General features: G+C 44.4%; 5 protein-coding genes and 1 non-coding gene across 7 annotated transcripts in view; 3 read left to right on the plus strand and 3 right to left on the minus strand.

Annotated features, from left to right (window-relative positions):
• Window positions 1–1164: 1164 nt before the first annotated feature.
• ugt5d1 (UDP glucuronosyltransferase 5 family, polypeptide D1) lies at window positions 1165–25829 on the plus strand. The gene is made up of 6 exons (XM_035626163.2): window positions 1165–1246; window positions 21812–22244; window positions 23325–23423; window positions 23609–23910; window positions 24001–24714; window positions 25019–25829. The coding sequence occupies exons 3-6, from the start codon at window positions 23420–23422 to the stop codon at window positions 25601–25603; spliced, it is 1605 nt and encodes a 534-aa protein (XP_035482056.1). The 5' UTR covers window positions 1165–1246; window positions 21812–22244; window positions 23325–23419; the 3' UTR covers window positions 25604–25829.
• Window positions 25830–32799: 6970 nt separating this feature from the next.
• Window positions 32800–50365, minus strand: LOC118301072 (periostin). Of its 2 annotated transcripts, XM_035626161.2 has the most exons (23): window positions 50087–50365; window positions 49294–49392; window positions 45125–45189; window positions 44807–44964; window positions 44543–44707; window positions 44270–44416; window positions 43993–44134; window positions 42760–42972; window positions 42511–42645; window positions 42131–42279; window positions 41531–41667; window positions 40047–40177; window positions 39782–39912; window positions 38619–38721; window positions 38439–38506; window positions 38292–38337; window positions 38170–38205; window positions 36125–36493; window positions 35974–36009; window positions 34108–34152; window positions 33805–33891; window positions 33671–33706; window positions 32800–33396 (listed from the first exon to the last, which is right to left on the minus strand). In XM_035626161.2, the coding sequence occupies exons 1-23, from the start codon at window positions 50203–50205 to the stop codon at window positions 33344–33346; spliced, it is 2670 nt and encodes an 889-aa protein (XP_035482054.1). In that variant the 5' UTR covers window positions 50206–50365; the 3' UTR covers window positions 32800–33343. The 2 variants fall into 2 exon arrangements, with proteins under 2 accessions (XP_035482054.1, XP_035482055.1); XM_035626162.2 differs by lacking the exon at window positions 34108–34152 and having other exon boundaries at window positions 50087–50363.
• Window positions 50366–54329: 3964 nt separating this feature from the next.
• On the minus strand, window positions 54330–77848 carry LOC118301419 (short transient receptor potential channel 4). Its single transcript, XM_047330588.1, has 15 exons — window positions 77096–77848; window positions 73701–73942; window positions 72232–72450; window positions 68247–68387; window positions 67747–67923; window positions 66941–67141; window positions 60210–60555; window positions 59130–59269; window positions 58835–59035; window positions 58599–58720; window positions 58139–58334; window positions 57850–58044; window positions 57351–57392; window positions 56875–56964; window positions 54330–55951 (listed from the first exon to the last, which is right to left on the minus strand). The coding sequence occupies exons 2-15, from the start codon at window positions 73857–73859 to the stop codon at window positions 55361–55363; spliced, it is 2820 nt and encodes a 939-aa protein (XP_047186544.1). The 5' UTR covers window positions 73860–73942; window positions 77096–77848; the 3' UTR covers window positions 54330–55360.
• A 7121-nt stretch (window positions 77849–84969) lies between these two features.
• On the minus strand, window positions 84970–85041 carry trnaw-cca. The gene has a single exon. It is a non-coding gene; the product is annotated as a tRNA-Trp (tRNA).
• Window positions 85042–114338: 29297 nt separating this feature from the next.
• Window positions 114339–122297, plus strand: ufm1 (ubiquitin-fold modifier 1). Its single transcript, XM_035626699.2, has 6 exons — window positions 114339–114456; window positions 114561–114617; window positions 115908–115965; window positions 118300–118339; window positions 119864–119896; window positions 121821–122297. Coding segments are annotated over exons 1-6 (264 nt in total). The 5' UTR covers window positions 114339–114454; the 3' UTR covers window positions 121895–122297.
• Window positions 122298–135651: 13354 nt separating this feature from the next.
• Window positions 135652–144179, plus strand: part of frem2a (FRAS1 related extracellular matrix 2a) — a 57278-nt gene continuing 48750 nt past the window's right edge. The window contains exons 1-2 of the mRNA XM_035625197.2: window positions 135652–140886; window positions 143571–143660. Coding sequence (XP_035481090.2) covers window positions 135912–140886; window positions 143571–143660 — 5065 coding nt within the window. The 5' untranslated portion in view covers window positions 135652–135911. The remainder of the gene's footprint in view (window positions 140887–143570; window positions 143661–144179) is intronic.

Here is a 144179-nt window from a genome sequence, read left to right on the forward strand (position 1 = left end):
TGCGATCTGAGTGAAGACAATACATCTCCCATCTAACTTCAAAGGTTCTGTTCCAGTCACTTTTTGTGTGTTTGCGATATTGGTTGTAGTTCCTTCTTTACCTAGTAGGTGGCGTATGGCAATGGGAGAAGTGGCATTCAGCCACAGGTGTGTTGCAGACTGGTGAGACTCACAGGTTTTTTTTGACGGTCGGGTGTAAAATACCGAGTATTGAGCCAATGTTTTGTTTGTTTTATGTACAAGTTGTTCACACAATACAGGTGTATGTAGACTTTATGGTGGATGGACAAATAGTCAGTGGCTTGCAGATTGTGTTTGGTAAATCACAAGTCACCACAGGATCAAAGGATTAAAATTGCATTTTATCTTACACAAATTGGCTTTGATCCCTAGCATCATGTCTGACGCCATGGGATGTCACGCACAAAGAAATGCAGCTAGACCACATGCACGCGCGTACGCAAGAAACAGTACTAAAAAATGTATTACGCCGGAGGGGCTGCTCTCACTCAAACGCACCGCACGTTTACACGCAGAGACGCACATCGAATACACAAAGACGCTGCTCTACGTTACAAGTCACATTTGCGGAGACAAACTAAATGTTCATCAAAGGTTATACTTCAGTAAAGTTGATGCTTACAGTTTTTCGTTGCCACAAGTCCTTCGCACGTCAGAGGTCGGAGACCTCCGGGGGAAGTCCGTGGCATTCAGGCGGCGAGATGCACAGTTGTCAGCCTAGCTCATAGAAAACACGTCCACCCACTCTTCCTGCTCTCATGCCTCCTTCCACTTTGATCGCCAGAGACTCCATAATTAGAAATGGCCGCTGTATGCAGCGTATATTTTGTGTTGGACATGCACTCTGAAGTGAATCTGACACAGCAATTTAACCACACTTAATGATCATATCTTGAAGAGCTAGATGTGCTGCTTTAAAAGAAAATGCAACCAACTGGTAAGAAATAATTTACTCATAACATCAGCCCATAGCAGGTTATATGTGTGTATATTTGGAGACTGAAATCCCATACATGAACAGTAGGGGGAGGAGCAGGATAGCAGATTCATTGGACTGACTGCAACAGTTGGGCAGTCCAGCAGCAAAAATACTATTTTAACTTGCTGATTAAGAGGTGAGAACAGTTTTTTCGGGACGTAGTCTCTAAATATTTCCATAAAGGTGAGTAGTAAATGTCTGGAGAGCAGAGAATGAATCCGGTTTACAGGCTGAGACGACATAAAAGTAAGAATACTCTTAACAGCTGATAACTTGACGTACTTTCCCAACATGTTACAGAAATTGCTGTTGATTTGCTGTTTATTATTTAACTTCAGTTCCACTTCCACTTTGCGTCGAGTAACTTGTCAATGAAAACATTTACAGTGATATTCAGGCCAATGGCTTTCAATGAGAAGTTACATAAATGTATTGTATCCATTATTGGTTTAGGCATGAATGTGCAGATTTGTCTCCTGCTGTCTGTCTTTCAACATCGACATCTCAGCAGTATAAGTGGTTCTTTTAGGAGGACGGAGAGGCTCAGGTAGGATAGGTACACACACACACACACACACACACACACACACACATACACACACACACACACTTCTTCGTATGTTTTAACATCTTCTAAATATGTTAACTAAAGGGGTGACATGGTGGTCCAGTGGTTAGCACTGTCCCCTCATACAGAAGGATGAGGCGTGAATGGTTGTTTGTCCCAATTTTTGGGTCGCTGGTGTGTAATAGACTGGGTGTCAGCTGGGATTGGCTCCAGCTCCCCATGGCCCTCAAAAGGAGAAGCAGTTCAGTTAATACAAATTCTTGTTGTATCTAGTCATCGTGGTATTGGATGCAAGTATTATAAATCGACTGATACAGCCCCCCTTTCAATCAGGTCAGACTATTATCTTCTGGGAAAATGGGTGAAATTACAATCTTGCGATTGTAAAAGAAAGTGAAAGAGAAAATCCTGGATGCGCTCCTCTCTCCAGATCCATGCCAAAATTGAATTGGTTATTTCTCGGCCCAAGTCTCATGCGCATCGCTTCAGTCGTTTTTGCATAATCCAGCTGACACACGGCGAACAAACAAACCCAACAAACCCATCGGACGTGGGCTAAAACACAACCTCCCTGAGAACAGTGTTTGCATGCAGTAACGTAGATCAGTCTTCTACATGAATTTGGATCACGCGATAGTCTGTTGGCTTCAATTTTTGTACAGTAAACTGAGTCAAAGAAGTCTGCCAAAGTTACTGTGGCTATGTTTACTATGAGTGCAATATTAGAAGTGAGGTTAGGGGTCCAACTGGACGAGGATGATAACAATGGTTAATATGAAATATGTGGCAGGCTGTCTGGTATGCAACAAGCTGCTGCATTGTATCTTACATCATTTCTTTTCTCTTCTGATCCCCATGAAAGCCATTCCTTCACTGCATCCTCATCAATAATGGAGAAAGTCTCCATTCGAGACTTGAAGACCTGTCTGATACACCTTGTAACTTTCTTTTCTTAACGGCGTTGAGGATGTCCAGGACAAATGAACAAACAGATGAAAGCATTGATCTGTATCAGAGAGCTCCTCCTAGATCAAGGCCATGTGGCGGAACTTTCTCTTTTCCTCGTACAGATGCCCCTCTCTTGACAAATCAAAAAAGACAGCTACGTCAGTTAGGAACCCTTAACCTAATCCTTGCATTGCAGCCAAGCGATGAAAGGATTTCGAGTCATCTCGCCTATTCCAAATATCTGACCTGCAATCAATCACACAGTTCAGTGCTGATGACTCGCTGTCCTGGACACATACGTGTAAACAGCATGTTGATTGCATTCTAAACGGCTCATGGCTTTCATGAGCGTATCCACAGTCAAGACCTCAGGGGAAGTGGAATCGTCTGTTTTGGTTTGTATTGGCATGTGTAGATAGAGAGTACATGTCTACAAATACTGTAGTATGCAGTGAGGCCTGACTCCTCTTGGTAAGAACCTCTAAACCGAATTACCGCAAAGCTCACACACCAGGTCATTTAATATCCTCTTGCCTTGAAATCATTGCTCTCCCCTTTCCATGAACAACCAAAGGGGACAGTGAGAGAGGGCATTTGTTTGCTGGATTGTGTTCACTCTCACTCTCCTCGTCCTCTTATGTCACATTCCACTTGGGAACCTACTACTTATCCACTTAATAGTGGCACATTCTGTCATTTCGCTCGACTGGCTCAGAGGCGGTCCTCTATAGTACACCTCTACCTGCCAACATTTGCTTCTGATGAGTCACAGCAACTGTTAGTAAAAACTGAAGCACTTAGCTATGACAGTTTCCAAAACTGGACCGACTATTAGCAGCATGTGTTTCACCAACGGTAAACTGAAAAAAGTGTTTTTTAATATTATAGTTTAGTAATAAGCAGCCCCCCCCCCCCCCCCAAAAAAAAAAAACCTGATTACAAATTCCTGACATGTGAAAGACTTTTTAGCCTAAATCTTTTTATCCATTCAAATCCAAAAAAGATCGAGGTGCGATAGATCACCCACCGTTTACAATAAGAACCATGTTGGTTTGTTTAGGGAGTGCTGAGAAACTTCCAGATGTGGTCATTGTGTTGCTGTGCCATGAGCTCTGGTCGTGTTTTTTCCAGACCATGATGAGCTATGAGAGAAACAAACAGGCCCAGTCTGTGGAGAGAGGGAGTTAAACGGTAGATGACATAAACGAGACAGTAGGATGTGCCAATGATATAGAACAGGGCCCGTGTGTGTGTGTGTGTGTGTGTGTGAATGTGTGTGTGGGACTGATAAACAAGTATGTCCAGTGGGAATGGGAGGAACAAAACCTTCACACAGTGTTGACAAGCTCTTTGGTCCGTCTCTTCTCCATGCCTCCCCTCACCTTGATGGACCTGGAAACTGAGCGAGAGGACTTTTCCACCTCAGTCTGTTTATTCTCTCGAGCGAAGAGGTGAGGGCCGCAGCTGTGTGGGAGTTCACAGCGTTAGCCTCGGACCTTTGTGATTTTATGAATTCAAAACTTTCATAAAGCAGATCGTCAGATTAAATAATTCTCTGCTGGACGTCTCATTTCAAGTAAGTAAAGTAAACGAACAGTGTAAGTTCATGCGATGAGGCTAGCTACATTTAGGACCCAGACTGCAGACAAAGGACTCAGAAGGTAGTTTGGAGTTTTGATGAATATCTATGGGATGGAGGCTGCGGGCTGAGGGGTTGAGGTGGGTGCCGAGCAAGAACAAGAACAAGCCGGGACGCAATGCCACACAGCAGGCGGGACAATCGGGCGAAGAGGAAATTGAGCTCAGCCAGGTGCACAGGGAGGAAGCCTCACCCACTGCCACACACACACACACACACACACACACACACACGCACACACACACACGCACACACACACACACACACACGCACACACACACGCACACACACACACACACACACACACACACACACGCACACACACACTCAAACGGAGGAGGGATTCAAGGGAAAAAGGTGAGAGTAAGGATTCCCATCAGGAGCCGTGACACCCACTCACATTAGTCTGAGAAGTTTTTAACTGCACAATTCATTCAAGATCATCTCACGTGCTGATCCCAGAGAAAGACTGAACTGATCAAAAGTATGAATCTAAAGCAGGAGATGTGCAGTATAGTGTTACTTTATGAATGTGGGAAATACTAACTGAGTGAGGACAACCGCTCATCGGTGTACAGTGTCCACTTGGGGGGGGGGGGGGGGGGGGGGGGGGGATTGAAGCTGCACATCGTGACTATGAGCTTGTGACTCCGCTATCAGCCAAAATGGTGTAAATTCTCTTCCAGAGAAGTGTCTGGATAAGAGCAGCTATGTGAGTCAGACCCAATGTCAGAGTTGGACATCGTCCCAAAAACAGCAGGAACAACCAAGGAGTATATGGAAGGGAGGAGCGGGGGGCGGGGCCTGACTAAGAGCTTGTCTAATGCACGTCCACCTACACCTGCAACCTGCACCTATTGGACGATACTACCTGTCAATTAACCGGTATCCACGCCCCAATGCATACAGTGCTCTATCATCTATTTTAACCCAAAATGGGGCCATCATCAAAACATCGTGCTGTTTTGAAGAAGACTTTGCTCAGGAAAATGTTTACTGACGTTATGAATCAGGTGAGAGTTGGAGTCATTTTCTGACAGACTTCTATGGGAACTTATTTTTGCAACCAGTGGAGTCGCCCTCTGCTGGTCATTGGAGAGAATACAGGTTTTCGCACTTCTGCATTAGCTTCACTTTCCAGAACCTGTGACTGCGTACACATTGTGTACAGACACATGGATTTGTGAACGTATGCACAGGCAGGAGCTTCTATAGTCCCTGTCTTTCACTGCAACCATGTATGACTCACTCTTTCTCTCTTTTACTTTATATTAAAACGTAAAACACACACAACTAGAAAGAGAGAGGATGCAGCTGGATGGGCCATCTTTGACTCAGACATGTGTTATATATGCAAAATAAAAGGAAAGAAAATTAAAAACAAAAAAAGAGAGAAACCGGACATTAAAAGGTCCACTCCACTGCTTCTGTTCATTTCAGAGAACTCGCTCCGATGGTCTTTCAGCCATGGAAGACTGACCTTTCAGATCCTATCACTGGAAAAAAGTGCTTTTGTGGGTCTTAAAGGTGTCAGTTATGATGGACTGCAGCTAAAAGCAGGGGCGCGTTCTTTCTGGGAAGGTCGATGAACATCCGGGGAACGTCCGGGGAACGTCAGGGGAACGTCCGGGAACGTCAGGGGAACGTCCGGGGAACGTCAGGGGAACGTCCGGGGGAACATCAGGGGAACGTCCGGGGAACATCAGGGGAACGTCAGGGGAACGTCAGGGGAACGTCCGGGGGAACATCAGGGGAACGTCCGGGGAACATCAGGGGAACGTCCGGGGAACGTCAGGGGAACGTCCGGGGAACGTCAGGGGAACGTCAGGGGAACGTCCGGGAACGTCAGGGGAACGTCCGGGGAACGTCAGGGGAACGTCAGGGGAACGTCAGGGGAACGTCCGGGGAACATCAGGGGAACGTCCGGGGAACGTCAGGGGAACGTCCGGGAACGTCAGGGGAACGTCCGGGGAACGTCAGGGGAACGTCAGGGGAACGTCCGGAGAACATCAGGGGAACGTCCGGGAACGTCAGGGGAACGTCCGGGAACGTCAGGGGAACATCAGGGGAACGTCCGGGAACGTCAGGGGAACGTCAGGGGAACGTCCGGGAATGTCAGGGGAACATCTGGGGAACATCAGGGGAACGTCCGGGAACGTCAGGAGAACGTCCGGGGAACGTCAGGGGAACGTCAGGGGAACGTCAGGGGAACATCAGGGGAACGTCCGGGAACATCAGGGGAACGTCAGGGGAACGTCCGGGAACGTCAGGGGAACGTCCGGGGAACATCATGGGAACGTCAGGGGAACGTCCGGGGAACATCAGGGGAACGTCAGGGGAGCGTCTGGGGAACATCAGGGGAACGTCAGGGGAACGTCAGGGAAACATCAGGGGAACGTCCGGGAACATCAGGGGAACGTCAGGGGAACGTCCGGGGAACATCAGGGGAATGCCCGGGGAACATCTGGGGAACATCAGGGGAACGTCAGGGGAACGTCAGGGGAACGTCCGGGGAACGTCTGGGGAACATCAGGGGAACATCCGGGAACATCAGGGGAACGTCAGGGGAACGTCAGGGGAACGTCAGGGGAACGTCAGGGGAACATCAGGGGAACGTCCGGGAACATCAGGGGAACGTCAGGGGAACGTCCGGGAACGTCAGGGGAACGTCCGGGAACGTCAGGGGAACGTCCGGGGAACATCATGGGAACGTCAGGGGAACGTCCGGGGAACATCAGGGGAACGTCAGGGGAGCGTCTGGGGAACATCAGGGGAACGTCAGGGGAACGTCAGGGGAACGTCAGGGGAACGTCCGGGAACATCAGGGGAACGTCAGGGGAACGTCCGGGGAACATCAGGGGAATGCCCGGGGAACGTCCGGGAACGTCCGGGGAACATCATGGGAACGTCAGGGGAACGTCCGGGGAACATCAGGGGAACGTCAGGGGAGCGTCTGGGGAACATCAGGGGAACGTCAGGGGAACGTCAGGGGAACGTCAGGGGAACGTCAGGGGAACATCAGGGGAACGTCCGGGAACATCAGGGGAACGTCAGGGGAACGTCCGGGGAACATCAGGGGAATGCCCGGGGAACGTCTGGGGAACATCAGGGGAACGTCAGGGGAACGTCAGGGGAACGTCCGGGGAACGTCTGGGGAACATCAGGGGAACATCCGGGAACATCAGGGGAACGTCAGGGGAACGTCCAGGGAACATCAGGGGAACGCCCGGGGAACGTCCGGGGAACATCAGTTATCTGTGAGTCGCTCTGCCGTGTGACTTTCAACACAAAGTGCAGTTGAGGTTTGTTCCCTCCGGCCCCAGTCTCTGCTCTTTCTGATACTTGTTCATGTTTTTACATGATCCACATTTTGAACTTTTATCCGTCACTGTAAACATATTATAAGGTGATGTTTTTTTTTCATTTCATATGAAATTCCACCAAAACTGATTGCATCTCGTTGTGGTTAAACCATAGACTCTACATTAACACACTGTACCATCTCACACACAGTGTTTGGATAAGCTGGAAACTGAGCTAAGATGTGCGCGATAGGACAGACGTGTGTGTCTGTGTGTGTGTGTGTGTGTGTGTGTGTGTGTGTGTGTGTGTGTGTGTGAGTGTGTGAGTGTGGGAGTGTTTGTGCAAGAGAGAGGAGAGTAAGCCAGGAATCATTTCAGACAGGAATGGCCTGATGGGACAACACAGCATGAGGTCTTGGCCAAAGGAAACACACATCGAGCCAACGAGTGAACACATGTCCTCTATTTTCCAATGCAGTGACAAGTTTACTCCATTACCGCTCTGCCCACTTTCCTCGTACAATTGTCTGAGAGCGTTAGCTGGACATGCGGGGCACACGCTTGTACAACAACAGCCTTGAAATAAGCAAAATGGAAACGGCTGTCGTGTAACCAAAATGGCGACTGCGTGATTTCATGAATCCAGATCATCATTTAAAGAAGACTGTGTATCATGGCACAGATTGTTGAGTTGTGTTTTCGCCAATGCTTTACATAATTCAAATAACAACAAATGACGCGAGGTTGGCCAAAATGCATAGACTAAATGGCTCCATAAAGTTAGACAACTGAACCCGCTCACTTCAGGCATTTGTGAGAATTATTTAAGTTCATGTTTGACAACAGTTGACAGAAAAAAGAAAAAAGAAAATTGGATCCCTTAGATTTAGGCGCCTGAATTCACAACAGCAACATCAAGAAATATTCCAAGGAAAACCCTTTTATGAAAATGAAAAATGTGTTGAAAACAAGATAAAATAAAATCTTAAGTAATTCTCGACAAAAAGTATTTTACACTTTTTTTAGTTTCTTGTATCTAACAACTGATTCCCCTCGTTCCGCAAAGAGAAACATCTGTCCCTGTGTTTTAAAGTCACAAATTTCTGTTTGTAGGAATCTGTTATATTTGATCCTCTGTGACCTCGTGCCACGTCCAGAATCTGCCAGTTTTCATTATTTGTGTAAAAACAGAAGAAGCTGTGACTTTAATCCTTGTAATATCCACACCAACTAACGTAAGTTTTGTCTCCATCTTTTCTGGCTCACAAAATCACACAAAAGGGAAAAGGAAAATATAATCCGAGAGACAAAACATCCGCTGAAGTGGTGACGATGTAGCATTCAATTATTTTATTATTCTACCGCGGGCATGTAAATGTTTTCCCCCTAGGTCTTTCTATAACACTCCTCCAGCCCGACTTTCTTTTATATTTAATATAAAAGAAATGCAGTTGAATCAAAATGTATTAGGTCCATCAAACATCCAGGCAGCTGGAGGTTTTCCTCCGTCGGCCTCCCGCAGACGTGCACAGTAGGTCAGACCTCGTTGTGAGATGGATCTACAGCTGCTGGAAGCTCGGCCTTTCCTCCCACCCAAACCTCATAACTCTCTGTTCCTAGCTCTACCAAAGACTTGTTGCTTTTATATCTTCTCCAAAAATCCTGCTGGCCTGATGATTGACTGCTCTGAGATTTGAATGAGATCAGGGATTTAAAGGAGGCTTAGAAATCATTGTCACTGTGGTTTATTATGGGTTATTACAGTATCTGATGACCAAGTATGACAAGTTTCTTTAGAGAGGGAAAAGCGTTTAAATTATCATAAGCGGGCTAAATGTTTTGCAAGTCTTTATTTAAGAGTATATTTTCTTTTTAATCCTAAAGCCAAGTCTTAACCTTGACCACAAATCGATGATGATTTATCTATTTTTGTTTGATCCTTTGGTATTATTTCCTCAGGGGGTCTTGGCTGTGTTGTGCTCTTCCTGTGACTGAGGCACAGAAGCCAAATTTGCCGGGGAGGAATTCAAATGCGTTGGGCATTAGTGTTAAGTTACCCCTTCAACTCCTTTCATCAGTATGATGAAAACTCCCTGAGAGAAAAGTGTTGAAATGACAGGATGCCACCTATGTATGCAAGAATGCATCCTCGTGGCCTGTCCGCACAGGCATATTAAAGTCGCACACATAAGCACACGGTGGGTTATTGATTGGCTGCTACACTGCACAGGAAAGAGTTCTCTGTTATTTGGACGTTGAGGGAGTTCACCGGAGTAAACAGGGAATTAACTCTGATCACTTGTGGGAAAGAAACGCAGAAAGAGGATAATGGAAAGAGCTTAAGCTGAGATCTCCTAGATTGCCAGTGTAAGTGTAATTGCGAGTGTGAGTGAGCTGGTTATGGCTTAAGTGTTGGCCTTTAACATTTGCTATCCTTATAATGTGAGAATAAAGACAATCTTGGCCCTAAATGTGTCCGCTCGGGTAAAATACATTTCTCTCCACGCCAATTCCTATTTAGAGTAGGGAATTATCTAATACCTCCGCCCAAGTGCTAAAATGGTTTAATATTGTCATTAACAATTTGATGAAAGGGAAATACTGCACATTAACTCTCAAGTGAACTGTGAAAAGTTTCCATTTGTACCACACAATTACGCTCCCAAAGATGACCTGCACAGAAAAATGATTTAGAAAGATATGACGAATACTTTTCTTATTTTCAAAGATCATGCTTTCATGTCACAGTGTCGAGGTGAGCTGATCCGAGCCACCTTGAAGCATTGGATAAGCTACAGTATATATAAATATCAGCATTTGAGAGTTTGTCATTTCATTCAAAAAAAAAGGCGGAAAAGGTTGGAAAACGGATCCGTTGCTGACAGAATAAAGGTGAATATGAAGAGCGGAGACACATAGATCCAGTTTATTCTTCATATCTGCCAGTACGGAGCACTGATCCGACACCGGCGCCTGGAACCTCATAATCTTTAAACTGCACTGACATTGGAATCCTTTTAGCATTATTAATCATGGTAGTAACATTGAGCTGGTAACACATGCGCGTAAGTAAGAGTGGAACTTTTATTGTTATGACACCGAGAAATAAACCAAACCCGTCACATCACACTCAGCACCTGATCCAGTTTCTATATCTATACGCGGTCAAGGCTCGATAGACGTGAATGGAATGAGGCGGTGTGAGCAAGATGACAAATGAGTTGCACATGGTTATGGCTCCTGCCTGTTTCGTTTCAACAGGCCTGCGAGTAACGGCATCAGGAGGACTGAGCGGTTCGGTTTCTCCGACATGCTTATGTCGCTCCCTTGTTCTTGCATAACGCCGTGCAATGGGATCCAGCGGGACAAGTGCCACAGAGAGGAGGAGAGGGGCAGCGAAAGCCCGATGCAGCGAGAGGAACGAAAATAAACGACGCTTTCTTTTCTGATTGAAATGGAAAAGCGGGGCTGTTTGGCAGCGTTTACTGCCTTAGCTTAGTATTCTTTTTTAGTTTTTTTGTGGTGCTCCACTAATCCACCCTCGGGAGAAAGTTGTATGTTTGGATTGCTCCCTCCGCAGTGATCCGGGTCCGACACAGAACAATGCTGGATAGAGTCACTATCCTGTTCATGGACGTCTTGGCAGCGAGGGGGTGATTTCTGTCATAATGACTGTAGGTTTCACAAAACCACTTGTGGCCGTAAAAATATGGAATGCTTGATTCTTGCCGAGCCCACGGCATGCACTGATTGATGGGCTCCGAGATTCATCAGTTGCGATATGAGTTATTCTTGCGGGAGCCACAAGAAAGTAACGTTCATTTGGCAAGGGAGCCGTTATCATCGAACCCACGCCGCACCGATGTTCAGTCCGTCATTTTCTCCAGGGCTCCGGCGTTTGAACGGGAATCGCAGCCTCGTGCGACCCCCGCGAGTTGGAAGTCGGGGATTCTGAGGTCGCCGCACTCGCCTCTTCCCAGTTTGAACTGTTTCCCCTCTGATTAATGACGTGAATAAAAAGAACGCGGCAAAGTGCGGAAAGAGACTCCCTGTGCGGCGCTGGGAGTTGCCCCTGGTGGGGTGTAAAATTGAAAAACGACGAGCGGTTTTGATCCATTGATTGCCACGCACATAATAAAGCACAGCTTCAGTTTGAGGAACACACGCTGCCCCACGCATGCATCGTGCACACTCACACAAACGCACACTTGGAAGGGTTAAGTCCCCCAGAGTCTCAGGGACATGAGGAATCCCTCTGATTCCCATCCACGTCTTTCACTCTTCTCTCTCTGTCATCTGAACTCTGTGACCCTGCGTTAGCTCCATCGCTCTCTCGCCGTTGCCAAACAGAAATCCTCTCAGGTTTGTGTTTGAGTGGGGACTGGCTCAGACATGAAATTGAACCTGCAGGTGTCTGAATGTGAATGTGTGTGTGCGTGTGTGTGTTCTCAGGCTCATGACAACGAGCCCTTCGCTCCGTCTCAAAGTCCCACTTGGAGAGCTTTGGTTGGCCGGCGCGGGCACCCGACAGCTTGACTTTGCGCTATTACGCATTCGTTTCTCACGACATGTTTTGTAACGGCAATCTCATTTTGATGAAGGCATTAAAGACACATTCGTGGGCACAGGAGGAGAATAGAAAATCTTCAGCTCCGGGCAATAATCAAACGAGCAAAAACAAAATAAAGATTTCAAGAAAGCAGTACAAAACAGTAAAGTGGTCAATCAATGAAAAACAGAAGAGCCAGTGTGTGTGTGCCTGCGTGCGTGTGTGTGTGTGTGTGTGTGTGCGCGCCCACATCTGTTTACTTTGCGTGTGTAGCGCGGCGCTCACTACATCAAACGGTGAAAGCATGCTTTAGCAATGAGAAAGCTCTGCTTGCACAGTAAATAAACCTTGAGCCCGCTCACACACACTCTACCTCTGCTGCCGCATGACCTCACTGGGCAAAAATGTCACGGCTCCACCTGCAACAAAACCCCCGAGTGACATGGACGGAGTGGGATCCTCTGGCGTGTGCATGTTTGCGTGCAGAAAGCTCACAAATGCTCTGTCATTTCTGCGTTTGGTCAGAGTCGGCGCGATGTCATACGGCATTGTGCTGGTTAGAGGTTATTAGATGTTAAGGCAAAAGGCTGATGTTCTGTGTGTGAGTGTGTGAGTGTGTGTGTGTGTGTGGGGGCCGGGGGGGGGGGGGGGGGGGGGGGGGGGGGGGGGGGGAACAGGTCTGGAAAAATTTATTTCTACTGTTTTTTCCAAAAAACCAAAACTCCATATGAAAGCTATGTTGTTCGACCTCCCGGCAGTGCATGCATCCTGTAAAAAGAGAAACACGTCTATAGTCTGGCAGCCTTCAACCAACAACCCCCCCCCCCCCCCCCCCCCCGTAAAACAAGAAATTGTTTTTTTTACACGTTAGTTTTGGTGCAAATTCAACCAACAAGCTATAAATCGTTTATATGCGAGTTTTAGAGGGGCTGGTTGGTGATTTTTTTCTCTTCTTCTTTCTTTTACCTTCGGAGAGAGCCAGGCTAGCAGTTTCCCCCCATTTACAGTCTTTACGCTAAGCTATGCTAACTGCTAACTGGACCATGAGCCGTGGTTTGCGTGACTCTTGTCAACTCTCTGTGCACTATTAAAAAGTAACATATGAGAATATGTGCCCATCGCAGATCATTAAAAAGTGTGTACATGGTGAGAGACCAGCAGGAGGGAGAAAAAATGTATTTGTGATTCCAGTTAAATTACTCTTTCATCTATATCTGATAACGCCACTCAGTTTTATTTTGGATTAGCTGTATGTGTTCTGAGTCTCTCGAGATCCTTCTGAACCGGTGTCATGGTGCATATTATTTGTCTTCGCCGAGATTAGTGTTTACACAAAGAAACATTAAGTCACGATAAATCACTCAAGCTGTGCAAAACTCAAGAGGAGCGTGACACAGTTTACACAGTTTACACAGTCATTTAAAACCAGTTTGTACCTTTCCCCACAATTTTATGTGGAAATTCTTACCGCCTCTGTGCAGCTCTCTCTGTAACACGTTGCTTTTAAACCGAATACTTAAAAAAGTAATTCTAGAACAAAAAAAACCTGAGAATATATATACACCAGAGCTGGCTACATGCTTTAGTTGTTCTCCACATGGAGACTTATGGTTCCCTGTCTGTAAGTCTGTACCGGGCCAGTCTGTTCTGGCCTTGTGCCCCCTCAACTTACATAACCACCCACATCCGTATACTTACTAATATGCAATATGCAAGAGTGATATGAAAACTAGAAAAAACCACTTCCTGTGGACCTATTGAGAGAATGGGATTTTCAGGTAAGTGCCATGTGCCATGTGTGCCCCACATTGGGTGTCCAGTGGTTGAATACACAAACTTATCATTTGCTTCCTCCTAAGCTGATGAGGACTTTGCAGTTCATATATCAATGTTGATATATATGACAGCATTGATGCAGCATTTTCTGTGTCGTGTCAGCAGACACAGTGTCGTGTCAGCAGAACAGCCTGAACTGTGGGAAAAGAGGAATTATTAGAAAAATTATACATAAAAAAACCAAAAAAAAAACACAGGTCGCCGGCCATTGTTTTGATTCATCCGGCAACACGGAACATCTATAACCTCCACAGGAAAAATAAGCTGGCACTTTCTGCTCGCGCTTCTCCAAACACAGTCCTGGATATATACGAATGTGTCTGTCGTCACAGCGGAGGTGGCGGTGTGCAGTGTCTTGGCCAGTGGCCAGTCGGCACCTCACTGCAGTACAAGACTGACAGTTGCAAGATGCAGTGATGGAAAAATGTGAAGGTGGTTTCTTAAAGGTACGTTATATACGCTGCTGTGTTTGAAAGAGTAAACATAAAGAAAATCCATACCATTACATTAGATCAAACTTTGGTTAGGGTCTGACTGAATGAACTGTAATGTGGTTAAATGTTTGCTTAGTTATTACACCGTTGACCATATAAATGTGGCGCCATGTATTATCAAAAACACTTCACAGTCATGTACAATCAGTTTGTTTCACTTTGTCGGTGATTATTGTCACTCAAAGGCCAGATTTCATGTATATTATGTGAGATGAAGATGAATGTTCCTGTTGCTTTTGGACGACGCTGAGTTGACTCTGCTCGACAACTTTTTGCAGGTTTGTTGCCAGGTTTGGATGTTCAGTGTGTGTGTGTGTCAGACATTTCAAACCAGCCCTCTGGAGAACCTTGAAGCGCTGTCAGTCAAATCCAACACTTTAGTGGCAAACCCGACTTTGATGAGGGGGATTAATTGTGGATTCCTTACCTTTAAACCTCTCAACAAAGCTGTCAAGTGCGGGGGATGCTGGAAAAACTGAGAAAGAGGATGCATCATCAAAAAAAAAAAAAAAAAAAAAACTGAACAAGGGGAGGGTTGTACATCCCGTGTGTGCGCGCGCGTGCACGCTTGCATTTGCACAATGACATCACCGGCGATGCCTGTTCATGTGTCCATGTCCGATTATTCTGTCTCCTGATGGAATAATATTCCAGTAACAACAGATCAGCGGGGATTTCATGCTCTCTTTTCTTTCTCCCAGCCTTTTGGCTGCAAATTCAGACGGATTGACCACACAAACCGGATTCGGCTATTTGATAGATCACCGGGAACCTCGGGAAGTTCATGCACTGATGGAGGCTAGTGCAACGGACCTGTCTACTGTCTGGCTCCCGCTCTGTAGGAAAGAATGTATTAGTGTTTTGACAGACAAATGATAAGTAGTGACTTCTTGCTGCAATGAAACAGCCAGAGGTTAACGCAGCCTCAGAGATACTGTCGGAGCTTCAAGTGTGTGCGTGTGCGTGTGTGTGTGTGTGTGTGTTTAAGATGAAAAATTTCCACTTAGCGACTGCCAATATGTTTTAAACAAAAGGACATGCATTGACAACAAAAGTAGTGTTGCCAGGATAGGAAAAATTCTGCTCCCCTATTAGCAATGTCGATGCAAGTTGCTTCAAGTTGAGTGAGAGTGGTTTGCGCTCACATGTGGATAAGATAAGGCGGCATTTCCTCACTCCTGGTCCGTGTTCAGTGTAAAAGTCACCGGCCCCAAGGCTGCACTTCCCCTCCGGAGACGGAGATTCCGCACACTGCCTCCGTGCGGAACACTGGCCTGGTGTTCGCTCAACCCCGAATTCCGGAATCTCGCTACGCGTAGTGCCACATCGCAGGATATACTGAGTATGTGCGCGGAGAGAGCAGGAGACACAACAAGTACACAACAGTCCAGAAGATTTCGTACAAGACGAGCGAACATGACTCGCATTGCTGTATTCACAACCCTCGGTGTTGATGACACCGGATTCATCAGAGCGTCAAACTCAAACTGGGGTTCGATATCAAAGCGGCGCAATCCCAGACTTCCGCCACAGCAGTGGTTTCTGGTTTGTAAGTGTGTGTATGTGTGTGGTGTCAGAAAACTATTTCACACCATTTACCCTGATATATATGCACATTTCATATGACTTATTAGGTCTGTTGGGGGCGTTTATTCATGCTCTGAGGAATGAGTTGAGTCTCTTTTTGAGAGGGAGGCACAAAAGTTAAATGGCTTTTGACAGAAACGGAAGACGCTGGAGGTGGGAAGAAACAGGTCTGAGTCTGGAGCCTGGGGATGTAATTACAGATCCTGAGTGGGATTATAAGGTGGGCGATCGCAGGGGACAGACAGTGGGGTTTGTGTTAAACTACTCAGCAATTCATATTCCTGCATCTGGAGACAGTCTTTCTTGGAGGGCGTTACTTCAATCACAGGGATTCTTTTACAATCACAATGTGCCTGGGTACTTCATATACAAAACAGGGCGTCGACGCAAACATGTACGAATTCAAATGACGGCTGTTAATGGAGCTTTAAATCTATACGTGCATGTATACATTGTTCTTTTACAATAAAAAATGAAATACAGTACAATCAGTCTTCAGGTCATAAGCGCAGAAAGTGGATATCTGGAATTCCTCTTTGATAACCGCCCATGCCCTCTCACACACTCCAGGTTGAACTCTGGACAGGCCGGTCTGTCAGGTCATGAAAACACAGAGACAGAGATTATGCAACACATGAAAAAAACAAAACCCTGCATATAATAAGTGTTCATTGGAGAAGTGAGGAGAACTTCACAAGGATCCTCAACCTGTCCAAATTGGCGGACGAAAGGTTGAATGCACAGCACTCGGAGGAGGTACAGTATGACAATGCACACAGCACCCCTGTTGTGAGCTTTGCATGATGCACAGTTCATGGGTTGATCGGGTTCGACAGCTGCAGCGCTGCACAGCTTCAAATTTTGGCCTTCAACTATTTTCTCCTTTTGTAAAGGACACAGTTAAGTGATTAAAGTGTTTCAACAAAGTGGAATTTTACCAGAAAAAGCTAAAGTTATTCCCATGTGGGGTGACGCACAAGCGACGTGCCCTTTTCCTCTTCCCGTGTGTGCTCTCTTCGTTAGCCAGCGAGCGCGGCCACAGAGTTCAGCGTTGTCCGTGGCGATTATAGTATAAAATAACAACCTGCTCCGAGAGCTTTCTTTGAATGGGCTCGTGTTCGTCTGATCAACTTTCCAGTTTTTGTTACGTAACATCAACAATGAGCTTCTTGTGAACTCTTGACTCCTACCAAATCCAAATTTCAAGTGAAAACACTGCATTTCTAACAAAGAGGTCAATCCACCACTAGAGATTTACCAAGCTCCACGAGTGTAAGTCAAATGACGCCAGATCAGTTTGTGCGATTATCTTGTCATCAACACTTTGTTGAATCAGTAACGGGGTTCTGTCTGCTAATAAGAACAAACAGAATCTGTGAGATTCAGAGGTTAAGTTCATTTACCAAAAACAAGTTTATGCTGTTTACAGTTGTTGTAATCTTTTGAATCTCCCGCCGTGATTGTCTCACGTTTACCTAATTTCGTCGAGCTTCTAATTGGTTGATTCAGCCCCCATGTGACTCGGAACGAGGAAATGTTGTTGTGTCCCTTCTTTTTTTCCCACAATTAACCCATATTTTACACAGATTAAATACTGTTAATGTGCAACATGAGGTCCATCCATTTTCAGCCACACAGCAGCGGGTTCTTCCTCCTCCGTAGCCATTTCTTCCACTTCTTTCTGGCTGATGCTGTTGCAGGTGGCATGTGTAATCCCTGCAGTGTGTTCTGTGTTGTGCACTGCAGTTGTTTGACAGACAGTTGTTGGTCAACTCAGAGGTCAGGAATTCGCTGGGCACATGACGACCGGAGCCTAACAGAAGGACCAGTGTCCGACCTTCTTTGACAAAAGAACCCCGAAGAAACCAACGTTTGTGAACACATGAACAAACATCAGAGTAAAGAATGCATCAGATATCACGGATCAACCGTCCCCATAATCACCAAACCAATACGTGGTGCATGTGCGTACACGTGTAACACGCACGTGTGCATTTGCGTGTCCTTCTCCAGAGAGCTGTCAGTGCTACACTGACGTTCTCCATGTCCAGAGTGGAAGTCAAATTGGACGTTATGCATGGAAAAGTAATGACTGCATTTGTGTGCACACGTGCAGGGGTCGGTGAGGGTCCGGAGCTGAATCACATCCAGTGATGAAGGTGGTGAAACAGAATGAAATCATGTAGCGTGAGGAGTTTTTTTCGATCTCTCCCAGATGATTGACTTGACACCGCGATGCAGAAAGTAAAGCACGAGTTAAGGTTGTTGAATGCTGCTAAAGTTGTACATCTTTTAAAATACATTTCAGACCCATTAATCAAATGTGCCGTCAAATATGTCATGTAACTTTTCAGATACAAGAAATCATTCAATTCAGCATAACAATGCAACAACGAAAGCAATTTTTTTTCTCCAAATATTCAGGCATACTGTATGAAACAAATAACCTGTTAGTATTTTGAAAATAGGCTCTATTCTTGTAGTACATATTATATCTTGAATATGTAAAGTAGGCATGGTTCTCTAATACAGATTGCATCTGCAAATGTATACACAGATGTCAGCGTATCCGTGTGGTGATCTGGGATGATCCACAGTGATACCATACTAAAAGAGGCTCTTAGTAATTCAAGTAACCCTGCAAGGTGTAATTGAAGTAAGCATCTAAAACAAAACCAGGACAAATCAGAGGCAGTTGCTTGAGATGGAGCCTGTAATCAGGTTTACATTGTCTCAGAGAACGTATCCATCCTTTAATTCAGACTGAAGTGAACTACAAAAATTAAAGGGCTGTTTGCTTATCTGTGTATGTATGGGCACGGGTGAATAACAAACAAGGGGCCTCCCTGTACACAACCAAAGTCCACCAAACTCACATGGACCACTTTTGATTTTTTGTTCTCAAAGGACAAAGACATTTTTCTAAGAAAAGAAAGAAAGAAAAAAAAGCCATTCATCATTGGAACAGTGTACTTGCATGTGCAGGACGTCTCTTCCTCGAGCAGGCTGGCACACGAGGGATGGAAAGTTCCTCAGGGTGTATCTTGCAGTCGTCTTTGTTTTCTATCGTCTTCATCTGTCAGCTGCATGATCCGGCTACAACGCACTGAGATCATCCACATCAGCAGAGCTGCAGTACAACAAGTCAAGTACATTACGTTGACTTGCATTCATTTCTTGGGGACTTACTCTAACCTTTACCATAACTTACTCTAACCCTAACCAAAACGACTACTTGCTTAACACATAACCTAACCGTAACCTAAACCTTATAAAAAAATGTCTTCACCTTAAAATGTGTTGTTTTACATTTTGGGGACTTGAGTTTTGTTCCTACGTTGTGGCTGTGCAAACAGATTCCTCAATATGAAGAACAATTGGATCACACACACATACGCACATGTCACATAATTGGAGGGAGTAATTTGGCAAGTGTTCTCTCTCAATCGCAATGGAAAAAAGTAAACAGAGGAATGAGTAAGATCCTGTTCAACAGACGTGACGTTGACCCAGGTTTCACTCGTATGACCTGAACATTACTTTAAAAGGACTTTAAAAGACCACTGACTAATTTTCCAGTGGAGTTTCCCTGAAAGTTTTTTCAACATTCCATCCTGGGATGATTTTTATCGTTAAAAATGTTGTAGTTTGGTCATTCAGTCCAAGTTCTCCCTTTCCATTTTGAAAGGGACCGAACCAATGTTCAACATCCCAGTCTGCTGCGAGAGGTCTTCAACTTTTCTCTCTTCAGACTCTGTCTCTAACCAGTAGGTATAAGGACGATCCTCCATTCTTAAGTCACTGGCAGTTTTTGCCCTGATCTGAGAGAGCAAGGTAACTGCACACTCGTGGCTCCAGCTCCTGCCCAGTGTTCGACCTTTAGGAGATATAAGGTTCCCCTAAAATGATTTTTCTTTTTTGTTGTTGTTGTTATTTATTCTCGATCCCCTCACAGTACAGTGCTAACTGTTTGGTCAAAATCCCATCTTAAGTTTTGAAGCTGAACATTTTGCTGTTGCCAAGGAGTCCGAGTCACTATCAATAAGGCTTCTGGGAACCTTTGCTACTCTCAGATGGAATTTCTGTGGAAGTTGCTCTGGCTTCTTTCCAAATTCTTAGGAGATGGAAGATTTGGGGTGAAATCCCCCCCTATGTGAGCGGTGATTAAGCCCAATTTGTTTGGAGGATGTTGACACATTAACTTAATATTTGAACAAAAGAAATCGTTTGACACAACTCAAACATAAACAAAATGGTTAGTTGCCAATGCTGACTCAGGAGGGAAAAGAAAACTTCAAACGGACACCAAGACACGGAATAAACAAATTTCTCTCTCCTCCTCCGTCCATCTGCCCTTTTAATCTGAGCACGATGTAGTTTCGAACACTTGCTCCCATTCATCGTGTGCAACGCGACAGAGACCCCTCACTGATGCATGGGTCACACATCCCGGGGTTTCCACATGGCCATTACCCTGTCCAGACCCCTGCTGACAAATGAAAATGGCTTGTGCAGACTGCAACAATAATAACCCTTTTGATATTGTAATGGCAGCTTTTATTTATTCATACTCTGGCTGTTACATAAGATATATGACATGGCATACTTCTGAGTAGGTTCGTACGTCAATGGCTTTTTATTTCACGTGAATAAATTCGACAGCTGATGATGAAAGTCTGTCAAACCTACCGTGAAATAGATTATGATCTGGTGTGCAGGGCGTGTTCGCCTTCCGTTGAAGAGTTGGGAGAGAGAATAAACTATTGAAATGCAGGAATCACCTGTGAAAATAAGGAACTCAAACCATAACAGCTGATGGGGAGCAGCTTCCTGTAATGGTGCATGTAACGCCGAATGCCGTGGGGGGCAAAGTTAAACACCAGTGTACACAAAGTGATTCTTTATAAGTTATTTATTTAAACCATGTAATTTCTATTGGCAATTAGACCCAAACATCCCGTGCAGCAGTGTCCCTGTGCACAATAATGAATCCCTCAGTCAGCTCAAGAAAAGTCATAAATCTTATCATGGGTGTGGAAATTATAGTTACTTCAATCGGTGTCTTAGTCATAACATTTCTATTTCAGCTCTTGCTGTATGGGTGATCTCTGACTGCTGCTCTGAGACAGTGTTTCCTTCTTCAATAAACCACTAGATGATGGAATTTGTCATGGAAGAAATTGTCAAGGGGGGTTTCATCCTCCTGCAGCTGAATTATGTCATACATGGGGAAAGCCTTTATTTTTAGCAGGCTGTGGTGAAATTTCCATGGGAACTTGAAAAAAACTGATGTAATGGGTTGATAGAGCCGGGGGATACGATGTCTCCGTTGGTCCGTGTAGTACTGTATTGAAAAAAAAATAGTATACTGTGTCTGACAAGCCTTAATGTGTGTGAGTGTGTATGTGTGTGTAGCATGTGTGTGTGTGTAGCATGTGTGTGTGTGTGGTTCCCTATGCTGCAGGGCACAAAGTTATATCAGACTATTCCCCCTGTAACACTTTGGCAGTGACTTGCACTCCACACTGAATGTTGAAGTTCATAATCTAAGTACCATTCCGATATCGATACGAGTTGCTGAATCTGATGTAAGTCGCTTAACGGAAATCGGACTGACCAATTGACATAACGATCCAGATTGCATACAAAGTGTGATGTTTTTAAGAATCTTGTGTTGTGTGTTGCTGGCCGGGCATGGCTCCCGGTTTCTCCCGTCAACTCATTCTCGCGATCAATCGAACACCCACTGCAGTATAAAGAAACCACATCTCCACCACTGCTCCTCTGCCAGATCGTTGTTTATCCTGTGGTATTAACACATTGGCCGAATGTGCCTGATCTCTAGACTGTTGTCTAGAGTTGTAACCGTTGTCTTTCCTCTGCTCAAGATCAACTGCATGCTCTCTGTTCCCTGCCACGCTCAACCAGCGCCGCAGCCTCACCACTCTGGACCCTCAGTCAGCTCAAACAATTGGACGCTGTTGGACTCTGGAAATCCCCTGCCTTCCCCTTGCTCAACGGACCCCTTGCGTTGTCAGACCAGCTCCCCATTGAAACTCGGCTGGAGAACCAGTCCGACTCTGAGTTTGGTACCCGCCCAACTGAATTACCACAGACTAAACAGTCACCCGCTGCTCCAGTTGTTCCATTTAGAGAGTGATCAACTGTGATGCTTCGACTGAATGTTCCTTATGTCTGATTGAGCCAATATGTGACTGGAGGAGCGAGTGACTGGTCATGTTGATGCAGCTCCATCCTGCCTCCTGCACGTTCCACCTGGCTGCCACCCCTCGCCTAAACCAACCAGAGTATCCCCAGTAGGTGAGAATGTGTCTGTTATCTCCTGTTGCCTGCTACCATGCATGTGTGAACGTTCAACTGCTGACTGTGCCTGCACCTGAATCTTCCAACATTGTCGCAGTGCATTCATGTTGGCCTTTGTCCTGCATTAAAGGGGCAGTAAGCGATTTTGGAGAAAGATTGTTTTTATGTTGATTCTTTTGGACTGCCCTTGTCGGAGAACGAACGCGCAGGCTCGGGTATGGCGGGAGGCCGACGCGCTAACCACAAGGCCAACACCCCTGAGTCATAGCATCTGTCGCTAGCATGTCTCTTAAAGTGTCCTCGAGTGATTTTTACAAACTGCACACACAGTGTTGTGTGGTGCGGTCTACACCATTTTTAAAAAATTTCAATTTACAGAGCCAGGGCTGAGCCGAATACCAGATTTATTTTCAGCGCACACACTCCGTGAGGAAATATTCGCTTAATATAGTATAGTATAGTATATTTAAAGTATATTGGATTAAAATCACTTACTGCCCCTTTAAGTATATTTCCCTGAAAGTGGTTAAACACCCAAGTGACATTTTCAGTAAAAGGATTTAACTGGTAATGGAATATTTTTATAGTTAAACTTTGATTTTAAGTACTTTCAGTAACTTGGTACTTTAAGGATTATTCCTAAGAGTGATATTCGATGACTTCGTAATTAACTGAGTTTAGGTCTGAGACCTGTAACCTACATTCAACCAGCATCTGGCAACAAGAAGCTGTAGTAAAGAAACCAGCATGGTGAAACACTTTTTAACATGCTAGTATACCGGTCTTTCAACAGGTTTAACATGGTTTGTGTGAAACTCATGTGGGTTCAGATTACACAACCTGGACTAATAACCTCATGTGAGAGGTCACAAGTTAATATGATGTAAGCACTGTTTGCGTGTGACAGAGAAAAAAACATTAATAAAACTCCACACTACCAGTAGTTTGACAACATGATAGAATGAAGTAATAAAGATTTTAATGACACTTGAGATAAATAAGAAATTGTCATTTGGAGAACGTTATTGCAGCATCGTAGTCTCAAATGACATGCTGCGTAACTCATTTACTGTTGAGGACCAATCGGCTCTGGAGTTTGAACTCACGTGGGAAATCCCTTGGATGGGCTGACAGTCTGTAGGCAGGTAGAGCTACAGCTGCTACTCTTCAACATGGGTAAGTGAATTTCATGCTGTTAGTCATGTTATAGTGTATTTTCAGTGTGTGGATTTTTACTTCTATTTCCCGTATATAAACCTGTTCAGCATATACCTCCTTATAAAAATATAATCCTTTCATGATATATGATATTTTGATACTCCATCATTAAAACACCATTGTTCCTCGCTCCTACATTTCAGGAACCATGCCATCGTGTGGTGTATGTGGACTGTTTGTGCTCCTCAGTGTATGTCTGATATCCCTCACACAACCCTGTGAAGGAGGGAACATTCTGGTGTACCCTTTAGATGGCAGCCACTGGATCAACATGAAGATCCTGCTGGAGGAACTTCATGCCAGAGGACACAACATCACGGTGGTCAGGGCGTCCACCAGCTGGTACATCGCAGAAGAATCTCCCCTATACAAATCCATTACACTTGAAATGGAGGAAGAATCATCAGAGAACTTTTTTGATTCATACCTAAAGGAACATATGAGGGTATGTTGTTATGGTTTATGTGTTGGGTCATTGAGTCATTGAAATATCACAATAGTAATATATATATTTTTTTCCAACCATTTTTTTCAGATGCAGAGAGAGGGGGCGTCACTTCTGTCTTTCTTCAAACTCACAAAGGAGTTCCTTAGTATGTTATCTCAGGTCCATGTAATGTGGTCTGAGGCCCTCGCTCAGATGCTTGATGATGAGAACATGGTCAAAAGCTTAATTGATACCCAATATGATCTTGTTCTTACCGACCCAGGTATAGCAACAGGGGTTGTTCTAGCAAAGTTTCTCAAACTGCCCACAGTGCTCAACGTGCGCTGGATCACCAGTGGAGACGGCCAATTTGCACTAGCCCCCTCACCTATCTCTTACATTCCGGTGCCAGGGTCGGGTTTGACGGACAAAATAAATTTCATGCAGAGGGTCAAGAACCTGTTTTTCTATGGCCTCATGTTGTTCCAGCAGAGTGTCATGATAGGGCCAACTTATGATGCCATCTGCCATAAATATATTGAGGGCGGATGTGACATCATCTCGCTTCTTCAAGAGGCGGACATCTGGCTGTTCAGGTCAGATTTTGTGTTTGACTACCCTCGACCCACGATGCCAAATGTCGTCTACATTGGGGGGTTCCAGTGCAAACCGGCTCAACCTCTGCCGGCAGACCTGGAAAGGTTTGTTCAGAGTGCGGGGGAGCACGGCGTGATCATCATGACCCTGGGAACTTTGATTAACGGTTTGCCACAAGAGGTAGCGGAGGAAATTGCCAGCGTCTTTGCCAAGATGCCTCAGAAGGTAACACATACCTGATCCATTTTCAAAGATGTGAAATATTAAAAGCTAGAAATGTGCAATGTTTCCCCAGAGACACATGGGCATTCTATTACAACCCCTGCCTGTTTTGAAATTGACGGAGCAAGTGATGAATGCTAATGAATCGTAATGAGGGAATATGGAAAACAAAATTGATTCATAGAAGCGATTCAAATGTTACCCAATGAATAGATCATCTGCGACCTTGTGTTGCTGTTGCCATATTGTTTGTCTGCTTTGAGTACATGCTGAAACGACACAATGATTCTTTTTGTCTTCTGATCAGGTGATATGGAGGCACAAAGGGATGCGTCCCTCCACTGTGGGCAACAACACTCTGATAGTGGACTGGATGCCGCAGAAGGACCTCCTGGGCCACCCTCAGACCAAAGTCTTCATAGCTCATGGAGGAACCAACGGAGTCCAGGAGGCCATCTACCACGGAGTCCCCGTGCTGGGCATACCCCTGTTCTTTGACCAATTTGACAACCTCCTACGTTTGCAGGACAGAGGAGCTGCAAAGATCATCCAGTTGGCTGATGTAAATGGCCACAGTTTGGAACAAGGTCTTAAGGAAGTGCTCCTGCAGGACAGCTACAGGCAGCACATGCAAAGGCTGTCGCGTTTGCACAGGGATCAGCCAGTAGCACCCATGGATCAGGCCATCTTCTGGGTGGAATATGTGATGCGCCATAAAGGGGCGGCACACCTGCGTACGGAGGCTAATAAGATGCCCTGGTACTCATACCACAGTTTAGATGTACTGCTACTGTTGCTGACTGCTGCAGCTCTACTGGTGCTCTCTGCTTTGACTATTTTCTGGTTACTGTGCTGCAGAAGTAGAAGAAAGACCAAATCAAAACAACACTGACTGAGGTCAACTTTGTTCAGAAATATGCTGCAATAGGCTCCCTAAAGCCCTGTATTAAGACAAAAAAAGCAGTATCTCATTTTTAAGTTTGTTGTTGTTAGAAAACACAAGTATAGTTAAATTTTATCAGCCTTTTTTCTGTCTTATCTATTCAAATCTGTAAATTTACATCCACTGAAATATTAAACCGTAAGGAACCATGACACCAATCGCTGTCTCACTGGTCACTGTCATCCATTTCCAATGTGCCAAAGCCCCAAAAATTATGTTGCGTATGTTTGGGCTAAAACCAATTCAGACGTGACAAAATGAACACATTCCATGAATCGTCTAACATACAGCAATGATCAAAACATTTTTTATTTTTAAAAGGGGAAGTGTATCTGTGATGACTCCTAAAAGAGTGAATATACTGCACGTTTCCCTTAACATTTGTGTTCCTTTCACGGACGTCTTGGAATCACATGTCCAAGTTCTCCTGTCCAAATCCCACCATTGAGCTGAAAAGCAACACTATTCTTGTAAGGCTAGGAGACCAAATTTGATTAGATTCAGTTACATTTAATAAGACAATGCAGTGTTTTCTCTGAGACGCCACGGGTATAAGATTATGTGAGTTAATCACAATATCAGAAACACATGTACTGTCACCCGGACGCCACAGGCAATCAGTTAATGTTGAAAACGTAGTGATCAATTCTGTCCCAGCTTGATATTCCTAATGTTTATATCGATCCATACACATTACACCCTAAAACTAAAGTCAGGCGAGTGAGAAGACAAATCTCAAAAATGACAGAATGGAAAAATAGACCATTACTACCATTCCCCTCTCTTGAAAAGTCCAAAAACAGATGCCTTGAAACAATCAGCAGCTGGAAGGGAACATTTGTCTTCTATAAACCAGGAGCTCATATGGTTTTGATGTATGAGATGAGTGAGGTTGCTCTGGTAAATCTAACTAAAGTCGAATTGCGTTTCACTTGTTATTCACTGATGCTCTGCTTGAGACTCCTTACTGCTTACAGTGATGAGGAAAGCAAAGATGTGAAAATATTCCAGGGTATGAAAGCAGTGAGGCGACACATGGGGCTACATCCATACTACTGCGTATCAAACGCTGTTTTAAAAGTAAACGATCCCGCTCCACGCAGACCTTTCTAGCTCCGTATCAGAAGTAATCTCCGTCCATACTGACACACCTGAAAACGTAAATCACGTGACCATAGTTATAGAAAACACTACAGATGAGAAACACTAATGGTGAAAAGAAGAGATTTCTACTCCTGATGCGTTGACAAGGCGGACTTGGTATTCGCCGCTGTTAGTTGAGTCGTGACCCATCGCGTCATCGCTTCCAAACGTCTCCGTTTTTGCCCGTCCAGACTACAATACACCCCCTGAGTTTTTCAGACTAAAATGGGAAGAGCAGCGTTTCCAAACTTCTCAGTTTTAGGCGCTCGAGAACTCCGGGGATAGTGTGGACGGCAGGAGGTAAACACCGCAGCAGTGATGCATTTTAATATGAAAACGTAGCCACTGGACCGGCATCCTCCATGATGGAGAGCTGCATCTGACTCCACACATCTTGTCAAACTTCACGAAAAGTGAACTGGAATCAGATGGCTGAAAGTCAACACTGAGTTTAGTTTTATGATTATTAGAAATAATTAATGAGTTATTAAGAAATAACTCAATCTCTATTTTCATGGCAAAAGATTTTATAGAATTACATATTCCGTAAATTTGTGATAATCCAATAGACTTGTCTGCTTTGCATCTGCACACTGCTGATGGCCGCGGCCCAGGCCTGATGGCAGCAGGAGCGTTTTCTTTGAATCCATGAAAATACAAAATTCTAACAGATATTTTTCCACCGCTAATGAAGGATGAGACACTCAGGGACCTTTGGAGGCATCTGACTCAAATAGTAGTTTTCATGTGGAAATAAAATAACCACCACTTTAAACGGGTGAAAGATTTGCAATTAAAACTGAATTAAGAAGTAAAGTGGAAGAAAATGTATGCAATCGTTTCCCGAGGGTTAATCGCATTTTAATGCCATGGTGAAACAGTCCAAACCGATAAGTGTAAATAGTTCTGTATTATTCAAACAAATGAGAATCCTGTTTATATTATTCCTCCCAACATGATCAAGTAGACATTAACAGTCCTGTTCGGTCTCTGTGTTAAAACGCAGGAACAATCCAGCTTTCCCTTTGTAAGTCAGATACAGCACATATTCTTTTTAAATTTAAATGCACAAAGACAAAAAAATGATATTACACCCACATGCAGTCAAACAAACACTTTTTCCTTTTAGAAAGTAATATTTGACATTAGGTTATGCCTTAATGGACAGGTTTTTTCCCCCTCCCTTCTTTACACCCCCCCCCCCCCCCTCCTTCTTCTGAACAAAACAATAACAACAACAATGAATCAAAACACAAAAAGGACAGATATTAATTATGCAGTATCATAATGAAACATGACCTGTGTCTTTAAACGGGCCCCGACTACAGTTGGTCGTTTCATTCCAGAAACGTTTACTCCGGGATCGTGGTTGTTACTGATTTTTCGGCCCAGATTATCTGGTCATGTGAAGGGATCAGAGACCCAAAGTTAAAACCTCCCAAACCGCTCACAGAGTCATCGGTGTCGCCCCGATAATATCAAACATGTTCAATATTTACGAGTTGATTATGATCATAACGTTAAAGGTCAAAGACATAAATTGCTCCTTATTAAACCAAAAAAACGAAGGGTTGTCTAAATTATGCATACGTCTTTTTAAGAAACTAATATCATTCGACTTATAGAGATGATTAGTAAACTACCGTACTTGACCTTGCAATAATGTGTCCTGGAGTTTTCTTTTTTTTTTATCATCTAAAGAATCCACTCTTCAAGTGCTTTTTTTAGTCAGCATTTACTAAAACTCTACTTCCATGTAATTCTGAGTTGCACAACTTTTGCCGTGCGGGACGTCTCGACTAGTCCAGACACAGGGGTCAGACACCTTACATCTGCTGCAGGAGCAGCCCACGTACATACATAAGACAGGTGCGGAGCATGTTTCCGTCTAGTCACTGGTATCAGCAAATGTGCCCTTGAGCATGCAGCCTTCCTCCCTTTGTGTCCTCCCTCGATCTGGTTTTGCCTCTGGCTCTTTGTCTGTCCTTCTCCCCCTCTGCCTCCCCCGCAGATTTTTGCACCTCCTGTTTCCTTGGAAAATCCTCCCTGTGATCACGGCTGCAGTTGGATGAAGTCACTGTGCATGTTTTGTGTTAGGGACTAGTCAGGGCTTGGCTGTGAATCCCAGGGAAAGCGGATGCCTTCATGGGATTGAATGCTACGTTTTGAGTATGGGTTCAACTTCGCCGGCAGTTTCTACACAGTGAAGGCAAACAAGACAAATGCCAAAGAATTAAGGAATAAGTCAAATCAATTCAATTGAAAGGAAAGAGTTGATTAGAGGAATGGGGAAGGGAAGCATCTTTCCTGCACCTTTTGAAAATGTGGCTCCTGTGCTCATTCTGAAACTGGAAATAGAAAATTACAGTAGCTAGACTCCCTTCATTTGTTTGGATTATATATTCTTTGAACCAAAACTCTGATTTAAATAAAGTAACATTTGACCTCTGTGCAACGAGCTGAAAATATTACTGCAAATTTAGAGGTCACTTGCACACTTAGCTCCCTGAAAGAAAATAAGATGGAAGAATAAATTATATCAAACAAACACTGGACTATACTGCTAAACATATTGCAATGTTGAGTGTGTGTGTGTGTGTGTGTGTGTGTGTGTTGATTTTGCAAAGCTATACCTCTACTCCTCAAGCAACAAGCCTGCACTTGTAGTTTCAAGGTAACACACACACACACACACACACACACACACACACACACACACACACACACACACAGACACACTGCGGCATGTGCTCTCAAGGGGCATCTGCAAGGCATGACATCATTCTCTCCACAAACACTCAGTTCTCAATAATCACTTTTTCTAAGGAGAACCAAATGGCCACAAGCACAATTGGAATCACAGTTCTTCAGAAGAAATCATTCTCTATTCTTGCCGTTTGCAGGTGTTGCTGTGTCTGAGTCTCAGCGATCAGATGTACGTTCCCAGACAGACCATTGGATTGTGAATATGGTAGCGCCCAAACGGTGGGTGTGACATGTGTCCTCATTGTTCTTCCTCCTTCTGCTTCTGCCTTTAAAGGATAACAGTTCTATTTTTGCTTTCCGCAGCTCATTTGGATCGGTGAAATATTATTGAGAAATAATAATTTGGGCAATGCAAACTTTGTATTCACAAAGGATTCTACCACTCAAACCCAATTCTTTAATTTGAGATGGAAATTTGGGATTACTGGAAAAGTGCAGGATATGGAAGTATAAATAACACTGAATACAAAAATGTACTTTGTGTCTGACAGAACAGCAGTATCTTTATTGCAAGGACCTGTGCATTTTAATTAAAATCAAACACTAAAAGTTTATATATTTACAAAATAACCTCCCTCCCAAAAAAATGCAGCTCTTCAATGTCTTTCTCTCTTTACAAAATTTATTTGATTTAATTGATTTAACTGCTTAGCTGTTATTCAGAAAAAGCAAAATGAAAAAGAGAGGACACATGTAACACCTGCAAACACAATGGTTTAGTGTTGCACATCTATCATCCCACTGAATCCAGAACAACACACATGTAATCCAAACATGACGTCTGAGATCAGAGAATGTGGCACATTTGGCCTGGTACGAAAATGCCTCTGCGTCACAGAACATCGATCATGAAGCTAATCCTAGATGGCACTTTGCTGTCGTCTCTGCAGTCTGCCCTCCAGGTCCATAAATTTCAGATCCGTACGGTCAGCTGGTTTTTATTTTAGTGTTGGAGGACGGACAACAGAGCTGCCTGTCAAAGAGCTTGGAGGGTAATAGATTACTCAGACTTTTGACTGAGTTCAAAACATGGGAGGGGCTTCCATGCAGTTACAGCATTGTGTATTTACTCCACGTATTCCCGCAGGCTGACGGGTATACGATTATTTATCATGACCAACTGGCATTCACAAACCATCTCACAGAGCTGATTTCCATTATTTTCATGCTTGGTTATTGTACCCCTTTCTCATTCCATAATTCTGTAGAGGACTGTGAGGTCATACTTGGCCAACCGTAATTTCTGGAACAACATGCACATGATTTAAATCATCTCCATGATCCTGGATCAGATGTGTCTTTGTGAGATTCATCCACCAGTTTTATTTATGCATTTGGCTGAGAGACAATCGGGCTGTTCCGTCATGCCTACATTTAACGAAGAGCCAATGATTTCAACACTAAATCTCCTGGAGCTTGAAAAGGGACAAGTCACTGGTCATGTGAGGTGGGTATCACTCGGAAAGAGTTCTGTTGTTCCTTCATATGTTACATAAAATAACACTTCTCTACAGTGTTATTTAGAGGTGAAAGTGAAGTGAAATACCAATCTACTGTAGGTGTGACGCTCTCTATGACAGCAACAGCTGAAGCGCTTATCCAGTCTGACACCCGGTCATGCCTCAGGGCTTCGAGTGGGATGACAACCAACTGTTTTTCTGGACTCATACATTGTTTTTGCCATTGTTAACATGAAAACATAATATATATATTGCAATCAAATCAAATTTTTCCACAAACAAAGGGGGTATTTCTTGAGTCGGAGCAGATGCCAGGCAACCAGCGGAGAATCCATGAAGTTTATACGCCTGGTGATGAAATAGTCTGGCACATAACTCACCATAAAAAGTTGTCAAGTTGTCATTTTTACACGTTTTTATATGAATGTACTTGGTGATCTTCAGACAGATTTTTGGTTCCAATTGACAGAACCAGGCAAGCTGGTTCCAGCCTTTGTGCTAAGATAAACTAATAGGCTCCTTCTTTGGAAATCATTTTTTTTTTTGATTTTTTTCGTCTTTATCAGATAGAGACAGTCAGTTGCCAAATGCTCTTTCACCATCTTGTTATCTGCCCTCCGTGACGCCAAGCCAGCAGTGTAACCTTCAACTCCCCTCTCCCGCTGCTGCCCCTGGATCATTTTAATGATGCTGCCCAAGAGCTACGCTCACACACCAAGAATTTATTAATTTCCAGCTCTCTGTTCCATCTCCCTATGCTTCTCAAGAGGAACATATAATAAAGGGAAGGAAAAAACACGAGTCCAATAGATGTAGCACGTGCAATATTACTGGTACACGTGCTACAGTTATAATAACGCATTGTGTAACCGTTATGTAATAACTCAAATCTGGTGTGTTTTTGTGTACAATTTTCATGCACATATTGTGACAATGTGTTTATCGAAAGAAGTTCATTATGATTCATACAAAAACACTGCTCTGCCCTCTGCTTGACACACCCTCATGCTTTCAATATAGGGTTATTTCCTTGAAGGTGTGTATGTTAAATAGGGTGAATCAGTCTTGATTACATAGAAACCACTAGTAATGAGTGTTTAAGAAGGAGGGATAAGCGCTCATCTGCTGTACTCATAACATGGCTTTGGGTGTTATGTTTATCATTCTGCACATTAGTGTATGATCAGAAAAACATGTAATGACCAGGAATGTTAGCTAGTACACCCTTGAGTAAAAACCATGCCAATATCTTGAGAATGATGTAATGTTAGAAGTTAAAAGTGTTATATAAAACGAAAAAAATAATAATCTTTGAAACGTTATTAAATATGGAATCCTCTCTTGGGACTCTTAAAGATGGTTGTGAAACTATAAAATTAAGTCAGAGAAAGTGAAAACAGACCCTTTTGACAGCATCAAAAGAAGCGGTACACAGTATTGTTTTCATTATGTTCTGTATTGAGCTTTGGTTTAGGATCTAATGGAAATAAGTCAAATTTGGAGTTAAGGGTGGTGCTTTACTGGTAGCATTTTCAGCTTTTAAGCAATTGAACAAAAAGATAAATACATTTTAGTAACAAAGATCTTGCAATAGTACTATGTGTTGGTAGAGGACGATGAGGAGCATTTTTGATGCAGTTCTACTATTTCTTTTTAATTTGTCCACTATATCAATGTTAGTATTGTCAAGGTTAATGTACCTATAACCCGAACTGGAAACCTAATGTAATGGAGATTAGCTGAAAGAGATCAATAAAAGAATGATTGAAGACGGTATAAAAATTCTTAGGTTTTTTTAATCGCTCAATGTGATCATTTACAGAGGCACGGTACAGCATCTAATGGCAGCAAAACATTGTTTGACACTTTTTCATTTGTCATAGTCTTTAAAAAAACGCAGCCATTGTACAGAATGCGAGCACCATAAAAAAAAGCATACACAAATTTTCCCAAGCCAAGTTTACAAAGTGCCTTTTAAAAGAGAAGGAAAAAAAAGCAAACATTGAAAAAAAATCTCTATGGTAGAATATATCTCACCTAACACACCATCTACCCCAAATTCATATTTCCCATGCACACATACATTACTTACATGAAGGGTATTCTAATATCATTGCATTGCTATTACACATCATGCCTAGCACATACAGTATGGTCCAGATTGAATGGTAAACTATTATTGTTGGTTTGGACAAAGAAGGATTGATTTGATCTGTCCCTGTTCGTCCATCATTTGTTCGATCCTCCAGCACTCGACCAGGAGCGCTCGAGGTGCATTCAGTCTCTGCGGTGAGCCGAAGGTGTTTCCTCTCTGCTGCGTTCACTGCCTTGGCTTGTGGTGACGCCTGACCAGTCGTGCCCTCCTCATTCCAGCTGAAAACGTGGAGACAGAGTTAATGGATGGAGCCAGAGGTGTGAATGAAAACAAAGACAAAAGAAAACATGTTAGGGGAAGGAAACATATGAGACATGTGAAGAATGGTTGGAAGGACTGAAAAGGTAGATAATGGAAAATCCAACAATGATAATTTGCAGTCCGATAGTTGACTTTTGCCCTGCATATTTTCCATCCGTAACAGTGTGGTTTTTGGCAAAACCTTTACTCAACTTTGGTGTTGAATGTGATGTCAGCGAACTGTGCGCTTACCTGGAGGTCTTCTGCTAGCTTTGCCTGTAATGCCCTCTGTGAAATGATGAGAAGAAAACAGTCATTCACTGTACACTCGAGCGTGCACAAGTATTACACAAAATCTTTGCCCGTCTACAGTACTGCGTGTTTACCTTTGATGAGTTTGGTAATCCTGTCTGATTCCGCATCAATCATACTTGGGTTGCCATGGATGGTGGTGATTTTCGAAAAGTCTGGGCCTGAACGTTTGAAACAACACTTTTAGATCCCAAATTTTGGATACATATAAAATCATGTATGTGGCTGCAGATTAAAAAATGCATTACATTGTCTTTGCCAACCTTAAAGTAACTACTTATATAGCAAATGATGGAACAACGATTTGTAAACATGATTATTTAAAGGAGGAAAGGACACAAAAATTTAAAGCAAGTGTTCATTGGAGAAGACCCTACCCTCAATGATATGAGGCTCGTTCCCCGTGGTGTATCGGGCTCCACCTTCGGACCGGCAGCGGAGAAGGGTGTTGAAAGTCATTTAACGACTTAGCAACTGTACTGACTGACAGACAGACATACTGACAGGTACATACACCCCGTAAAACACCTCCTCCGCTACCGCACAAAAAGTCAAGCACAGATGTGCAGTAGTCAAACAGACAGACTCACACACAGATGTTGTCATAGGCCACTCTGCAGGGACATTACCAAGACCTCCATTCAATTCCAAAACACTTACCCTGTCCGTCACCTAAAATCATCTTTTCCCCAATTAAGGAAATGGCGTTTGTCCCCAATTGGACAAGTTGTCCCCAATTAAGTGGTCTTTAGTCTGACATTTGTCCCCAAATGTGGCCTATGACACACTACTTCTATCATAGTGAGGACACTCATTTGTGTGATGCATTTTCTAGCCCCTTACCCAGACCTTATCATCCCAACTGATGCCTAGCCCCAACCGTTACCCTAAGCTTAACCTAAACCCAATTCTAACCCCAACCCTAAAACCAAGTCTTAAACCTCAAACAGCCCTTTGAAAAAGTGAGCACCAGCCAAAACGTCCTCACTTTCCCAAAATGTCCTCACTCCGTGAGGTCTATACTCATGGTCCTCACAAAGATATTAGTACACACACACAAACACGCAAATTCTTCCTCTTGGCCCACTGACAAAGCTGCAAGACACCAGAGATGCAATAGTGGCGTAAAGCTCACTGCCCCTGCAACCAAACCACATAAGCCAATGGCATTTTGAAGATGAGAACCCCCAAAATGGCACATTGTAATTGCACACTGCTCACAGACACACAACAGATGAACAATACAGGAAATGGTGTGATTCCAGTCTGAAAGGCAATAGCACTGATGGAGAGATGAAATCAGATGGATAAGTGAAGAGATGGACAGACATCCAAATCATGGTGCACCATGGAGCAGTAGACGGACATTCACAAACACTTGGCTTTGTCTCTATGTAGTGGCGCGTGTCTAACCGTGTGATGGACTGTAAAATTCAACGCTCTTCCTCTTTAGCAACATTACTGAGCCTATATAAACACCATAAACCAGAAGGAGCTACTGATGTTTTGAATGGCAGCTGGCCAAAACTGTTCATATTATACTTTACGAAATCTGAGGAACACAGCATTCCCTGTGCAATAAAAAATCTACTGTACATAATCACCACACAAGTTATGATACGATTCTCCCCTAAAAAGTTGAGAAATCAAAAGCACAGAACATCTGGTTGGCACTTTGGCCAGTGGGATGTAAACCATGTGGGGTTTTTGGTTTCTCTTTGAGTCACCACCAACAAGAAAAACAGCCATCCTTAAAGATGTAGAAAAACCTGGAAACCAAAACAACCAAGTAACAATGCTTGTGACTGCTTATTGTAGAGGAAAACCGTAGTGGACATGAAAACATGATACCACTTTTGGCAATTGCTGGACAGGACAGAAAGACTTCTCATCATTCTAATCATACTTGATAAAGAATATACTGTATACCACAAAGTGTGGATACTATCTGAAGCGAGTCTGAAAAATGGCTTCGATTTACAAATACATGTCCACAATGTATGAATCATACTCATATAAACATGTCCATTTCTGGCTAAAATGGTGCACACCATGAAAAAGACGTGTCAGATATTTTAATCAATGACCGCTAAGGAAATGTAACGTGAAATGAAATTCACATAAGATGACAATGCTCAGTCACCAGTCGACAGGAACATTGATGCATTTGTTAATAGAGCTGTTAGAGGATGCATGAAACCTCTAGACGAGCAAGCTCATGGGACGTGTTCAGAGAAACTGACCTGTAATTGTCTTTCCATCAGCATCAAATTCTGCACCTGCATCAAATAAAATATGTTGTGCCATTTAATAATCTATGTCGAAACCTTTGTTAAAATCAAACTTCCAATCTTCAATCATCATTTGCATACGATAGATGAACAATGACCTTACCCTCGATAAGTCTTGTAACCTTGGTGATGGTGGGATCCCCCTGAATGACCCTGGTAAGTTTTGTGATCTCCGGCTCCCCCCCGACAACCACCCTAGTGACTGTCGGTTCTGCTCCGATGACTCTTGTGACCTTGGTGATCACCGGCTCCCCCTCGACAACCACCCTAGTGACTGTCGGTTCTGCTCCGATGACTCTTGTGACCTTGGTGATCACCGGCTCCCCCTCGACAACCACATTAGTGACTGTCGGTTCTACTCCAATGACTCTTGTGACCTTGGTGATCACCGGCTCCCCCTCAACGACCTTGGTCACCTTTGTGACAGGCAGTTCTCCTTCGATGACATTGACCATCTTTGTAACGTCAGGGACTGTAAAGGGGAGAGTGAGAAGAAGTAGAGGTGACATGACCATCCCATAAAACACGATAAGAGAGAAAGGTTATCTTTGATGAACTTCGGGCAATGTCCAGAAAATTTGGTCTGCACAGGGTTTGCCGTTCACATTTACAGAAGGCAGCTGGAGATTGTCCAGATCAGATGCGTTCACAACAGCAGAAACATTTCCAGAACCTTCAGACGAGGGGTGGCACTTGGGTAGAGGGGGCTTTAAGTAAGTACATGTCCAAGAGCAGCTTATGCGAACTATTAGAACAAATTGTGGTTGATGTGTGGTGGATATTAGACTGCACCACCGAAGACAGAGTGGCTGCTTTTACACTCCATGGTCTAGTGAGCTACTCTCGCTTTTGAAGCATTGCATTACTCTCCGACAGACATGTTCATACTTCATACAACATTTAGGAGTTCTGATGTTCAGAGAATCTTGACTATTGGTGTGAAAATAACTATAAACTCCAGACTATAAATTCCCCTCTGGGATATGAAAGCCTTTTTTGATACAGCTTCACCAGAAATGTCAGCCAGGAACATTCTTTGGATTCTTTTATATTTCTGCTTCTGGGCAATGTTTTTATTTTATATTTTGGTGTGACATTATTTATATGGGCCATAAAGAGATGAAGGCTGAAAGATGTGTGTTCATATCGAGGGTTAATCTCTGGCCCGAGGCTCCTTGATATGAGGCCTGGTCTAGTGACAGACTCATGTCACAATTTATGCTTTAAAATGTGGCTGCTTTGCTTTGAGAGCATAGTCTGCTCTACAACAAGAATATACATTATTTGGATGATTAACCATTCCACTTATTATTAACTGGTAAAGTTAATATAGTAATGTTGTTTTCGACATTTATTAGTTTATTTGTAAAAAGTGAGAGTATAGTCCACATGTTGTTTTTTTTAAATGTGGTGTATCATTCATATACAAGTTAGATCCCGAAGATCACATCAATATCTTTTTTCTGAATTTAAGTCCTTTTAAAATTATATATCAATATAAGGAATCGTTAGTCTGCTTGACAAAGATGAACCGACAACAGAGTTTCTGAACTTTTAGAACCTTTTAGTCAAAGATAGTAGAAGAAAACAAAAATCACTATACCTTAATTATTTCCATAAATCTACATCATATCCTTGCAGCCCCGAGATCTTTAATATCCTAGTGGTCTAAACCTTCAGCTCTATAGTCCTTTGAGGGATCAGATTGCATCTCTCCTATGTTATATAATAAATCAAGGCTCCCATCCGTGTCGAAGTGCACTGGACAAAAGCCAAACTGAAACAACAACGTCCGCTGTGGTCTGTGACCCCGCTCTGCTTTGACAGCCTAATTACCTCATCTCTAAAGGAGCTGATTAAATATCCCAAGAGTGGAATTAAGTAAAAATCTGAGTGGATAATCAGAGGAACAAAAGAGAGGGGCCCCAGGAAGACGCCAGAATGGAGCAATGATAGTTATGTAATATGCAGGTAGCTGCAGATTGGATTTCACTTTAGAGCAGATGCTCATTTTTTAACAAAGGACATCTGTTAGTTTTAAAGGCAGTCATGTTCTTTACATAAAAGTTTTATGAAAAACAAATAATTAATTCCTCCAACAAAATTAATTCTAAACTTTCAATTGTGTAGTTATAATAGTGGTCTTACCTGTTTGAATATAATGAGTAGTTGTGATGGTCTTCTCTGTGAGGAAACAAAATCGTTTTTTTTAGTTGCTGCAGACGCAGTCATATTAACAAGCCATACAACGATGAATTAAGGGAACTTACTGATGAAAGTGAGTGGGATCTCAGAATAAGTATATCCGGAAACAAACTAGAGAACGGAAAGCAGAATGAAAGGTATGAGGCAAAAGATAAACAAGGTAGAACATTTGAGCTGTACATATTCACATGCATAATTTCTCTTTTCCTTACCCTTATCTGGATGTACCTAATCAGCTTCTTCAGCAGAACCATCAGGTCCTGACGGCCCACTGGAAGGTCTGTAATTGAAATGCATCGTCAAAAAAACAACAACCCCGCACAACATACTGCATCCAAGAACAGAGTGTACATTTCATTATTTATTTTTTTGCTAATGCATGTTGCTCTCACCCCCGGGATAGAGAACATTCTTCACTACATGGATCACACCATTTGTTGCCATGAGGTCACTGTCTGGAACGTCCACAGAGTTGACGTGGATAGAGTTGTTAACCTGAGAAAAACAGAAAAAGACTGAATGTATAACTTTTTTCTAATGGTATCAATAAGGAGAATTTAATCAATTTCATCAACGTCTGCCTTAAAAATGATTTACCGGGGTATTAATTGTAATATTTTCTACTCCCTGAGACAACTACATTTATACTTTTTCAAAATGGTTTGATTTGAGATCTGGGAAGTCCATTGCTGATTTCCTGCAAACTTAATTGTCCCCACAGTTGTGAGTGAAGGCGGACATGCTGAGGAAGTATGGGATAGGTTTCCCTTCTCCTCTGCTTTCTCTCCTTCACTCTCACCCAGGTCACACACTGAGCCACATTACCTCTCAGTCCACTTTTTTAAAAAAGGCATTCACTTTCCCTTCATTTCATCTTATTGAGGCCTGAGTGTCCCGCTTCCCTATTGATTTATTATCTCAAACAAGCTTTCTTGTCCTCTAGGCCTGATATGAGACCTTGGAGGTTAAAGAAAAAACGACACGAAGACTAAGAGAAAGAAACAGTAGGAGAAAATATGCGCGAGGTGGAAGGCATAGGAAGTGCAGTGGGTGTTGATGGGAATGACAGGAAGACAGATTGTATTACTTTTGGACGTTGTCCAACTGTATCCAGCTTTGAAATAATAGATTTGTGCTGGCTCTTCAATACTGCTGTTCAAATGAGAGCGTGGGGACAAACTCTGCTGAAGTCTGGTGATGGAGGCAAGGTGGAAAATTTGTTTTTATATGAAGTCATTTAAAACTTCAAACAACACTTCAAAATGGAACAATGGTTTGGATAATGTCTCTTTGATTCCTCTTCAAATGTGAATTTACTAAGTGGGGAAGAACTGGGCAGGAGTCTAGCTGCCAGCTAACTACTTTGTGCAGTATTGCCATGTTTGTACATCGTCCTCGAAACACAACATTTATAAATATGTATTTTCTACAATAGGTTTATCCCTGTTTGATTGTGCAATGACTGAGAAAGATGTAGAAAGGTTCAGGAAATTAGCCCCATCTTTGATTCTGAAGGACTCAGGTGCACACTATGATGAAGGCCGACTGTACATACAGACATGACTTGTAGGTTGTTGCCCTGGAAGGTTTTGAGCAGATTGGTAACTCCTCCCTCCAATCCTCCGTTGATAAAGACGCCATTGCTTAAGTGGTACAGCAGAATGGTTCTCAGAACATTCAGATCACCTGTCAATGACGCCACAAGGCAAAGATGATTTACATACTGTGCAGTATCAGTGTACGCATATGTTTGCCTCATCGTTGAAAGCAATCCCTAATTATTCGACGTGGAAACTTCTTAACTGCAGGAGGGAACTTACTTTTGAGCAGAGCAAAGTCCTCTCTGCTGAGGCCGTCGAAGGCATCGTCTGTTGGCGCAAAGATGGTGTAGGAGCCTTCCTGCTTCAGCAGATCGGTCAGACCTGCAGTTTCCATCAGTGACAGGAAGATCCTACATTCAAATCAAGTGAGAAAATAAGGAGAGAGGAAAGTTGTCAATTCATGCAGTGAACATATCTGAAATTAAGCTTAAACAGTGGAAATGCTATACCTTTGTGTTCATGGAAACGCTGATAGTGTTTTATTATTCACAAAGGCAGAGTAGAGATAGAAACGACGTCCCATTTTTTAACATTGCAGTCCATGATGTAATGATTGATTTAATTATCTTTTTTCTTTTCTTTTTCTTTTAAAACTAGCTTTGTCGTCTATTTCATCACATGGAACTCAACACCTTTTCCCATAAATAAAGGAGCAGCTCCAGCTGTAATGGAATGGGCTTTGCAATGTGAAGAGGCTAAATTATATGTCATAATTGGATAGAAAACTGCCCATGTGTTGCTCATTTTAGACAGGGGAATTATGGTTTTGGCAAATGTGATACGACCGAGTTGAGTTTGGGATTTGTGTGAGACACATGCGCTTCCGTGGGGCCCGCATATTCACACACATCTGCTTCCTCGGTTATTCATCATCAGGCTATGTCTGTCACAGAGCCAGAACATGTGAAATGTGTATGGCAAGCTATTGCCACTATAATGTTTGGTAATTCTACGGTAATGTTCTCCTTACTCCATCTCAATTTCTCACTTTTCCAAACTCTTGATGTTGCCTTAGAAAATCACTCAATAAGCTGATTAGGGTAAATCTCTAGTCTTGCATAGCCAGACCTATCGTCATAGTGCTGGAGAATGGTCTGGCTGCATCCATTAGCATTCTGCTATGGAGGAAAAACACTTTGTCATCTTTTTATTTCTTTAAACCTACTGCAGTCAACTTGGGCAGCGCAAAGCCCATGATGCAGAGAAAGTGTCCCTGCAAAAGAGTCGTAGGGGGGATTGCTTTGGTGGAACATGTGCTCGAAGGGAGGGCGATTACTGTCTTTAAGAGGGATAACTCCCCACAGAGAAAACCACACAAACAGTAAAAGACATATGCCGACTGTGTGACTGAACGATTCAAATCGTCCTCAATACTTGTCATTTTCAGCATGTGTGTTTTTAGTTTGGAGGTTGTTTGGAAGCGAAGGGGAATGCTGTGCGAGACACAAGGCACGCTCCTCCCTGCAGGCGACTTATAGCCACAGTGAACATCTGGCCAGTCAGATGTCGAACTAGTTAACATGAGCAACTGGCCAAATGAGAACATGTAAATCTGCAAAACGCCCAAGTGTATTGAGTTGTGCAACAGTGTGTTTACTCAGAAAAGCTTAAAAAACAACAACTTCACATGGATTTGTAATTGCTATATATAAGTACAGCAAAAAAAACAAAAAAAACAACCTAAAATAAGATGCATTTCTTACTTGAACCGTCCGTCAGAAATCAGGAGCTTGTAGATAGTTTCCTCCGCCGGTCTGATGAGGGTATTCATAAGATGGAGGGCCCCATTGCTTCCCTCCTTACTGCCACGCACCATACAAGCGTTTTCTATGCACACAGCCTGACAAAAGAGGATCATTATACGAGTGGAGCTGCAGGTATGCACATTTTGTACAAATCTGGTAAGTATAAGTATTATTTAGCTTACGGGGAGGGGGCTGTCACATTATCCTCTTTGCATAAATCAAACAGGACAATACACTAAACCCAGCTGATTCCAATATCAGAACCACCAGAGCAGAAACATACTTCATTTGCCAAGAGCTGGACAAACTCGCTGGTTTATTGTATTTGATTACCGTGAAAGACAGCAAACTCATGTTAGCACTTCGTAATGAGTTTAACACCTCCAATATGGAAGCCAACACTCTCTGCTGTCTTTCCATCATCTCTTATTTATCTATTTTTCCCCTCTCATCTATCAAATGCGTTTGACTCTGATGCATAAACCACACACACACACACACACACACACACACTCTCACACACACACACACACACACACACACACACACAGTTCTCACAGTGCGGTAAATGAAGACTCTGAGGAGTTTGCCGGCCAGTGTTTCCAGCAGCTGTCCATTGTAGAGCTCACTCAGTGTAACCTTCAGCTTCAAGATGTGGTTTTCCAAAATGTATCTCAGCAGACTCTGTTCCGTTGACATCACCTCATCTGACAAACACAGTCAAGTTACAGATTATAAATTACACCAAATTTCCCCTTAAAAAGGTGTTAAAAGTATAGTGAAAGAGTTGAAATGAGTTGCATATCTTCGGAGGACAGAATGTGACTTTCCCATCACGTTGTGCAAAGCATTTTAATGTCTTTTGCCATGGTTTAAGTTTGCTCATAACCACAGTGCTGCTCTGCTGTCCAAAGAAACTTGTTTGGAGATCAACTCACTGGTGAACGCAGCGTTGAGGGGAGCGAGAAGTGTGTACTCGGTCTGCGGGCGCATGGCAGCGGCTAAGCCCAGTTCGGACACCATGTCGGTGAAAGTACTCTGGGACTCTCCCACCAGCTCCATCACTTCCTTGGCTGATACGAGTCACATGAAAACGACATGTTGGCGATCGCAGAAAAAATTGATATCGCAAAATGATTGGAACAAATGTTAGTATTTGCTGAGTGGCAAGGGAAGGTGTGCTTCACCTGAGTCAGGGATGAGCACCTGGTCGATGAGGTGGATGACGCCATTGCTGGTGACGATGTCCTTCTTCAGCACCATCTTGATGCCATTGACTGTCAGACTGTCACCATCGCAGCCGATCTCGATGTTGCTGCCCTCTGCAGTCTCATACACCGTTCCTGCCATGATTGCTTCTGAACACTGGACACTGTTCAACAGGTGGTAGTTCACCAGTGCTGAAGGGATTGAAAAATGTAAATGAGAATTTAAAGAATGGAACTGATTAAATTATGCAATTTTGTAGACTCTGGTTGTCTGTAGTTATTTTTGTAATCTGGCTTCACTCAGCATTTCTGTCAACCTTAAGATATGGGATTACACCTCCGACCGAGTCCAACTGTCAAACTGAGCAAGCAAAATTGGCCAGCAAAAGCACTGCAAGTACAACATGGAAATCCCTTCCAAACCCACAAAAATTCAAACGCAATCATTGTCACCCTGCAGGCCAAATTATTCTGTGGCCCCAACCTTCCTTTGTAAAAACAAGGCATGAGGTTCCATACCATCTTTACTTTGGCGGATGTTCTAACACGGTTGGTTTGCCAAGTGTCTGAGAATGTATCTGAGGTTATGCCGTGGTCCCAGAGGAAGCAACTCACTGAGGACGCCGTAAACGGATTTCATGCTGGTGGACATTCCTGGCCAGTGACTCAGCAAATAAGAAGATAAGCTGCCACTGTGGAGACAGTTGGTTTCCTACTTCAATTGCACAGTTTGTGGATGAACTTGTGTGTGAGTGTGACTGGGTGTTTTCTTCTTTATTCCTGGGAATATGACAGGTTTGCAAGTTTTGTCTTTTGAATTTCCAAGGAGGTTGCAATTCATCCTAAAGTTTGTGTTGAGAATTTGACTAAAATGGTGTCAACCTCACACTGGTCCCTAAACTCTTTAGGCTATATCGTCTGGGAACCAGGAATGTCGGCACAAAATGTTGTGCCAAACCATCTAGTCAATGTCAAGCTATTTCAGTGGATATTTGAAAACTTTGATCAGCTGGCAGTGCAAGAAAAAACTTTTGGTCAATCAATCCAACATCCAGAGATATTTCAGTCTGGACCACTGTGCTGGACTAACCTTTCGACCAACCAACATTGGTATCACTTAAATAGCCATAGTGGTTACAATATTCCTAACCTCTACTAGGATTGTATGCTTGTAGTTCATGTCATCATTATTCTACCATACGTACAATATACCTGCAATAACAGCCTTATCCCCCAGGATGCGCTCCAGGTAGCCTGGGTTCAATTTGTCGAAGGCCTCGTTGGTGGGAGCGAACAGGGTATAGTGGCCGGACTGGTCCAGCTTGTCCATCATCCCAGACGCCAACGCTGCGGCCTGGGAAAACAATACAGGACAGTGTGTCTCACATAGCTGGAGCAAATCCTTTTCTAGAAAAATCAAGGATACTGTTATTGATGCTGGTTCTTTTCTTGACACTTTACAAGGCAAGACAAGGCCCATTTCACATACATTGAAGGAGGAGAGCTCATCGTTGACATCCAGGACATCCTTGATGGTGTTGCCCACTGCGCTGATGACTCTGTCGATCACATGCACCACACCGTTTGTGGCCACCTGGTTACCGTGGATGATTCTGGCACAGTTCACTGTCACAATCTTCACAGGGAGGACACGTTATGTTAATGCCAAATTAATACATGCGGTTAGAAATAATTCACAGATATCAGTCTGTCATGAATTCGTTAAATCTTGGGCATTTTTTCAAACTTTGAATGAACTGACCCCGTTTGAGTAGTGGTTAATGTAGAGCCCCAGGTCATTGTACATGGACTTGACAGTCATGCCGTCCTTCATGTCTTTGGTCAGGAGACGGCGGTTCACCATGTGGAAGTGAAGAGCGTTGTACAGCTCGATGTTCACATTGCTCTCCAGTGCAGCCCGAACATTCTGGGGAAATCACCCAATAAGTTAAACTGCACAAACTTTTTTCTTTAAGGTTTTATTGTATTTACTTGCCGTCCGACCTTCAACCTCCGTTCTACTCACAGGGTCGAGCTGCTCCCATGCGTCATTGCTCGGTGCAAACATGGTGAAGGAGCCTTTGCCTTCAATTTCCTCTCTCAGCTTGGACATGTCGGCGTACTGTTGTGTGGTTGTAGCCTTTATGAGCCCCAGTGTACCATACACATGGTCGATGGGAGCCACTGGGGGGGGGGGCACAGAGTTGTTCATGCTCACAAACAGGCTAGTCAATAGGACGTGTGAACTTAAAATTTAAATCGATTTGAAAACCAAAAGTGTGATCGTTTCTACAGATAATTATTTTATGAGACAAGAAGGGGACCTGTGGTTTGGGCCACTTACCTGCCGGACATCCTCTCATTCCCTCCAGCTTCATGTACCCAGGACAGCACTCAAATACGACTATGCTGCCAAAACAAAGCACAAACATGTTAGAGCCACGAGCGAGTCATTTCTGTGGTGTTGGAGGTCATACAAACAGAGAGCTATACAGTTCATCATAGTAATGATTCACTGTTCTCTGCAACAACATTAAGGAAAAATAAACCAGAGCAATATGCAATATAAATCTCATGCATGCTGAGGAAACAAAAGAAATTCCTCGGGCCTACTTAAGCAGAGCCGACAGCTGAGAGGAAGAAAAAAAAAAAGATAAACGCCTCTGAAGCAGTAATGGGAGAGAATGATGAGAGCACGGATTGAGAGCAAGGCTGCACAAAGACGGGACCTTACCAAAGTGCAAATCCATAATTGGACAAAGTACAGTTGAAAGCTAGATCAGAAGGAGTGACTGTGTAAGAACATCAAAAAGCAAGCTAGTCAAGAAGAAAAACACCCTCAACATGAAAGTGGTCCACAAGAAAACTGGCAGAGGGAAAAAAGGTGCACTGAACCAGCCAACATCATTTCCAATATCTCATGCAACAGCAACAAAACCACCCGCGGAAGAAAAATGAACAAAGAATTTTTTAAAGAAAAACTACAGGCGCCGTTGTGAGTTGTGTAAGAGCAACAGGATCAGAACCAACCCTGAGACGAGAAGAAGGATATCAATGACACGGACAAGCTGCGCGTCACCAGTGTCAAAGAACTAAGGAATGATCAGAGATCAAGCCTCGAGCTCAACAGCTCCTCTCTTCTTCAAAAATGATTGTTAAATAAAAGATGTAAAGAGGTACTTTTATTGGAAAACTCGACAGCATAGTCCAGAATTGCGATGGGAACTCACAGCTACCGCATGTCCGAGGGAATCCGAGGTTTACAGTACACTGTAAACTTTATATTCACAGGGTAAGTATGTAAACATGAAAGAAACAGACAGGCGTGTCTGTCTGATTGAATCTAAAGCCTAATCTTGATGTACAATAGACTTCTTGTGTCCATCTCGAAGATTTTGGGCGGCGGAAGGAAGGAACAGCTTATGAAAATATGTGAACGTATGAGCTCATAATAGCAGAAACATCCTGGCAGGAAGCTGAGAGGACCTGCTGACGCGAGGCACACCGACGGGGCGGCGCAGTTGACCCTCGTCAGTCAGCCACATGGTTTGGAATGGGATGTGAGAGGACTGACACTGTGAGACGTGAGTCAATATTGCACCAAATTCGGGTTCAATTGTGGAAGAAATTATGTCTTTTCAAGTAGAGGAAAAAAATAACAATAACTACAAGCCGACATTTGTCTGGGACTCGTCCCAAGTCAACACAACGATCCCCCAGAGAACGAGCCATGGAGTCCCCCCCCCCCTTCCCCGAATGCTGGAAACAATCCAATTGGGGGCTTAACCAGAAGCACTTGAAAGGCTCCAGTTGGGGATTTCAGCGGGTTTGCTGAAGAGACGGGGACAGTGTTATATTTTTTTTTTTTCCCTCATGGAAATTCTGTGTGTTTTCTATATGAACCTCTGTGCTGCAGAATAATTCCTATTCAATACCAATAAGTGTTGTCCTTCGTCCCTTGTTATGCAAGAACGAATCCCTCCCTATGAGGCAGCTCAACGGGGCCTCCAGATGGGCAAACACAGAGCCCCTGCACGAACACACATACTGTACACGAATGGGTTGCTCTGGCATCACCTAAAAAAATAAGCAACCCCATAACAGTTTTTTTTCTTCTTTCCCCATAATGAAATCATCTCTCTTCTCCTCAGTGTCGATGCGACCCTGCAGACCGTGCCGACCTGCTTTTCTGTTGCATACGCGACCGTCGACTCGCTGCGAACCGACTGCGGCTTCTCCGCGCCTCATCCACGGTCACGGCGTCATGGCCGTGACCACCAAGTCAATTTGATCCCGAGCGTTTGTCCTCGGCTCCCTTGCGTGTTTTTCTGAATGTCGCCTGTGCGCATGCGAGCGCGTCCAAAACACCAGGAAAAAATTGCTTCCATCTGAACCTCCAGCAGCTCACTTCAACACGTTACTCTGTGGGACTGAGGGGAATTAAGAAAGGAAAGAAGGTTTTGTCCCCTTTTTTTTGGTGTGTGGTTGTTGTTGTTGAATTTTTTCTTTGCTGTGATGTTTCAGTTCAAATTTCTTGAGATCAAATTCTAAGGCACATATAGTAGATTCAATGAACGTCATGTTTAAAGGGCGGGACAGTGAAATGTAGACCCTGGCTTCACGTTCCAATTTTGGGGGATTTCATTTGTTTCTAATCATAAATCATTTCATCAGTAGCACCTTAGCAAACAATTGGACTCGTCTCTTTAAACCCCTCGTCACCTTCCGTGTGCCCTCATGTTATGTTAGCTTAACTTTTTTTTTTTTTAAATAATGGCTGGGTGGTGCCATGTGGAATCATCTCCGTGTGGTCTGCCACTGTACCGTGTTGATCCTGAATCACACTCTCTCTCTCATCCCCTCATTTTCCTGCTAATCCCGGTTGCATTACAGCGGGTTGTATGATAAATGGAAGGTGTGTGTGTGTGTGTGTGTGCGTGTGCGTGTATGTGTGTCTGCACGTGCGCTCTTGAATGTGCGTGTCTGCGGAACATCGAGACTAAGCGAGAGACAGAGCATCTCCCATTGCACTTGTCGTCGCCTGCAAGGCCGAGCCGCCCCAGCCGGGCCTTGCACTCCGTCAGCACATCAGCTGCTGTGTTCCGTGTGTTTCGGCCCCCACGTCCACACATCTGCACAGTACGTCACAAGAAAATATTATCCTGACTTGAATCCGTCAGCAACAGGCATTCATCACGTTCATCCCCTCTCTCGCCGGCATTTCAAAAAATGTTGGAAATTCGTGAATTTTGGCCCTTTTTGAAACTAAAGAATACGAATAAGAATTGTCCTGTTCTATCACTGAGCACAAACTCACTCCACTTAAACAAGTGCTATCAGAATCTTCTTATCGACAGTTTCGATGGTCCCTGCTTTGTCACAATTGCTCAACACTCACACAGTTTTGAAAGAGAAAATAGAAAGTAAAAAAAACTAAAAACTACAACAAAACTGCAGTAATTTTAACAGTGAGTGGATAGAAAAAAAATATGAATATATTTTTTTAAAAGTAATGTACAATAAATTGAAACAAATAAATTGTAGATGCGCATAAAGAGGACGAATTGTATAACTGGATGGCCACAAAAACGAAGGACCTGCTGTGGTTTTGCATAAAAATACAGAAATAAACGTAAAATCATAACTCTGTAAGACACACACACACACACACACACACACACACACACACACACACACACTGGAAACTGGAGCTGCAGCACATCCTCTGTTTCGCCCCATCTGCACACATACACTTACATAAACAAAGCATATAGACAACATTCTTCCTGAGCACCTGATGTGTAAGAGAGGAAGCGGGACATCAATCACTGCTGAGCACAGTTTACTACATCGGCAGGTCTACAGTAGAGCGCACTTGCCCGGAGGCCAAGGCTTAGAGTTATACTGTAATAGAATTCGATATAGAGATATTGGGCTGGAGCTCAAAACAAAAATAATTTGTCTCCTCTTGCCTTTCCGTGTTTAATAAAACAAATGTCTTCTCTTTTTTTGGGGGGGGGGAGGTTCAGAGAAAAATGTGAGACATGCAGCTACATGCTCCGGTTACAGGAGACAAAACACACACACACACACACACACACACACACACACACACACACACACACACACACACACACACACACACACACACACACACACACACACACGGGGGTCATACGGAGCTGACCTCTGCTGTCTGAACCCCTTGCAAAAAAAAAAAAGGTGACTGCGTAAGACGAGAGGGGGTGAATGGTGAAAATCTATCAACATGTAAAGAAACTCCTTGTACGTGATATTTATCTGACTTATTCGAAAAATTCTGAAGTAAAAGCATCAAGTGATGATTAGAATACTTTGATTACTCCCGCCCTCCTGTAAGAATGGACTCTACTGTAAACCCTCGTGTGCAGGATGTGCGAAAGCTGGGAGTGGTTTGCACTTAGGGTTGGGACCAGCCGCCGGCCACACAAATCCAATGAAAACATGTCTTTTCATCCATTCATTGTGACTTACGCCTTCTTGCCACAGATGGAGCCTTTGTACCAGTTCCTACATGTGCTGAAGTACTTCTTCTTGGTCCGCATGATCTGCTGCAGAGCGCACACATTGGGTCTGTGAGAGGAGGGGGCCGGGGCGCGGGGGTGGGGGTGGGGGAGGAGGAGGAGGAAGGGGAGAGAGACAGGTAAGAAGAAAGGACGGTGAGATGAGAAGAGGAGGTGAGGGTTGTTGAGGGAGGGAGGGGTAAGCATGCAGGTAGAGAAAAAATATGCCATTTAGTCATACAAATGATTATGAACAGTATCTTTTTTTAACAATGAATGCTTTCAATTTGTATGAACAATCAATCATTTCAATTTTTTTTCATCCTTATCTTATCATTTTCTTGATATGAATTCACAAACAGGCAGAATTCTCTCTTAAAGTCAAATGTAAAAAGTTCATTTCAGAGTTTCGATTTCACGCTAAAATTTGGCACCTGCATTCATAGGAGAAGAGAAAATGAACGTGAGAGGTGATATAGAATTTTCCTTCGTGGCTTGAATCAATATTTTCATCAATGTGGCTCAAAAAAAACCCCCAACATGAAATCCGACACTGACAGCAATTCAGACATCCGTCAGCTTGTTAGTAATCATGCAATTATCTGCAGACAAATGCGGAAGGAAAAAAACAAAAAATCTGGATTGTTAATATCCAGATATCGAATATTACCAAATATCTGCTGAATTCAAATGTTAAAAAACCCCAAACAATAACTGTTACACTGTTCTTTAAATGTGTCATCTCTCTCCCCCCCCTTCCTTACCCTTCACTCCTGGCCCGTATGCGGCTGTGGGTGACTATCTTGTCGTAAGCTGAAGAATCCACGCCGCCGAGGCAGCAGAGTGCCACCAGCACTGTGGTCACTGCAAGCAGCTGATTCATCCTGGGGAAGTTATCAGTCCTCTGTCTACTGCAAGGGCACAAAAACACACCGTCGTGCCCCCCCCAAAAAAACAAACAAAATAGAAATACACAGGAGAAATGGGAGCGTGCGTGAGAGAGGGAGCTTTTATACCAACAAGTCTCTCTCTCGCTCTGTATAACACACACCCAATACCCACCCACTTTAAAACTCCCTCGCTGTCTTTTCCATACCCTTATGTCCTGCTCTCACCTCACCCCCCCCCACACACACAAATACACACACACACACACACACACACCCTCCAACACACACACACACACACCCTCCAACACACACACACACACAAATACACACACACACACACACACACACACCCCCTTCTCTTTAGTCAGAATCCTCCCTCCAGCCCAAGCCCCCTGCCCCCTGCCCCCTGCCCCCCTCCCTCACGCTGTTTCACACGGCTTTTCTTCACCACCGTCACATCCCAGAGCACCGAGGACACCCTGCGACTCAAACGCCCACGTCGGCTCCCGCAGCCCCATGTCGCCACACGCTCGTCTCCCAGCTGTGGATTGAACCTGTGAAGCTCTGTCAGACCAACGTGTAGAAAAGCAAGAGGTTCTTGACCTGTGCTTCTCTGTTTGGGGGACTGATGGAGTATGTTGGAGAAGGGGAAGCGCAGACAGGCAGTAGGAACAACCTCTGATTTCTGTTTTCTGGGACATTTGGCGGCAAAATGTGCAGAGGACGTTGATTTAAATGTTTTTAATGTGCTCGAAAATAAGGCTGTGAAGCAAACCCGACAGTGCTCGGTGATGGATCTATGCAGATAATAGGTTAACACGTTTCTTGACAGCAGCCTGACTGTATTTTTTTTTTATCATCCATCCCCAGGGAGACCCCTCTCCTCCTCCCTGATTCTGTAATGTGGATTTATCCTTTCCTTCCCCCCCGAACTCCCTTCCGTGCTGCAGCTGCTCTTTCTCCTTCATCCTCCCTGCTGTCAGGTTCATCGTTCATCAGCTCAACTCTTCTCGGGTCCCAACTCTTCTCTCCCCCCCCCCCCCTACAGTTGCCTCCATCTCCCGGGTTGAAGCCAGATCTGATACGGCTTCAAAGGAGAACTAAAATTCTTCCACGTTACAGGCTCCCGCCGGCCGTCGCCATGTACAGTCTTGACTTGTGGACATGAAACGGTCTAGACTTCCAACCTGGAGACATGCCGGTGAGGAATCTCTTATCGGGTCCTTCATTTAAAGCAAAATGCTCCACAAATGTGACCGCAGACAGAGGATGGATTTCCCTCAGTTTTTCATCCTCAAAAACTTCAATCAGAAGGGGAAAGTAAACACGTTTTTGTTCTCTGAATGATCAGTGCATCGCGGATGAGCTCACTCTTTATGAACTTGCGTGACCTCTCTGATTCCAGGTTGGGTCTTCTCCAACAGGGGCCCCTCCCTTTAGGGAAGACTCAGCTTCCTATCCATGACAGTATGAACACACAAATTCAGCCCAGCCTGCAACTTAAAACTCACCAGCGACTTATTTCCTCTTTATTTACTCCCCTCCCTCTGTAATGATTATGATTCATATTAAATAAAGTGCCCCTATTATATTTGTCTCTGATCTGACAGCTTTCCGTCCTCGGAGCCAAAAACGCGCGTCACCTTGTTTCACTCCCACACACACACACACACACACACACACACACACACACACACGACTGCACCACAATCCTCCCCGGCCTGCAGGTGGTGTGTTTTTGAGTCTCAGATATCATGCAGAGATATTGGTGGCGAGAGGAAGTGGAACTGTGAAACTCCATCCTAAAATGACACCTCCCTCTAGTGGTAAGGACTTGTCAGTACAGTCCTGTGCACTGCAGTTGTTTGTCTCCACCAAGCCAGTCACGTTGCAGTTCACATCCCCGTCCATCCAGACTCATGTAAAACATGTAGTGACGACTTTGAAGGGATCTAATAAAAGGTATTAAAAACGTATTTTTGGGGGGATTTGTATTCACGTACAATAGAGCTGATTCTGAGATAACACAATGTTGTTGTAGCCACGGCAGGAGAAAAAAAAAACTGGAATTTTGCTGCAAAGAAGCAACAAATTATAGAACACGGATGCTTCACACACATCTTCAACTCGGCAGCGCAGCGGAACTTTACGGTTTGCACCCAAAGGTTGACGTCACCAATTCAGTATCCGACCAAACCTGGAATACAGTCACAGAGCTATAACGCTGAAGAGGGGCCCGGGTGTGTTTTTTTGCAGAACACTACGACGTCACGGTCTTGTCATCACTTCATTTGGCCTGTAAACTCCAGTAACAACGCCCAAAACGTTGGCCACCAAAAGTTTTAATCAGTTCATCCTGAACGTGGGTTGAGGTTGAGGTAATTTCTTTACATCTGGCGCAAGTTAGTGAATATTTACCAGTCAACATCTGCATAACAGGTCTGCATTCATGTGCTCATTTGTGCTTGTGCGTGCGTGTGTGTGTGTGTGTGCGTGCAGCGAGCCCTTCATGTCATGCACTTTAACATTACAAATCTGTAATGAATTGTGACCCTTGTGTGTGTGGACTCATGTCGTGTTTGGAATAACAGTATGTGATTGTATCGACTGTGCGTGTGTGGGTCCGTTTGTGTCGGTTATTGCATTCGCTGCAGCTGGTGACTGTTGCTGCTGGAGCCTTGGGCACGAGTTTTCTTCTTCCTTTTTTTTTTCACTTTTGTGCCATTGGTTGTAAAATAAAAAATAAAAAAGACCAAAAAGCTCCTGCAGGCCACGGCAAAGGGAAGAGGAAGAGGAAAGCAGACATGCAGCTCAATCGTGTCTCCAGAATGTATTTCAACTAATTAAAAGAGTAAGACGGACTAAAATATGGAATCGTGTGTGAAGTTCTTCACGTACATTTTGAGTCATACAGGTCATGCTTGACAAGACATGGGGGTTAAGAATTCAATAATTCATTTTGATTTTGAATCGGATTACAACCTGTTTCGTTATTAGTTAGATCTCTTACTGTTTTTGAACTAACACTGCACTTTGCATCACAAAAGGCTAATATCACGGAATGTACTTCAGATTTGTGAAATGAGTTTGAACATGAACACATGCCACTTCATATGAATGTGTCTCTGCATCTGTGGCAGCCTGGTTAAGTCCAGTTGGGTTGGAATCTCCATCACAAGCCCGGGGGCGTTTGCAGCAGCAGCTTTTTGATCACGCACATGGAGCAGTTTCATCATCTGTTGAATATTTCATCTCTTTTTTTTTTTCTCCCCCCCTTCCACTTACTTTGTCACTTGTTGGCTGATATAAAATTACAGGCCACTGAGAAGTAAAAGTAGGAGAGTGACAAAAAGATCAATTTTATTTTCAGGGTCAGAATAAGACCATGTGCTGAAGTGGTGGAAAAATTGCTGTCAGACAAATAACACATATGCAATATTTTTCTTATTGTGTTGTTTTGCTCTAACGGCTGTTAGAAGCCATGGGCAGATATTTGTTGATGACTTAATCAATATTATATTAAATATATATTTTTAAAATTGAGAAATAACAAAATAATGTTCAGAACCATTAATGCACTTCCTGTCTGACAAACAGGGTCACAGGATGTTTTGCCTGTGGATAATTTGTAATTTGTGATTTTCGATGTAAAGAGCTATAAGCACTTCAAAATGATTTCTGATTTCCCTCGGCCTCATTCTCATTCGTCTGGAAACTCTGAAACATCAAACGGTTCATCATCACATGTATGTGCTTTTATTGTGGAGACCTCAGCAGTGAGGTGAAATCTGTAAATGAGAGATTTGTCAACTATTTCTTTTTTTCAGACCATGTTTGGTGGCTTGTCAGCTAAATAGAAAAATATGAACCTGTGTGCCACATGAAGCCATTGAAGATTAAATTAACAGATTAAATCCATTGAACAAAAATGAAGTGCACAACTTTTTTTTTTTATCTAAACCCCTTTTGAAAACCTCTCCTTTTCTTTGGCGTCAATCATCGTTAACAAATGAATGAAAGAAAGAACTGACAACTGCGTTGGCCTTTCATGATAACATCTCCGCATCCGTGTCTGTCCGCAATCCACCTCTGAACAGAAAGAAAACCACCAAATAAATACTGTACTTTTTAAGTTTATTTCTGATCCGTTTCAGTCTCTATAACGTCATTCATACAAACTAACTAATTACATCTAAAGGTTTCCGTTTTTAAAAACAGCAAAACTTTTCAAAACAACCAGTTCGTTTTCTGTAGGAGTGATAAAACATGAATAATGTGCTGCTCTTAAATGGCTGATAGGCTGCTTAATATCCTGTGTCTCACATCAATATTGAATACTTGTCATGAGCTGTCGCCGCCCGACACAGCGACGGCCGGCCCCCCTTTCACAATCCCAGGTTTTTGCATAGAAAAACATCGACTTGTTGCTGTTGCATGATCAGAGCTTGACGCGCCCTTGAGATGCTGTATGCCAGTGGTAAAGTGTGCAAAGTGCAGAAAATGGACGGAATAAGGCAGAGAGTCGGGTCCGGAAACAGAACATATCTATCGCTCCGGCGAGATAAGGATGGGAAGAGATAAAACGGCGCGGAGATAAACAGGAAAAGGAGAAGAGGTAGCGAGAAAGGGCAAAGGGCAAAGGGCAAAGGGCCAAGGGCAAAGGGCAAAGGGAGAGGGGCGGGGTTTAAAAAGAGAGGAAAGATGAAACTTTCGGTGCCAGGAAATAATTACTTTCTAATCACCAGTCGGGAAGAGATAAGATGAAGTGACTTCATCCTGGAATCTAAATCCTTGCAACGCACCCGCTAGAGCTTTCGTTTCCCTTTTTCGCTGCCAAATGCGACAGCCTTTTAAAAACTCGTACACCAAAGGCCTCCCTGAGTCTCCGCCGATCACAGCCCATCATTAGTGTGGTAATTCCTGGAAAAAGTTGGACTCTCTTTGGAAACAGGCAACTTTCACGCACGCGCCCGAGGCAGCATTGTTCACCTACAGCTCCCGTTGATTGTCAGGTCTCTGTCTTCAGTCGCGCATCACGCGGCCCGTGGCAATGCTCACGCGAACGCTCTTTCTCCACATGCCGCTGTGAAACAGCGCCCAGCTACTGGGTCAACGCAGGACAAACTGCCTGTGTCCTTCCCCTTGGCTTCACTTCTTCTTCTCTTCCTCCGGTCTGCAGTTGGCACCGGAGATCCCGCTGTGCACGCCCTCCGCCCCAGCGGCTGCAGCGCCTTCCTGCCCCCTTTCTCCCTCCGGGATCTCCGCCTCGTCCTCCGCGCCCGAGCCCCCTGACTCCCCCGCTTCCTCCGATAGAGAGTACATCCGTCTGGCCACGTCTCCTGCGCCGGATGGGGCTTCCCCGCCCCCCCGGTGGCGTTTCTGGAACAGGCCGAAGTCAGCGATGTCCTTGGGGAAGTTTCTCCTCTGGCTCGACTTCTCGCTCGCATCGAGGGCCAGGGGCAGGAGTCCGTTGGGCAGACCGTTGGAGGCCTCGGGCGGCCTGGGCGAAGCTGCGGAGCTGCCCAGCTTGAGGATGGAGGCGGCGATCTTGAACCTGTTGAGTTTGCTCTTCACCTGGCCGCTCTGCGGGCCGGGGGAAACCTTGAGCGAGGAATGAGGGTAGGCAAGACCGGACTCCGCCGAGCTGCCGCCCGCCTTCGCCCCCTGCAGGGCGGGCTTCCCCGTCTTCATCATGCCCATCACCTCGTAACGGAAACTGGAGATATCTTGTTTCAGCTCCTGGGAGAGCAAAGCAAAGAGTGAGATCCCCCACGGTGAATTAACTAATGCTTTTCATCCACCCATTAGTCCCCGTCAGTCTCAGCTGTCGGTGTCTGCGGAGCACTCCACAGAGTATTGATTCACTTTACCTCAGTCAATACTAAGTGGATAAAGTGTAATCTATAAAAAGATGATATACAGTAATGATAGCGCTCTTCTTCTCACGAGAACGTTTTTAACAGTTTTCAAGCAATTGCTCTTCTTCAAAGATTTGAATCACAGCCTACAAATAACGCACAATGTGCCTTAACAAGCCCAGAGTCTCTCCTGCTAAATGACGATTTAGTTTTCTTTTCTTTTGTGCGTGTGGAGAATGTAATTTTAAAGACTAAATATAATGGAAAAAAGCTGTAATAAATACCAGGGAAGCACTTGGCTGTCTAGCCGCTAAATGCTCCATTATTCACCATTGTTTAAAAAAATTATATCTGTCTTCAATAAACTGAGTTTTTAGAGAATTTTTCTTGGGGGGGGGGGGGCTGCAAATGGAAAAACCTAAACGATGTGCTGGACGATGCTGTAAAGCACCGCTCTGACCGCGGACTGAGGATTCGTCACTCCAGCCGCTTCATCTTCCTGAACTTTTCTGAAATGTCTGCCAACGTTGCTTCGGACATTTTCCGTCCCCTTTTTCGTAATTTACGGGAAAAAACGTCAGAGTGAGCGCATGTGAGGATACAGCAGGGAAATATCCAGAAGACTGATGGCGAGCCAGTGGACGCACACCTCAATGGAAATTCTCCTGCTGTTGTGAACGCGTCTGACCCGGACAGTCTCAAATTCCGGAATCAAGACCCAATTTTGCAGCCATTCTCCGGACTTAATGTCTGGAAACAGCCGAGTGAACCCTTTCTTATTTCCCTTTTGGAGCCTGGGCCTACCTTGAAGTTCTCTTCAGTCAGGCCCTCCTCTGTCTTAGCGTCTCGGATCATGGCGGCCACATAACGTTTCACCAAATTCCTCAGCACCTCCTACAGTACAACAGTTGGGGGGGGGGGGGGAAAGCCTTTGAGCACAATAACATATTCTACTGAGTAAAGTAGAAAGTGTCATTTCAGTACAGTGCAATTTCGGAAGGCTTTTTAAGCTACAGCTCCCGTAAGAAGTGCAACAATAACCCCCTGCAGATGTGGACGAATAGCAAAATCCTCTACAAAGAATGTGATGAACATCCCACTGGGTGTAATCGTCCAGTCTATTGTGAGAGACATTGCATAAGCATTCTATTGACGGAGTGAAAATGAGAGTGGAGAAAGGCGGAGGGGCGAAATGTGTGATCTGTGTCGCACGCACGCGCACACACACACACACACACACACACACACACACACACACACACACACACACACACATTTACCTGATACTGATGGTTTACCCTCAGATTCTCTGCTGCTCGCCTCTGCACAGACATCAGATGCCAGAGATATTGACAATTGAGAATCAGAGTCGGAGATGAAAAAGAAAAAAAACAACGTAATTTCATCGCGCAACACATGGCCCCTGAAAGCTGCAACAGGATTCTGATCTAAAATTCTATCATTTAAAAAAGACAAATGGATTCCGCTCTTCAGGGCTGCAACAAGAGATTATTTTCATTAATCTGTAATTTTCTCTGTTAACTGATGAATGCTTTTGTCTATAAAATGCCAACAATAAACTGTGAAAAAGTGGCAGCATGAAGATGTCAAGACGACATTTTGCTTATTAATCTATAAAAATGAAAAGACAGCAAATCCTGACTTTTTGATAAGCAGAGAAAATTCTCAATAACGACTGAAATGATTAATCGCTTGTCAAAATAGTTGCCAAACTAGATCGAAATGTTAAAATAGTAAAATGTTTTACTTCCCACTTACCCCGAGCGTTCCGATGGTTTCGGTGCGCTTGGAATTCGTCCTCTTGCACACTTGCCGCTTAATCCAACACATGAGGTACCAGAAAGATTTGGGGCTGGGGACGATGTTGAACGGCGGCGGCAGAGTGGCCCCTTCCTCAAAGTAGCTCATCCACAGCTTGGTCCGGGCAAACTTCCACTCGATGTCCGCGTGGTCCTGCAAAACCGAGATTAGGGCAGGATTTTTTCAGGAAAAAAAGCACGTTTTGAATTTCATCATGTGTATGTGGAGTGCTTGCTGCTGCGCTCACAGCGATGTGCTGATAGGAGTTGTTCATCATGGCGATGAGCATGTTGAGCAGCACCACCAGCGAAATGATGTTGTAGGTGCCGAACATGGTGGCGCCGACAAACTCCGTGAACTGGTGGTCCGCGTCCACGTTGGTCACGTAGAGGCTGATCAGGCCAAAGATCGACCAGAAGAGCGACTGCAGGGTCTCGAATAACCTGCAAGGGAAAGATAGTAGGTACTTAAAGAAACATTGTGTGGAGACATTTTATGGATCATCAAGCTTTTTTATTCACAAAGCTAAAGAAAATTCAATTGCCCTCGGGTACATGGAATTCTGCCAACACGCCAGTTTCTCTTGGCAACCGAGATCTTTCACGCCTTTCGCTCCGTCTGTTTCTCCGCCACTCACTGTCACGCCATCACACATGCACAGCACACCGCGCGCCCACGCAAGCGAGTTTGAGTTCCCGTGAACTCACGTGGAGAAGGCGTTGTTCTGCTCCACACACCGGATGCCCTTGCATTTCCCCCTCTCATCGGAGGCCTTGGTCTCGTAGTAAAAGTAGAGCTGGTTGAGCCCGTTGGCGAAGGCCAGCAGGACCTGGAGCGAGACAGTGATTGCAAATAACACTCATGGGCCGGTGCACGTGTTTCGGTCCCCTCTACTGTCCCACACTGACCGCTGATGTTCCCCCCCGTGCGTGCAAACAATCACCAGGCAGTAGATGAAGAGGAACTTCAGGATGTCCAGCAGCATTCTCCCCAGAGAGATCTGCAGCGGCCCCAGGTGAGAGTTGGCCGTGAACAGCGAGATCAGGCGCAGGGAACTGAAAATGTTGGCGATGGCGAACACGGCCTCGGCTACGAGTGTCGGGTGCCACATTTCCCACTGGTTCCTCGGTTTACTGCCACTGTACTGAACGGTGGGGGAAACAGAATGCGTGGGGACAAATTGAGTGGGGACACACTGCACCTGATGGTGCCACGGCTGTTCACGGGTGGTCGGTTACCTTAGTGTAGGCTACAATCTTGAGGGAGATGGTGGCCAGGTATAGAGAATTCATGACAAAGTCCATCAGGTTCCACCAGTCGTGGACATAATCTTGGAAACCGCCGTCCCACATTTGCTTGATCTCCGCCCAGATGAATCCTAGAAATAGATTTAGTAGATAGAGATTTTCGAATCTGTCAAAACAGTTCTTGTGTCTGGCAGGCACTGATCAAATAGCATTGTTATTTTGGGAAACCATGGGATTGTGTAAAGGTCTGCGACGGCAAAACTTTAGGTGAGTGGGAGTTGAAGATGAGAAGATACAAAAGATCAGAGTCTGCATCAGAAAATATCTGGTTGTTCTATTAAGAAGAATAAGAGTCGGTGGCTCCGTGAGGCTGAATTCAGACACAGTGGCGCATTGAGCTACATGCTAACGTCAGGATGCTAAAATAAGGTCCTGATGGAGAAATTAAACACGCTGATGTCTAGCGGGTGTAATCTTTGCTGAGATACGTTGACGCGGGTCATCGTACTTCAACGGGGACGATGACACGGGCTCTCCTGCGACCCAGGAGACGTACACACCACACAGCAACATGACCCCCTGCCCTTTGGTTGGCTTTGCGATTGGATTGTCATCATCCAATCAGACTCAGGCGTCCAGACAGTATCAACATTCCTACTTGTAACTTCAGCTTCACACACAACTGTGGCAACTTAAGATTTACAAGTTTCCACATTCAACTCAGATTTGTTTGACAGATTCCTAAAGGTTGACCTACAATTACAAACGTTTGGAATTATCACATCACTTTATAAGTCCTAAATCTTTTTACCCTGAGCCCAGAGAGGATTTGCTACAGCTCTGATTTGCGGCTCCGATTCGTTTTTTTCGCCATGGCAACATCAACTGATGCTTCTGGTTATCATATTAATCAGATCAATTTTCTACACCACACAGTTGAAACATGATCCTTGGACAGTGAAGCTTCGTAAATCCGATCACAAACCAACTAAAGAGGTGTGAGGAGTTTAACGTCTCCTCCATCATCACGTGGGTGGACACCCACGTACGACCCCCGCCCCCGGCACTCACCCAGCACCCAGGGCAGGATCATCCACTCCACCGTGGTCGGCGCGGGGCCCTGCCTGTCCTGCCGGTCCTGCTCCGTGGTGACAATGTGTTGGGAGGCGAGGAGCAGCAGGAACAGAAAGGTCAGGTAGGACGACGTGTGGCAGATGAACTTGATGAAGGGCTTCCGGATGAAGAGGCCGTAGCGACTCTTCGGCGCGATGAGGTAGCAGAGCGCAAACGCGGGATAGAGGAGGCCGATGAAGACGCAGGTGAAGAACTTCCCTGCCCAGTGTCGCCGCCGCCAGCCGGGGAACTGGTCGTACCACAGGGACGCCAACAGCTGCTGGCAGTTTGGCTGAGCTACAAACTTAGAACATGAGAGAAGAGGGAAGGCAGAGTCATTCCGTTCAGCCATTTGATCTACAGAGATAAAACTTCTCATGCACTAATCCAAGCTCTGATTGCAGCATGAAAGCCTGCGGGGACACACCGTCCTCAGCCTGAGGCTTTTTAGCGGCTCTTTCCACAGAACATAATGCTCTGGTGGTGACCACATGCCAGAACTGCCACCGGCAGCAGGTTCCAAGTTCAGAGCGTAGAAACGGACAACGGGACTGCGTTGTCTGCTCAAAACAAATGTAAAGGCCAACCAACAACAGCACATGGCTTTATCGGAAGGGAAATCAGGTAGTGGACGGAAAGGAAGGCGCGCGGCCAGTGACAAGGAATCGACATGTTGTCGAGGAACTAGAGGATGGCGTGCTCAGACGACGCTCTGTCGAGTCCTTTGAGATATTATACACAGTTCTCCTTCCTGAGATGTCCGAGTGCGATTGGAACACCATCTAGAGCAGACAAGGTTTTATCTCTCACCCGCACTACAGGATTGATGTTTCACACGGGAATCAACATGTGGAAAAATATTTTGTCTTCTTCTCTGTTGTTTGGCTTGTCTGCTGTTGTCGTGTCGCCGAGGGATCGATGCCTTATGTGACGGCAAAAGTGAAAAAAAATCAAAAAAATAGAAAGAGTCAATGCTGTGATTGCTTGGTAACAAAGTGCAAGTTACAAACAATCAGCGAGGCCAAATATATATCGGTGCACGGAAACTGCAGCTTTGTTCTTCTCCGCCAAATTAGACTGACGGAGGCCACATCGACGGAGGCCACATCGACGGCCTCTGGTGATAAAGAGGAATCTGCGTTTCAGATTGCACACAAACATCTGACAGCATCCCCACGCACACTGTTGTGATACATCAACGTTATCATATCGGAGTTATGTCAGAGTCAGAGAAAGTGTTGACCGGGCTCCAGCGGGTGCCGGTTCAGAAAACTCCGCAGCCCTTGTTACCATGGGAACCAGAGTGGGGGTCTGGAGTAGAATGGCTCATATTTCCATATGGATGAGTGGAGAAGAAGACAATACCTTTTTATTCCTCCCAATGAGGAGAGAGAGAGAGAGAGAGAGAGAGAGAGAGAGAGAGAGAGAGCATTAAGATAATTGGGAGGATCAGCGATAACGCGTATTCTGACGATTAAGGAATAAAAGGGGAACGAGAACATTTTTTTTCCTTTTCCTTTTTACTTCTTTGAGCATGAGTTAATGAGGTTGTAGCCATTTTGTCTATGACCTCATTGAGTTACACTAAAAGTCTGAAGCAGAACCGTGGGTGCAGGATAAGTCTCGTAACAAAGTACTTCAGCCGAGGAAAAAATAATCAAATAAAAGAGCATACTTGAACCCCCCTCCACATTGTTTCGAACTCTACAGCAGCTCTCGAGACAGAATTGTTCTATCAACTCTCATACGCATACTTAAAAAAAAGGGGAATCTGTGGTTTTAGGGTTCGGGGTTAGTTCTTATTTCAGTTATTTTGTTCATATGATTTCATTCTACAGAGAGACAATAGACTTTTTATCAGCTTGGCTGCAGGCATTTTACTTTTTCCATCCAAACTTCAAACTACTGGTCAGAGCTAAGCAATTTCTGAGAAGTCGTAGCTATGGCAGAATAAACTCAGAGGATCATTTGCCCGGATCAAGGCCTTTATTGATTTAATATCAAATGTTTTTATTTGGCATTTTGTTTAATCTTAACTTTCCTTCATCATAACACTCAATACGACAATCTGGAAATGTATCTTCCAGCCCATCGTCCTTGGGGATAAAGCCCAAACATGTCACACCTCTGTTGTGGCACCTCCTCAACCACTTACACTCCAGCAGTAGTGTGTGTGTGTGTGTGTGTGTGTGTGTCACATTTGTCCTTATGTGTCTTCTTCACACAGTTCAGACCGAATCCCTCTGGAGCGTCTCTCCACCTTCACTGCCCCAAGTGCTTCACAGTGTGTGAGGGGACGAGTGGGTCGTCTCTGTTGCTCTGTGAGAAGATGTCGGCCCGCGGCTTCACTCACATAGAAGGTTTGAAACTGTTCGTCACTTTCACGGACACTGAGAAGAGCACGACCGGCAGCTTTTTACGTTCTTATCTCCTTTTCGCTTTGGCTAAAGTTCAAGAATTCAAGAGCCCAAGACCAGAGAATGATGGTAGAGAATGATTCTAAAATGGAAAATTAAGCTATTTCCTTATACTTCAGAAATGTACTCATTCAAACGCCAGTGATTTATACATATACACAAATTGTATGTGGTCCTACGTGGCTGAGATCATCTTTGCTTGCAAGATACTCACTTCAAGTTCAGTTTTTTTCTTTATCGTTGTTAGTATTATAAGAATATATGCACATAGAAAGTTTTCCTTCTCATTGTGGTCATCATATGTTAAATTAAAGGGGCAGTAAGCGATTCCAAAGCAATTCACGGTGTGTAAAAATCACACCGTCCGTTAGCTGTCGCTTTTGTGTGTGCGCCGAGATCAGCCCTGGCTCCGTACATGGTGCGGTCCGCACCACACAACACTGCGCGTGCAGTTTGTAAAACATCAATCGTCGACACCTACAGCCACGTGTTAGCGGGTAACACTGCAACTCTGCGGTTTGGGCCCGGTGGTTAGTGCGTCGGACACCCGTACGCACAGGTCGCGGGTTTCGCGTCCCGGCCAGAGCAGTAGAATCACAACAACAACAAAAAGAGAAACAGGCTCTCTCAAAAACCGCTTACTGCCCCTTTAATCAGATCGAGTCTCGAGAGATAATAAGTCTATAGTCATTCATAAACGTCCACATTATCACGTGACAACGGCAAAGAAAGTACAAACGGGCGCTGAAAAGTTTCACTTTTAAAATATGTAACTAGGGGTGACAAGTGTCACGCTCTATATTGTATTTGTTTATTGTAAATAATGATTTAATTATTAAGGGGTATGATTACTTAAGTTTTTTACTTTTTCCTACTCCTTTTCGCCCATAAAAAAAAAAGTATTTTATTTTTATTTTATTTTCATTCTTTTCCTCTATTTTGTTGGATATGTGTTCGACGACTGCTGTTGTCTGTTTTGTTGTTGTTGAATTTGACATGCAAATGTGTCCCTGAAAATGAGTTGCTGACATAAATGAGTAGAGAAGAAATGATCAGATTACATCAAGCACAACTTTCTACTGACACCACTGCATTAGGTGTAAATACAGACTGTCTGAACACACTGCATGGGGAACACGTTGTGTGACCTCTTTTGGTTTGAAAAAACTAAAAAAAACAAATGCATAATTTAAAAGCGGGATATTGCTGAACATTTCAGACACAGCAGAAAGAACTGAGTGCTAATGGTCCTTCCCTCCGTAACATGTATTCCTGTTAGTGTGATTTTTATGTCCATCTAATGGAGACATTAAACACATCTGAAATACCGAATTGCAGTTTTTATGCAATATCACAAGGGGGCAACGTCAAACTACAGCATTCTACAATTGATAGGTTTCCCCGGGCGCCTCTAGAATTTCACATCTTAAGGAGACAGTCTGCTTCTGCTCTCGCTGTGAATCTTCAGCGTGCTCACCTCCATTGCATCGTTAGTTTTCTCTTTTTTTGCATCAGCACAAATGAGGGCAATCCACTGTTAGAAGCCTCAGTCTGTTAAAGGGGGATAAACGGCACTTGAATGTGTTATGTGCCACCGATCATATTTATCTGATTTGACCTCCCACTGCATCAAAGCACCGACTGCTCCGGTGGCTAAGCTCTTTAGACGGGAGGCCTGTGGAGATTTTCTCTTCAGACCATTTTAGATTGTCTGCCTAAAACCCCGGGGGCACAGCAGCGGCCGCGGAAGCTGGAAAAATACACACAGATGAAAGGATAAAAACACAAAAACATAAACGGGTGTGCACACAGAGAGGAAAACGGCGCCGCAGTCTGTTCTGTCGGGGGTCAAAGACGGGCTCCCAATGACTCACTGGGACACTCGCCGTAGGAAAAAAAAAACCCCAACTGAAAAACCCAACGCATTCAGACTGAGGGTCGCACCAATTATAAGAGCTAGAGTGTGTTTTTGTCTGCTAAATCGGTGAAAGAGATGACAAAGAGACGTGCTGAGAAATGTGCTGAACATAATAACCGGCCTTTTCCAGAACAACTAAGTGTCCACTTAACCCTCGGAGCCTCGCAGGGGGCGAAACCCTGTCGGGCTTAAAGATCATCTGTCACATCTGCACAAAGCAATCCCATCAACTCCCTCCGCGTGCGTGCGTGCGTGCGTGCGTGTGTGTGTGTGTGTGTGTGTGTGTGTGTGTGTGTGTGTGTCCATATCTGCAGTAAACAACGCTGTTACAGTGCCTGTGCTACACAGAGCTAAAAAAAATAATAATCACCCACTGCAAATTCTTCATGTCATGTAAGTGTACGGTAAAAAGATCTTCAAAGCTGTAAAGTACTCCGCGCGTCTCATGTTTCTTTTTCGCCAAATCGAGGGATAGTTCAGAACTATAGATGGACGTGGCACTGGCAGTAACTTGAATGTATTTTCACAAACGGTTGAGCTTATTCCAAAATTCTCTGCACATGCTAAAACCAGCAACGATTACTGCATTGCTGAATACTCTTTAAATTGAATTCTGCTCTGTGTAAAATTGAATCTTCCACTCTAATAAGATTATCTAGTTGTAACTTTAATTTAAGAACATTCTTGAAGCCAATTTTGGATTTTCATTTGTCGCTGGGAAAAGAAGACTTTGAGGATTCAATAACAGAGAACGATGATTTTATGAGAGAGATCTTTTTTTTTTTTTTTTTACATCAATCACACTACAACACTGCTAATAATTTCTGGCAACACACACACACACACACACACACACATGTTTGATGTTGATTTACTTTATATTCAGCGAGAACGTCTCAGCAGAGGGGTGCAGTGAGATGACCGCGCTCCCAATTGTTTCTTTTTCTGACTCAACACGGTCGTCTGTCCGAGCTGTCGCTCCTGGTTGGAAGGGAGAAGGAAACTGCAGTGTAACAAATCGAGACTACTACAGGAAAGTCATTCTTCTCTGACAACCCGAGCGGAGCTCCCCGCAGAAGACAGCTGAGCGGGAATACAAGCCGCTCCTGGGAGTAATGTGTCCGTCCCGCCTCTCGATCGTTTCCGCTTCACCTCAGTATTCAGCGGAACGATTGTGTGCTGTAATATCACTTGGATTTGTGCTTCACCTCAGGAGGCCTTCAACTATCCAATAACTTTACGATTTAACAAAGCCAGGCTTCCAATATCTTCCATTAACACCCAGAAAAAAGCAAAGCTCATGCATTAGATATATTTCTGGTAGCCGTGTGTAATGTGATTGGAGCCATGACTACAAAAGAGGAGAAAAGTCAATGCAATATAATCACTCAAAAGACATTTTCCATTACTCATCAGTCACAATTATCATTCAACTGACTGCATTTAACCAACTTTGAAGAGAAAAATGCCACAAAATCTAGAGACACATCGCTTATGATCAAATAAGTTGCTGAGGGTTTGTATAGCAGGAGCACACATTTGATTAAATACTTACAGGAATAAATACAGGAACTAAAATGCACCTTTAACTGAGCTTATTTGCATACTAATTGTCCACGTCTCTGCTCGCTGGCAAAGCATTTATCACACACCGGAATCAAAAAAGCATCCAATCGGTGGACTGTAAAACAGAATTATTTAGAAACGCTTCGAATGCAAGTCAGGTCCTGCAAAGGTTGCTGAATAAAACTGTGTGCTCGGCGCGAAAACTGAAAGTGGACCGCGGAAGTAATCAGTGCCTCTGATTACCGAACGTTTTCCCCGCATACATTCCTGCAATAGGCTGCAGTGAAAGACAGGGTTAGGGGGCAATTTCACATCTCGTTCAAACTGAATTGTACTGCCACAATCTAAACATCGAATCAAGCATCACCTTGCAGCTACAACACATTGGTGAAGCTCCCCCCTGTCTGTCTGTCTGTCTGTCTGTCTGTCTGTTTCATATCAGCAGATTCATATCAGCAGGCAGCAGTGACACCTATATGGGAAGACACCGTTTTGGCTTGCAGTCTTCCCCAGGCGACAAGTGGCACAAGTTGTACAGTATCGTGTAGCAAACAAAAAGAGGAGAGAGCCAAGGAAAAGCGTCGTGAATACTTATATATGAAGCAAAATTAAATGGCCACAAAACTGGGATAGTGCATTCCTATATAACCCGCTCAGTCTTACGTGAAAGAGGAGGATATCCCCTTCCTCACTCCCATTACTGAAGAACTTAAAGCACCAGTTTCTCTCTCATTCTTGCGTGCACCTGGTTTAATGAGTGATGTGCAATGGCCGTTTGACTTTTTTACCTCTTTTTGGTGGTACTTGATGGCTAGTTTGAGTCTCGCCAGGTCGTTGTTGCTCTCCTCCTCCAACAGGCTGATATCGTCCCGGTAGTTGAGGATCATCTCCAGCTCCCTGGAGCTCCTCGTCTGGTCCAGGAGGTCCTTGGCGAACTGTTTGCACTGCTGCGACAGCTCCTCGTACTCCGATTTGAACTCGTTCTCCACCTGAAGGACACGGGCGGAGTGCACACCGAATACAGGCGTCTGTAAACATCCAAGAGCCGGGAAGAAGCTGGCGGCCGGAACAAAAAATCCATACTTCAGGGAAGGTCTTTGAGGACAGGTTTGTCGAGAAAGTCGTGTTTCTAAAGAAAAACCTTGCCTCTGGCTATTTTGTTTCATGCAGCTGTTTTCCGACTTGTTCACATATTCATATTCAACTTTTCAAATGTAATCTTACACATTATATGTCAAAATGTATGTAAACTGCATCTGCTGCAATCAGTGTCCACACTGATACACAGAGAGCATCCGTCTTGAAATATTTCTGCTTTGCATCCATGAACGATCTTCGGATTTCTATTAGCTATGAAGCTTCACTACAAAATAAAATGATTATCTTTGGGTTCCATAAAATTGTAGCTGAAGATTACCAGAGATTTATATTAACGCTTTCACAATAAAGCTCGCCTAATAAACTGACAAACCACCGAAGGTCAAATAACAGCATCGTAACATACAGTTTTGTATTTTCAGTTCTTCAATTTCTGTATCAAAATGGCGATGCTGCGGCTCCAGTTTGGCGGCTGCGTGGCTGCCGTGTCCCTCACCTTGCTGAGCTCCTGCAGCTCCCAGCTGAGCCTGAACGCGGTGAGGAAGGGGTCCTCGCTGGAGAGCGCAATCAGGGAGGGACTCGACAGCGCTTTGTAGATGTTGAGGCGGGAGCGCGAGTGCCGCAAGCTGTCCACGTCTGAGCTCGACACACACTCCACGCAGTTACAGCGCACCTGCAACACCGCCCCCCCCCAACAAAGAAAGCATGGACACATTTAGTGAAGCTCTCCTGTGTTTGGTAATAGCAATGCGTGTGCTATATCTATCGGCCTCTATTCTGATATTAGCTGACGATGTGTTTAATGAATAAGACTAGGTGAAATACTTAGTAGTATGGATACTGTAGTGATCTTGTGTATTATCTGAGTGACTTAAAAAAAATGCAGTGGAACTCTGACTTTTTGTTGACATTTTGGATACATGTGGTTTCGAATCTGATAATAACAACTAAATTAAAAAAAACAAAGACCTGGTTAGAGACACGTGGTTTACCGACCTCATGTGGCTGCGGCATGGACACGCCCTTCTGCACCAGCAGCTTGATAATTTCATAGTTGTTGGTGTGTGCAGCGAGTATGATGGGAGTGATGTCGGGGGTGAAGTCCGAGAACTGCTTGTCCAGTAGGATGGGAGGAACCTGTCAGGGCGAGAGGAGAGCGAGCAAAAGCTTTAATCACATACACTGCATATTAATTAAACCATGGGCCATGGAGTACCCCCCCCCCCCCCCCTCTCCAGTCAGGTTTAAAGACATGCTCAGAGCACAGTAATTGGTTTGGTTAAACACAGAACCTCTCGTTCACCTCAGAGAGCAGTTTAAATGTCTCTACGATGAAGAAAAAAATGGAAGAAGCACGATCGAGAAAAACAGCCATATGGCTTTTGGGCAGTGAAGATACCGGTGAGTAATTAGCAAAGTTGCGGACAACATGTCATCCATATCGAGGCCGCCGTAAAGGGCACAGGCCGCGGCGCAGTGAAAAGCAGCAGCAATATTTCACACATTTCAGGGGGGAATCATTAGGCCCGGAGAGAAGCTCACTCGGCACAGACCCTCTTATCGCCGACCGCGGCTCAGCCCGTTGGCTGTCCGCCATGTCACTCAGTGGCAAGACAGTGGCTGCGGGCGCCGGAGGCACACGCTGCCCCTTTGCACTGCTTTTAGTTGAATGGCCACTATCTGATATCTGTGGCGAGGGAGCAAGGGCGGAGAGAGCGGGGATGGATGGTCAGAGAAGGGTTTGAAAGATAAGAACCAAACGTGCAAGGACCTATCCAGCAAACAGACGCAGAGGCAGGGACGGATAGATAATGAGGGGCCCGGGGTGCCGGTGAGAAAGCTCTCAACGCCACCGGCGGTAAACGCCTCTGTACGCCCACACTGAGTAATTAGACCTGGTCAGGTTGACAACAGGTCGAACTCACAGGTCACACAACTCCAATAAGTACCAATGAGAAAGACGACAGGCCACGTGGGCGGACTGTCGATGTGATAGAGAGGGAACTCTCCATAACTACAGGGAAGTCGGGGAAACAGCATCTGAAGCTATAAGCTAAGTTAAAACGCTCTGAGTAGTCTTGGGTTTGCGGGCCTCTACACAAAGATATACAAGAATATATTAAGATTGCTGTACTTTTTAATCAATACCTCCTCGGGGTTTAGTCTGACCAAAACCCCTTGGGTCAAGGTATCAACAAGGTCGTAAGGATTCTTCCTCCGAAGACCACGAATGTACAACATTTTGTGGTGTGTATATCTTACCAAAGTTCACTACGTAGATTTCATGTGATTAATTAATTCAAAATGCCTTAAAGACAACATATGTAATTGCAAAAGTCTGATATTAGACAAGATCCGAATAGGCTGCACTGTAGTTGTTCCAAAAAGGATGATTCTCTTCAAAGTCGTCTATTATAAGTACGAACAGAAATAGTACCAGAGATGCTCCGCCACCACTACTCTCCAAGGAACTAAATATGAGGAATAGTTATCCAGGGGCCTGCTTCGTGTCCTCAAAAACATTTCATCATATGCTGCACAACCAGAGTCATTTAATCATGCGGACATCGGCTCCTTGTGTAGTTTGCTCTCTCTCGGAGCAACAGTGCATCACAAAAAGTGTCGGAGTTGTCATATTTTGCAGAGGAGGGTGATCTAATAAGCTTTTATGCTCTGTCCTCCATGTGGGAGGAGGAGGGACATCAAATAATCTACATCAAACAGCCTTGGCCCGTGCCCAAGCCTGGAGCAGGAGCAGTGCAGGCTGGTCCATGTGAAGCCACGATAACAGCGGAGATAGGAATCGGAGTCGTAGCCCACTTGTCCGCGTAGTGCACGTCTGCTACTCATGTCACAATGAGGCATCCACCATCAGCGTATTGATTTGAATATGCAACATCACACTGTGCTTTTGCCTTTGTTTACACTGTGTGCTCCCTTTTTTTTTTAAAGGCCTCCCCATTGGTTGCCACCTGTCACCATAAAACATCACAAACGTTTTTTTTTTTTATTATAAAGCTGCTATATAAAATGGGACATTGTTTTTTGAATGACACTGCGAAAAACAAGCTCAAGTCTTTGTGGATTTACTGCAGGCATGATAAAGCTTACTTTACACCATGCTGTGTGGGAAGAAGAGGGGATTCGCTTACATAACTATCTTCATATGCACACGCAATGAAGGCTGCACAGAAACCCCCAAAAAACGACTGAGCAAAGTGTGCCGCGAGAAGACTGATGGAAGACGGAGAAACAAAAAAGTAGACGATAGAAGACGGCGGGGGAAAAAAGCAAAAGCACAGAAGCACCCGCAGTCTCCTTTAATTAAGAAAAAGTGTGAGCTCCAGCGTCTGTGCCAGCCACAGATGCATATCCGCACCCGGAGGGATAATATGTGAAGCTATTCAAAAATGCCACGGCACCGCTTGGTGGAAAAAAACAAACAGGCCACAACACACACGCGGGATTCATTTTTACAAACACATCATTCAGACGGCCTCGCGAAACAGAGGGACGAATGCACACAGCTCCAGCAAAGCATAAATTGAATCCCATTTAAAAGAACTGAATAAATGAATCACAGACGACGCCGGCGACAGATAGAATGCACTTCGCCCAGACAGCTTTTTAAAAAAAATTGTATTAATACAATCAATGAGCTTCTCTCGGGGAGATTTGGCAGTGATCTATTTTCACAATCTACTCATGTGATGGGGGGAGGCACTGTCTAACCGAGACACGGCGGTAAAGAGGCGATGTAGCGGCTGATAGATGTCACAGCGAAGGGGTTCGGACGGCGAATTCGGGGGCTTCTGCCTCTCAGTCTCCACCGCATCCATTTAACAAACAAGCCGCCAGACCATCTCTTGTGCTCGTGCTCTATTTTGTTCTCTGATGTGTTTTCCTTTTTCTTGTTTCTAACTTTAGAACCCCCCCCCCCCCCCCGGTTTTCTAACGGCACACAGCAGGAAGACAAATACTACCTCCCCTACAGTTGATCAATGAAGCCCAAAAAAACATGTTCATGGTGCATTACGGCTGATGGGGAGCGGAGACGAAGGGAAGCGGGTGATGCATGTGTGCGTGTGTGTGTGTGTGTGTGTGTGTGTGTGTGTGTGTGTGTTCCAATGTGAACAATAGATGTGTGGCAGGAGCACCTAAGCGAAAAGAAAACTCTCTTTGAGTGGAGAGCGATCAGTGCAAAGGAGCAGCGAATCTGAAATAAAGTAGACTGTTTGTTTTGGATTACAGTAATTAAAGCATTAAAAGCAGCACTTCTCATCAGCCAGGAGGAGGGGTCTGATTTTACGACAAACCAATCGGAATCTTTTCAAGGTTAAAAAAAAAAAAAGGAAACATTAATACGCTCGATATTACAAAATTAAATTATACACCATCATTTTTCTTGGCGGACATGCTCATTTCACTTCTTTCAGTAAGACCTGTCCCCCTTTAAAAAAGAAAAGAAACAGTTATGCAAACGGCTTTTTAAGCGTGACTGTTGTTGCCAACAGTGATGGGTCAATTATTTTGGATGGTCCAAAAGGCTCAAACGCAAACTGCACACACACGGCAACACAATGTCTAGCAGTATTTTACTGACTGACGCGGCGTCCCATCACTCAGTTCCATCCAAAGTTACTCCTGTGATTTGACATTTGGGCCACTGTTCATTTGTTATATGAACGATTATGCATACGTTTTAAGAATCGGCACAAAAAAAAACACACACGTCTTGTGAGTGGCTCTGTACAATGTGCACTGGCAAAACTGGCACAAAAATTAAAAAAAAAAAAAATATTGATGCCAAAATTACCAAAACATGATGATAGGAAAAAGGGACACAAAAAGTAAAAGTACATAGGTAACAATTGTAGTTCCTCAGATATTCCTCAGTGATGCCCCCCAAGCCTCACGAATAAAGCACGCCTTAATCTGAAGCTATGATTCAATTGCCCCCCCGCCTTGCTTCCCGCCTCACCTGCATGCCGCCGCTGGGCTTCTTGTGATTCAGCAGCAGCTCCACCGCTCCCACCACCTCCTTGCGGATGGCGTGCAGCAGGGCGTCGCCGACGTACACGCTGAAGCTCAGCAGGAGCTCGATGATCTCCAGGTTCTCGTTCTCGATGGCGATCAGCAGAGCCGTGCGGCCCAGGGGGTCGATGCAGTTGATGTTGATCTTGAAGTAGATCTCCGCCTCCTGAGCAAAATGAGGTTGAAGAAACCACCACAACGTGATTGGTGGGGTCAAATACCCACCGGTGCAGAATTCACATTGATTTTTCGAGAGGGGGGAAGTCTCTTCACATCCTTAAGATCTGACAGAGCAACTCAGGGGTACAGCGGTTTTTGCTCCGCTGCTTCGTCTCTGCGACGGCGACGACCACATCCCCTCCTAACCCGGCGATTTCACACATCGCCGTGTTTCAAAGGTTCTGAGGCAGAACCGCTGCTAGCGTGGAAAAGAAAATCTTTACAGAGCCGGTGCAGTGGCAACGGCTTCTCGTCTCTGCTCTGCCCGCTTCCTGCGGTTCAAGGCTTTGTCGGTGTTAACCACTTCTGACTCAACACACCTGAATCGGTCCGCAGTTGCATTGTGGGTAACGTAGGTGTCGACATGTCGAGGAGGAAATCGATGAGACGATATATCTCCGGTTCTGCTGCATTGATTTTGAGCCTTCTACTTTTAATCTGTCCATCATACGTTGTGTGTGTGTGTGTGTGTGTGTGTGTGTGTGTGTGTGTGTGTGTGTGTGTGTGAGTGCTCTTAGTAGAAGCTTTGGTGGTCATATCTGTCTTTATACGGCACATGTGAAAACAGTGTCTTCTTTAGTTTGCGTATGGGAAAATAAGGAGGAGTTAACTCTGGAATGTTATTTTTTTTAAATGGGTTAGGGTTAATTAATTCCATCCATCTCTAAATGGACAAGCCATGCACAATTCAAATGCTGTCCCAATGTGTCTCCTGCCATTTGTAGAACACACTGGGATCCAAAGTACAGCTTAAAGCTAAAGCTTTTTCTTTTTACTGCTTCTTATCTTGGTTATTTTAATTACTACGTGATAAAACTTCTACTCCCCCCCCCCATAATTTTAGGCATCCCTGGCGCCCAATATTTTGTGTCTACTAAAGGTCTGACACTTGGTAAATAAAGGCCCCAGATGTTGTTGGAAATGAGCAGCTGCACATCTTACCCATGAGTCTTTATCGTTTCTCTTTTTTCTTGTCTTTTTTTTTTAAATCAGACCAATAAGATTAAGGATTTAATATCCATCCATCTGTCCATCCATACTTTAGTGAGTCAGTGGCAGCATTCATTTATCCATTCACCAATCAAATTATCCCCCCCCAGCCCCAACACACACACACGCACACACACACACACACACACACACACACACACACGCTCACACGCACGCACACACACACACACACACACACACACACACCTCCAGAGCATGTTTGACACTGGCATAGTCCCCCTTCTCCACAGCTCCCAGGTAGGCTTTCTCCAGCGGCGACAGCTCCGACTCGGACCGCACGATCCTCAGCGGGATGCGGTCCCGGTACGAGGAGCTGCTCGTCCGCCGATAGTAGAGCTGTGACATCTCCCTGGGTGTTTGGCTCACCAGCACCCTGCTAACACACTGCTACGGCTGCGGCCAGGTGAGCCAGGCAGGGGGGGTGCACACTAGAAAGTACAGGGACAACGGTGTTATATAGGGAGACGGCATGAGAAAAGATGGGTAAGAGAAGAAGAGGAGACGGGAACAGAGGTGCAAGGATTATACAGACAGAGATGAAGTATGTACATTATCCATGGAAATTAATAACATGATTTACTGTTAAGTCTTTCCTTATGATTACTGTCTGAGGTCTGATTTGCAAATTGAAATAGTCTACTAATATATGTTTACTGCAGGTTGATCCCCTTTTTTTCTTTTTTTACAGTGAAATACATATTGACATTGAGCCCTGGAGCATTTATTGCCTCGCTATTGATCTCCACACACCTTAGAATTGCACGTGTTGCAATTTTTTGTGATAAACTCACAAGGTTTTAAGCCCTGGACACATAAACACCTCACACGACTCGCAAATCCAAACTAAACCAGAAAAAAATCTTTAGCCAACGAGCTTTAGTCAATGTCATTGGCGGTGCTCTCTGATTGATTGACAGCAGTTGACTTATGGGTTGCCTGGTGACAGCAGAATATGGCGCTCCCAGCTTTTTTCTCGCTTGCGCTGCTTCCGAAAATAAACCCCTCGCAGTGACACAGAACCGTGTTTGTCCCCCCCTAACAAGGTAAAGGCGAAGTTCTCTGGGTCCTCTGGACGGAGAGCTTTGGCAGTTCGTCGTGCTGAAACGAATACAGTCCAACTGCAACAAACTACGTCCTCCAAAAGGATCACACAACTGGATCAACACCTCGGTGAAGCAGATCCGACAGAAGATGAAGACAGGGTTTGTGTTGCAGGACTGCAGATTGGTGTAACTAATAAAATGAGAATATTACTGTAAAATTTAAAACATGAATAGAAGATGAAGGGATAATTTTATATGATGTTATTTTATGTCACTATAAGCACATGCATAAACACTTCAGACCATGCAACAATATTCAGGGCCTCATTCTATAAACACAGCTGAACAGATGCACAAAAAGAAGTGAATATAAACACGAGGGATTAGCTAATGCCCTTTCAAAACACCGGAGACTGAGAGGACAAGGGGAGGGTGCGGTGCCGAGGCTGAAGAATAAAAGAGGAGCGGAAAAGTTTAAATGTTTCTCATTATATAGAAGAAAGCACTTCAAGTGGCCAAAGTGTTTCTCCTACAACCGCTGTGTCAGGAGAACTCATTACCCCTTTGTATCTCCATCCTCGAAAAATAACGAGTGCATTAACAGACTCACTGCAACCCCGGTTAAAAACGCTACAGCAAATCCTTTGATAACTATATACATATGGAACACAACACGTTTGCTTTCTTGCTTGGAGTTAAAGGAAAACATTGATCCCACTCTCACATGTGCATGGTAAATATGAATTCAGAGCCAGCGTCGGTTGGCTCCGTTTAGCGCAAGACAATAGAAAAATCCATCTCCTTTGAAGGGGAATAAAACGGGTAACTGATTAACCATCACATCTTGTTAGTGCAATCTGCATAAAAAGTGTAAAAACAACACGTTTCTTTTTTCTGCTTGATTATTTCTTGGCCAGCACGCACACGTGTCCCGGACTCTTTGGCCTCATGACTGCGGACTTCAGAGGGAAAAAATCGAGCCCATAATTGGACTGCATTAAATCCTGAAATGCTTTGTAACAGCAATAATGTAATGACGGCCTGTCAAAACAACCCCACAATGCATTGTTTTCACTTAACAGCGGGTTTATTAGTGAGGTGTGTCCCCAGTCGCTTCCAGTCTGTGGCTAACCGGCGGCCGGCAGTATGGGAAGTGGTATCCGACTTTCAATCTGACTCACAGCAGGAAGGCAAATAAAAATATTGCCCAAAATGGCAAACTATTCCCCAAAAGGTGTTGTCACGATGCTCAGGATGGCAAGATGGCCGAAACGCAGATAATAACGCCAAAGTGGGGCGATATTGAAGGAGCAATGCCCTGTGAGCGGGGGGTTCCTATGGCAACTTCCCTTTCACATGATGTCACCTTTCATCCCCCCTCACAGTCGAGGTGCCACTTAGGTGCTGTAGAAATGTCTCACCTCCTTCCACTAGGAAAATTAACACCAGCAATCATCATGAAAAAGTACAATCTGCTCCGAAACTTCTTCCTGTATACTGGGCATTGGTTTGACAGGGCCCCTTTGTGCAACAGTTTCACTGACCACATGGGGAATAACACGAGTGAGCATCGTGCACCGCGCGGAGAGAGTCAGTGTAATACAGTAGGAAAGACTATTTCTTAAAGGTGCTTCATATTTTCTCTGCCACGGAACATGGCTTCTTGCCAGAAGTGCTAGTGTTGTGTGGTCGCCCGCCAAGAAGAGCTGCCGATGTTCACATTGGCCGGCAATTGCGAAGAAAAACAACTTGATAGTTTTATCCTCTAACGTATGTTTCCTACATTTACTCATAGTCAGTTTCACTTGAATGGTTTCATTGCTCCACTGAGAGTTTTATGTCAATTCCTGTTGGGCAGATCTTGGATATCAGGTCACATCATCATATGGGCGATGTCACCTGCGGCGCAATAATATGACTTGTTCTGTTCTTGTCATATCGCCATTCCTGAATAAACGCCGGGTTGACTGTTGATTGTGAAGTTGGGACACCCACCAAGCAGAAACACCATGTGTGGATGGTCTGCTCATAGGTGCTATTATTGAACACACACACACACACACACACACACACACACACACACGGACTTGTTTCATTGAATCAATGCATGATCTTCAGATTTGGAGAACACTGCATACTGTGGATGGGCTCTCCGTGCAGCACCTGCACTGTGCTTTATACACCCAGAGTAAGACAGTCATAAAATTGTCAGCGATCACTAATCGACACAAGACAACAGGTAATTGGCTGACAGTGGCACGTGCGAACTCACAGGTGAGATGTCTGACATTTCTATTTTCTCTGCGTCTGTGGGCGAGAAATGCTCCAAAGGGGGAAGCGCATGGATAAAAATAAAGATGGCTTTTGAGATAAAAGAGGACGACTGTACTCTTTGTGCCAGCTGGGGTCCTTTCGTGCTGAGGGACCCTAACGGCGCCCAGTGACATCATTTATATTTACGGTTTTGGCTCCTCGTCGCTGGCGTTGTTGCCAAAAAAAGATGCGAATTTCCAGGTGCAAAGGAGCGAGCAAACTAACCTTTGGGATGTCGGGCATTGGGACTTCTGTAGAGATCAGCTGTCTTCCTTCTAGAGAATATCCCGAGACCACACGAGGACTAGTGAAACAATGAGGCGTGAAGCTTTAAAATAATTTAAAAAAAATCATTAAACCCAAAACTTCTTGAACGTAGCATCACCCAGATGTGAGAACTGCAGTGGACCTGCACAGGGACGCTGCTCGTCGACGTGTTGGTGCCTCGTTGTGATGCCAGTCCGTCTCTCTCTCTTGGCTTTTGTTTGTTTGTTCTTTTGAATCTAGTCCGCATTTTCCATTCTCGTGTTGACAATATTCCAACCGTAGATCCGGATTCGGTCAGTTTTGATCACGACTTCCCTCCGCTCGTATTTCGGGGGGAAGAGAAGAAAAGGCGCAGACCGGCGCGCACCGCAGTCAGCTGGCCGCGCAACAAAATCCTGGAGACGGACGAAAATACGCGGCAGCGAAGTTTCCCCCGGTGGACTCCCACTTCCAGTTTGCCCTCGGGGTGTGTAGTTTATCCACCGATGCTCACTGCCCACTCGACTCATCCACCTGTTGGGGGTCGAGACGCAGAGCGGGCCAGATGCCCGGCGGGAGGTCTGCGGAGTGGCGCGCTGCTGCAGATTTCGCTCGTGCGCATTTGGAGACGCATTGGGCGCCGTGGCACTGCAACGAGGTGGGGAGCAGCCTCAGTCTCAGGGAGAAACTCAGCCAGACACGCAACCTGCAGACAAAAAAAAACAAGCACCACACTCGATATTGATTCCAGAATTCCCGTTTGGCTTCACTTGTCTCAGGGGATGACATTTTGTAAGATTGAATATGTAAGTGCGTTCCAAGAGCCTCATAAGCGACTTGAGGTGATTGATTTGCACTGCACTTCAAAATCATCACATACCTCTTTGCCATCTTTAATCATAAAGACAATAATGCATATAACCTGTGTGTGTGTGTGTGTGTGTGTGTGTGTAAAGCATGATGTTCTACTTCTTATCGATATTCATCCAAGATAAACATATAAGACAGGGGATATTCATAGGATATTCATAAGGTTTCTAATGCATGTTAATTATTAATATTGAATATTATATAAATCTGAAAATGTTTTTTTTCTTGCAATCTGAAACAACAGGCTTAATTACGGAAGAGTATTAGGGCCAGGCTTAAGGCGAAAAGGGGGGGGGGAGTATTGTATTTCTTTTTTTTTTTACATTTCGAGAATTAAGTTGAAATCTCGGGGTGAAAGTCGAAATGTCAAGAACAAAGTCGAAATCTCAAGAATAAAGTTGAAAATATCGGGAATAAAGTCGACATGACGTAAAATGAAGTCGAAATGTCGAGAATAATGTGAAATAGCCCTGAACGATCGAGTCGTGGTCCCAGTTCAGCTGTCCGACATCCACGTTAACTAACGTTAGCGAAGCTACGCTAGCTCTGGTAACTGCGCGCCTCTCAAAATTACATTAACGGTTGTTTGCAATTGAAGGTTCTCGCGTCAGGAGGACACACGCTGACGTTCATGTGCAAACACCCGTTGTCACCGCGTCGTTTCTTCCAGATTCAGCTCGTCAGTAATATTATCGCAACTCGCGACTTCATTCTCGAAACAGTATTTCAACTTTATACTCGACATTTCGACTTTATTCTGGTTCTTCTCCTTCTCTCCCCTCCTCTTTCTGTTTGTCTGACTTCTATACGCCATGTTGATGTTGTAAATTCTTCCTAATAGTGTGTAATGCTGTTGAATATCCACTGACATGTTTATAGAGTCTCCATGGCCAGACTCATTCCTTGTGCCGCCCCGTGTGTGTGTGTGTTCGTGTGTGTGTGTGTGTGTGTGTGTGTGTGTGTGTGTGTGCAAGTTTATGTTGGCCGTTACAGTGAAATGTCACTGGGAAGACATTTTTGAACACAGAGCCTTTGATAACTTGCATTTTGTAAGGCTAGACATTGCTTGACAGACATTTGTTTGTGTTAATTTGACAGATTATGGATTTATAGGTTTGCACCATACTGTTTATCCTCTTTCTCATTTGCTCATTATCAAGATAATCATCCCAAACTCTTCACTCTCTGTGTGTTACAATATGTACAGTAATGTATATGGCCTTCTTTGGGGGGATGATGCATGCTGATAAATACTGCAGAGGCTTTAAACACACACTGTACCGATTTAGTCACTGCAGGAATGAAAAAAAAAAACCTACTTCTGTCTTTGCACTTTCCACTGCCTCTTGAGGCATTTCTTAATTAAAGTGAATTTAAAACATTACGTCCCTGCAGCTGCTCATTTCTTTGATGTACTCTATAGATTCAAATTAAACGTCTGTACCCGTGGGATAACACGGTTCCCTGAGCCTCCGCACGTCCCTCGAGTCGGACCTTTTTTTTTCCTTTTTTTTTAGTCCATTCAGAATTATTGTCTTACATTGCCATATATTATTGAGGACACGTCTTTTCCCTCGGCGCGTTCATCTGCCATTTCACGGATCAACGACTGCATTAGTTGATCCTGTCAAAGTGATTTAAGAACACACAGATTCACAGACATGCAAAGCAGCGCAGAATTGATCATGACCAGAAGGAAATTGAATTAGGTTGAAATGAATAACATATATCAGTCATTGTTTTAACCGTTATGTTCCAGTGAATCAAAGACATGATAATCAATACTCAGTCAAGGTAAGCTGCTTCATCAGTTACTCCCTGCTTGTCTCATTCACTTTGCTTTGAGCAAGAATTGGACAAAGGCTGAAGCAGATTTGGAGGTAGAGTACATTAAAGTAATTCCCTTACACAGCAGAACAGAGTCTGCACGGCTGACAGGTCAGGAAAAAAGGTTGAAAATAGAAAAAAATATTACTCATTCTGAAAGTTGGCCCGGAGCTAATTCCTCTCCCATAAAAGGTCCTTTAAAGAGGATTGATTGGTGCTGACATTTTAACAACATCTGATGCATTGTGGCGGGGGAGAGCAGAACGGTCAAAGATTCTCCTACACTCGCCTCACTTAGTCTGATTTCTTCATTTAAAAAAAAAAAAAAAAAAAAGCAGCCTCATGACAGCACAGGACCCTTTGTTGTAGCGAAGGTAGCGGTTCTCGGATGAAGTCTTCGCCCCCCGGAGGGGAAGCACAGTGCGTCATCTGCAGCAGAGGGATGTCGGAGCAGCGGGCTCCTTCCCCTGTTTTCGTTCGACAGTTTCCCGATGATGGCGATTTAGAAAAAGAGTACTGTTGTTTCACTTGTTAATAGAAACGCTGAGGCACATTGCAGCGTGAGGAGTTTTACTGTTGTGCGTGTTGACAAGAATTTATTTCACTAACTTAGCTGCTGCTGCACATTTTTTGACTTTCAGAGAGTTGATGGAGTTGCTCCCGGTGCTCGCACTGTACATTTTTGCAGATGCCCGATTATGAACAACAGGCGAGCAGCCTTGTAGTGAAGAGTTGCACGAGCTCTAACAGATGGTGTGGTTGTCATCAAGGCGACGGGGAGACTCCAGAGAATATGCGACAGGCTGTTTGTGCAGCTACAAAGCAAACAGGCGCCCTCTCCGCCTGTGAAATGCAACATGCCCACTATTGCGATAGGAGAATCCAGTTGGCAGTGACGTCTCCCTCTGCAGAATCCCCTCTCCGTCCACCTGAGTCTCCTCAGGCCTTCCCTCTTTTTCTTCTTGCCATCTCGGCCTCACACTCTCACTCTCCGCAGCGGGCGAAACCCTCCCTGTGTTGAAAGCTCCACACAGAGTTGGACTGCTCTCTGTTACAGAGGTGCGTGTGAGCGTCCGTCCCTTCCAATCTAAACTTGCGTCGTAACCCAGAGTTTCTTTCTCTTCCTATCTCCATGGAAACGAAGCGCTGTCCTCATCCCGTCCCAGGCTTCTGAGAACAATCGGTCGACCTCTCGTGAAGTCACACCACACTGTGTATAGGATCGGCTTCCGGGTGCATCAGTGGGCGTCGTGCAGTATTTTGTATCTGTGGCTCTTTGGGTTCGCTGAGGTTAGTGTGGCCATCTCAGCTGTTTTAAATCCCAATTACTCTCATGCTCTCTGAGAGAGGCCATGATTAAAATTGATCTATCTCTGCTCTCGCTGGAGGTGCACTGAGGCTGAAACGGTGGCTCCCAGACACACAGTTCATATCTGTCACAGTAAGCAAGGATTTGCAAAAGGAGGGAGAGCACCATCTCGGGCAGTGCACTGTGATGGAGAAATATTAGTTTTACTTAATGGTGTTGAGACACCCTGTAACAGCTGGATAGCTGGAGTGTATTTTATCAGTCTTATTTCCTATCAAATCCTGTTTGGATGGATCAGACACTGTATATGGTGAAGAAAATGTTGTCTGAACATTTTGTTGCCACTGTATGTTGGTGTGGGCAGCACTGTATACATACAGTATATATGGCCCACTGGAGAGCAGCCAAGTTTTCCATGATGCGATAATGCACAAGTGGAATTTAAATGCAAATGACAACAAATTCCTTGAATCGTTAAATCTCCCCAACAAAATGTGTAGCATGTAATATTCTCTAATACAAATTAGCTGCACGTAAACAAATTTAGGAGGCTCTATTAAAACTGACAACACTGAGTCTAAAAACGATGTGTTATGTCTAAATCAGTGACTCACATCACTATTCCTGTTGTGGCAAAGGATTTAACGTGTTTAAATATTGTAATAACTACACGTATGAAATTTTATTAACCCATGTTTCAGTATGTCCGACAAAAACATCTGGTCCCAATTACTCAGGCAAGAATTTGATAGCAATATTCCATTGACACACAGAGGCTAATGTTAAAGGGGCATGCGATTCTAGAGTAATACACGTTTTGTAAAAAATCAGCGAATATTTCCTCACCGTCCGTTAGCTGCCGCTTTTGTGTGTGTGCCGGAAAAAAATCTGGGTTTTCGGCTCTGCCCAGGCTACATAAATTGAAAAAAAAAACAAAAAAAAAATGGTGCGGACTGCACCACACAACAATGCAAACGCAGTTTGAAAAGATCACTCGTCGACACCTTGAGAAACACAGCGGTTTGGCCTAGTGGTTATTGCGTGGCCAGCCATGGCAGGAAAATCACAACAACAACAATATGAAAAACAAGTTTTCTCCAAAATAGCTAACTGCCCCTTTAATTATGTAGTTAAAATGTTTTAGGTTAACACCTGCAAGCCTAAGTATGACAACCCTTTGTCATACTTAGTGTGAAAGCATATGTTGTTGTTTTTTTAAAAGTCTAGAGTCTCCAGTTACATATCCTATGATGAACGGACACTTCTTCTCATAAATACAGTTGTGCGCATAGAGTCCCGTTACTGTAGAAGCACTGTGTAATGCTGAAACCCTTGAGTGAGTGATGCCGATGGTTTACGGGGTTGTTCCTGAGAAACCACAGGTTGCAGCAGCAGAAATGGCTGCACGGCTTTCCCCGGCCAGACCCCAAGAGAGAATAAACATCCTGAGGCTCTGTGCTACTGTGCAGGATGTTCACCAGTACTAAACCTCATGAGAAAAAAAAAATGAGAAGAAAAAGGCTGCTTTGACTCCACCACAGTGATTTGTCCGCGGTTGTCTTTATGGATTACCTAACATTCAGTGCAATGCACGGCCTTTTTCTCCCCTTACTTGTGTGAAAGTATAAAATGTTTTCAGAGATTTTTGGGGGGATTTTTTAAAGGCTGAAAAGTTTTATTTGGGTGATTAAACTGTCTGATTGTTTATGTCGTCCACTCAAGGAAATGTTTGTTGTCTGACTCCCGTCAAAGACATGAACGATATCTTTCCATTTCGCTCGGCTGTTCTTTCCGTTACTGTGCTGTCATCATCAGAATGCAAATGGAAGTAGTTGCCACTGAAACCCCATCTCCTGAACATAATATAATACACCTATATGCCCACTTTCCCCCTTATCTGCCGCCCTCAGGTGCACCTTTGACAGATTGCAATGGCCTGCCGCTAAATTGAATGTGTACTTTCTGCTTTTAAAACTCATTTGCAAAAGGAAGAAAGAGAATCAGTCTTCAAGCCGTTCCCCCAGATGACAGTAAAATAGCTTTGCAGAGTGTGCATAATAAAAGAGCAGCCTCTACTCTGAGGAAATGTTTTGGAATATTTTCTTTTCACACAGTGAAGTGCAGCGGAGTGCATCACTTCACGTCTATGAGAAATAAAATCTTTCTGTTCTTTTTTTTAAAAAGGAGATGTCATATGAGAACCTGCATTTTTAGTCATTTCACCTTACCTGTACTTTTCTGAGGGCTCTGGCACTGTGCGGCACATAGGTATTGGCCATTAAAAAGGAAGAACAACTATTCTAAATCATAGATATATGAAGAAAAAAATTTTCACTGAATAATTTCTATATTAGTAATTATATGAAATTAGTTTGCAAACATCATATTGAGGACAGACCTGGTCCGGATCTTGTTGGGTTAACATATAAGCTCGCTCAGAAGCAGCCAGGGTAGTACTGTACGTTGTATAAGTCACACAATGTCTGCTTTGTTACTTTGCATAACTTGATTTATAGTTGGTATAGTCCTTGCTTTTTCATTATTTCCACTCTTAAAAACAAACACAGTCAATTCAATGCCCTGAAGTCATTTGCTATTTCCACATAGACAGTACAGTTCAGACTTCCAATGAAGTCCACTGAAGAGTGTGCTCCTGCGATAAAACAACAGCATCAGTAATTTCGGCAAATGCCCATAACATACGTTCCAGTGACAAAGTCCTCCAGTCGAAATTATGAAAGTAGCCAACAAGGGAAAACAGGTGACGTTATTATAGAGAAACAGAGTCTCGGCATATTATGTTAAAAGGGCCAAGTACCAATTAAAGTGCAGAGATCCAATGTACCATATGGGTCTGCTGCAGTCAATTTGAGAAATGTGGCCCCCGGTCTCATGAATCCTGTTGAATTTCTGCCGAGGCACCAAGATGTACTGTACGGTCAGAATTTGGCGCCGACAGCTGGAATCCATCGACCCAAACTGCTTTTAGGATCAATTCCCGCAGTTGGTGGTCTAATGGTGTGGGGAATGATTTCTTGCACCCTTTGGGCCCCTTAAAATAAAAAAAAACCTTGTTTGAAAACAGCCTCTCAGTCTTGTTGCTGACAATAGACGTACATTGTTTATATCTATTTTCCTTTTCCGGTTCATGTTTTACATGTTTTTATTTCTTTATACTAACACTGGAATTTTCCAGTTATGAATAAAGTACATCTACCTATCTATCTATCTATCATAAGGCATCATATCACAAAGCAAAAGTTACCCAGTGAGGATAGTGTTCATATAACATGCTCACTTATCGTATATTGTCACCCTGTATTCTTTACTTTGGAATGCAACACATCGCTGGTTACTTATCATGGATCTTGAACACTAGAAAATGAAAGGCGGCCAGCATTTAATTACACTTCCATATTATTGTGGGTCTTATGAGTGACAGATTTTAAAACATAATGTCATAAAACTATGTCAGAGTAGATACAGCATGGCACAAGGGCAAGGTAATCTTGCCGATTCCCCAGGTAATCAAGTTGCAGGTCACGTCAAAACAACTCAGAAAGTAAGAGAGTAGAGAGTAACAAGTGCTGAGAGCAGAAATTGTCAGTCAGCCATTGTGTGAAGTCACATTCACACTGACGGAAGAGCCGCCGGAGGCAATTTAGGATTAAGTGTTTTGCCCAAGGACACATCTGCATGCCCACTGGGGGATGGAACCTCCGACTTTCGGGTTGGTGGACGACGGACTCTACCTCCTGTAACGCAACTGCCAACAATCCTAATTATTTCTTGATAACCACTGAATATGTCGTAACGTTTGAACATAAGATAGAAGAGATCAAGACATTGACCTCGACGTGATTTGAACACGCAACCTTCTGATCTGGAGTCAGACGCGCTACCGTTGCGCCACGAGGTCCTGTGCACACTGCAATGAGAACCAAACATACTGCAAAAACTCAAGAGACAACTTGAGATCTCTTGAGAGGAACTATCTCATGTGCTCACACAAGCGAGGGGCGGTTACTTAAAGGTCTGGGGAAGGGAAGAGGACGGAGGAAATCAGAGACGTCCAAGATATATTGGTACGAGTTAATCTTTAAAAACAAATTTAAGAAGCTACATCTCATACTTGACCAGAAGCCAATGCAGGAACTCAGGTGAGATGCTGTGTCTCTCTTCCGTGGGACCAGTCAGCAGTCCGTCAGCAGCAAATCTGCACCAGCTGCAAACAGAATCCGGGGCTATTTGATGCCTGACTTGAAATGGTAAGTTTTGGGCTTTTAGTTTGAATCTAAAATCAATAGCCCACTATAATTAAAGTGAACAGTCCTTGTAAGGTCTCTGGCCCAAGGACATTCAGAGTATACACACACAGCTGGTATCAAAGCCCCAGGAGAACAGATTTTCTCAGCTTCCCTTCTTCTTCTTTCCGTCATCGACTTCCAGAGGTGGGTCTATCATACGGGCCCACACGAGGGAACGGCCGCGGAAGCAACCGCCACACAATGTACTGTGCCACAATGGAATTAACGAAGCGCTGTTAACGGAGCTACTTTACGTGTGAAGAACCGACGTGACCTGCGGCAGCAAACGCTTGTACCAAGCCTATTCGCGAGCAAAAAAACCTTTGACTATCAGATTTATATGCTCGGTTAATTTAAGTCCAGAGACTCGGTGGTCGGATTTCCTGCGTTGAAATGTATTGGCTCCTTATCTTGGTGTTGGTTTACATTCCGGGTGACAGTTAGACAGAAAGCAGCCGGCCAAAAGATTGGTTGGATAAAATAAATAACTGCACCAGAGGAACGGATTCTCCTTCACATCCCAGTTTAAACACATGCTAATCAGCGGGGCTGGAGGCTTGAAGTACACTCATCGGTAATCATCTGTATGCCAGCCTGGGTTTCCTACCAGAGCAAAGAAGATTCAAGGACAAAATGGACAAAAAGGACTTACATTTTCAAAGCCACAATTACGATAACTTCACAAAGCAGTACCTGCCAGTCATACTTTGCAATTCAAGCGCACTGGGAAAATGATCTTCAAAAAACAATTTGTAAGCAACTCTTGCTTCCTCGGATGGGTATAATTTGTGGGCATAGATCTTTCGCCATGTGACAGAGGGAGGACGTTAAACTGAGGGGAGAAATAACTGGCATCCCTCCTGTTGCCAAGGGCTACCGTTGTCCCCCGCGATGCAGCGTATAGTGTGTCCGTGTGTAGCATGTGGTGGTGAGCACACATGCATGCTTACCGCATCTGTGTGTGTGTGTGTGTGTGTGAGAGAGAGTGCTTTTGATTTGATGATGGATCCTCTCCATTCCAGTGAATCAATGTGTGAGCCTCTGAGCCCCAGGGGGAGCTGTTGGAGAACCAGGTGTTGTCCCGTGACTGACCCCCCCTCCAGAAGAATAGATGAGCAGAGGAAAGAAGAGACTTCTGAGCCCTGGAGCCCTGGAGCCGCTCGACACCGGAACGACGACGCCAAGGAGGGATGTGTTGACATGCCTGAGGTGGACATGAATCTTTTCTATCTCTCCACCTGTTTATATTGCAAAGCAACCTTTTTAAAAGCAGTTTGGGCTTTTGTGGTGACTGGCGCACATTCACTTTTCACCTTCTTCCAACTAACAGAAAATTTATGAATTTTTGTGGCTGCCCTCTTCCCTCCTTCCCTTTCAATCTCGGATTTTAGAACAAGATACCGTTCTCCCCTATAAAATCCCTGCCCACCCACACCAGGAGACCAAACACAGCGTCAACCCTGAAAAAATAAAGGAATAGGTGACTTATGTGAACTCAGTTGATACGTGTTTTGATTTAGATTTGTCCTGCCAGGGTATCGATCACAGGGTTAGTTTTACACAATCTGGAAGCTGGAACTAGAGGATAGCAGAACGGAGTCGATAGTTGCTAGACTGTAGCTTTTAACTAAATGCTGAAGTCATGAGCACTTGTTCTCACAGGACAAATTAAACAAGGCGTCTGTTTTAACCTGGGTGTTGCAGACATCTTAAACAATAAGTACCCTGCGCAAAAACTTTCCAAAGCAGGTGTTAGGTGATTTGGATAGAGGATGTTAAACGGCTCCTATTTTGACATCTTCCTCATTCACATCAGGTCTTTGCCAAAATAACTTTTGCAGCTGCTTTACGTGTTTATTTTAAGAAGAGGATCTTTCCAAGCCATGTTAATGCTGGGGACAGCGGCCACTATTAAGATGAGGAACTATACTGGGAGGAAATGAGGACATGAATCCATTCAAATTACAACTGACTGCTGCAAAACCTCAACCTCAATGGTTGATACACAAATTGTGGTAGGTTGCCCAAGGTTGTTTTTCTCAGATCTCTGTCTGTCTGACTGGCACAGATATTCATCCAGGCTGTAGTTTGGTGTTGCGACATCACCACATACGACGAAATTCGGCGTACGAGTTGGGAGAACTTGTTTTAAACCATACGATGAAGGCTTTGAACTTGTGCGGTGTGTGGTCTTTGAAGGATGTGGAGTCAAGAGCAGGACGACCAACTAACAAACCTGGGTTAATGTGACTCTTTCCTTTTTAATAATTCATTCAGATGCCATTTCTGTTGTTGTTTTTCATACACAGTGTCCATGCAGCCGCTGCCTAAATGTTCTCACAATGGACGTTACAAAGAGCTCCTGCCGCACACAGTCAAGAGGTGGCCCATGAAAGCTCTGTTCAAGGAAGTGACAGCAGGGCATTTGTACAGAGACACCCTTATTAATATTCTGTTTTTTTCTCACATGAGGTTCCAAACTTTTGCAAAACTTTTCAAGGCCCGCAGGAAAGTGGATGAGAGTGAAATATTTGTGTATAATATGTTTATGATTAAAAGATGACTTGCATGACTTACTTTCATTAGTCCTGACATTTCCTTTAATGTAGAATTCTGGGGGAAGAATTTTTCCAGGCATGCTTTTTAGTCATTAGGCTTAAGGACATTTAAAACAGCACAGCCTTCTTACGTTAAAGGGTTACAGCGACTACTGCACACGTCATGCTGGACGCAGCTTTGATGGAATGAAATGGCAAAAACTGGAAGGGAATATTCCAATCAGCTTTTCTTTCTATTTTCCCCTTCTTCGCTGTGCCTCCGCAATCTTGCGTCAAACACAAGCAAGTGTTGTGGGAAAATGCATTCGTCTTCCCATGTCAGTCACGGATCTGTCGCTCCCTTGTTGCATGCCCATTACTTTGGCCAAACAATGCGTGATTAACCGTAACATGGACAACGACACCAACAGGCAGCGGAGGAGTGGTGGTTTTGGTTTTCCGTTGAACCCTTTGGCACTTTTCCCCCACATCATCACCGAAACCCATTGCAACTGACTGAACACAAGCTTCATCTGTGTCCTTTGTCAATGAGAAAAATTAGAAGGCAGCCACCTTTCAGTCTCCAGGTATGTGTACAGCGACATATTGAGGTGGTTGGAATGAGTCTTTTTTCCTATCCTTACTCTCCTTTTGCTATGTGGACCTGTGGCAAAAAAAGGAGAAAAAATCTTGCACACTGTCTAACTTGCAATCCTAAATTGAATAAATGACAGTGTGTTGGTGCTAGACCTTCATCGGGCAAATTGTTTGGTGCAGGTTCAAGAAGGATGCATTTGAATGTTGTGTCCGTGACACCGGGAAGTCTCTCCAAGGCATAATAAACTAAAGAGCCTGACTTGAATGTCGTGAAGGTCACATTACTGTACCAACAGTTCTGAACCCGCCCTACTCCATTACTGGAATTCCAGCCACAAGGTCCACTCGCAGTCAGAAGCAGCAAAAAAAATAGAATCATTTCAGACAACATCCTCTTTTGTTTTGCACAAATACATAAATTCATCTTCTTTTCCTGGTTTCATTTACTCAAAAATCTGCGACCATGATTAATATTACCGTCACCACATGTGACCTGTGCGAACACAGTCTTTCGTCTTCTCCACCTTCTCCTTTTTCATCTTCTTTATATTGTGCCAGTGTCAGGCAGTAACCCAGTATCATATTACAGCAAAGTGATTGATTTTTAAGATAAGACAGAGAGTAAGAGATATGATTTTAAAGTGACTATAAGCTCTGCTACTTCGGCAAATTTGGGGGTTGGCTCTCCCTGATGACTAATGGCTAACATGAGACAGGAGACGGTGGCGAGTAAACACTTGTGGGCCACTTCAGCTAAACCGCAATATAATGTTAAGATCATTTTACTAATTATCAAAGCAATGTCATTACTTTCCCAATAGGTAATATGAAAGGAATATAATCTATTCCTTTCAACAACTTAATCATCTATTCAATAGATGATTACGTTGTTCATGTAATGAACCCTGTATGGTACACTGCGCCAGTCCGTCTCTCTGGTGTCCTGGAGATTGTGGATGTGCTTGTTACCCGTCTATCAAACAAACACACGTACACACACACGCGTGCGCACTGTTACTTAAACTCGTGCGAGTACTAATGCCTCGGGAGGCTCATGGTAATTACCTTTATCGGCCTCTCCGGAGGTATCGGAGTCATAGCTTATCAGACAAGGAATCCAATCACAATGCAAATAAAGGTAAGTTGAGCAGACGGATGGAAGTCATGTCTCGTGGTTTATTCCTTCTCCCCGTTGCCTTGGGTGAACAAAAAAAGAAAAAAAGAAAAGAGAGAAATCCAATTATTAGCTCAAACTGCATTGATTGTGTCCTCCCCTAATAGGGTATTAAGAGAAACCACATGGGGAAAGCCAGGCAGTGTCTACCTCGAAATAATAGCCTGTTAGGAGGAGGCAGTGGGATGGGCTCAGGGTAATAAGGGCTTTGTCACCCAATCAGGCATTGTGCGTTCGCCAACGCTCCACTGGACCCGCGGCTTTGATTATCAGTCAACATTTGAACCAGTTGTGCGAATAAACCTGCCACATGTGCCATATCAGTGTGTGTGTGTGTGCGCACGACACCTCAGACAATTACTGTGTCACACATGAGCAACACAAAGCACAAAAAATGGGTCTCGCACGAGGTTCTGTGATATGCAAACGTTCACTAGAGCCGGTTCTAGCGCAAAGACGTAAAAGCCGTGCGTTGACCACCCACATCAGACACACAAGCCGCGTGGGAATCGGATGCCACGCGAATGAAAACGTTCAGCTGCACGCGAGCAACAAGTCCCCCCGCCTGCCGCGTTTCCATCTGTGAGAGTGCAGACAGAGGGCGAGAGGAAAGACCTACTGTCAAGGCCTGAAGGGGAGATATCAATGTTGACATACATGTATATGCCTGCACACTTGACAGGTGTATAGTTGTTGTATTCCCGCCCCCCGTCTGATGGGGCAAATGTCAATGATTTCATTTCCCCGATGGGAGCGATTTGTCAACTGCAACATCAATATGACGGGGGGTGTGGCGTTACGGTGCAATCGGACTTTTTATTTTACGCGAACATTTTCTAGTTGTGAGTTTCTCTCTTAAGATCATGAATTATGCAGCAAAGAGTGCGGTCCTGTAGGCTAAGTGAATGGGAAATTGACATCTAAGTAAAAACAGCTTTGGATCTTGAAGGGCTGCACTAAGAGTGCGGCAGCATATGGCGAGCCAGTCATTTAATAATAGTCATCCGTCTGTCAATTTCAAATTGTGTTGGATGTTCTCCTCGTCATCGGTGTAGATCACGCAATGAGAACTTTCATTGCTTTTCCGAGGACTTTACTTCCACACACACACACACACACACACACACACACACACACACACACACACACACACACACACACACACACACACACACACACACACACACACACACACACACACACACACACACACACACACACACTTCTTTTACATCACCAAGGAGAGGCATATGGAAAAACCTGAACAGAATAATTTTTTTTTAATATATATATATTTTTTTTTGTTTAAATCACAATTTTCTCTCTGAATTGCACACGTCTCTGCTGATTCAGTGAAACTTTAGGTACCATCAAACCACCACCCAACTGCGCTGTGTTACTTTTCATCTTGAGTGACAAGTTGCTGGTTTCACTTACTAGGGGATGGATATGGACAACAGCAAAATGTTCAAAATGTGTAATTCAGGGCCCTCGAAAGAGAGAGAGAGCTTTTCCATAATGCGCCTCGGAGGACTCCATCACCATGGAAATGAAAAATTATCAGTGCTCCTTAATAATAGGTGTAGAAATATGCGCTCTGTAATTTATTTGTCAGCGTGTTTTCTCTTTGGAATGACTCAGTGTGAGCGATAAAAGACAATAAAGGGATGTGTGTTTTTTAAAACGGCCCCAGAAGTGCTTCGCCAGAAGAAACACCAACATGAAAGAATGACACAAAAAAAGGACAGACATATTGTCCTATGATATAAATATTCTCATAGCGTTTGAGTGTAGCATTAATAACACATTGATGCCCTCATTAAGCACCAGCCTTTATATACTGCTGGTTTACATCATCTCCATGGTAATTACGGATCTTCCTTTCTCTCTCAGTTACCGAGGACATTTATCAATAGACAATAGCAGATTTCCACACGCACCGAATGTGTTTCTGCGAGAAGCACATCGTAAAAACACCATCAGAACCAGAGCCGATCAGCGGGATCATCTTGAGTCACGGGGTTTTTTTTTTGTGCGACTTCGCCGCACAGGCTCATGTTGCTGCAGGCGGTCGATTCAGACAGCTCTATTTTTGAGGCATAGCTACCAAAGTTGCAGGTAAATGTCAGCCAGGCCTTTGGGGAACCGACTACAAGCACAATCCCGTTGTTTTCTTCACGTACCGGTATCATCTTCATCACTGTTTAACTCCAGAAAAACGCTCCGTGCCGTCAGTGAAGCCAGTGATGATGTTTGTGAAGGAAACGACAGGATGAAAATCATCTGGTTAGAAAAAACAAGGCTGCCATCGCCGTAACAATGGAGACTGATTGCAGATGATGACTGAGTATGTTTTTTTAGGATAATCACTGCCGGTGTTCACATTATTGTGTGTGCATATTTTCTGTTTCACAAGCCTAAAGGTATTGACTCTTATCACCGAGGGCGTGCACGTTCGACTCGACTCTTGTTACCAGCCAAAGAGGTCCTCCGCTCCTCAGGCGACACTAAAAGGTCGCTCTTATACCGGTTCAGCTTTTAAACCTGCATGCACGAACTGACTGAAGGTGATTACAAAAGCCTGGCAGCATGATTGAACTACGTTTTGCGGTAACCGTTAACGACCGTGGAGAAATTACGTACGGTTTTTCGTCTCGTGACACAGCGATTATCGTCAACGGACGGCGTTGGCCTGAGATCAACACTTCGTGACCACAAGTGTAATGAAAACGAGGCGGATGGAAAAAAAAATTAAATAAAAGGGTAATTAAGACGTGACATTGATGTAATTGTTGGTCTGAGGGGCTGAAGTGGAACGTGCAGCAGCAGCAGCAGCAGCATCACTCCAGGCTGCTATTAACGTCAGGTTAATGAACTGGCCTGGAGGAAACAAGGGGAACGGCAGAAGCGGGGACAAATGAAAGTGACTGGTGAAAAGACCCCATCTGAGTGAGGTCAGACTAAACGTCTACAAGGCTCCGATTTCCTCAGCTTTACGAGGGGGGAAATAACTCTCTTAAGGCCCGGGGGCTTAACCGGCGAAATGTCACATCATTTACATTACATACACATACTAATCAATATCCCCTGTCCTTCTATACTGTGTATACTGTACTCTGCACACAGTAGCAGTTATGTTACGTCCGCGTGCCGAAGGGTGTGAGGGCGCTCGCTGTGCTCACTGAGCCACGCGGGACCTGGTCAAGTTAAATGGCGACGAAGTGAGAAACATAATGGTCTTTTAACGGATACAATATGTGTCCGCATATCAGGGCGAATGGTTGGTGTTCACATCTGATAGCTGATAATCATCTTCTGGTTTAATTGAAATAACCTCATAAATTTTTTTCTGTAGACTGTAAAACATCTCAGTGAAAGACACGTGGACAATGCTGCTTTTACAGTATGTCTCCATTCACGTATGCATATTTACATGTACATCTATGTACAGTATGTGTGTTATATACAAATAGATAGACAAAGAGGGGAGAGAGGGAAGAGAGAGTTCACAGTGTTGCTTAATCCATTTGGGCTGAAAGCGTTTCAATCAAGCCTTTCTTAACAGAACACCACAGGGTATCTGTACCAGAGACAACAGAGAAACTCAAAAAAAATTACAATTCATATTCTTTTACTCCCTCATGAGGAATTTTACTCCATCATAAAAATTTACAATGTGGGGCTGTTGGACATGAAATGAAATCTTGTGAAATGATGAGCAGAGTTACTATCCTCTCTGTCACTCAGTAGACCCATTTGAATCACACTGTTAAATGACAAATGGACTGCATTCATAAAGCGCTTTATTTAATCTGAGAGTATGATTCACATTCACCCGTTCTCACATGCACTCATACCGCTCTTCTCTAATATAGAGCCTTTCTATCACTCTGTAGATTCATGTCACAGCCATCGGGGGCAAGGACACGGAATGCGGCCTGGAGGAGCTGGAGATCGAACCCAGTCAACTGGTCTTAAACTGAATGCTTCTCTTTCACAAACTACTTCCCACTGGATACATCACCCATCAAAAAATGATCCGAAAGATTGTGACGAATGTCCAACTACAAAAGTAATCCAACATGTCATCCATCATTCGGACATTTTTGTGCAAATGCATTTTCCTGCTGGCTTGTGAAACCAGAATATTTCATTTTCATAAAAGGTGTTATGTAGCAAGCTGTTCGTGGTGTGGAATGAACTAGAGAGATCTCATATGCTTGAGCATGTCGTGACATATGGTATCAGACACTGTGTACGCTCTCTGCTGATTTTTTTCCCCGTGACAATAACAAGTCTTTATTCTCGGCTCATTTGATAAATTCAAACACTGAACACGGCGCTGCACGTTCACATTGGCTCAATGACAAGATGGTTTGGACTCACCCGCTGTTTGTGGCTGTTTTGTTTCAATAATTCAGTCTGATACAGTAAAGACGACAATTGTTCTATATTCAGATTGAATGATCCAGAGCCAGGGGTCACTCCCGTGATTTTCATAGAAATAAACGTGAATCACAAATACTCCAATACAATTCATGAATGATTTGCATGTTTCGGTTCTTGAACGCCACCAGTTTAATTCAGCGGCTGAAGCAGAGGGTTAATAATGTCTTGTTATCGACATGTTTCCTCAGTGAGCCCGGTTGCTCATTTTTCTCCTCCAGGCCCTAAAGTCTCTCTGTGTGGCTAATGGCACAGAAACATTAGCTGCCTCTAGTACAATCCTTCCGTCTAATTGTCAAGGGGCATCGTTTCAAACGGCCTCTGAACTCGGTTCGTGCGCCGGCACGGTCACACCGCTCGGCTGAATCATACCGACGGCTACCATGACATGAATCACGCTCAGTCGGGTACAAAATAACAAACCTCGGGTGATTTTCTGCACTAAACCTTGATTGAGAACTGCGCGTGAAAATATCCATCTTTCATGCATCGTGGCCAAAGTGAAAATGAAAATGAAACCGAACCAGATTTTCTGCTCCAGGGGATCCTAATGTTTTGCCCAATTACATTTATATTTGACAGGGAAAATGAAAATAGAGGAGAAAAACCACTGATGAATCCCAATAAGAGTCACCATTTCCTAGTCTATTCGCGGTTGTTTATACAGTGCAGTCCTCTCTCAGAATACACAATCAATAGGTCAGCTGATGGACAATAGGAGGTGGCACCACGAGACCCTGACCCGTCTAGTCTAGGGTTCAACCAGAGCCATGGTGATTTAATAGGTTGGCCTTGCTGTCATACCAACGTCTCACCTCTTAAGCAGAATAAACCACTGTCAATTCATGCAATAATATATATATATATTTTTTTTTACTTCTTTACTCTCACAAATCAATCAATACTGGATCCTCTTGATGAATACTGCGTCCGCAGGCACCTCTGCAACTGCCAAAGGACTTTTGATAAAGTCTTCATGCTTTCCTTTCAGTAGATTAATGCCATTTTTTAAATTATTATTATTATAATACAAACAAAAATTGCAATTAGTTTTTGTTCTTTTTATCAAATTATTACTCGATTAACAAAAACTGATTAAATCTTTTTTTTTACTGTTACATAAATGGATAAACCTTTAATGAATGATAAATGTTTTCCAGTGAGCTACTGTACACGCCATGCGATTTGATAGATGCATGGATTTGTAAATTATTATGACTTAATATTTCATCTTTTAAAAATACCGTTAAAACGTATTGAAATATGAAACATACGAAACATCAATATCAATATCCCCATAATGTTGGGGCATAATATTAAAACATATTACTAAATGACGATAAGATTTATTCACTTAAGACACCCAGATAGCCACAGGTGATATCCGCCATAATGAAAACTAACAAGATTGAGATAACGTGGCGTTTGATGGTAGAAATATACCGCGGTGCATTGGTTAGGGGAGATAGTAAGAGCAGGATCTAGTAGAACTGTGCAGATATGTTGCAGCAGAGTAAAAATGTATCTCCCTTTGGCTTTTAAAAAGAATAAATCAATTTTTTTTCATGCACCAAACTACGTCCAGAATCGGGCTGGGCTCAGGAAGTAAAGACGGAGATAAAGAGATACGGAAGATTTCAAAGTCGGTGCGTTAATGGATGTGTTTTGGGGTTTTTTAAAAGCTAAATGATGGTATTAGCTGCTCGCTGGACACACTTGAGCCGTCCTGTTGTGTCGTCTAACATCGTTATGGCTCAACAAATGACTGGCTGCGTGTAACCCGAGTCCCCTCTTGCTCCGAACAATAAAAACCCTCCCGGGGAAGTGGTGCCGAGAAATTAAATTTGCTCTCCATCCGGCCGCATCGTCTCTAAACTCAACACCACCAAAACAGCGGGAAAACAATGTCGCCATTAAGTTTTTTTTACAGGAGATCATTACGTCTTTGTGTACTTTGTGTTTCTCCTGCGACAGTGCTCTAGTTGTGAGATGTCCATGAAGCCATCTCTCCATTTGCACTAATGACGTTGTACTGCCATATCTTTATTTCTCACGAATAGAAATGTTGCAGCAGGAAAATTTCACACTCCATTCACCGACGTGTCATATACCGAATTGTGTTGTAAGTTTTATATTCATGCGATGTCCAACTAAAACTCCTCAAATATTCTGAGCCACAATACTTTAATGCCATTCCAGCTATAATTGCTTCGAGAAAATACACATAAGTATAGATAAGAACTCCATTAGATAGGCTGCATTCAGCAGAGCCGTTCTGACAGCGGATGCTGCATGATGTCAGCAGAGGTGCCAGGCAATTAGTTTATTCCCTGTAGAAGTGAACATTAACCTTTGCATTCTGTAACAATGAACTTACACTGGGATAAGAGTTGAGCGATAAAGTCTCCGAAGTCTGTGAAGATAGTTTCATAAATGTTCTATTGTGCAAAATCCAGCAAACCCCAGTAGTTAATAAGCCTGGTGGTCGTTAGGTGAACTGCGGTCAGCATCATCAGACTTCGAAGGCAGTCGCGAGTGAGCTCGGATTTTTTGACCAATACATATTCAGCCGGTGACATTTCAAAGCCCATGCCAGTTTCCCCAAAATACATTTTTATCATGTGGCTGACTCCAAAACAATATGGCCAAACAAATTATTGCTCAGTATAAAGGTGAGGTAATGTAGATGGAGAAATCTGCAAGCAACATCAAGATGTGCATGTAATAAAAGGAAAACAACTTCTATTTTAGTGCATATTTTTATTCTGAAGGGAGCAGGCGTTTTATTCTGAAGGACCTCGGTGAACAGGTGCTCTGTATTAATCACATTTATCCGTGAAGTCCCTGAGGTTAACAAGTGAAATGAAGAATGAAACAAAGACGCCAACAAGGATAATTTACTTCGCTTGGATGAATTGCTGCTCTTGACGGAATAGTTATGATATCCTTATTATCACTAATAAATCAACGGACAGGCCTCCAATCCTGACCAGTAATCAACGTGCTCTGAATCTGGCCTCTCCAAGACAGGGTGTGTGTGTGTGTGTGTGTGAACTAGATAGAAAGTACATTTGAACCCCCCCCCCCCCACTCAAATTCAACAATTGGAACAGTATGAATTGAAATGTAAATGTCAGTGTCACCAAGCTTCTCAGTCGTTTAGTGCCATTGGATAAGGGCGGATGATGTGTAATCATTTCTATCACAACAGAAAATGAAAATCACTGGCGATATAGTTTTTGGTTTTTTTTACATCCTCTTTGATCCATATGCTTGAGAGATGAGATGAAAAGAAAAAAAGTGGCGATGACTCTCAAACCGAGGCCGAAACCATAATCCATAATCTCCATTTATCCCTAAACTTGTATCATGATGCAGGACGTCACAACCACGACACCTCACCTTGCTGCAGGCAGGTGCACCCTGTTGAGCTCTAATTTCTGATGTAACCATAAACTAATTTTTCATTTCACAATCAACACTTTGACAAAAAAAAAAAATATTAATCTGGTTAAATTGAGGGCTGCACGGTAGTGTAGTGGTTAGCGCTTTCGCCTCACAGCAAGAAGGTTCTGGGTTCGAATCCCGGTTCAACCAGGGTTCAACGGGGTTCCCAGAGTATATGACATTTACGTTACGATTCCATGTTTCTCTGTGAGTTTTAAAATGTCAGTTCTTCCTGCTGCGGACTGTTGACCATGAAGAAACAATGAAAACCAACAGACCTTTTTCTACGGGGTTCCGAGAGTATATGACATTTTATATTGATTTCTTTCTGTGTGGAGTTTGCATGTTCTCCCCGTGTATGCGTGGGTTCTCTCCGGGTTCTCCGGCTTCCTCCCACAGTCCAAAGACATGCAGATTGGGGTTAGGTTCATTGGAGACTCTAAATTGACCGTGAATGTGAATGTTGTTTGTCTCTGTATGTGGCCCTGTGATAGGCTGGCGACCTGTCCAGGGTGAACCCCGCCTCCCGCCCAATGTTAGCAAGGATTGGCTCCAGCCCCCCGCGACCCTTAAATGGATAAAGCGGTAGACGATGAATGAATGAATGAATGGTTAAAGTTAAAGAAAGCTCTGTATTTGCAAATATTACACACTACACTGTTTTTTCCGACTGCATGTGTCACATGACTATTCCTGGTCCAATCCCGATTGAATGATCGTCAGGCTTGATGAATTAGTTCAAGATGGGTAATAGCTGTGAAATTGCAGACCCTCATGGGTACATTCAAGTCAGCGGTGTGGGAAAACTGGAATAAAACAACAACAACAACAACTAACCGTGGCTGAAAAATCAAGGTCTGAGGATTTTGAGAATAGTTACATCCATAGTGAAAAGGGTCATTTTGTAAAGAGGTACAATGAGTTTGTGTGAATGTGAGATGGGGTTTTTTTGGTTTTTTTACTGCGCACGTCCCTTCAGATGTTTAAGATTTTACATTTTTCAAGCAGTATGTATAGCATTCACTATTATGTTATATTTCATGATGAAGCAGAACACTTGTGAATTTTACTCTGTGGTTTTCTTTAGACGAGGGGGGAAGACGGGGAACTGCCCAGTCCATGAATCACCAACATCTATAGATGGTCAAAACACATGACTAACCAATTCCAGTGGGTGAGTGGATGTGGCTTGATATGGTTATACAGCACGGAACCTCTGCTCTGCCTTCAACCCACACTCTCTTAATGTGAAAGAAGCTTCAGTAGAACATGAGCGGCAATGATTCTTGACTCTCAACATGTCAGGTATTATGAAAATGAAACGGGGCTTATGAACTCAATCCGTTCCTCCATGCATCAACAATCTTCACAGGACTTGCTGTCTCGTGGTTTATAGCGTTATATGTTTTAAGTTTACTTCCAAAGTGAAAACTAAAGTCAAAAGTACAGTCCTGCAGTTTACACATATTCAAAATGAAGTCCGTAACCACAGCCTGTTAATTACATTACGCTGAATATACTCATACCTCCTGAGGAGTGTGAACCAGATAGTGTGCCGCATCGCAGCAGAGAGAAACAGAAATTATTATTTTACATGACATGATCATATGTGTATGATTTAACATTAACTAATTTTTTATAGCGTAAATATCCTTATAACATAAGGAACACATAACACCCGCAAATATATATATATATATATATATATATATGTGTGTATATATATATATATATATATATATATATATATACACAGCCTATAATATTTGTGCTGCATTTACGTTACGGTTCCATGTTTCTCTGTGAGTTTTAAAATGTCAGTTCTTCCTGCTGCGGACTGTTGACCATGAAGAAACAATGAAAACCAACAGACCTTTTTCTACGGGGTTCCGAGAGTATATGACATTTTATATTGATTTCTTTTTTTTTCCCCAGTTGACCTTTACTTGAAAGATTTTTTTCCTTCCCGGATAAAAGCTGCTGATTTTGCCAAAAATAACGAACGTTTCCCCGAGCGAAATTATTACACTGAAGGATTAACAGCCGTGTAATCCGAGGGATTTTTACCTGACATTTATTAACATCTGGATAATGGATTGATGTTACCAACTCCGTTCCAGTTTATACTGTTCAGGTGTATCTCCCTCTAACCGCACCCGTTCTTTCAGACGTTCTCGGACGAGCTTGAATCCTGCCTCATCTTTGCAAAAACATGTCTTCTCTCTCTCTCTTCCCTCTCCCCGTCCCATTCTCTCTCATCTCCTCGTTATTCATCCTCAGACAGCGGGCCAAAACTAGTCTCCATGGTTACCAGGTGTGCAACGGACAAATAGCCGACTGGTGTCGAGTCTAATGGGCTTTTTCCAACGGCAGACATTTTGACACGTCGCCGTAAGGAGACGCACCGGTGTGAGTCATCAAATCAATTGCTGCTCCTCTTTATCTTGAGGAGGCCACAGTCAACTTCCGTCGCCCTTGCGGCTCCAGGTCGTCTTATTGTTGGGTCACTTTCGTAAAGAGGCTGCAGCAGTCGGCCTGGGGAGGCCGGGTGCTTCTCCCTCCGAGCCGACTAGTGAGGAAGTTGTCAGAGTTGCAGATAACGACGAAGAGAGAAGAGAGAAGAGAGACGTATGTTCGCTGAAGCTCCTGCTTTGTTTTTGGTTTTTTGGGCTCCCAGCGTTAACTAGCGGCAGCGTTAACGTCATGGCGAGCTCAACGCCCGCAGGCCGGCTGCTGTCCAACGCAGAAAACAAGCGTAAGAATCCCAATTTGAACAATTACAGAGTTAACGGAGTTAGACGTGCAGTAGTAATCATACGTAGGCTGTCAATCATACGTTTGTGTAACGTACTGATCTAGAAGAGAGTAGACAAACTTGCATGTCGTTTTTTTTTTTTCAAGCCTCTCCAGAGTGAATGCTCATCTCTTTCTCAATCACTCTCCTTCTTCACCTGCTTTTATTCCTCCTTTTGTTTCCCTGCCATTTTTTCATGACTATTCTCTTCTTCTCTGCGAAAAAATCACGTCCCGGTGGCCGAGACAGTAACACGATGAAAGCGAAGCCTATTGGGGACCGATGTAAGCGCTGATGGTGGCGTTTTTTTCTTTCACCCAGTTTTAACATCACACAAGTTTAATCCCCAAAGTTGTCGATTTCATCTCAACAGTCATGACATGTCAAAATGTCTGCTGGGCAAACGGAATATTGCGAGATCGCCCCGTCTGTCTGTCTCTCTCTCTCTCTCTGTGGCGCACAGGGTGCAGTGGCGTGGGCGCTCAGTGTGGTACGGTAGCTCGTGACAGACATTGTGGTATCGACCGGGTCCGACCTCTTTATGGTGTTGCCATGCGCTTCGGGTGCATGATGACTTTTTACTTTACGGAGACGGAGATGAAGTGAGTCTGTCCATGAGTGATTAAGCATGGTAGATGATCTTTGCTCACAATCCATACTGGCCCCCGTCTCTCTATATGTACATTATCTGCTGCAATATCCATTAACCTCCACACACACACACACACACACACACACACACACACACACACACACACACACACACACACACACACACACACACACACACACACACACACACACACACACACACACACACACACACACACACACACACACACACACTCTCTCTCAAGTGGTTATCAGTCGTCCCGGGGCACATGACTGAGAGAAGCACATTATATCAGAACGCTCATTATGTTTGCACCATCAGATAGTTTTTTTTTCAATAGACTGGACAAACACTGAACTCAGCCACTGTGACGACGTGGAACAAATAGCCCGAAGGCCTTGGGGCATTGTGAATCTCTTAAGCTTGTGCTGTTGTCACAGCCGCTGCATGCGGCCCCTCAGAAGAATCAGAACGTGTTCAGACAGGAATATGATAAGCAGGCAACGAGGACAGGCGGCGCGTGCGAACATGCAAAGCAGTGAATGAAAATAAACAGTTAATGGCCTCAAAAAAAAGACAAAGAGACCGGTTGTCCATAAGATGATCAGCATAACTGAATATTCACAAAACGAGCCGGCGAGGAGCTGCTATGAACCGAGTGCGGCCTCAAACATCATACACCACAGCACGTGCTGAACATGGATCCGGAGACAAAACCATGATCCACAGGTGGGGAGCTCGAGGGACGGGTGCACAAGGTGGCAGCTGCTTGCCTAACCATTGGGGGGCTAAGTACATAAAAGACTTGCAAATAATGTCAGCGAACCGCTGTAAAAGAAGCACACGGATGGCTCTTTAATCTGAACCGGCACAACGTGTGACTCATCAGCCCGGACCTGACAGCTAAAATTAGACCACCGCAATTTCCCATTGAGAACAAGATACGTGACGGAGCTTATAACGTAATCCGATATGGATCTAACAGGTGTAGCACAGCCTTCCTGCATATCGCTACTAAAGCAAAAGGAGGAAGCATTTGTCACGATGAAGGCCACATAATAAACTGTGGCTTTCAGCAATTGAGTTTGGTAATAAGCCATCTGGGAGGGGGGGGCAAGGTTTGGATAAAAATGGAATGATAAGAAATGCTGATATGATGCAAAGGTTATGGTTCAAAATGACGTTTTTATTCCCAGGAATTGACAAAGTGGGCCCATTTAAAACACATTATCTGTTGATTAAATGTACCGAAGGTAGCCGGTCCCTACGATGATAAAACGTCATTCGTTATTCATAGTGCGTCGCATTTCCAAATAAAAAAAAAGAGCTTATTTTCATAGACTCTCTGGGCTCTTTTAGTGCATCATCATGTTGAAGAGGTGACACACACATGGGGTTCGGCACTTTCATGGCGGAGGTGGGATCAGGAGGAAAACACCCTGAAGACGCGTGCGGGTGTTTTGCATCATGACCAGCCAATTGCCTAATTTCCCTCGCTAGGAAACTGACATCCTTGTGCCTCGACGACCAGAGATACCACAGGCTTGTACACGACATCTGAAATGAAATGAGTTCAGGGGGCAGGGGTGGGACTGGGCAACACGTCCCTGCTCCTCGGAGAACAGTTGCCCAGAGTAAGAAACGGTTTGTTTGTACTGCAGCCAAACAGACACCGTGATGTACCGTACCGCTACAGGAGCAGTGGCTCTGCCCCGAGTCTCCAACAACAACAGGGTGCACGCGGGGCACGTTCACCATTGTCACTTCATGCAATACATGCAACATGGTGCACGACGACAGTTGGAGAGCTGAGTTTCATACACACAACCAAGTCTAAATAGAACGAGTAAGCTTAAAGGCCATGGTGTTATTCAATGTGATTTGGGTAATATGCAGCAACATCAACATCATGTGTAAAGAATCTGGTTACACATGCGTTACATGCAAACGTAAACCCAACGCAACATCACCCACATTGGTTTGTTAACGGTCATTTTGAAGCCTTGAGTATTTTGACCAGGGGCCATCTTGGTTTGTTTGAACGCAGTAAGTAGGCTAGCCATATTTGGAGGAGCAGGGAGTGGGGCCTGGCTGAGAGCTCGTCCACGGCCCTCACACCCGCAACCTGCACATGTGGTATGGTCCTAGCTGTCAATCACGCTGTATCCATTTTTACGTTAAGTGAGTAGTCTGCCAGGCTTTATCAACTGATAGGTGTGTGCATCCAACCAAAATGGCTCGTTTGGCAGTGCAAAAAAGCAGCCATGCACCGGGTGCCGAGAAAAAACCAATGCCCAATTGTCTCCGACAGATCACATTTTCCTACGGCGACCCAACGCCGTTTGGAATCCCGCCACCTCTCCGTGTGTACGTGTGTGTGTGTGTGTGTGTGTGTGTGTGTGTGTGTGTGTGTGTGTGTTTGAGTCAGGCACCTCCCGACTCAGACCTCCATCACCTTCAGTGTAGTGCCTGCAGTTTTCCAGCCATTCATCCATTACGCCTCTGACTGCTGGAGGAGGCCCTGGGTACACTCTGTTCTGACACCCTGGTGCCAAACACAGCAGGCTGATCTTCACCAGCTTCACACACACACACACACACACACACACACACACACACACACACACACACACACACACACACACACACACACACACACACACACACACACACACACACACACACACACACACACACACACACACACACACACACACACACACACACACACACACACACACACACACACACACACACGAAAGCGAAGCCTCGAGCCTCGTCATGCAGCCAGGGGACACAGAAGCGAGTGGTAATTCATGACTGATGCTGTTTGCTTATCAGCACTTCTCCACCGAGAAGGTGAACGAGAGGCGTGACTATGGTTTGGAGGATGTTGTTTTGTGGGACAAATACATTTTACACTTTGTGTTGCACTTGAATCAGAGCAAGTAGCTAACGTGGAAGGTACGCTTCCTCCATCTTGAAAAAAATTGCGCCCACATAAAGTTAAACCGCGGTCCCAGTGGTGGGCAAAGCAGCTGAAAGGTTCCGACTGAACTACTGTCAGTACTGTCTTACACAAAAAACTAATCTGCATTATTTTCTCCTCCTCCACTGAATCACATCCGACAGCTCTCAAACCTATTATCTCTCTACTTTTTTTTTTTATCCAATCCACATTCATCTTTAAAAAAAGATGAATTTAAGGTTGTTGTGCCGACACGAAAACAAACTACTTTATTGATCTTATTGTGGGTTATTGTCGTAATGTACTGTACGTGTTGACCGTCATTGTTTTGTTTTTATCTGTGCCCTGCTTCAAGACGGATTTTCCCTTGCGGGACAAGAAAGTACCGAACTGAACTGAACTCTGTCCAAAATTAAACATAGGAAAAGAATAGGAACAAATTGGGGATTACATTTAAACTGTGATGAATGAATATTTAAAAAACCAACAACTGGATATTGAGGAGTTGTTCACCCTTGCACCACAGCGGATGTCGATGTTTCCGGTTTTGTCAAAAAATCAAAAGCACACGTTTTTAATAACTAATTTCTTTTTTTGTGAGTGAGGTTCAGCCACGGAACAGTTTGTGGTTTGATGCTCTTTATACTTTGTGTAATCTTCCTCTCCTTTTCATCCCTCACACTAGCTGGAAAAAAAGAGGAGCTCTTATAGAAGCCTTTCTTTGTCTCTAAGCCTGCCCGTTAAATTAAAATTCATCGTAGCAACACTCGATGCAATGCTGGATTCCCAATAAAGCAAAGCAAACCGCCTGTAGGAGGAAGGCACACAGATGTCACACCACCCCCGGCCCCTTCCATCCGTGGGCCACATCTATCTACAGCATCGCAGCATATCTGACAGGACTTCAATTTAAACTCAGCTCACCTGGAAGTCTGCGGCTCTGCCCCACGTTAACCACTGTCAAGTGTTGCGTTCGATGACAGCGCTCTGACAGGTCCCTTCCCCTCGTCTGTCAGTGCCTGGGTCTTGCAAGAACCACACTCACCGGTGCAGAATCATGTTATTAATAAGCCACGTGACATCGCAGCGCATACTGAAGGGGAGGAAAAGAGGAAATAATATGCAGTAATGAAAAAATACCAAATATGCTGCACACATTGCGTGTACACATGGGTTCCATGTGCATTTGTGCTCTATGACATAGAGGCTGCAGCAGGTGACCGACCAAGAGCAACGGGCGACTCGGCGGAAGAGAACGACATCCATGAAAACCGGTTGCGACGGCAACATTGGAAATTATTTCCAAAGCTAATGAGTGGCAGAAAAGCATTTGCCTATGGCGTGTGTGTTTGTGTCTATGTGCTCGTGCGAGACAAGACGATGGCCATCTGCAATGGCCAGCTAGTGTTTACATGGCAGCGACGGACAGAGATATTACTGCCAGACACAGATGCTCGGCCATGAGATGGTCACCAGTCCATCACCATTAGCCTGGACTGGGAATCGGAAGGTGAACGCAATAAGACCTCACGTCAACTCTCTGCAGGCATATGCCTCCGAACCATGTGGTAAGCATCTAATGCCTATTTATTAATCAAATTTGACAGCTTGATAAATGAATCCATCACTACGCATTCTGTCATCACGACGCCGTTCCCTGCACATATCGAATCCATTAGTGGATCTGCGTTACAGTAACGGCACGTGAGCATGAAAGGACACTGAATCTTCTTCTCGGTAAAAGGGAGTAAAAGAATTATGTCTCGACCCACCATCTGTGTTTTCTCTCAATTTGGACTCTCTCCATTGCAAGCGTGTTATTATATGAATTTGCACCGTGAGATATCTCTGAATCAAATAAGATTTTCATTCTCGATAACGCTGCAACCTTGCAATGTTTACTTGTTGTATTAGTTTAGGTTGTAGCTTCTTTTTTTTCTTCTATCCTCTTCTTTGCTGTTGCAACAAACACAGATGATTCCCAACAAAGAGTATTATGTATCATCCGCTCAGAATTAATCTGTCCTCAGCTCCCCATGGATGGTTGAGCTTGCAAAATTATACACAGTAAATATACACAGGGTGCAGTTTCATGAAGTCGGTGACATAATCAAACTCAATATGCACAACGCCGGAGATTGTAACTCACACAACAATATAAATCCCTTTCCATTCTTATCCAAGTAAAATGATAATTCCACATGACATTTTATTTATCGCTGGGAAACTGTTTTATTTTTCTAATATTCTACTCAAAACCACCAGATTTTTTGTCAGAGCTGTTCAGTTATGCTCTGGCAAGTTGAAAGAAGAAGATTTATTATGGGAAGTGAGTTGGTAATCAATCTTAAGTGAGTTAATAATTATTTTGCAGAGCATGTTTGGCGGGGTTTAGTTTCGGTTACGACCGCTCAAACCATGCGGAACATTGTTTAAAATGATGAGATCGTGAGCACAAAAAAAAACCAACTTGAAAATCTATGTGCATCACGAAGAATAATACCGACCAAACAGGTTATTGATTTCACGAAAGGCTATCCGCTCTCGAATGAGTCTGGTCCAGTGGGTCAAGTGAGGACAGAAACACTGGTGGCGCAGACTTTGCAGCTCCCATTGATTTTCCTCTGCAACACTTGGGCCTGTGGAAAACACATCATATGAACTGAAACTTTACAGCCTGGGCGTGAAAAATACCTGCGAACCTTGTTAGAGATGCCAATCATGCGCCTCCACGGCTAATTGTGGTGCAGTGTTTTCTGCCAGGGACGCAGATTTTTCCTGCTTTAAATAATAGTTGGCTACGCCTGGATGCGAGTGCGATGAGGGAAGGAGGGGAATGAGCTGTAATCATAGACACTGTAATTAGTGCTTTGAGGCCTCGTCTTCGGGAAAGTGTAGGCAGCCGAGCCACGAATAGATGCGCTGCTCATGCTGACGCACACACACAAATGCATTAGTTATCTATCCGTGTACTTTTCGGGCATTAACCATGAGGCGAAGGCAGCTGCACAAACACACTGGAGGAGAGTGCAAGGTTGTTGATGGAAATGCTGCTCCCTTGAATTCTGCAGGAGCTACGCTGCCACAAATAATCGCCCTGTTTGTATCGATTACCGGGAACAGGATGCCGGTGCTTCCGTTTGACCTTTGGAGAGTTTGAGGAGGAGAGAGGAAGCCATCAGTGTGTAGCCGCCTCAGTGCTTCTGAGGTCGGAGGCACACTCGGTTCCCATCTGGGAGGGACAGCCAGGGCGACGGAAAGACGGAGGGAGGCGGCAAATCGGAAGCGGATTTCTGAGGGTGAGCAGAGACGGGGGAGGAGAGTGGTGTTGAATGGGAAAAGCCGTGGCGGAGCATAAATGAAGACACTGAAACAAGACTCGGGGGGGGGGGGGGGGGGGGGGGGGGGGGGGGGGGGCGATGAGCTGAAAACGGAGGATGTGAGGAAAAAGAAGCAAGAGTGACCATGAGAAGATTTCCTCCATTGAAAATGGCTCAACTTATTTGGAAACATAGTGTTTGTGTTACTAAAAGATCCTATGAGACATAAAACAACAAAAAGCTATAATCAGTATGAAGGTGGAAATGAATAAACATTTCACATATTGTGTAAAACAAACCGATCAAGCTGAGATAGAGGCTGCTGCTAACTATTGGTTGGTCACCACGACAACACACACACACACACACACACACACACACACACACACACACACACACACACACACACACACACACACACACACACACACACACACACACACACACACACACACACACACCTCTCTCCGTCTTTTCACCACCTTTCTTTATGACTGACTTCTTCCCTTTGTTTCGTCTTCGCCATCTCCTCTCCCAGCGCCTGACGCTACCTAAGCCTCACACCGTTCCCTTTCAGTCCTCTCCTTACTTTTAGGTATTCATGCATCCCTTTCACGTCCACCAGGAGCTCCTCGCCGCCTCCGATGCGTCCTGAACGAAGCGTGTAATTAAAATTGAAGCCTGTTCGCCCCCCCCGCCTTTGCCCGTAAATGTGCCTCTATCTTAACAGCATTTTGTCGCCGCTTTTTGTCCTCACCTTCCTACTGAGCAGCTGGTCTGTTGGAAGAAATACCATCCTGCTGCTGCTGCTGCTGCTATCGTGAGAAGCCCGGGTCGCGGCCGAGATATGAAAATACATCGAGGGATTAATCAATGGGAACACACTACAGTGCAATGCTCGTGTGAAATGATGTTTCAATGTAAATATTGAACACATAAACTGGTGTTTGTTTGTTTTTTCACCCGGTTGCTCTTTACATTTCCTAAACCCACAGAGCATGCACTGAACTAAATTATTCTGCCATGCGTCATTAGGATTTGGTGTGTGTGTGTGTGTGTGTGTGTGTGTGTGTGTGATTGATTTTGTTTGGGCTCACTGTACCCCCAGGATGATGACTCGTCTCCTGAAGAGCATCTCCGGCATGCATTAAGGACAGGACGGTTTAACAGATCTATCGATAACACTAATAGCGTTAAGAGGCTACGGCGCAAAATTGTGTATAGAATCGGCGTATTTGTGGTTCGCAAACAACATGCCATGTTTGGAGAAGCCCCCTCTGCTTATCGGGCCCTCTCCGTGTTAACACATGCAACCTATTCTCCCGGCTCAAATTGAATCACAGCTCAGTGTGGTTGGGATTATGCAAAGTAAGCAGCGACAACAGCGACATGTGGGTCGACTCCCGAGGTCTCTCTTTGCACTGGATTTCACAGATCGTCATTCGTCCTCCTGTTTTGTAATCGCTTACTGACCAATCCTTCCCAAGCGGTCACTGGCCTCGAACCTGTTTATACCAAAGAAATATATAATAATGAAGAATTTTGGTTCCGATCTTCAGAATTTTACGCCTTAATTTTCTCCTCTGCAGACAGAGGTGTTGAACTCAGTGGTGATGAAACGTTCGTTAATTGTGGTTAGTTGTACTGTATTGTTTCCATCACAGTTTTTATTTTTTTCGAGCCACACGTGCAAAACTCTGAGCTCAGTCTGCACAGCAGCAGTTCATGTGGACCAAACCCTAGTGGGTTTTTTTTCCATTCGCTTGAACACAGTTTCCAAAGGTCCACACACTTAATCCCGTGGCTTCAACCGCAAGCTGCACAACAACGTGGCTTCACATGCCAACACGCTGCTGTCGAAACTGTTCGCCACACATTCAGAACAGAACGCATTTCAGCCTGGTGCCTTGCAAACCCGGCTGAATGCAATTTCAGCTGAAAACCTAAGCAGGTGTCTGGTTTTAGACTTGTTGGTGATCACATTACAGTACCAGTCGCAACTTTTGACTGATACTGCAGATTTATAGGGCAAGCTCAGAAAGAGTTGGTGGTTTTATTGTTATTTTTATATTCATTGTAATTATGGTTGGGAATTTATTTATGAAAAGAAAAGTAAGTGGAAGGGATTTTATGTTTTGTAAGTGTTATTAAATTGCTTTATCGAAGTCTGTATGACAGTTTAGCCAAGTGAGAAGAAATATTAAGAACACCCATGAATGTTAGCCTCCAATATGGGTAACAGGGACACTGCTGGTCAGACCTCACTGGATTGCTGTCATTAGTGTTGGTGAATGAAGACCCTCATGGTGGGCACCCCCATTCTAACATGTCAATTGTTCTTAATTTTGTATTTATTAAAAATAGCTTGAGGGGCCTTTTGTAAGCTCACCCCGAAGGTTAATTATAGGAGACACACTATCATTTAAATTAGATCACATTACTAGATGGGATTGCACAGCAATTGAGCAATGTGTTGTTGCTCTGAACAAATTGAACTAGGAGGACATTTCCTTTCCAGATGTAAAATGATATGTGATGTAAATGCCAAGGGCCATCAGGAGAGGCAGGGCAAAGAAGCGGGGACGGAGACACCGAATGCACCGCAACCTTAGAAGGTTTAGTATATATTTAATTTAATCTTCGGCCTATAAACGCCATTTCTGGATATTTGTGAAGGACACAGATTTCTCTTTCAGCAAATTAGGTCTGCGAAACTGTGTGTGTGGTGTCTGCCCCCGTGATGACCCTTTGTGGCGGTCGTGCAGGTGCAGTACAGTTCGATAAGCTCTAAGTCAGAGCTTTGGATCCAGTCTTAACTCCAGCACATTAAAAAGCCGGGTGCTAAGCGATAAGGCCCTTCTTGTTAAGGCCTTCATAATGAACTGCCTTTCTGTCTTGAGCGGCACGAAAACGGGGAAAAACCTGGGCATCTATATGTTTATTATAAAGAAATTGAAGCTGGAAATATGCAGTGTAATATAAAGCAGGCTGGTTTTTTTCTGGCATCATCATCAATCAGTGTGGACAGAGGAAGGATGTTTAGGAAATTTCATAAGGCAATCTACATTTCACCTGAGTGTAACGTTTAAATACAGTACATGGTACATGGAGCTGGATAACACTATGTGTCGAATAGAAATACAAAGCACAGGAATACAGGCAATCAAAAAAAATCCAACTTGAACCTAAAAAGGATTGCTGTGGGGGTGTTGCAGACCATTTGCAGCAGCAGAATGTCCTACATATGAACAGAGAATGAAAAGCGTTGAGCGAGTTCTTCAGCAGCAGCTGTTGGACAGTGAATTTAATGTACTGATCAGTGATATTCATGTTGTTTTGTCTCTTCTTCCTGGGTGCACCCTGATGTCTACGCCTGTACCTGAGGGCGACCGTTTGCAAATCGAGCCAACATTAATGCTGATACAGCGGAAAAATAATGCTCGTGGTCCATCAGTGGCCTTTTTGACCCGCTAAAAACATCTGCCGCATTCACACGAGCACATTTGCATGCACTGTACACCTACTGCATATGTGCGTGTCTGTCCGTGTGTGCATGCGCACATGCTTGCCCGCATAGGCAGCAATATTGCAACTGATTACTGTTCGATTTCTGCAGGCAACTGGACGTTTTTTCTCTCTCTCGGCCCACGAGACCTGCTCGTGGTATGTTAATGAACTCTTTGAGTGGAGGGCTGCCGAGTGCACTCGGTGCGGTCGCTGTGTTTTGCATTTAGAATGCACTTTCACAGGACTGTCATGTTTTCATCTCTCATTTCTGCGCCAAAGCGAATATTTTCTCCCACACCACGCCAACAATGGGTCGGTCTCCTTTTATCGAACCTCTTCCCAGCTAATTCAATTGTCTTCAAGAGCCAGGAGACGAAGATCGGGCAAGAAACGTCAATCTCTACATCTTCTGCCGTGTCCTGAATATGCCCAATCAAGTCACTATTTTTGTGCCAATTTTAAAAAGAAATATAGGGATCTTTTCTGCTTTTTATATTTCCAATGACCTCATAAGACATCATTTAAAGTACTTCAGTTGGAAAAGACATTATACAAGATAGGTTATCTAACTTGTGTACATGCCACAGCCCTCCGGTCTCCTTTTATGCATAGGCGACCGTATAGGTTGTCTTCCTTTGCTCTTTTTCCAGCCTTACCACGTCTTCTTTCTGGGGAAGACCCGCCACTGGAGATGTGTGTGTGTGTGTGTGTGTGTGTGTGTGTGTGAACTCTGAGTCATCACAACGAGCCTGCTCCCATTCTCTCCGCCGGTTGTCATCCCACTGCCTACGCTGCATGACCCTCTCTGTTGGTGGCGCAGCAGCAAGAGGTGAACTCGCACATATAGGTAGTGTCTTGAAAAAACTTGTACGCCTCAACAGCTGTATACTGTATGTCATGTGTGATTTGTGCAGATGCAATTTCATGCACCGTATGAGACAGAATCATATCAGCTAAAAGGCTCACTTACTGTAGCTCTCGGGGTTGTCACCTGCATCTCGCGCTCTTCTCCAGTGAATGACAAATAATCACAATGAAACTTTATTTCTATAGCACTTATCTAAACAAGGTTACAAGGTGCTTTACGACACACGTGGGAATAAAACAGCACAGAGCAAAAGAAGAAGGTAAAAAGTAACATAAAAGAAAATAACAACAGCAGTTAAACCCAGTTGAAGATCAGGCATTGAAAAGGCTTTCCTATAAAAAAAAAATGGTTTAGCAATGATTTGAAAACAGGTAGAGCTGCCAAGTCTACTCTCCTTAGGCAAGAGAGACTCTTGTTTGATCCCCCTCAGGTACCTGCCTTGACTTATAGCTGGTTAGAAGATGTTAGGTTACGACTCGGAGCACAGGGAGTTAGTACTGTAGCTCCTTAATATAACCGGGGGACAAGCCACGCTGAGCTTTAAAAGTTATTTGAAGAATCTTAAAATCAATCCTGAATTCAACAGGCAGCCAATGGAGGGAGGCTATTTGGGGAGATATGGGCCATACGCTTGGTCTTAGTCACGCATTTGAACAGCAGCATCCTTTCAGGATTGAATGATATGTGCAGCAGTGCACTGTTGTTGCATGAGAAGTCGTGCACCACTTCTTTCTCCGTCTTCCTTGGTCTGTCATTGGATGTTTTCAAAGCTCAGACACAGAACAGAGCTCCGCTGGGATGTTCGCGGCGTTCCAGGTTGACCTAGATGTGTCTGTCCCGGCCTCAAGCAGGGGCGGGATTGTCATCGTCCTGTCCTTGAAATAAATAGTCCCACAACAAATAGATACATCATACTCCTGCATGTGTTTTGTAATTATGTATTATTTTCAAATGCATCATATATATTTGAGACAAAACAAAAAAAGTCGACATCAGAAGAAAAAAAATCAGAGGCATACAGTATTTGCCCCTTGTGGCTCTAACTCACCAAACTAAAGCCGACGAGACTACTCAGTTATAAGACTGATCAATAACACAACCCACAGCAGAAAAACACGAATCTGATTTGATCTGACTCCCAGGACACACACTCTTTTTATTTTATTTTTAAACATCCTGTTGCACGCAGAAATCGATCATTCCCATCCATCACCAACTCTTCAGGTGTATAATCGTCCAACGAGACTAAACAAGTCTCAGGCCTTGTTCCTGCTTCCTGTTTGGTTTGATAAAAAAAAGAGTGAGCAGCTTGATGTGCGTGACCTTGATATTCAGGATTTTCACACTCGGATGAAAATTAATCCTGACGATGATATGACAAAGCTGAGATGGCGAAATGCTGAAATGCTGAAATGCTGAAATGCAGCCCACTGTGGCCACAATCCATCCATAGATACGTGGTCTGACACGCCCACTGATTTTAGTTCACCATTAACTCGAGCAGCAACTTCAGCTTTGTCCAAGACCAAGACAAAACACAGTGGAAAGAAATAATAAAGGCAACTCCATAATTGAGAAAAATAAAATAAAACACTGCTTTAAGGTTTCCTGGGAGAAACCAATTATCCATCTCCAGTGATTCATTCTTTTTTCTTTATTTATTTTCCCATGACAGAGATTACACCATCACCATCAATCTATAAAAATTAGTGCATGATATAAATATACAAAAAAAAATTAAGAAAGGATAGATTTTAATGCTAGGGGAATAATTAAAAGTGAAATAAGATATAATATATGTATATATATATATTTTTAATTTGTGACAAGCTGTTTTTGTTTTGCTTTTTGTGAAGTAGAATTTCGAGTTAAATCAATGTATTCCCTGAACTTAAAAATAAAATAAAACACTGCTTTAAGGTTTCCTGGGAGAGGCCAATTATCCATCTCCATTGATTCATTCTTTTTTCTTTGTTTATTTTTCCATGACAGAGATTACACCATCACCATCAATCTATAAAAATGAGTACATGATATAAATATACAAAAAAAATCAAGAAAGGATAGATTTTAATGCTAGGGGAATAATTAAAAGTGAAATAAGATATAATATATGTGTGTGTGTATATATATATATATATATATATATACATTTTTAATTTGTGACAAGCTGTTTTTGTTTTGCTTTTTGTGAAGTAGAATTTCGAGTTACATCAATGTATTCCCTGAACTTAATGCAATGTAGGGTTAATGTAATTTCCTACCTGGGAAATAACATTTCTGAATATAGAACTTTTCCATTATAATAAAAAGATAAATTATATAAAGTGTATTTCTGTGTGCAGTTTTCATGGAGACCAAACCATTTTTTCCAAAAGAAAGCAGAACCTTCGTTTATATATTCAAAGGTAAAAATACACAAAGATGCACAGAACCAGAACAAATGTACGAAATACGCGCTCTATTCGAGTGCGCCGTACTGCTGTTCTTTACGGTAAAAGATAGTCGTTCAGTATGAATGCCTGTCAGTTATTAGCACAAATTAAACCCATATATTTCTTATTACAAAAAACATTTTTTTAAGCGGTTGGAGTTTCATCATTTTGTTCAAAATACTGAAAGCATCCTAAAAAAAGCAAACACCCATAAACATATGGAAAAAATATAACACTTAGTGGATGACGTGTATGTTGTGGGTCCTTCGGACTTCCGGGTTTCGTCTAAACAAGCTGCTGACGGAGTCGCCTCGTAAAGATGTGAGTTTTTATTCCTGTTCCGTGTGAAATGTCGCCGAATGTATTTCACATGAATGAACCGTCACTGGCGGCGCCGCTGACTCTCGTTTCATTCCCGTCTTTAGGTCTAAAGTGACGTTTAAAATCACGCTGACGTCGGACCCCCGGCTTCCGTACAAAGTGTGAGTACTGCACACTGACAGCTCGGCAGTCACAGCTTCACGTCTTAGTTCGTGTTGGGTTTTGATTTCGGTCATTAAATGGACACTACTTTCATCTGACAAAATAATAAATAATCATCTTTTCATGCTGCTTGCGAGAAGCGTAAACTGTGGACAATGAGAGAACATCTGTTGGCGTGAAGCTGTGATTCACATGCTGACCATGAATGCACCGGCAAACATTACCGTTAACTTCCCTTTTTTAATACGCAATTCATTTTTATTAGTAACATTGGCTCAATGCAGTTGTGCATTAAATGGACCCGACAACCTACTGTACACTGTAGGTTGTCATCAATCAAAATAAAGTCATTTTGTCATTAATCTGTCTGACAAGATTGAATCCTATGACACAACCACAGCCATCACAATAACAAATATGCATTTATATCTATAAAAAATGCTGATACTATACTTTACTTCTATATATCTTATAAGGATAATAAGATAGATAAAGATAACGGAGGTCGTAGATCTCTGATCAGCAGCAACAGAGATGGCAGAACGTACTGAACGTTGGAGCTTCTAACATCTTGTGAAAGAAAAGACGTTGTCGCTAATTTTGTGCCACCACACTGTTCAAAACACAGGCGGGAATAAAGTTAGTGGATGGTCACGCTCTATGCATAGGACCCACAAATAACGGTGTGCCACAAAGGAGAAGCATCTTTTAATCTCGTTTTGAAATTTCAAAAGAAAAATAAATGATAAAATAATCCTTTTTTTTTTCTAGCAACTGTACAATTTCCCCATACGCACTGATTTTTGAAGCAGATGTGACTTGGATAAAATATCACATCTTTTGCAGCGATCAGTCCACTGCTGCTTTCCACTGTGTCTTTTTGGTGGCTGATTTTCAAGGAAGTTAATTGTTAATCTCTACATTAGTCCTGAATGGTGAATGAATCCACCATTGGGCAAACAGATGATGAAAATCATAAAAACACAGTGAAGTGTGAGTGAAGTGTTGAGTGTTTTTTTTTTTTAAAACTCTCCTTCTCTGCGGAAGTTACGATAAATGGTCGGCTGCAGATTTTCACTGGGGCCGTTCAGTCGTAGTTGTGAACGGCCTCAAACTGAAGAAGTCGATCGAAGCTCAGTTCAGTAGGTTAAGAGGTGATATTCAATCATGTGGCATTCCTGCTTTCCAAAAAAACAAAAGAAACACAAAAACATGGGGGAATACAGTAAAGGGAGGATTTGATTTGTGGTTTAAAAATCCTGTTTATTGCATTGTTGTTGTTTTCACAGACTGAGTGTCCCAGAGAGCACACCCTTCACCGCAGTTTTGAAGTTTGCAGCTGAGGAGGTAAGCTTACTGAGTTTAAATATTGATTTCAGTATTTGAACCAGTATCCATCAGGCGCTATGTCGCCCCTGAACTTTGATAATTGGGCAAACATGGTGCCGGCAATTACACATGACCTTTTTACGAAACTGAGCGTCTTCGTGCTTCAGGAGACACAGACGCCGGACGCCTTTCAGCCACGTTGTGCAGTTATCTATCTCAATCGGCGTTAATTTTAATCCATACAGCCGTCTGCGCGGGTTGTGTGATGCCCCACGTGTCACACACTTTACACACAAGAGCCTTAAAAAAAAAAAGAGGCTTCATTTTTTTTTCTGCTGATCCTGACGTGCTGCTGTTATAATGTGCAGACAGAGTTAATATGCCTCTGTTACAAACCGCCACAATGATGGATCATTATTTTCCCACAATATCTTACTCTGCGTGGTCTAATGACGGAAGCCCCATCAAGCCAACAGGGAGAGAGAGAGAGAGAGAAGGGAGAGAGAGAGAGAGAGAGAGAGAAGGGAGAGAGAGAGAGAAGGGAGAGGGAGAGAGAAGGGAGAGGGAGAGAGAAGGGAGAGGGAGAGAGAGAGGGAGAGGGAGAGATAGAGATAGAGAGAGATAGAGAGAGAGGGAGAGAGAAGGGAGAGAGAGAGGGAGAGGGAGAGAGAGAGATAGAGAGAGAGATATAGAGAGAGAGAGATGGAGAGAGAGAGGGGGAGAGAGAGAGAGAGATGGAGAGAGAGATGGAGAGAGAGAGGGAGAGAGAGAGAGAAGGGAGAGAGAAGGGAGAGAGAGAGAGAGAGAGAGAGAGAAGGGAGAGAGAGAGAGAAGGGAGAGAGAAGGGAGAGAGAAGGGAGAGGGAGAGAGAGAGGGAGAGGGAGAGATAGAGATGGAGAGAGAGATGGAGAGAGAGAGGGAGAGAGAGAGAGAAGGGAGAGAGAGAGAGAAGGGAGAGGGAGAGAGAGAGGGAGAGGGAGAGATAGAGATGGAGAGAGAGATGGAGAGAGAGAGAGAGAGAGAGAGAGAGAAGGGAGAGAGAGAGAGAAGGGAGAGAGAAGGGAGAGAGAAGGGAGAGGGAGAGAGAAGGGAGAGGGAGAGAGAGAGGGAGAGGGAGAGAGAGAGATAGAGAGAGAGATGGAGAGAGAGAGGGAGAGAGGGGGGGAGAGAGAGAGAGAGAGACCCTTGAGCTAGATAATCTTCATTATTTTACCTGTATTCAGAAAGTGTTTAAAAGTTTTTTTTTTAAACAGCTCCTGCTGGGTTTTTTGTGACAATTGTACTTTTAATGAGTAATTTCACCTTTAATTAGCAGGTGTTTATTTTATTCCAGCGTCGATCATTATAACCGCGGGCGACCGTGTCGGACAAAGAAAGACAGAAACCTCATTCATTTACAAATAATGGAAACGCTATTACCTGAAACGTAATTAGAAAAGGAACTCATCATATTTCTGAATCAACAGGGAGGGGGATTCAAACTCCCACATTCAAGTGATGTGCTGTGAGTTTTTTTCCCCTTTTTTTTTTCCTTAAAACCTTAAACTGTTTTCCACCCGCCAATTTTTTCCGCCACATCGAACAAAGCGCCATCAACAACACCTATTCATTTGTGATGTGACCCGTGTCTCCCGTGTGCCGCTGCATGCGGTACCTGGCGGCAGTTTGCCGAGCAGCACTTTGCTAACCTTATCTCCCTGGCGACAGGCTGATCCCTCCATCTTTCACTGCAAGATCCCCCCCCCCCCCCCCCCCCCCCCCGGTTGAACAATGAAGGAGGATGTGTATTGTGAACACGCTGAGTGATTTTCAAGCGTGGCTATCTTTCCCTCAGGCTCTGTGTGTGTGTGTGTGTGTGTGTGTGTGTGTGTGTGTGTGTGTGTGTGTGTGTGTGTGTGTGTGTGTGTGTGTGTGTGTGTGTGTGTGTGTGTGTGTGTGTGTGTGTGTGTGTGTGTGTGTGTGTGTGTGTGTGTGTGTGTGTGTGTGTGTCGAGCGTGAAAGTTGGCAGACAAGAGACTGAAAACAAAACACACTACACAGCGTTTTTTTCTTTTTCCCGGAGACGTCGTAACCGCAGCTCCTGTTTTGAAGATCTCACGCAACAAAGTCAGTGTATCTCGGCGCGCTGACTCAGTGGACGCAGCTTTGGTTGTTTTCTTGATGATTTATTCACACTCTGTTTTCAGCCCAAGTGAAATTGCGTTGCGACGTGTCCTTGGTTATCATTGAACCCAAAAATATTTCTGTGCTGCTGAAATTCCCCAAAATGTCAAATATTAGCTTCTGTTGTGAACTTTACTAACTCCGGGTCTGAGTGTGATCATTGTTCTCTGATTCATTTTCCCTTTTCAGTTCAAAGTGCCGTCGGCGACCAGTGCTATAATAACAAATGGTGAGTTCGGGGGGGGGGTTTATTTGCGGCTTTAGCAAAATACTCGTGCAAACGCGACATGTTTTTCTCAGCTTGACAGATATACGAGGATCTATCTTCAACAGAGAGACTCTCATCCTTGTGATGTTTGAAAACCCCGATAAGTTTTAAAACCTGGATACTGAGCTTGGAGGGATTTGACAGAATTCAAACTAAATCAGGGGCAGCTTATATGCCAATCTTTGAGCCGCAGGGTGATGATGGAAATAAGGTGATCAAGTATCATAAGGATCAGTGAAAGCTCAACCAGAGCACCTGCACAGTGTCCCGTAAACATACATTACATGTACATGCCAGTTGGAGTTGCGTCACTGTTTTTGCCCTATTTTTGTTGCAAGGGTTTTTTGCAAGTCTCCTCTTTCCTGCTTTTGTACATTATCAGACGTAAGGTTCCTTTAATACACTCTCAAAGAGGGGATTTTACCAGTAACCTCACACACGAGAGACCCATGTGGAATATACGTGGCAAATTTGGCTTGACTTGTTTTGCTGATGTTCCTGAGGTTTTTTAAATGGAGAAAACTGCTGCGATTCTTCCTCTTTAAAACTCTTTCACCAACAAGCCGCAGGGAACAAGTATTGCTCATTACTCACAGCAGATTTAAGAACTGGCAGCCTCCTTTTCTTCTGCTATTAATTCTGCGTCTCCTTTTATCGATCCTTATTAGCCACCAGCTGGAATTGAAACAAATGCTGATGCCACTTATCTCGGCCTCCAAAACCCGCCTCTTACAAACGTTGGCCCGTAATCGGGGCGACATTTTGTTTGCTCGTTAGAGACGAGCAAGTTCACAGACCAGATGTTAAAGATTTTCAAAACATATCTTGCATATGTTCAATTATTATTATGTTCAATTGCATATGTACAATTGAAAGGTGATCATTTCACTTACAACATGAACTTTAACCACATTCATATGCGAACTGTGAAAAACAAAAGCAGAACACTTGAAGCTGTAACTGGAACAAATCCCGGCGAATTGTCTTTGTGGCTCTTTGAAGGAAGCTTCATCTGATTCATTGTTTCTGAACAATTAAAGTGTGAAGTGCCGCGTGAGGCATGATGATATTTTTGTTTACCGCTGCTCTGTGCTGTGAGTGTTCGGCAGTGGAGAGAGACGAGCAGTATGTCGATGACGTACTTTCTCACTGACTGAATAGGTTAGTCATGAACAGATGACATTCCTACGGGCCTGTGGAAACATATTGGACATTGAATTGGTGTTAAAATGGCTGTGACTGCCGTGTCAAACATGAGTTTAAGTTTATGTCGTTGCATAATTAATAACTGCTACATTATGTTATTATTCCAAATGGAATTGCCTGCCGCTGTGGCACGCTCTCCTTTCTATTGCCCAGTGCGACATCATTATGGATAAACTGATGATATTGTGAATAGTCATTTCTGTGCTGCTCATTTGCATGACAATCTTCTGTTTGTTTTTTTTACATCGTGTTGTTTTCTGTGTCGCCGTTGCCTTGCAGATGGAATAGGAATCAACCCTGCCCAGACAGCAGGTGAGTTGTTGGTTTGGTGCCTCATTTGTGAAATGCTACTGTTTTGTATAGAAAAAAAAACAACAACAACGTTTTAGTTGTTCTATCAGACAAAAGCCGCTGGTGATGTTGTCAGATGTTTTATTGCTTCCATTCAGTTGCTTTTAAGGTTCATGGAAGCATAACTAAACTCTGTTTTTTTTCTCTTAAGCTACTTGTCAGTGGGTTTTAATCAAAGCATTATTAACCTGAGGCATTAATGGGGAACTTGTCTCATAATGGGCTTTTGTAATGCTGGTGGAAATGCGTCAATAATAAAACTAGAAGGACACATTCCTCCGCCCCGGCCCAACAGTCTCCTATTGAGCGGCACCAAATTGCATGCACCAAATTGAAGTTAAGAAGGAACTATTGATTCCGAAGGTGTGATAAATCCAGAAAGTAGCAAGCTACTACCAGTAGCCTTACCAGCTTGGCAAAACAGTGCAGTGAAATACAGTTCACTCACTCCGGGACTGGCAGTTATGAAAACCACATGGTCTTATTAAAGGTGGAATATTATGCTCATATTCAGGTTCATACTTTTAATTTGTGAGACCGCTAGAAAAGGTTCACATGCTCTAATGTTCAGAAAAGGCACCAGTGTTCTCATAATGCCCATTCCTGCAGCTCCTCTTTTCGCCCTCCGTCTAAAACGCCTGGATTTCCTTTAGTTTGATAGAATAGGTTTCTGTGCTATTAATGAAACTTGCCTTGTGCAACTGAGTTCCCCTAAAAATAATCCTGAGTGAATAAACTTAACTGACTGCATCTCCGTGTCTGAGCAGGCCTCGGAGTGATTTGTGTGAAAATGGTGTTTAGCGAGTCATGAATATGTATATGTGTGTATATATATATATATATATATGCCGGAGAAGTGGCATTTAATGTTACTCTAAATTTAAAAAAGTGACCTCTTGACTGGAGGCGAAAACGATGCACGAAGCTGTTCAGTCGGAAACAACTGGGCTCAAGATTCCCCCACATTAGTGCTGAGCGCTGGTGAATCACTTTTTTCTCTGTGTCAGCCTCCTTGGTGTTTTCCCCTCGGGGTTCATCATCAAAGTGTAGCCCACCCCTTCTTATGTAAGTCCTCTTTTCTTTTCTTTTTCTTTTTTTCTCAACAAAGTCAGATAACAGATGACTGGGTTTTTTCTGCACACGGCACGATAAGGTAACGCCTGTTTTGACCAAAGGCAAGACTGGGTCTTTAATGCTTCGAAAAAGGAAGAAAAGAAAAAAAAGAGGGAGTGGGCCTTCACAGCAGCTTTGTAACATCCAACATGTGCACTGCCAAGAATAGCCTCAGTTCAGACACCTCTGTCAGGACGCCCTTTTTTTTGTTCTTCACCCACTGCCGCCACTCTGCCTCGTGTTGATAGGACGGAGAACACGGCGGGTGATAACTGACCCGGTGTAAATTTTACAACACGTCTTTTTTGCGAGGCCAGTGTCACACGTACTGTGAAATGACAGATGTGCACCGACACTGACGGTCCGGCGACCGAAAGTTGCTGTGGTTCCGTACTGCAGCGTGATTAATTATTTATTTTTTTAAATTCTTAATAAAAGGTCCCAGTAGGCAGACAAATGAGCAGGGGAAAAAAACAGGCACCCGGAAAATGATTCTATCCTTCAGTTCACACATTCTTCTGACCGGATTTCTGAAAAAATGTTCAATTAATCATAATGTGTCCAATTTGGAGGCTACTTTGTTAACAAATCTATGAATCTATTGTGTTCGCTTTAACCCCCTTGTATTAACTTTTGAGCTAAATTATAGCTGTTGAGCTGACATCTTGTTTTGCAGCGTTAGCAGCAATAGTGACTTTAAATAAACGCTCTCCTATTAAAGCAAAGATTAAAAAACTGTGATCTTCATGTGGCGCTCTGTCCTGTGTTGCAGGAAATGTGTTTCTGAAACACGGCTCGGAGCTTCGCATCATTCCTAGAGACAGAGTGGGAGGACAAGTAGACTGATGCTGCGACACCATAATGACTCATCCGGCGGAATCATATAACACTTGAGACCCAGGAATCTCCTCAGCGCGTGTCATAGTAATTTTATTATTTTTTTGGCCCACAACTGACAGTGACTCACAGGAGAACATATATATATATATATATTTAAATTTGATGATGGCTTGCAATCACACTTGCATGCTCCCTGCATTTATTTTTTTCATCTGTAAGTGTAGTTTGCATCAGAAGATTGAAATGATTACCCAGAATCCCCCAGAGATACCGTATAATTATTATACACAAACACAGCAGCTGCATCCCGGGATACATTTTAGTGGAGATTAAAAAAAAAGTGAGTCAACAGTTGTAGTTTTTTCTATCTTTGTAAATGTCAATAAAACAATCCGTGTGACTAACAGCACATGCCTCTTTTGCAATGTTTTTTTTTGTTTTTTTTAATAGCATTGTGAATATAGTAATGCAAGAGATGAAGCTGGTTTGTGTGTACAACATGCCTTTAAGGACCAAAATCTTAGCTGTTATTCTGTTCACGTGAGTTTTTCTTTTCGTTTTTTGTCAAGGAAACACAAGATAACCAGACTTGCATCATGGATCTGTATGAACTTGTATTGTAGGCCAGATTCTTCCATAGCAAGAAGAGCATATCTTAATAAATAAATATGTACATATATGTTTTGGCAAATGTAAAGATGTGTTTGTTCAGCCGTCACCCTGTGCAGGCCGTGGATCTTTGCTGCCCTCTGTCAGGTTACAAACCGACATCAGCTTGTACTCCACCTAAATGCCTCCGCATTCAAAACCACGCGTTGTGTCCCATAGTCGCAAATAAATCACCCTGAGGGATCCAAACTTCTTATCTTTTTTTTTTAAAATATGCTCCGGTAGCTTAATCAGGATCTGAAGAGCGGGCGGCGAGAAAACGAGACGTGAATTCAAAATGCCTTGACCCCAGAAAGTGTCATGATGGCTATTTAAGTAAAGTAAGGCCAAACACAAAAACATTGGTCTTCATCTGGGAAATGAATGAAGTGTTTGATTGCAGTCTTTTTCTTAATTTGGCAGGCTGCTCTTCTTCTTGTAATTTGAAAAATAATTGAACGGAACGAAAAAAAAATGCACCTTAATGTTAAGTTTCCAGATTGCTCCCGTCCAAAACCGAAACAAAAGGGTGGCTAATAGGTAGACGAGGAATGTCGCCTCATTGTTTCTCTGACTGACTAATGAGGGGAGGCAGATTATTATCCCCTCCTTCACATTAATCACTTTCACCCGAGAAGGTCTGAATCATTTGTGAAACGCTTCTCTTTTCCACCCCCGGAGAAAACAAACCAAATAAACAAAGACGCAGACTTGGTGAGAAAAATGGGGAAGGCGAGCACATTGGAGCGCGCGTGCTGTATTACACAAGAGAAAGCAAACCTTTGTGTCTCACCATCCATTAGGATCGCAGGCCCAGATGGCGGGGAGGAGCAGTGGTCCCCGTCGCAAATGGATTTTCGTCATCTATCTTAATCAAAGTCACCGCTCGACGCGTTCACCAGAAAATGTGAGTCTGGCATGACAGAAGAGCACAAGAGGGCCTTGAATGCAGCAGGGTGTTGGCCTTGAGTGCTCCGAAATAAATGGCTTATTACTGCGGTGGCTTGTAAAAATGATAATGCGTTTAAAGTAAAAAAAAATTTAAAAACATCCGGTGAAATCTGAACGGTTGTTCTCAGGCCAGCGTAAATATTTGATCATTTAACAAACTTACTAAGTAGAAAACAAAAGCGTAGCATGGATTCATTTAAATTTTGTCAAAGTCCAAAAAAAAGGAAGGAATCAGCTCATTTCATCAGCCTCCGATTTTGCGCCCTCTCAGGCATGAAATTGAACTTTCACTCTTAGCAGAAAATGGGTGCGGAAGTTTCATCCTAATGAGCGATGAGGTAGAAAGATGCTCCATATAATCACATTTCAGGCTGAGCTCTCTGTCCCGAGACAAGTTGAGGATGAACTGTCTGCTGCACAGCTACAGACCCGTGGCTGACTTGGACTCACACGAGTGGGGAACAAGAAAAAAGAAGTAGTTTGATCCACCGCTGCAAACGCACCAGCTCTTTTCCCGACTTTGGCGAGTCCGTCATCGCTCCTGGGGAAAAGAAATCTTGTCAGGCAGCCTCCGCCGAGGACAAACGATGTCATGTTAGAGGATGATCTGGCTGCGAGTCACTGCAGCTGTGGCAGGCCGTCAGTTGAGATGAGACCATCATCAGTCATCGTATTGGAGGATAATTGGAGGAATCGGGACGAGTGTCAGTTTGTGACTCCTCCTGCCTCGCTGTGGCACGTATGTCGTCCGACCCCCCCCCGAGCCCGGAGGACCAGTGGATCACGCTTCGTCCGACCTTTGACCTGTGCAGCTTGGGTGGCGCTGCCAGGAGACTGAGCTCCCTGCCGGGGAGAGCTCCAGGGTGGCGTCAAGGCCCAACACCTCTGTTTTCTCCTGCTTGTGTCGCGACCCGTGCTCAGTCTCGGAAATTGGACCGTATCAGTCTCTCTGAAACAATCACGATCGGTCCTCCCGGTGGAGTCGTGTGAGAGATGCTTGCTCTTGGCGCAGTCGAGGTGGAGAGTGGCGGGGGAAACTTACTACTGTGGAAATCTGGCCGCCACTCGCTGACCTGAGGCAATTCCCCCTGCGCTCTCTGAAGGCTGAGGAAGTGGTCAGGGAGCTTGTAAAGTTTTGTACCAACGTCGGTTTGCCGAGAGTCATCCAAACAGACCGAGGTTTTTAATCAGGCACTAGAGGTTACGGCTGTGGAGCCTCAGGTTTCTAGAGCGTACCATCCATACCGTGTCCGTATGACCTCCGTTTGTGTCGACCTCATCATCAGACAGCGGCTCCTCCTCAGACTGCGGCTTTGTGTGGCGGTTGAGTGTGTCTCTACAGCTCAGCCTCATGCTCTGGCTGCCCCTGTATGAGTTCAGGCACGGAGAGAACCGCAGAAATAACGTACTGTACTTCTGCTGTCGAGCGACATATTTGTAACTGTTCATCGTGGGTTTTCCCGGAAAACAACAACAATACCGCCGGTTGAAACCACATACCCAAGTGAATCTTGGTATGCGGATGTACAAGATACCATGTCTGCAGTTGAATTGGTTTTTACGACTGATTAGGATTTGATCTTTCTAAAATTGAATTGTCGATGGGGGAATACAGAAGTCACAAAGACCAAGCTGGTCCCGTTTATTGACCCATCTGTCCTGCATTCACACACACAACTCGTGATCTGAGCCCAACAGTGATCTGAGCGCCTCAGTTTGAAGATGCAGGGGAACGCGGGATGCTGACATGGTGATGTTAACTCACACAGTGCCCCCCCCCCCTCCCCGCTCCTTGGCCTCCCATGTAAGGCAGCCAATCTAAAATGAGATCTGGTGGTCCTCCACAGATAAGACCAGCGCTGTGGCCTCGGGTCAGTGAGCTGTGGAAACAGCCCCCCCTCTGACAGCCCATCCAGCCCATTTCCACTTCATCCTCACACATCTTGTCACTCAAGCTGTCCACCACCGTGCGAACCGCGGCCAGGTGGTATCACACTTCAGGGATGATTGATTAAAAAAAAAAAAAAAAAATAACCTATTGGAGGCTCCACGTCAAGATTATTTAATTATATTGATGATCTAATTCTGCCCCCTTCCGTCTTGAAATAAGTACGGCAGGTGGAGGGATATGCCATGGAGGAGCACAGATATTGTGAGGCGGCTCTGGTTCCTGCTCTTGTGTCTCTTCCTCTGCAGAATGGCAGCTAATTAATCTTGATGGAGTACGGATATTTAGGGCAAACATATAGCACTATTAGACACGCTGCGATTTTCTCTAATTCAGCACGGAGTGCAGGACACTTCTTTATCATATCTGAGAATCTGAAACGCTTTGGGCCAAAGCCAAATAGATAATGTGGCTTTAAAGCACTTTGCATATCTCTCGGTTTTGTGAAACAAGAACAAATGCACAAACCCAGTTCTTTGAAAAATAAAAATGATTAGTGCTGCATATTTCTTTCATAGAAAAGATGTGCATTGTTTCCATTGTAATTGTGTGTTCAGTGATTAGAGATGCTTTGAATTCAATTTGTATTTTTATAGATGAGTCACATTTTCTCTGATATTTGAATTTGCTTCTGCGGCTCTCTTCTTACAGGCAAATTAATATTTCTACTGATGTGAGTTTTGATATTCAACCAAAGAAGTTAATAAAAAAGAAAGAATAATAAACCTGCCTACATTTTTAGAGAAAAGGCCCACACACACACACACACACACACACACAAGCAAATACACACGCACACACTCATCAGATGCAAAAAGTGACTCATCAACCTACTATTTGATGAGTAATTACCACACTGGGATTTGGCCATTGCTCTATTCGCTGTACTATGTATGTCTAGAGTAGAAATGTTCATCTGAAACCGGTGGTCCCGATATCAAAATGTTCTTTTTCTCTTTACTTTCACATTTTTTAACACCTTTTTTGTCGCCTTGTCAATTTATGAAATTACAGTAATTCATCCTATTTGCATCTGAAGGGCCTGTGAAGGATGGAGGCTGGAGGGTGTTTGGTGTCACAGTAGGAACAATAAAAGGAGAACAAATAACATACAGGGCCTATAATAGAGGTCAAATGAACAGAACTAAACTCCGGCCCTGACAATAAAGTAAGTTAACAACCCATCTGACCTGGGAAAAGTCGACTGACCTGACAAACACCGAACAAAAGAGAACGTACAAAGTGGCTGATCAGGCGTACAAAGGGGGCGACATAAAACACTAACACAATAACCGACTAGAAAAGAAACCATACAGGGTCATTGGTGTGTGAATCAAAAATAAACATGTTGGCACTTCCTGTATTTGGGACCACTGCTCTCTCTCTCTGTGGGGCCGAGCCCCTCCTCTAGTCCGATCTTGGCCAGACGCAACCCCTGATCACAGTCAAACGAAAAAGAGAATGAGAACAAATTACAATAGATTAATTTAATATATTGTTGCAAGAGTCTACTACGAAAAGAACCAATGTACTTCCAGCAAATATTATTTTTACTCAGAAATAAGCACGAACACGTTTTAAGACTATGTAGTTTAGAAATTTGATTCATGTGACATATATTAATATTCTTCATATTAGTGATAAGGGCGTATCCTCCAAATTAACTGAGACTTCATTTAAATGAAATGCTAAATTGTTCCGTCCACTCTAGGTCGCTCTCAATGACGAGAAAGGGCTGCGATTTTACAGCATCTGTATTTGTCAGTTGCAAAAAAGAAAAAACTTTTTAAGAAATTGCTTTAAGTTACAGTAAGCGGTCTCCTAAATCTGTTCAGGCAGCCCCAGAGCTAATCTTCTATAATCCCCTTCTTTCTCTGCATCTCTTCTCTCTCGGCACCGACTTTCTTCACCAATTTTGGATAGAAGGCTGGTGGGAGTATTAATCAATCGCTCGGAGGATGTGTTCCCAGGACACAACAGCCACAGGCGAGTTCAGCCTGTTTGTGTCGCGCCCACGAAGCTTGGTCGAAAACAGAAAAAGGCAGAGTCTTAGCCAGTCTACTTTTCCGACTGCGGCGCACTCGAGTCTCAGTGATCGACTGCCGCATGTTGGTGCTGAGAATGCAAAGACTTAGGCTGCTTTAGAGCTCCACAACGACTTTCTATCCCTGCGGCGCGTTGATCTTTTTAGCCACGCTACGGCTGCAGAGGTCCGTGGCCGGCAACGTCCAGTCCACTACTTTGGTCCAGACTGAAATACCTTGTCAGGGACCAGGCAGTGAGGCAAAAGTGGACACAAGCGTGAATGAATAAGGTGTCAACTGAACAAACAGACCTCCGATGGTGACATATATACTGGTTTGGCCAGACCAAATAATACACAAGGGGAAAACAAGATGGACGCCGACTTCAATTAAACACACAGCAAAGCTAACACAAACCAAGTATCCCGCCGTGACATGGCAGCACGTGGTTTAGCCCAATCAGCTGGTTCCAGCATTTAAGTGTCCTCGGCCCTCGGCCACGCCTTTTGCGGAACCAGGAAGAGACGTCCGCCACGCTCACGGTAACTCAGAGACATCGGAACAAAGGACTGACACAACGGACTGCGACAAATTCCTATTTTTTAAAAAGTGTAATGTTAAGTAGTTGAGTGGTTGACCTGCAAATGAAATTAAACTGCGCGGCAAACTCAGGAGATGAGAAATGAATGGGAACAGCTATGTGTCAGGTGAGTGTTTGAGCAACTTCGCCACGTGTGGCCGCGAGCTCCACAGCAATCTGATGGGTTTGACCTCGGTGGTCCTCGACCTATGAATCCCGCTGACGCTGGCAAGCCCCCCAACACGTCGCAATCTGAATCATAATGACTCATAATGACTCTTAATGAGTTTGATGATAATGATATTCCCTCCACCAGCAGCAGCAGCAGGTAGACATTTGTGCTTGCAGCCTGTTGGATTGCCATGACATTCGGTTTCGCGTGCGTGTTTTCCCTCGGGATGAATTTTAATCACCAGGGCAACGTTGTTTACGACCCGAAAAAACTGCCAAACTATGCAGTGACGTTCCCGTCGGCTTGATTTATACCGTGTGTTTGGGGCTAAGAATGAGCTAGTGCTAGTACACAGCTAATATGCTAACTGGAAAACCCACCTGCTAAGCATGTGTCCATGGTGAGCATGTTAGCAAAATGCTAAATTTAACATTTGTTGCTGTACTTTTGCTAGTACTTTTCATATGTTGAGGACTGAGTGTATAAATGATCCAGAATACTACTAAAACTACCACAACTAATAATAATAATAATAATGATGATAAATAAATAATACTGACTTAAAAAATGCCTCCTCTAAACATATCATCAGTATGAAACCTCGAGTTGCCACATTTTTAATTTCCCAATCCTAATTTAAATACAAAAATGTATCTTGTTTTAAGTGTGAAGGGTTTGGCACGGACTTTACAATAAGTTAAAACTACTTACTAGCATTTACTAGCACATAACTGGATCAGTTTAAGAGGCATTGCGTTGATTTTAAACTTTCCATTTTTTAAACAGAAAGCCTGTATTACAAACTGATGACGATTGTTTTGAGAAAAATAATTCCCATTCACTGAACAATAAAAAAAGGCCATCGTCATGTGCACGAGCAAGAAGAAGAAGAAGAAGAAGAAGAAAAAAAAATCACAGATGGCAGTTAGATCCCAAAGTGATGTCGACTCATTTGAAGTTGAGGCTGTGCATAGTTGAGATGACGGGGCAATCTGATTGGTTTACCAAAAAACATAGAGCTGATTGTTATGAATGGATGAGACATGAAGGTGGTCTTCCTGGCTGAGCTTACTCTGGAGGGTTGTTTTTTTTTTATCTATGACAAATGTTAGTGGAGCAGAAACAGCTGACTGGAACAAAGGAACTGGGCAGAGAGCTGGAGTCCAAAGGAAAAAGGGGAGTGTCGTACAAAATGCTGTTAACCTTCAAACCAGCTGCACTGTCTGCTCTGGCTCTTCGGTCTGAACTTTGTCATTAGGCACTCGGACTCTCTCTCTCTCTCTCTCTCTCTCTCTCTCCCTTCATGGTCTCCTTTGACCGTGCTGCTTTCACACAGTTGCTGGGTGGTGTTTATCTCTGCAAGGTGGCTGAAACCCATAATGATGCCTGTAACGTGTGAAAATCCTGCTGGGATAAGCTTACACAGACACTCACTGTGTGTGTGTGTGTGTGTGTGTGTGTGTGTGTGTGAGGCCTTTGATGTGCCCCTCCATCTTTCTTAATGTGCTATAGCTCTGTTTCGGTTCCTTGAGCTGGCAAACAATTCAATATCCGCGTCGAGATGGGTGGAAATAATTCGGTGGAACACAACGCTGGGAATGTGCCTGTGAATATTCGGGGAAAGGACATTTAAGGCTCTGATGTTTTGTCTTTTGGGGCTGCGCGGTGGCGTAGTGGTTGGCACTTTCGCCTCACAGCGAGAAGGTTCTGGGTTCTCGAATCCCAGTTCAAACCAACCGGGGCCTTTCTGTGTGGAGTTTGCATGTTCTCCCCCGTGTGTGCGTGGGTTCTCTCCAGGTTCTCCGGCTTCCTCCCACAGTCCAGAGACATGCAGGATGGGGTCAGGTTCATTGGAGACTCTAAATTGACCGTAGGTGTGAATGTGAGAGTGAATGTGTGTGTCCGTCTCTGTATAGACCTGTCCAGGGTGAACCCCGACTCCCCCCCCCCCCCCCCGTGACCCTTAAATGGATAAAGCGGTAGACGATGGATGGATGGTTTTGTCTTTTTCTGCTGTTAGTGCAACTTGACAGATGTGAATGATTTCAACTCACGAGCTGTCTCCTGAAATGCTGCTGCTGCTCTTCACCACCAGAGAGCAGTAGTCTGATAAAAAAAAAAATGAGAAGCTGATCATTCAGATGTAAATCCTGACTGCGTTTAATTCATTGATTTGCCTTTTTCCTCACTGCTAAAATCTGTACTATGAGATGGAAGCTGATCTAAAAAGAGCGGCCGTTTATTCAGCCTTAGCTGCATCTGCCGTGTAAATAACTTCAGTACAGTGATTAGTATTTAGTCTCGGGAGGAAAAGGAACCGTTTCATTTGCTCTCCTCTGTGGGCCTCCTGTTTTCATCTCTACTCAAGCTCAAGGAGGTTTTGTGTGAAAATAGAAACCCATCAAAGCGGGGGTGTTTCATTGGTTCAAGAACTTTTTCATCTTTTGTCCATATTTCAATTCACACTAACAGACAACAACAAAGTACTGTACAAGTGCCGCGACGGACGTTCAACTCCCGGCGACCCGATCGCTGCAAACTGACGCCGCCTGCAGGGCGGAGGACTTTGTCCAACGCGTGATGGAGTGTGACGGGCAGCGTCCCTCATTAGTCTCATCACCTCGGTGAAATCGCATGAAATGGAGAGAATATGCTCTGCAGGGGGTTCTCCGTCACGGAGCCAGGCAGCTGGAAACATTTCGCACACGAGCTGTAAACAAGTCATTAAAACCCAACAGTTCAGCACACCGAGTATTGTGCCTTTCCATCATCATCATCATCATCATCGTGGGAAAGAAGCCTATAGCAGGTAGTCCTGGATAAAGGTGGGTTGCAAACTACAGGGTTTTTCCAAAAAAACAGGAAAGTGGCAAAAATTGCTCCAGATATTTGATCGATAAACAGATTCAGTATAATGGCTACGACAGATATTTACCCAACTTCTCCTCTAATTCCTGACAATAACCTTGTTCCTCCAACCGAAAGTCAGGAGCCAGACGGGAGCATTGTCATCTGTAAAGTAAATGTGTGAGTGTGTGCGTGTGTGTGTGTGTGTGTGGGTGTGGGTGTGTGTGTGTGCGCGAGAGACGCAGGAACAAACTGGCAGTTTCACCAGACAGTAAACGTCGGCCGGAATGGCACTTTGAGTAAACTCACACGCTCATTGTGCTGGTGATTACAGAGCAGCGGCGGCGCTCGGATGCCTGTTTGCAGAAGAGAGTTCCTGGTGTGTGTCCCCCCCTGAATGCCGGCATTTGCACGACTGTAATATGGGAACAGAGATGGACCAGATGTGAATCTGTATGCCTTTGTAAGTCCTTGTGTGAATATGTGTGTGTGGGAGGGTGGGTGGGAGGGTGTGTGTGAGTGTGAGTGGGCAGGTGGGTGTGGGGGGGGGGGACTTCCCCCTCAAACTTTCAGCCGACCCAGACACAAAGTAATTGCAGGCCGGGATCTGCAGTCGGGTAAAATCAGTGGTCTTGCCGCTGCTTTTATGCGTGGGACTCCTCGACAAGCAACAGGTTCCACGAGCAGTTGTGGAGATGGTGGGGGCCGTGAGTGACAGGAGCCCCCCCTCTGCTCCTTTCATTTATGCACGGTGTTGAAAGCATGAGAGCAACAGCTGTGTGATCAGAAACTAAGGGTGCTTATTAAGCTGAACCGGCCCCTTCAAGAGCGCTATCTTCTGTTTCTCCGTCTCTCTCTCTCTCTCTCAATCGTTTGCATCGACGTGTAGCGGGGTCGGTGTTGTATAGCTGCTTGAGGAGAGGATGGTCTGAGCCCTTTCATATACTGCTTTGCAGGTTTGAGCTATAGCGACGCGTTCTATTTCTCAGTCAAACATTGATCAAATATTTTTAGAAACGATGAAAAAATGCCTTTGGAAGTGTAGTGAAGAAGTGTAATGGTCAAAGAAAGTGCAAGTATTCCAAATCCACCTCCCTGTGCATGCATAGGAAATTATTTTTCTCTTCACTGCATGCATACATTTAACACTATGAACATTGTTCCTTCTGGGTCATTTATTTCATGTTCATTAAAAATGAGCCTGGGAGTAATGTTCTCCTTTCGACAAAACAAAAACATTCCTGTTTACCTCCACTGCCACGATTTGTCCCAGCTTTGCCACAGCATCACAGAATAAAACTCCCACTCCTTGACTCTGGTGGGGACGGAGGTGTGTGGGTGGCGTGTGACTACAAACAAAAAGACTATTTTCCTCAGAGTTGCACAGTCACATTTTAGGGGGGTTCAGCCGTGCACTTGGATTTTTTTTTTTTTTTTTGATAATGTCCTCATAGGGCTGCACGGTGGCGTAGTGGTTCGCACTTTCGCCTCACAGCAAGAAGGTTCTGGGTTCAAATCCCGGTTCAAACCAACCAGGGCCTTTCTGTGTGGAGTTTGCATGTTCTCCCCGTGCATGCGTGGGTTCTCTCCGGGTTCTCCGGCTTCCTCCCGCAGCCCAAAGACATGCAGAACGGGGTTAGGTTCATTGGAGACTCTAAATTGACCGTGGGTGTGAATGGTTGTCCGTCTCTGTATGTGGCCCTGTGATAGGCTGGCGACCTGTCCGGGGTGAACCCCGCCTCTCGCCCAATGTCGGCTGGGATTGGTTCCAGCCCCCCCACCCCCCCGACCCTTAAATGGATAAAGCGGTAGACGTTGGATGGATGGATGGATATCTCCTCATAACAAGATACAAGTCATTGGCTATGTATATTTTCCAAAAGCAATAATAACCCTCATCTGTTAATATTGCCCAACACAGAAAAATGTGTCCAGATGAATGTGCAGTACTCTGGTGTGCTCCTGCGACTGAAACATCACGTGTACTACTTTGGCGAATAGTCAAGCGTCGTCACAAAATGGCCTCTCTTCACATAAATGAGTCTTTTTGAGGAACGTTGTTTTGGCATTGCCAAGATCTTATGCGAATGCAACGATTCAGAACCCCCTCGCATTACATGTCTCATTACTTGTCAGTTTTGAACCTTTTTCACGTCTCCCGCGGAGGGGTGTCTCAAACACCGGAATCTCCACGTGTGGCCTCATCACATGGCGGAGCAGCTGCTGTGAAGAAGGAACCCAGCACGGTGTGTGTGTATATATATATATATATATATATATATATACTGTATATACTGTATGAATATGTCATAAATCTGAGGCTGGACTTTCCCAAAGTTTTCAAAGTGCTCGGCGGGTGATGGAGGCGAGCTGCGAGGGATGAGCCCAGTCAAATGGAGAAGGGAACAAATGTTTCTTAAATATTAAGCATCACTTATGAACAGGTGCTCATCCTCCCTCGGGTATGCTTTTTCTTTAGAAAAGAATAGTTTTGTGGGAAAAGGAAAACACTGCAGATTAAAGTTCGCTCTAATTTTTGTCGGCCCACTGATAATGACTTCATATACGTCCCTCCGTATTTCTCCTCGCCCCGTCTCTCATCTGGTTTTCGGTACAATCTGTCCAAGTGTGCTCGTCCCTCGCGGTGCCCGTCCAACACACTGGTGTCTGAGTGGCGTCTCTCGTGTAAAGTCACGGGCGGAATATCTCTACCGGCACCTATGGAGAGTGCGACAGCTGGAATGAAAAGAAGCTGGGGGTGTCGTGTACTTTTGAAATAACAAGGCACCAGGAACCCTCTAATCACCTGGCATTTGAAACGTGGGCGGTTTAAAGAGTCGAGAACACAATGCAGTCAGGAGCAGCGACTTCTGAGGTTCGGGGCTCATGTATGTGGAATTTCTCTCTTTTATTAATTCAAGGCTGTCTGGTGTGTAAGAGCAGTTTTTCAAATATTCATGTTTGAATCTTTAGTCGTCTGCTTCCATCCAGTTTCATGGTGATTTATTTGTACGAGGCGTTTATATGAATTCCACCAATGATAGCAGTATTTGAACTGTCACATATTCACATTTGTGATGCTCTGTCCCTCTTTGATGAGCTGGTGTAACAGTCCCTGAGAGGTGCGCCGTGTTCCTCTGTCATCAAACGACGTATTATGTTTGTGCTCAGATTTCTGACTGACTTATGTTTGATTAATGGCATCCAACGCTTTTTCACTCGACTGTTGCCAACGCCGCTGCCACTGCCACTGCGCGCGTCCCCCTCCACAAATGCTCCACATCAAATATAGTAAGTACTCAGCAACAACAAGAAGAAAAAAAAGACACAAATTCACAATGGCAGAGAAGTGATCACATCAAAAAGCCAGTTGGCAGAGCAGGGGGAGGAGAAGTGGGTTGATTCTCTCATGACTCAGCTCTGACAGATGTTTTCAACTCGCTGTTCAACCCCCCCCCCCCCCCCCCCCCCGGACCACTGAGATCTGGCAGGATAGATTTTCTCAAGTCTTCAGCAACAATTTGCAATTTTTTTGTTTGGTCCCTGACAACTGAATGTGCATTTCATAAGCTCGTACTGTTGCTTATGGCAATATTTTGGATTCTCTATCTCTCTTTAAAAAAAAGAAAAAGTCCAGTACCATTGTGTCTCTATAGCCTACAGCTCGATGAGGCGTCCTCACAGTTTCTTTGTCTTTCTCGTGGGAAGGTCAACATGATGATTCATACATTCATTAGAAAATGTCAATATAGTCTTTCACTTGTATCCATATATTAACTTTTTTTGTTGTTTTTTTCCAGGTGCGTGTCATTGCCAACATAGGTTACCACATACTGTGCTCATGTCTTTGATAACTCATACTTCTGTTTATTCTTTTTTTCTTTCTTTCACTCAACAATGCATCACACCCCATATTTGTCTTAATGATTTTTCTTTTTTTGTAAAAAGTCAGGCTGTATGATTTTTTGTTGTTGAAGTCAAGAACATTCCACGATGTGCAAAATCATTTGTTGTTACTGGACATGTTTAAATAGTTTTTTTTCTTTATTATACCTATACAGCATTTGGATAGAAAGAGAGAGAACCCCACCAAGCTTAGCTTTCTTAAGATAATTGCAATATTTATAAATTAACGCTGTTGCTCATTTGCCAGAGCAGAATTGTTCTGAGTTAATATGCAATTATGCAAATGCGTTTTATTTGTTTTAAATGTTATACAGGTTATTTACAACGATACAATTATGAATCATGTTGGAGTTAAACTTGTCTTTGTCATCACTGCAGTGATTTAACAAAGTCAGAGGAAGGATGGTTTCTTCATGGGAAGATTTGATAATCTCTTCAGCCCTATTGGGTCACAATTTTCCCATTCCTTCCAAATTCACCAGACTACATGATGAGATGATCTTGCGATACTTTATGTTTTAACTTGAAGGAGCTGTGTGTCCTCGGTGAAGCATTATCTTTGAGTCTGTGTCCCAATACACTCTTTATTAAATGAATCACATCGGCGTAATCCAGCCCCCCCCCCCCCCCCCGTGTGAATGTCAGCGGCTCTGCCTATTGGCGACCAGGCTCCGGCACAGAGCGCTGCGAATCCGCCAATGTGCGCAGAGATGGGCGGATGCGCTTTTACGCAGCCTCTCAAGTGTCACAACTTAAAAACTCCTGCGCGCTGTTCTCCCCGAGCGTGTCGAGGGTGTGGACGGACGCGTGCAGGCATCCATCCATCCCGCTCCCAACACAGCCACTATTTTGTACCTTTTTCGGGTAAAACAACACCGGTTTTCCTACACCCCCTCGGCGGAGTGACTGCTTTTCGGATGCTTTGAATCCGACTCGGTTTGCCAAAGATGCTGTGCTCCAGGCTCCTCCTGTGTCTGTCGCTGGCAGGTGCGGTGTCCGCGCAGCCGGACAGCTCTGGGCTATTTTACGCGCTGCGATCCGAGCTGTCCGAGGACGCGATCTTGGTCGCCAACAACGCCATACGCGTGCCATTCGGGAGAGCGGTGTCCGTCGACCCCGTCAACGACCTGGTCGTTCAGACTCAGCCGGGGGACCGGTGCAGCATCACCGTGCTGGATAACGACCCGCTCGCGCAGAGACCGGGGCACCTCTCCCCCAAAAAGTTCCTGTGTGATTTCGGTCCCAACGACGTGACGTACTCCCACTACGGCTCGCGGAGTCCGGCGAAGGACCGGGTGAGGCTGCAGCTCAGGTACGACGCGCCGACTGAAACCGTGATCATCCCGTTCATGATGGAGGTTGAAGTGGTCTTTACGCAGCTGGAGCTCCTCACCAAAAACATGCCGCTGGCCGTGGACAACCTGCGGGGCGTCAGCAATCCCATTGATAAGAAGACTCTGGAGTTCACCTACGACAGAGACTCTCATAAGTGCGAGGTGGCGTCCCTGTCCGGCGGCAGCGCTCTGCCCAGGTACGGGAGACTCCTCGACGGCGGGAAACTGTCCAAAATGATGGACTGTGACGAGTTCACCCGCGCCGACATCCGCTACGAGCACACGTTTGACCGCGCGTCGCCCAACAGGGATTACGTCCCCATGGTTGTGGAGCTGCGCGACAAGGAGGGCAACTTGGAGAGGCAGGAGTATTTCCATCTCATGATACGCATCAGAGAGGGGGAAGAGAACACTCCCCCCAAACCCAGCGTTGTGTCCATGATGATGATGGAGGTCAGCCAGTTTGTCATGACTGCCCTCACCCCCGACATGCTCGCCGCCGAAGATGCAGAGTCGGACCCGGACGAGCTCATTTTCAACATCACCTCTCCCTTATCTTACGAGGAGGGCTACATAGTCAGCACCGATGACAGAAATCTGCCCATCACGTCCTTCTACCAGAGAGACCTGCGTGACCTGAAAATAGCCTACAAGCCCCCCTCCCTGGACTCGGACACCGAGAGGATTTTCCAGCTCGAGTTTGAGGTGGTGGACACAGACGGGTCCGTCTCGGACCCCTTCGCCTTCATGATCGTCGTGAAGATGATGAATTCTTTGGCCCCCGTTGTGACGCGTAACACGGGTCAGCTGCTGTACGAGGGCCAGTCTCGGCCTCTCTTCAGCACGCACAACTTGGAGATCAGCGATGAGGACGACCTCGACGCGGTCTCCATCACCGTGGTGGATGGCCTGCGTCACGGAGACCTCACGGTGCTCGGCGCCCACAGGAAATTCTTCACACCTGCTGATCTCACAACAGGGGTTGTCGTGTACCAGCACGACGGGAGTGACACATACAGCGACAACATTGTCTTCAAGATGACGGACGGGAAAAACGAAGTGGAATTCCTTTTCCCCATTACAATCGTTCCCACTGACGACGAGCCACCGATTATAAACGCCAACACCGGCCTGGTGCTATTCAAAAACCAGATGATGCCTGTATCTCCCCTCATGCTCAGTGCCGCCGATATCGACTCTGAGGACTCGACTATTAAATTCACTATTGTCCCCCCCTTTTCCACAATAGGCACAGTGCTCCTAAGACAGTCCGATGCGCCTGAAGACCCCTCCTCTTGGAAGTTCAATGCCGAAGATGAAGTCTACGAGAAGGAGGTGACAGAGTGGCTTCAGAAAGATATCACCGATGGGAAGTTGTTTTACAAGCACACAGGCCCCCACAACACAGATACCATCATGGATCAGTTTGCGTTCACAGTTCAGGACGACAATGACCCCCCTAATGAGTCGGGAGAGAGTGTATTTATAATCCGCGTTTTGCCAATCGATGACGTTCCTCCAGTGCTGTTCCCCGGCACCACCCTGCAGATGACCGTTCAGGAGTACAGGCTCACGCACTTTAGCAAAGAGGTTTTGCGCTACACTGATCTAGACTCTGAGGACCGTGACCTCAAATACACAGTTATCCAGCCCCCGACAGATACGGATGAAAATAACCCGGTTGCGTTTGGCTCTTTGGTTCTGACGGACAGCACAGACACTGAAGTCACAGAGTTCACACAAGCTCAAATTAACCATCATAAGATATCCTACGGCCCCCCGGATGTTGAGCTTGGAATCACAGCCCACGTTGTGCAGTTTCGTTACACAGTTGAAGACACAGCGGGGAACAGTGTAGAAGGGGCTTTCACCATCTACCTGCAGCCTGTCAACAATAAACCCCCTCAGATTACAAACACCGGCTTTACTGTCTTCGAACGTGGCATGCACATCATCACCGTCGCTGAGCTAGATGCCACAGACCTCGACACTGAGAGTAAACGGATCACCTTTACCCTAAGCCGGCCGCCTAAACATGGCCAGGTCCAGGTTGCATTCACTGACCTAGAGAAAAAAGGGGTTTTCCTTCTTGAGCAAATTTCAGACGGGAAGATATCATATATGCACGGTGGGGAGGAGACTGTGAGCGATGAATTTCAGCTGGACGTGAGTGATGGGTTCCATGTTGTAACCGTGACGGTCAAAGTTAATGTGAAGCCGGTAGATGATGAAACTCCAACCATCAGCCTGCCCGCAGGAACCATCGGGTCTCACATGGACGTGCTGGAAAACGGAGCCACGGAAATCACGACGAACGTCATTCAAGGCCACGATGATGACACAGATGACCTCGAGCTGACGTTTATCGTGGAGGATCCTCCAGTTATGGGTGAAATATTGGTTAAAGGAGTGCCTGCTACGAGGTTTACGCAGGCGGATATTATTAACGGTGTGGTTGTGTACGCACACACCAGTGGCGAGGTAGGTCTCACCTCTCAGCAGGACGGCTTCAATTTGACTCTGACAGACATGTCCGACGATTGGACAGTCGGCGGCAATAAGGTCAACGGGGTTCACGTTCGAGTCACCGTCCTTCCAGTGGATAGCCAGGCCCCTGAGGTCGGAGTTGGGATCCAATTCAGTGTCATCGAAGGGGAGAAATACGCCATCGGCCCTCAGCACTTGGATGCTGATGATAATGACACTCCGACGGATGACATCCTTTGCACCATCATCGTCCAGCCTACCGCTGGCTATGTGGAAAATATATCACCAGCCCCGGGCTCAGAAAAGTCCAGATCAGGAACAGCTATCAGTGCTTTTACTATCAGAGAGATCAGGGAGGGGAATATCCACTATGTGCAGAGTATTCACAAAGGGGTAGAGCCAGTGGAGGATAGGTTCACATTTAGATGCTCTGATGGCATCAACTTCTCAGAGAACAATTTCTTCCCAATAGTTATCATCCCTGCAAATGATGAAAAGCCCGAGATTTATTTGAGGGAAATAGTCGTGATGGAGGGGATGAACATCGTCATTGACACTCCAATTCTGAATGGGGCTGATGCCGATATTCCCCCCGAGGAGCTGATGTTCATCATCTCCAAGCCTCCCAAACACGGTGCCATCTTAAACCAGCTCTCCACAGGCTCAGTTCTGGTGACAAATTTCACTTTAGAGCAGATCCGGGAGGCATCAAGCATTATTTATGAGCACGATGACTCAGAGACAACAGAGGACAGCTTTGATGTGATTCTGACGGACGGCAAGTACTCTGTGCAGAAAACAGCCCTGGTTATGATTGTTGCCGTCGATGACGAGACACCCAGAATGCTCACCAACGACGGTCTGGAGGTGGAAATTGGAGAGAGCAAAGAGATCAGCAACAAAGTGCTCAAAGCGACAGATTTAGACTCAGATGACAGCGCACTCACCTACATCATCCGGTTCGGGCCTGGTCAGGGTCTCCTGCAGAGGAAAACTCCGTCTGGGCCTCTGGAGAACATCACACTCGGCATGAATTTTACGCAAGCCGATCTCGATGCTGGGCTCATAGTCTACACACACAACGGACAGGAGGGCATCCGAGACCTGGTCAAGTTTGACGTCACGGATGGCATGAACCCGCTAATTGATCGCTACTTCTACATCACTGTGGGCAGCATCGACATGGTCTTCCCTGATGTCGTCAGTAAAGGCGTGTCGCTGAGAGAAGGTGGCCGGGTCACTCTGACCACAGATCTTCTCAGCACCACCGACCTCAACAGCCCCGATGAGAACTTGGTCTTTACTGTCACGAGGGCTCCTGTCAGGGGCCACTTGGAGTGCACAGACACTCCCGGGATGCCCATTGTGTCTTTTACTCAGCTGCAACTGGCCGGCAGTAAGATTTACTACATCCACACCTCGGACGATGAGCTGAAAATGGACAGCTTTGAGTTTGAGGTCACCGACGGCTACAATCCCATTTTCAGAACATTCCGAATCTCCATTATGGATGTTGACAACAAGAAACCTGTCGTGACCGTAAATAGTATTGTTGTCACAGAAGGGCAGATGAAGCTGATCACACCGTTTGAGCTCACAGCCGAGGACCAGGACACAGCTGAGAAGCTGCTGAAATTCACCGTCACCCAGCTGCCTGTTCACGGCAAACTCCTCTACAACCAATCCACGCCTGTCACCAGCTTCACAAAACAAGACCTCAATGAAAACCTCATCAGCTACAAACACGACGGCACCGAATCGCCGGGGGACTCCTTCTCCTTTACAGTCACCGATGGCACGCACACTGACTTTTATGTTTTCCCCGACACCGTTTTCGAGACTCGCCGCCCCCAAACCATGAAGATCGCTGTCGTGGCAATAGACAACGGCATCCCCCAGATGGTGGTGAATAAAGGTGCCCCCACTTTGAAGATCTTGGCCACGGGTCACCTGGGCTTCCCCATCAGCTCCAAAGTGCTGCGGGCAGAGGACAGAGACAGCAGCCCGGCCTCCCTGCTCTTCCACATCACCACGCAGCCCAAACACGGCTACGTCATTAACCTGGGACACGGAAACAACTCCATCAGCACGTTTAGTCAAGGTAAGCTCTGAACCAATCACTCGTCAGCATTATAACGTACTGACCCTTGCGTGAATATTGCATGTGGAGTTCATAATCAAATGACAATTATTTTGGTGATGTACCTGATGATGCGTCACTGAATACACAATGTTATCTGCCCTGTGTGGTAAACAAATCACACACAAGAATAACCCCGTCTCTAATGTAGCAATTCACAAATCTATTCAAGGGTGATCAATGTTCTTATTTGTCAATTTTTGCTGTCAAATAATTCTTCTCCCTGTATGGGCTTTTTTGAGAAAAAAGTGTCGGTGAAAAATCACAGCAAATCTCAGTTTTGATTTGCACGGTTCACACTCAGCAGTTTAATTTATGGGGTAATACTTTTTCATATGTGTGACAAAGTGCTGTCTTGGGAATTTCAATGGTTAATTGGTGGGCCTGATTTAGACGTGCCTTGCTCATCACATCATAATTAGCAGAGCAAAGTTAAGGGCTGATGTTTTTCGCGCAGATCTCTCATAGATGGTTTCAGATGAATAATTTATTTTTCTCCCCGTCTCCGGGGAAATGTTCACATCCGACGTGCTCTACAGTGGTTTGTTAAATGAAGCGGGACAGAAGTAGAGGATCGTGTGAAAAGGTCAGTGCAGCCCTTTTAGTGACGGGATGGCAATTCTCAGGTGCGGCACACAGTGACGGTTTCACCAGGTCCGAGCTGCTTGAGACGACGTGTTGCAATTTGTGCAGCTTAAAAATTTGCATAGAAAACGAAAAAAACATCTCTTACCCCCCCTCAAAAAAAAAATAAAATTCTTTGCACCACCACCACACAGAGCAAGCAGCACCACCTGAGCTATGAGTTTTATTTAAAAAAAAAAAATGTTTTGCATTTGGGCATGCCTGTTTATTGATACTGGAGGGAGCATCAGCACAACAATGCCACTGATTGAGGTTTAAAGCGATGCAATCAATGCAGTGTTTCATATCACGCTGGGGCAATTATGCAAACAGGTTCGAAAAATTCATCCGCTCGTGCCACAGCTTGGCACAGGCAGCAGCTGAGAACGCAGAGAGGGAAAAGGGCTCTTAGGTCTGCAGGAGACGGACACTTCTGTCAACCGCTGCGCGGCTGCGGCCTGTGAACAAAAGAAATAAAGGGGGGGGCAGATGAGATGAGTGCAGCGAGAAAGGGGCAGATGAGGGTCGCAGAGAGAGCAACTATAGTGGAAGGAAGAGTGCAAAGGAGGCAGGAGAAGGAAGTGGGGAAGGGTGTGGGGGGGGGGATGTAGGTGGCATGAGAGAAATACAGAATGAGGGATGGGGCGTGAGAGAGAGAGAGAGAGAGAGAGCAAACTGACTCGTCAGAAGAATCAGTCAGGTGGAAGAGACAGTCCCTGGCTTTTTATTTACCCATCCTATTTCCAGGGCACATCCCGTGAGGCGTTGTCTTTTAAATATTTGATGAGCAGTGTGGCCCCGGTTGACTCGAGGTTTGCAGGGACCTCGGGTTCACGGCCGCAGCACAACGCCGAGCGCTGCCTCCCCCGCACGGTCGGGCCGGCGCGAAAAAATGTGTAGCGTTTATCCGTTTTCTGGGTTCTGTGCCTCTTCGCGCGTTCCAAAGGGAAGCAGGAGAGTCCGTGATGACAGGAGGCCACCTAAGAGGATTTAAGATCTGTCCCAGTCAGGAGTCAGGGGGTTTATGCCTTTATGAACCTCCTTCCTCTGACATGCATTATTGAAGGAGTTGGTTCGCGGGGGCCAAATCCTTTCACGGTCTCGATGATTTTTCTGCACTGTAATAGACGTTCTGGGGGAATGGTGTAAAAAAAAAAAAAAATGCAGACAGCGCCCTGTAATTCATTGACGGTTGGGAAAACAGCTGTGGAAGTGAGGTGCCCGCCGCAATTCCTGTTTTTAACATTCCTACCCCTCGTCTGTCATTAAACGTCCACCGTCACCTGGTTATTTTTTGCAGGACCGCCGACACAGGCAGCGGGTTCGGGGCCTAAACACCTCATCTGTTGGCTCTTTTTTTTTTTTTTTTTTGGAAGCTGGAGCTTGTTTTTTCAGATTTGAGGCGGCGGCCTTTATCGTCCGCGGATTACAGATGCGTGACTTTCAGAGGAGGCTTTCGCCGGTACGAAATTGTCTGCGCTGAGTGCGGACGGGGAACTGAGTCAGTGTGATGCTCGAGACCCGCTGTTTCCTGGAGCCGACACGGCGCTGAAGCGGGAGCGCCGCGTCCACGACACCGCTTCAAAGTGTGTCTGCGGCCAGCGTGAAACATCGCATCCATTTGTTTTTACATTCAAAGGGGTGAATTGCTTCATAAATGCACATTCTTAATCTTTGCAAGGGCAAAAATCACTATGAGACATCATTTATAATTTGGCCTTCGCCTCGCTTAAAATTTGAGCAGGGTGACTGTTAAATATTCCACTGTGCGTCGTCTGACATTGACATGACAGTGGAACGTTTTCAGTTCACAAATGCAGAAATGCCGCCGGCTCCCAATTTGCACCCTGCCGCTTATTATATGGAAATATTTGCCAATGTTTGCTCGTCGTCGTCGTCGTCTGCGTTTGTCCTTCCTTGTTGTTGTTTTTTTTTTTCCCCCCCAGGTTGACAGGGTTCAGGCGACACACGGAAAACAAACGGACAGGCAAAACTAAGCTGATGTCACTTCTCTGTTGCAGCCGATGTCGACGACCTGAACATCTGCTATGTGTTGCGGAGTGAGGAGAATGCCACGTCGGATCTCTTCCTCTTCTCCGTCGAAGATAACGGTAAGATTTAGCCCTTTTTTTTCCTCCATCTTTTTCTATGTGCGCTCAGGCTCCAGCCACGCCTTCTTCATCCAGAAAATAGGTTTGTTTCAAATGACATTTTCAACAACAATGTCAAACTGGCTGAGGTCGGTCGTGGTCTCCAACCTTCCGACTCATCGGCCTCTCATCTCCCTGGGGGGGGGGGTTTGCAAGTCTCCTCTTCCCTCTGAGTTCCTGCTCGCGCTTGTCGGGGCTTTGGGAGAATCGCTCATCATGTTCACACAGCAGCTCACGACTGCGATGGAGCGGCGAGTCAACTGTCGGGCTTCGCATATCAGCCGAAAATTGCGTTTCATTTTGTGAACTAGTCCCCAGCAGATTTCACTAACAGATCAGTGAGGAGTAATTTGCAATGTTGCCGTTGATTTCATTCATATTCATTTGTGCTAAACGGAGGCCTCCCCCCCCTTCTGTCAGCTTCGGATGCGCGAGGCGGCTGATAGTTGCACTGACTCCATTTGATTTCGGGATGTGAAG

The sequence above is a fragment of the Scophthalmus maximus genome, chromosome 2, assembly GCF_022379125.1.
Source record: "Scophthalmus maximus strain ysfricsl-2021 chromosome 2, ASM2237912v1, whole genome shotgun sequence".
In the NCBI taxonomy this organism is placed as follows: Eukaryota; Metazoa; Chordata; class Actinopteri; order Pleuronectiformes; family Scophthalmidae; genus Scophthalmus; species Scophthalmus maximus.

Bases quoted from the DNA above. Each gene is read 5' to 3' on its own strand.
- ugt5d1 (XM_035626163.2), top strand. The intron at 23,911-24,000 runs GTATGTTGTTAT...CATTTTTTTCAG, and splicing joins ACCTAAAGGAACATATGAGG to ATGCAGAGAGAGGGGGCGTC. The intron at 24,715-25,018 runs GTAACACATACC...TCTTCTGATCAG, and splicing joins TTGCCAAGATGCCTCAGAAG to GTGATATGGAGGCACAAAGG.
- LOC118301072 (XM_035626161.2), bottom strand. From the start codon at position 50,205: ATGAATCAGCTGCTTGCAGTGACCACAGTGCTGGTGGCACTCTGCTGC. The intron at 42,646-42,759 runs GTGAAGCACACC...GACTCGTATCAG, and splicing joins GGTGCTCATCCCTGACTCAG to CCAAGGAAGTGATGGAGCTG. The intron at 38,507-38,618 runs GTGAGAGCAACA...TTTCAATTACAG, and splicing joins GAATGTTCTCTATCCCGGGG to ACCTTCCAGTGGGCCGTCAG.
- LOC118301419 (XM_047330588.1), bottom strand. From the start codon at position 73,859: ATGTCACAGCTCTACTATCGGCGGACGAGCAGCTCCTCGTACCGGGAC. The intron at 67,142-67,746 runs GTGAGGGACACG...CGTGTCCTTCAG, and splicing joins AGCTGCAGGAGCTCAGCAAG to GTGGAGAACGAGTTCAAATC. The intron at 55,952-56,874 runs GTAGGCCCAGGC...TTGCTCTCCCAG, and splicing joins TGACTGAAGAGAACTTCAAG to GAGCTGAAACAAGATATCTC.
- ufm1 (XM_035626699.2), top strand. The intron at 115,966-118,299 runs GTAAGCTTACTG...TTCCCTTTTCAG, and splicing joins TGAAGTTTGCAGCTGAGGAG to TTCAAAGTGCCGTCGGCGAC. The intron at 119,897-121,820 runs GTGAGTTGTTGG...CCTGTGTTGCAG, and splicing joins CAACCCTGCCCAGACAGCAG to GAAATGTGTTTCTGAAACAC.